Here is a 135,426-nt window from a genome sequence, read left to right as displayed (position 1 = left end):
TCAAGCTGAGGGTGAATATTGGTGAACAGCAAAGAGTTACCATGTGAAGGGATGGGTAGAAGAATGTGCTCACTTCACAATAAAGAAAGAAACGTTCAAGCACTTGTAATTAGACATTGCTACTTCAGATTATGGTGAGTTTATCAGACTCTTGATTCCTGGAATTTGTCCTCGGTGAAGAGTGGAACTGATCCCTTGCCTCGTATCCAATCACTCTTATCCTAAATGTACTCAATCCCAGTGATACTATATGAATGTTATCCTTTTACAACCTTAGTAATGCCAACACCTTCAGTCAATGGAACTGGATATTTGAAAAACCAAGATTTTCCTTGTTAGAAACAAGGAACGGCAAATGCTGGTTTACAAAAAAAATACAACATGCTGGAGTGACTCAGCAGGACAGGCAGCATCTTTGGAGAACATGGATAGGTGATGTTTTGGGCTGAGACCCTTCTTCAGACTTTACTTGTTACATGAATCTCTCCCCTTGCCCCCATTCAAATGTCTTCAATAAATAACTTGGCTTGCATCTTTGATCAAGTTTCCCAAATAATTTATCTTATTGATAATGAAATGCCTTGGGGGGGTTTGCTACCATCAAGTTTGTATTTAAAGATAGCTGTTGTTAATATAGTCAACATCAAATTGTAGAAAAGCCTCTCCATTATGGCTATAAAGCAGTTCCCAACCTGATTTTACGTCCCAGTTCTTGACCAGTAGTTGTTCAGGTTACAGTACATTAAATGTCAGTGTAATGATGATTTCTGCCCATACCACTTTTTGGCCAGTGTTCCAGATTTAATTTTTGTATTAATTGCAAATTTGTCAACTCAAGTGAAGCATACTGTCATATGCCAAGTATGGAGAGTACAGGTACAATGAAAATCTTGCTTGCATCATGGTCCCATAGACTCGGACAACACACACAAATACAAATTGTACATAATTTATACTTTTTTACAAGGCAGTGAACAGAAAAAAAGCTGTGTAAAAAAAAATGTTAGTGCAAAACATAATTAGAAACTAAGTCCATGATTGTGCAAGAGGTCCATTGTGTTGCTGAGGTAGCATTAGGATTGTGCAAGTTGGTTCAAGAATCTTATGATTTTACAAAAGTAACTGTTCCTGAGCTTGCATGGTGTGGGTCTTGAGGCCTTTGTACCTCCTGTCCGATTATAGTTGTGTGACGTAGCCATGGTTTTGATAGTGGAAATCCTTAATAGACGCAAAGAGTAGGAGTAAACGGGTCCTTTTCAGAATGGCAGGCAGTGGCGAGTGGAGTGCCGCAAGGCTCGGTGTTGGGGCCACAACTGTTTACCATATATATTAATGATTTGGAAGAGGGAATTAGAAGCAACACTAGCAGGTTTGTGGATGACACAAAGCTGGGTGGCAGTGTAAACTGTGAAGAGGATGTTAGGAGGTTGCAAGGTGACCTGGACAGGTTGAGTGAGTGGGCAGATGCGTGGCAGATGCAGTGTAATATAGATAAATGTGAGGTTATCCACTTTGGCGGCAAAAACAAGGAGGCAGATTATTATCTCAATGGTGTTAGGTTAGGTAAGGGGGAAAGTGCAGCGAGACCTGGGTGTCTTTGTACACCAGTCACTGAAAGTTGGCATGCAGGTAAAGCAAGCAGTGAAGAAAGCTAATGGCATGTTGGCCTTCATAACGAGAGGATTTCAGTATAAGAGCAAAGAGGTTCTTCTGCAGTTGTATAGGGCCCTGGTAAGACCACATCTGGAGTATTGTGTACAGTTTTGGTCTCCTAATTTGAGGAAGGACATCCTTGTAATTGAGGCAGTGCAGCGTAGGTTCACGAGATTGATCCCTGGGATGGTGGGACTGACATATGAGGAAAGATTGAAAAGACTAGGCTTGTATTCACTGGAGTTTAGAAGGATGAGAGGGGATCTTATAGAAACATATAAAATTATACAAGGATTAGACAAGCTAGATGCAGGAAAAATGTTCCCAATGTTGGGCGAGTCCGGAACCAGGGGCCACAGTCTTAGAATAAAGGGGAGGCCATTTAAAACTGAGGTGAGAAAAAACTTTTCCACCCACAGAGTTGAGAATTTGTGGAATTCTCTGCCACGGAGGGCAGTGGAAGCCAAATCACTGGATGGATTTAAGAGAGAGTGAGATAGAGCTCTCGGGGCTAGTGGAATCAAGGGATATGGGGAGAAGGCAGGTACGGGGTATTGGTTGGGGATGATCAGCCATGATCACAATGAATGGTGGTGCTGGCTCGAAGAGCCGAATGACCTCCTCCTGCACCTATTTTCTATGTTTCTATGTTTCTAAATACGTGTTCAAGTACACCTTGAAGAGCAGTAATCAAGCAATTTTTGGAGTTAACAGGGATGATGAAATTGCACAGTACTTTACTGGCAGATACATTGGCCCATTAGAAGCAGTGGGATCAATCCTTGGATTTCCAACTCATGAGAGATGCCCTGCTGTCATTCGACTCCAGGTATATCTACCACAAGAACAATGACTCGTTATCAGAGTCGATGCTGGTCGGCAGATGAGAAATGAGGATATCACGAGAACAACTTTAACTGAATTCATGAAATTGTGTTCTCGAGATCAATTTGCAAGAACACTGTACTACGCTGATGTACCCTGATTTTACACATGGAACAATAAGGAATGGCAAAGAAGGAAGGTTGGGAAGATAGTGGAGGATCTTCCAGGTATTTTTGAAGCCAACATTCTGGGACGAGTGTATACCGTTTCTCCAAGATGTGGTGACCTCTACTACTTGAGACTGCTTCTCCATCACGTAAAAGGGCCAGTATCCTTCGATTCATCGAGGACACATGACGGACATATTCTTCCTTCCTTCAAAGACGTCTGCATAGAAAGAGGTTTGTTGCAAATTGATGACCATTGGCAACAGACGATGGAAGATGCTGAGCGGACAAGACTCCCCGAAGCAATGAGAGATTTGTTTGTTTTGCTGACGATTGCTGAGATCAACACTTCTCGATAATTATGGGATCGCTTCAAGAATTCAATGTCTGAAGATTACCTTCAAAGAGAACGGAGAACAATCAATGATCCAAATATCATGATTGATGAGAGGCATCATGATCAGGCTCTGTTGTATATTCAAGACAAGCTTGTGACTTACAAGACACTGGGATACTTTCATGTGCCACTACCAAGACATGGAAGGATGAACCTTGATGGTGACAATCCAGAATTGCTGCGTGAATTGCAGCACAATAGCCCTGAACAACAGTGATTTGTTGAAGAGAAGGAGTCTCTGCTGAATGCTGAACAAAGAGCAGTGTATGACCATGTGTGCAGCTGCTTGGAAAGGAATGTTACTTTAATGTTTTTCATTGATACACCAGCAGGAATTGGCAAAACAATTCTCACCAATTTGATCCTCTCCAAAGTTCGAGGTCAAGTTGATGTTGCTTTTGCTGTAGCATCCTCTGGTATAGCAGCTACGTTGATGCCTGGTGGAAGAACTGCACAGTCTCGATTCAAGATACCCATTGAAGTGACCGATAATACAATGTGCAACATTGAGAAGAACTCCAACATGGTTCATTTGATCAGGAGTGTGAGACTGATTGTTTGGGATGAGTGCCCGATGATTAGGAGGGAGAGCTTTGAAGCAATGGACAGAACTCTTCGAGATCTATGCAAAAAGAACGATGAGCCTTTTGGCGGCATTCTTACCATTTGTTGTGGCGATTTTCGACAACTCCTTCCTGTTGTGAAAAGGGGAAATGATGCTGATGTTGAAAATTCCTGCATCAAGAAATCCTATTAACGTTCAAATTGTTATATTTTGTTATTCACATTTTAAACTTTAATAAATCCCTTTTCCACTTGCTGTGCCTGTCAGCCACCCATGTGCATAATACCTCCATGTTCCACGTCACAATGGAAACCTGACGGGCGGGAATGGCGGCGCCGCCGGAGAGCCCCTAAGAATGGAGGGGGGGATAAGGGGGATGGTGTGGGTGACTGGGGGGTGGGAGGGGAAGGGGGGAGTGGGTGGGGAAGAAGGGAGGTTGAGGGGGTGGAGTGAGGGAGGGTGTTAGGCCAATGCAGAAAAACCCCACCATTTTAAAGAAAAATCGCGATTTTTATTGAGATGGGTTTTTTTTAAAAAGCCATTTATTTTAAAGAAAAAAGCGCAATTTTCCCACGTCACAATGGCAACCCAATGAGTTGTGGGCCCAACGGGTCCACTTGGTCTAGTTTATCATAAAAACAGAAGATATTGGAAACACTCTGTGTGTCAGCAGCATCTGTGAAGGAGTAACTAAGGTAATGTCTCAGGTAGAAGATCATTGGAAAGATGTTGTCAGAATTCGGGCGTCTGCAGTTTTTGATGTCCGTTGACAGTGATTTTTTATTCATTACTTTTTATTTGATTCATTACTTACAGTTCGCACGTTTACAATTGCACGGAATGGAGAATGTGCACTTTAATTCATATGCTCGAATTATGGCAAACTGGAATATGAACTCCCCAGCCAAAATAAATTGGCACTGCAAGGAAATCTTTCTGCCACATGGGCAGGCTATGGCAAGATCATGTTTGACTGACAGGAGGGCAGGGCGTGCATATGCACTAACGGCGGTGATAGCTGTATATAATGGTGGGGGGAAGGTTGCTGCTCGTCATGTTTATGTCAGTTGTTGCAGAGTGTTGGGCGCAGGGGGATTATTGCTGACGGTAAGCGTGTGCAATGGAGATGACTGTATTAAAACAGGTCGTTTTTCTTAATGTAAAATGTCGACGGCCGCGGTGCATAGGAACGCGCGATGAGCTGAGGAAGGGTCTGGCTGCAGACACAGTCCCCACTCCCCGGTAAAAGTCTCTGCATTGTAGTTGTGGTTGTCCCCATTAGCAGAGCGCTGTCAGTTCCACGGGGCGGGCGGGCGGGAGACACAAGTTAGTGTGTGTGTCCCCCCCGACCCCCACCCCTCCTGTAGTTCCGCGTTAACGGCGCTGTTTGAGAAGTGAGTAAATATCACCGCGTTGGGGAATAGAAATTTGGCTCGGAAAATCAATCTCCAAATCGACTTTGCAGCTGTCTTCGTACGAAAGACCAATATGAAAACATAACTTTGCTCATGCTAACACAGCCCCATTGTATTATTAATGTACAGAATAAGGATCCATTTTTTAATTAAAATTTCAAAATACAATGGGTTTCGAAATACTAAAATTAGATTGGATGTTGCCACGTGTAAATTGTTTAAAACTAGTGCGGCAAGTGTCAAAAATCTATCGTGTCTGCTCGACTGCAAGGAGAAACCACTGCTGAAATTCGTCATTCAAAACAAAATTCAGTTTTTAAAATTGTGTTGGAATTAAGCTATTATAGACTAAGTGGCTCAGATACGTGGGAATAGTGTTTTTAGTTCTTCTCTGAAGAAGGGTCTCGACCCGAAACGTCACCCATTCCTTCTCTTCAGAGATGCTGCATGTCCCGCTTTTTGTGTCTATTCTTATTAGCAAACCTGTTGTACCTGTGTAAATTAACAGCAAGTAACTTATTATGAAGATAGACACAAAATACTGGAGTAACTCAGCGGGACAGGCGGCATCTCTGGAGAGAAGGAATGGGTGACGTTTCGGGTCGAGACCCTTCAGACTTATTATGTCAGGTCTTTGTTATCTGTACGTTTAATGGGCTGCAGATTACTGAATACGCTAGTACATTGAAGAAACGTTTCAACAATGACTTTCTTTGTATAAATGACCTATACACGTTGACCTCCCTCCCGTACCTGATTCTGGATATTAAAGAGCTGAGCAAAGTCTTATTGCATCTACAGTGCCCTCCATAATGTTTGGGACAAAGACCCATCATTTTTTTATTTGCCTCTGTACTCCACAATTTGAGATTTGTAAAAGAAAAAAATCACGTGGCAAAAGTGCACATTGTCAAATTTTAATAGCCATTTTTATACATTTTGGTTTCACCATGTAGAAATTACAGCAGTGTATGCAAAGGACTTGCTTGAAGTCTGCGATTCATGGACAGCACCAGTTGCTGGGTGTCTTCTCTGGTGATGCTCTGCCAGGTCTGTATTGCAGCCATCTTTAGCTTTTGCTTGTTTTGGGGGCTAGTCCCCTTCAGTTTTCTTTTCAGCATATAAAAGGCATGCTCAATTGGGTTCAGATCGGGTGACTGACTTGGCCTCTCAAGAATTTACCATTTTTTAGCTTTGAAAAACTCCTTTGTTGCTTTAGCAGTATGTTTGGGATCACAGACCTCCCAACCCTTCCGAATTTGGCGGAAAGTTTCTGCTTTCTTATTTCATTTCCGCCATTCCGATTTCGCCTCACATTTTTCCGCAAAACACATGCCTCACCGCTCGCTTCACCCCGCCCCGCCGCTCTCCTCGCCTCTGGTCTCGCCTCGCCGCTGGCCCCGCCTCACTGCTAGTCGGCCTCCCCTCGTCGCTGGCCCAAGCTCGCCTCGCCGCTGGCCCCGCCTTGCCTCTCGTCGCTGGCCCCGCCTCTCGCCGCTGGCTCCGCCTCTCGCCGCTGGCTCCGCCTCGCCTCTCGTCGCTGGCCCCGCCTTGCCGCTGGCCTGGCCTCTCGCCACTGGCCTGGCCTCTCGCCGCTGGCCTGGCCTCTCGCCGCTGGCCTCGCCTCGCCTCTCGCCGCTGGCCTGGCCTCTCGCCGCTGGCCTGGCCTCTCGCCGCTGGCCTCGCCTGGCCTCTCGCCGCTGGCCTGGCCTCTCGCCACTGGCCTGGCCTCTCGCCGCTGGCCTGGCCTCTCGCCGCTGGCCTGGCCTCTCGCCGCTGGCCTGGCCTCTCGCCGCCGGCCTCTCGCCGCTGACTTCCTCTCGCCGCTGGCCTGGCCTCTCGCCGCTGGCCCGGCCTCTCGCCGCTGGCCCGGCCTCTCGCCGCTGGCCCGGCCTCTCGCCGCTGGCCCGGCATCTCGCCGCTGGCCCGGCCTCTCGCCGCTGGCCCGGCCTCTCGCCGCTGGCCCGGCCTCTCGCCGCTGGCCCGGCCTCTCGCCGCTGGCCCGGCCTCTCGCCGCTGGCCCGGCCTCGCCTCACTGTGGAGCATGAGGCAGTTGAGAGGGGATTGGGGGGGTTTGGGTGCGGGGGAGGGGGGCAGGGGAATGGGAGGGGGAAGGGGAATGGGAGGGGGGAGTGGGGTCGGTGGGTGGAGAAGGAGAGGGGGAGAGTGGGGGTGGGAGGGGGAGTGGATTTGGGGGGAAGGGGGGGTGGTGGGGGGAGGGGTAGTGGGGGGGGGGAGGTAGAGGTGGGGGGACGTGGATCATTGTGATTTGCTGTTGAAGACCACTGGAGCAAGTATGTCTTCAATTAAGTTAGGTATGTGCTGTTTTAAATGAAACTCTTTCTTCATAACTTAGTCATACATTTTATGACCATTGTTCTTTTATTCAATACCAAGAGAACTGGGATGTGTAAGGAAAAAGCAAAATAGAAAAAACAAAACAAAACAATTTTTTCTTTATGTTGTAAAAAGTATTTCTGTTCAATAACCTTTTTATAAATAGTAGAATATACTCATGATAGGCCTGACATTGTACATGTAGTTCAAGAATTATAAGAAAATAACTGCAGATGCTGGTACAAATCGATTTATTCACAAAATGCTGGAGTATCTCGGCAGGTCAGGCAGCATCTCGGGAGAGAAGGAATGGGTGACGTTTCGGTTCGAGACCCTTCTTCAGACTGATGAAGACGGATCAGTCTGAAGAAGGGTCTCGACCCGAGACCTGACCTGCTGAGTTACTCCAGCATTTTGTGAATAAATCGATTTGTACCAGCATGTAGTTCAAGAACTACAGACTGTTGGAAGTAATAGTCATTTCTCACAAGTGAATGTAGCGCAATGCGTATGCGCATTTGGCGTGCATACTTTTTTTGCTGAAACGTTGCATTACGTGCCATATTATGAATTTTTATGTAAAATTCTGAATTTTGGACATCAAAATTCTGAATTTGTACAGTCAAATGTTGGGAGGTCTGGGATCATTGTCTTGCTGTAGAATGAACCGCTGGACAATGAGTTTTGAGACATTTATTTGAATTTGAGCAGATTGGATGTGTCTATACACTTCAGAATTTATTATGCTACTACCATCAGCAGTTGTATCATCAATGAAGATAAGTTCAGTACCTTCAGCAGCCATACATACCCAGGCCATAACACCCCCACCACCGTGTTTCACAGATGAGGTGGTATGTTTTGGATCTTGGGCAGTTCCTTCTCTCCTCCATACTTTGCTCTTGCCATCACTCTGATATGTTAATCTTCATCTCATCTGTCCACAAGACCTTTTTCCAGAACTGTGGTTGCTCTTTTAAGTACTTGGCAAACTGTAACCTGGTCATCCTATTTTTGAGGCTAACCAGTGGTTTGTATCTTGCAGTATAGCCTCTGTATTTCTGTTCATGAAGTCTTCTGCGGACAGTCAAGTCAAGTCAATTTTATTTGTATAGCACATTTAAAAACAACCCACGTTGACCAAAGTACTGCACATCTGATTAGGAAAAAAAAAAGAAACATACAGTGTGGTCATTGACAAATCCACACCTGACTCCTGAGAGTGTTTCTGATCAGTCGGACATGTGTTTGGGGATTTTTCTTTATTATAGAGAGAATTATTCTGTCATCAGCTGTGGAGGTCTTCCTTGGCCTGCCAGTCCCTTTGCAATTAGTAAGCTCACCAGTGCTCTCTTTCTTCTTAATGATGTTCCAAACAGTTGATTTTGGTAAGCCTAAGGTTTGGCTGATGTCTCTAGCAGTTTTATTCTTGTTTCTCAGTCTTGTAATGGCTTCTTTGACTTTTATTGGCACAACTTTGGTCCTCATGTTAATAAACAGCAATAAAAGTTTCCAAAGGTGATGGAAAGACTGGAGGAAAGAATAGGTGCTGGGAGCTCTCTTATACCTGCATTAAGGAGGCATTTAAACACACCTGAGCAATTACAAACACCTGTGAAGCCATGTGTCCCAAACATGGTGCTCTAAAATGGGGGGGAACGGTGTATAAGCACAGCTGTAATTTCTACATGGTGAAACCAAAATGTGTAAAAATACTCTAATAAAATCTGACAATGTGCCCTTTAACCACATGTGATTTTTTTTTCTCTATTACAAATCTCAAATTGTGGAGTACAGAGGCAAATAAATAAATGATGGGTCTTTGTCTCAAACATATGGAGGGCACTGTATTTTGGGTTGTTCATTTGGTAGAGGAGCCAAATTGGTTGGAAGGCCTGCCGAATGTGAATAAAATAAACTGCTCACAAGTTGAGGGACATTTTGTTGGTGTGGATTTTTTAATGCAGTGCACTCCTCAGAGGGAACTAGGAAATTTAAAGCTTTCTATCTTTTACCATTGTCCTCCAAGCTTGATAACTTAATCTGGTTAGAATAAAAGTTTTCAGAACTTAATTTACCTCTGGGAGTGCTGGTGCAGGACCTGCAAAAAGTAAATTTGCAAGTTGATGGGACAGTGGCTGATAAATCCTCAGGGCCTGATGGTCTGCATCCCAGGATAGTTAAGGGGGTGGCTCTAGAAATCGTGGACACATTGGTGATCATTTTCCAATGTTCTATAGATTCAGATGAGTTCCTGTGGATTGGAGGGTAGCTAATGTTTTCCACTTTTTAAGAAAAGAGGGAGAGAAAACAGGGAATTATAGACCAGTTAGCCTGGCATCGGTGCTGGGGAAGATGCTGGAGTCAATTATAAAAGATGAAATGGTGACACATTTGGTTAGTAGTAACAGGATCGGTCTGAGTCAGCATGGATTTATGAAGGGGAAATCATGCTTCACTAATCTTCTGTAATTTTTTGAGGATGTAACTAGAAAATGGACAAGGAAGAGCAAGTGGATGTTGTGTACCTGGATTTTCAGAAAGCCTTTGATAGGGTCCCACATAGGAGATTAGTGGACAAAATTAGAACACATGGTATTGAGGGAAGGATACTGACATGGATAGAAAATTGGTTGGCAGACAGGAAACCGAGTAGGGATTAACGGGTCCCTTTCAGAATGGCAGGCAGTGACTAGTGGGGTATCGCAAGGCACGGTGCTGGGACTGCAACTATTTACAATACTGATTAATGATTTAGATGAAGGGATTAAAAGTAACATTAGCAAATTTGCAGATGACAAAGCTGGGTGGCAGTGTGAACTGTGAGGAGGATGCTATGAGGATGCAGGGTGACTTGGACAGGTTCAGTGAGGGCAGATGCATGACAGATGCAGTTTAATGTGGATAAATGTGAGGTTATCCACTTTGATGGCAAGAACAGGAAGGGAGATTATTATCTGAATGGTGTCAAGTTAGGAAAAGGAAGTACAACGAGATCTGGGTGTTCTTGTACATCAGTCACTGAAAGTAAGCATGCAGGTACAGCAGGCAGTGAAGAAAGCTAATGGTATGTTGGTCTTCATAACAAGAGGAGTTGAGTACAGGAGCAAAGAGGTCCTTCTGCAGTTGTACAGGGCCCTGGTGAGACCACACGCGGAATATTGTGTACAGTTTTGGTCTCCAAATTTGAGGAAGGACATTCTTGCTATTGAGGGCATGCAGCGTAGGTTCACGAGGTTAATTCCTGGGATGGCTGGACTGTCATATGTTGAAAGAATGGAGCGACGGGCGCACGGTGGCGCAGTGGTAGAGTTGCTGCCTTACAGCGAATGCAGCGCCGGAGACTCAGGTTCGATCCTGACTACGGGTGCTGTCTGTACGGAGTTTGTAAGTGTTAGAAATTTTCCAACAAATGACTATTACAAAAACTGAGGTACAACTGAACGATCTTTATTGAGAGAGAGTCATACAGAGCACAGGAGTCTGTACGAGTTCCTCCCCCCCCCCGTGCTAATGCTGCAACACACCTCTTTTATACATTAATTGAAAACCAAAATGCGTCGAGACAATGGCAACTGATAAGTCCCTCGGGGTAAAAGCAGTTTCGGTAAGCGATCTTGCAAAACAACTTCTGGTCGCGCCAGTAATTATCTTATAGGTACAGACACAGACAGAATACACAAGGTAACAAATACATAAATTTTCCATCATTTTCCTCCTGTTTATACAAATTTACTGAATTATAATCTAAAACAAATTTATGTCCTTCGAGTTGAAGTCCCCAAGTTTCTTCACGGAACCACATGTTCTCTTGACTTTCTGTAGTTCGATCATTCGTGAGGATTCAATCAGTCAGGAATGTTTCTCTCAAGTCAATTTCATTGCATTGTCTCTCTTCTGCTTTGGTTGGCATTAGTTCGTATAACACTGTCATTTTCTTCGTGAGGGGCGTTTCAATCAGCCGCTGGGCGAGTCCTCTCACACAGGGGATGATGCAACAGCCCAGGCAGACCAGTACCCCTGCAATGACTATGAGAGCGGTTAGTGCAGAAATAACAACATTTTTCCATTTCCCGAACCATGAGTCCAGGAACCCTGTCCTGGAGGTGTCAACTCCGAATTCTCAGCCAATTCCTCTGCCAGTGAAGTGAGTCCAGCCAGGGCCCTGGAGACTGACCCATCAGGTGCGGTATTATTGGGAATAAAGGTGCAACAAGATGATCCGAACATTACACATACTCCTCCCTTGTTTGCTAATAGCATGTCCAAGGCCATTCTATTCTGCCAGGCCATTAGACTGGTCCGATCTAGTTGTTCGGCTAACCCTTTCACAGCATCTCTTGTATAATTGATAAATCGCTGCTGATTATAATATACAATAGACAATAGACAATAGGTGCAGGAGTAGGCCATTCAGCCCTTCGAGCCAGCACCGCCATTCAATGCGATCATGGCTGATCACTCTCAATCAGTACCCCGTTCCTGCCTTCTCCCCATACCCCCTCACTCCGCTATATAAGTAATTTATCCAATCTACATTTTTATTAATGGTTGACCACCAGAAGATGACAGACTCAAATCCTGCAGCTATCTGATTGCGTGCCTTAAATTCATCTGGAACCCCTCTGGGCACTCCAATTTCATCTACGTATATGTGTGCATCAAAAGAACCCTTAGCAAGTTCCCTTTTCACTCTATTCCCTGTCTCCGATTTCTCCTTCACATTTTTCAGTGTTACGAGAGTAAATGGCATCATCAGCTGTATCAACGCACAGGTACCTTTCCAGTTCTTAGGTAGCTTTGCCCTCAATATTCTCCCTCCACAGTACCACCAAACATCTGCCCTCCCGACCTCGTGTTCAACTAGAGAAGTTGTGTTCAACCCTGGCAAGCGACTAGATGATAGTGCAGGGGTGGGAATGGAGACGTTTACTATAATCTCATATAACTCCAGTCTTCCCAGTTCCTTACCTCCAAGATCCCATCTAGCGAAACAATTAAATTTTCCGCCGGTTGGTACAGTGAATGGAGGTGGGATCCTGTCCTTAACTACGGGGGGGGGGAATAGAAAATGCAAATCTGTGCAATTCTTATTCTGTGGCTTGCGTTTACTAAGGTACAATGATAACATGCATTTGACTCCGTCTGGTGAGTTGGTAAAATTTAACGGGAAGGGTGTTGGAATAAGTTGTGGTTTTGCGGATGCACAAGCATAACAATCCGTCCTGTTTAAGGACTTAATTGTGGAACGCATCCATTCCAGCCATGCATTATCATCCGTATATCCGGTCTCAATTTCCAGACTCTTCCGGAGGTCTGCTACTGGGATGACCTTAATTATTTGTTCTCCTGTCTTTGGTGGTGCCCGAGTTTCCTTATCTACCTGGGGCCTTACTGTTACTTTAGTGTCTGCTGGTTCGACTACTCTCACTTCCAACTGGCTACAGGGATCCTTCCAACTAACTTCGACACGCACGTAATACCACCCTTCATCTTTCTTCTGGATGTTCCTCACGGTTATATACGTTTTCCAAGTAGGCTGTGTATTTCCCCATCTTCCCCGGTTACTCCAGCCAGGGTTCGTATGGGTGTAGGACTTTCTTATTAACGACCATCGCTGGTATTGCGCGATTCTGGTCTCTTTATGGCCTGAGAGTGTTGGAAAACATAATGCCATTTCGAGCAGGGTGCTAGGCAGACATACACCCCATCCGTTACGTATGCTTTGTCCTTGCAACTGTCAGTTTTATACTGACATGGGTCGATTTCAAAAGTGCTAGTACTTCCTTGGGTCAAGTATATTGTATACTTCGCATATGCTGTGGTGATTAATGCAATTCCACTCAGAATAATCAGCCCCTACTTCATGGTTTCGGAGATGTAGCTTTCCGATCGTTACTGGACCTATACAGGCCATCAGCCGTCGTCGATCCCCCTTTTTCCTACTCTGAAGTTGGGATTTTTACTCTTTTGCAGTGTGTGATATGTACTCACGTTGGCCTTTCGGCAATTCTTACCGCAGTGGGAGTAGTAAGTAGTACTTGATACGGACCTTCCCACTGAGGGCTTGACCACATTTTTCTTTTCATAATTTTTACGAAGACCTAGTCTCCGGGCTTTAATTCCTCCACGAGATTCCCTTCCGTTTGGTCAGGACCTGTTAAACCTTTCAACACACGAGATTTGTTTATTAGCATTTTCTTCATGTACTGTGCTTGGGTACTATCTTCACTTACTGTCTCAGAAAACATTTGTAGAATGGGGTATTGGAATGGTTTACCATACAATATTTCGTACGGGGACATTCCACTCGTACTTGGCAGCATTCTCATGTTTAATAAGACTAATGGGAGGCAATCTATCCAGGAGAATCCCGTTTCCACCATTGCCTTCCTTAATTTGCTTTTAATAGTTCCATTAGTCCTTTCTACTAACCCTGCAGACTGTGGGTGGTAAGAGCAGTGATGTTTTAATTGTATTTTTAGGGTCGCCGTGAGCTTCTCTATTACCTCGTTGACAAAATGGCTCCCATTGTCACTATATATTTTCTCTGGTATCCCGAACCTTGGTATGATGTCCCTGAGGAGAGCTTTTGCCACTGTCAACGCGTCCGCATTGGCAGAGGGAAAAACTTCAACCCATCGGGAAAATACATCAATAATCACTAAACAATATTTCTTCCCTTGCGAGGGGGTTAATTCAATAAAGTCCATATTTAAATTTTGAAATGGGTACCTTGGTTGTGGGTACTTCCCTTGTTGTTTCTTTATGTTTCCTTGTGGATTATATCTGGCACATATCTCGCACGTTTCGCAGTACTTCTTTGCATAAGTCAAAGTCAAAGTCAACTTTATTGTCAATTTTCAGTTAGTTTACACTGACAGAAAATCGAAATACCGTTTCCCACAATCCCGAGGAATAAAGTGCATTAGATTAAGTTAAAATTAAAAAGGCACAGCAAACAACAATCAATATAAAATATAGTCACTTCAATGAAAAAAAAGATGAAGATTAATATATTACAATAAAAAAAATAATGAACAGTAGTGCAAAGCCTGTCCATAGCAGCGTTAAAAAAAGTGTCTGGTGCTGGATGTGCGTGTGTGTGGGGTGTTAAAGTCCAGGTCCAATGGGGGCAGGGGAGAGAGGAGGGAGGGAGGGGAGAGAGTTCAGCATCCTGACAGCCTGGTGGAAAAAACTGTTCTTTAGTCGGGTGGTGCTCGACCTCAGGCTGCGAAACCTTCTCCCTGAAGGCAGGAGGGTGAAGAGGCTGTTGGAGGAGTGGGAGGGGTCACCCACAATGCTCAATGCTTTACGGGTGAGGCGGGTGGTGTAAAGGACCAGGAGTGTTGGGAGTGAGGCGCCAGTGATCCTCTCAGCAGTGCTCACTATGCGCTGCAGGGTCTTGCGGCTGGAGGCTGTGCAGCTTCCGAACCACACAGTGATGCAGCTGCTGAGGATGCTCTCAATGGCGCCTCGGTAAAAAGTGTACATGATGGGTGTGGGGGCTCCCGCTCTCTTCAGTTTGCGGAGGAAGTAGAGGTGCTGCTGGGCTTTCTTGGCGATGGACGTGGTGTTGTTGCTCCAGGAGAGATCCTCGGTGATGTTCACCCCCAGGAATTTGGTGCTGCTCATCTGCTCCACAGCAGCACCATTGATGGTCAGTGGGTGGGGGTGTTGGGTGTGCGTTCTCCTGAAGTCGACAACAATCTCCTTTGTTTTCTCCATATTCAGGAAGAGATTGTTGTCTGTGCACCACGCGGCCAGCTGGTTCACCTCCTTCCTGTAGTGGGTCTCGTCGTTGTTGCTGATGAGACCCACCACGGTTGTGTCGTCCGCAAACTTGACGAAGTGGTTGGAGCTGTGGGTGGGTGTGCAGTCGTGGGTCAGCAAGGTGAAGAGCAGGGGGCTTAACACACATCCTTGTGGGGCCCCCGTACTCAGCGTGATGGTGTCCGATGTGTTGCTGCCGACCCGTACAGACTGGGGTCTGGCAGTGAGGAAGTCCAGCAGCCAGTTGCAGAGAAGGGGGCCGAGGCCCAGATTTGTTAGTTTACAAACCAGCTGCTGGGGGATGATGGTATTGAATGCTGAGCTAAAGTCTATGAACAGCATCCTAACATATGAGTTTTTAGTGTCCAAGTGGGTGCGGGCTGGGTGTAGAGCAGAGGAGATGGCATCCTCAGTGGACCGCTTAGCTCGATATGCAAACTGAAACGGGTCCAGGGAGGGGGGGAGGTTGGATCTGATCTGCTTCATGACCAGCCTCTCGAAGCACTTCATGATGGTTGAAGTCAGCGCTACAGGGCGGTAGTCGTTGAAGCAGGATGGAGAAGACTTCATGGGCACAGGTATGATGGTGGTTTCTTTGAAGCACGAGGGAACAACAGCCTGGCTCAGGGAGATGTTAAAGATGTCTGTGAGGACATCTGTGAGCTCAGCTATGCAGTCTTTTAGCACACGACCAGGAATGTTGTCAGGTCCAGAAGCTTTTCGGGTGTTAATCCTTAACAGTGTGCTCCTCACACTGCCTGGAGACAGACAAATAGCCTGGTCGTTGGGGGGGGGAGTTGTTTTCTGCGCAGGTGTGTTGCTCTGTGCTTCAAAGCGTGCGAAGAAGCCGTTGAGGTCGTTCAGGAGAGAGGTGTCACTGTCACAGGTCTGTGGTAAGGGTTTGTAGTCCGTGATAGTCCTAATACCCTTCCACAGGCTCCGTGTGTCTCTGCTGTCACTGAAGTGGGCTGTGATGCGCCGGGTGTAGTGTTGTTTGGCTTTCCTGATGCCACTGGAAAGGTTGGCCCTGGCTGCTCTGAGACCGGCTGGATTGCCCTCTCTGAAGGCAACGTTGCGGACCCTCAGCAGCCCATGGACCTCCCCTGTCAGCCATGGCTTCTGGTTAGCCCGGAAGGAGGAGCCAGCGCTGCCGTCGCAGCTGCGGCTTGCCTGCAGTCCGTCTGTCTTTTGTGTTTTTTGTTGTTTTTGTCTGAATTGTAGTTTTAATATGATGTAGTGTTGTATGTTATGTTTTTGGGGGGGGGGGGGGGGTGGGAGGGAACGGGAACTGTAAAATTCTCTCTCCAGAACGGAGACGTGACCTTTGTTTCTGTGTCGTGTCTCCGTTCCCGTTGCGGCCTACCACCGGCCATGCACCTGGGACCACCTGGGGCTCTGGTTCGCAGAGCCCACGGCCCGGACTCACCACCTGCGGTGCTGGCTGCCTGCGGATGCTACGGGTCTCCGGAGGCTGCGACTCGTCTCCGGAGGCTCCGGCGCGGGCCGCGTGGACGTCGGAAGCCCGCAGGCCCCTGGATGGGGGCCGACATCGGGAGCTCCGGCAGCGGCAGAGGCAACGTGTTCGCCCGCCCCGAATCGCGGGGCTTGGGTCGGCCCGCCACGGACCTTTCACCCTCCGGCGCGGCCTGAAATAGGCCGCGGGATTTTTCACCGCCCAGCGGGGGCTTCAATATCGGGAGCCCCGACCGCCCCGACGTGGCAACTCCAACAGCCTGACCGCGGGAGAAGACGGCAGGGAAGAGAAAAATACATTCTGGCCTTCCATCACAGTGAGGAGGGACTGGAGGAGACTCACTGTGATGGATGTTTCTTTTTGTTTGGTGTTAGTTGTGATTGTATGTGTTATTGCATTTTTATTGATTAATCTTATTGGTCTTATTGTTCAACTGCGGGTAATGTTTCATTTTACTACACATTTATGTGTATGTAACAAATAAACGACTATTGATTGATTGACTATTGATGATGATGGCTCTGGTGTGGGTCACATCATCAATGCATTTGGTGATGTAGCCTGTAACTGTCTCTGTGTATTCCTGAATGTCGGTTGTGTTGTTGTATGTTGCTGCCTGTTTGAACATGTCCCAGTCTGTAGTCTCAAAGCAGTTTTGGAGTGCAGCTGTGCTGTCCTCTGACCACACACGTACCTCTTTTGAAACCGGTTTGGTGACTTTCACCCGGGGTCTGTATGCCGGTTTCAGCAGAACGGTGGGGTGATCAGAGAGGCCGATGTGAGGGAGGGGGGAAGCCTTGTATGCTCCTTTGATGGTCGTGTAAACAAGGTCCAAGGTGTTGTTTTCTCGTGTTGGGAAATCAACATGCTGGTATATTTTAGGCATAACTCGTGAACCCATAGGTTTTGAACACCTTCTCGACTAATTGCGCCATTCCTCCTGTTGTGACATGGGTTACCCCATGGCTCGTAACACAGGCAAATCGGAATAGGGACTTTGGCAATATCAAGCGTCCATCTTTATATCTCCACAGTCCATCCTCCTGTTTTTCCGCTTCATCCATTTTCCATTTGTATTTTGTCCGTTGGGGGTGCGGCCTTTTGCATGTTTTGCAACGCCTCGCGGTCCACTTCTTGTATCTCCAGTCCGAACTCTTCTTTATGGTCTGGTGGGCGCTGGGCTGCCTCCTTGGCAGCTGCATCAGCTCTTCGGTTTCCATTACTGACTGAGTCTGTTCCTTTGGTGTGTGCAGCACATTTGCAAATGGGTATTGCTTTTGGCAGTAGCACGGCTCCAAGAAGGTTAAGAATGAGATCCTTATGCAGTATGGGTTTTCCTGTGGAGGTAACCATTCCTCGATTCCTCCATTGTGCGGCGAAGACATGTGCCGTGGAGAAAGCGTAGGCACTGTCTGTGTAGATGTTGACCCTCTTTCCCTCTGCTAGTCTGCAGGCTTTTATAAGTGCAACTAATTCTGCAGCTTGTGCAGAGTAATGCGGTGGCAGTGCTTCGGCTTTCAGTGTCTCGGTTTCCGTGACCACTGCAAAACCCGATTGGTTTGTTCCAGTCTCATTCTTCTTGCAGGACCCGTCGATGTACAATGTCAGGTCCGGGTCTTTCAAGGCAATGTCCTTGAGGTCTGGTCTTGGCATCACTAACTTGTCAGACTCTTCCAGGCAATTGTGTGGTTCCCCGTCCTCCTCGGTCGGCATCAGTGTAGCTGGGTTCAAGGTAGTACATCTTTCTATAGTCAGATTGGGTTGTGATAGCAGTACTGCCATGCAAGACAAATGCCTAGCTGGTGATAGATACGAGATCTTTTGTTGTAGTAATAGGACTGATACGGCGTGTGGTACCTTCAATACCAGTGGCCTATATAAGACGATCGTTGCAGAAGCTTGTACTGCTAATGCTGCAGCTATAACCGATTGTAGGCACGTTGGAAGGGCTCGTGCCACTTGATCCAGCTTGGTTGAATAGTAGGCTATGGGTCTCAATTTCCCTCCATGGTCTTGCAGCAGTACGGACGTCATGTATCCCTGTTTGCTGTCCACTGTTTGGATAAATGGCTTCTCTGAATTTGGTAAGGCTAATACAGTGGATGATACCAGTGCTTGTTTTACAGTCTCAAATGCTCGCTCACCTTCTTCGGTCCAAGTTATCTGTTCTTTTGCCGCCATTGGTTGGTGATAGATGAGTTGCAGGAGTGGTCCCGTCATTTCGGCATAGCTTGGGATCCATTGTCTGCAGAAATTGGCCATTCCCAAGAATTGCATAATTTCTCTCTTGGTTGTGTGTCTTGGTGCGGCTAGGATTGCTTTCTTTCGGTTCCCATCCAGTTCCCATCCTTCCTGGGATATATTGTACCCCAAGTACTTAACCTTTTCTTTACATAGTTCTAGCTTTCCTTTACTAACCATATGTCCTTGTTCTGACAGGAAGTTAAGTAATGTTACTGTATCCTTCTCGCAGTCTTCCATCGTCGGGGAGCAGAGTAACACGTCATCCACGTACAGGAGAATTTTGCCACCATAGGGGGGTGTAAACTTCTCAATATTTGAACTCATTGCCATAGAAAATATTGTCGGACTCTCGGTGGTAAAAGCAAACCAGAATTGACAATCCGGGTGTACTGGTATAGAGAAGAAGGCATTAGCTAGGTCGATCACAGTGAAGTACATGCTTAGGATCGATGTCACTCAGGAGGGTACTAGGGTCGGGAACACACGGAGCTCTTGGCATCACAGCTCGGTTTACGGCTTGGAGGTCTTGGACCATTCTCCATCCGCCGGACGGTGCCGCTTTCTTTACCGGGAACATAGGTGTGTTACACGGAGAGTCTTCACATGGAATGATGACTCCTTTTCCTTTTAATGCCTCGAAGATTGGTCTTGTCCCCTCGATTGCTTCTTTTCACAAGGGGTACTGCCTTTGGTACGGTCGGTAGGATGTTTTTGGGGTTACCCGTACAGGACTGATTCCTTTTATGAGTCGGACGGTCCGGCTGACCACAGGTTTTTGGGAATCTGTGCTATCAGTTCCTCGTCCTGTTCCATGAGGTTCAGGACTAGTCACCTTCCGCCGTCGGCTAGGTGGACCCCCTTGGTCCCCCTTGTCGTCCAGTTCAATGCTCGTGTATATAGTCCTGCACGTTTACTGTAGTAGACCTGTGCTTTCTCGTCTACCAGTGTCCAATTCTTTTCTGCTTCTCCCTTTGCGACTAGTTCTCCTAGGTATCTCCACCTCCCTCCTTGCCTTTTGGAGACAGAAACGTGGGGTCTTGAGGGGTAGCCGTGGAACAATTCGTAGTCCTTCTTAGCTAGCCTTACTGCTACGGCGGCATTACCTTGTTGGTCCCAATACAGGTTAGTCAAGTGTAGGGTAGAGTATCTTTCTTTCAGAAGCTTTGTCTCATACTTTTTATCCGACCCCGTGGTGTATTTAAACCACAGGGTGCAATGTAACTCGTCTGGTGCATGTAGGACAGCTTCTGGTGTTATTCTTTCCCTTACTTCCCTGACCAGATCTTCCACTACCGAGGTTGGTCTGTTTTTCGCTAAGTCGATGGTATAATAATAGTGTGGCTCCCCCGCTCCCTCCTGGACCAAGATTTCGGTTGTCTCAGTTGTCCCTCATGACAACTGTATAGCTTTCATCCCTTGTGTGGTGGGTATTATACCAATCCGCAATCCCCTCATAATGTCTCGGCCTAGCAAATTTACTGGACAAGTCGCTGAGACCAGTACCTGTTCCTCACAACACACATTAGATATTGGTTCTTGGAACTTAAGTGGTTTCGTCAAGAACTCCACGTTAGTATGTCCGGTGGTGGACTTTACTGTTATTGAATTCTTGGAGTATAGTGTTCCCGGGGGCTCTTCGACTTTTATTATGACAGTTTTACATGCTCCACTATCGCATAAGAATGTCATCCTTTTCCCATTCACTATTAAACTTATCGTAGGCTTTAGGTAGTCTTGTAAGACATAGAAGACTTCTTCTAGATCCAATATTTGCAGAGGCTCCTTGTCGGCTGGGGGAGTGGGTGTATCTCTGTTAGATTTGTCCCTCTCTTCAGCCTCGGTCAGTCAGGATCGGTCATAGCTTCGGGACCTTGGAGCATCCTCGCCTTCTTTTGGTGGAGTATGCTTAGCCTGGGGACAATCTCGAGCCCAATGGTCGAGTTTTCCGCAGACAAAACATCCCTCCCCCCTTGGGGACCTACTCCCTCTACTTCTACCTCTACCTCTTCCTCTGCCTCTCTGCCCTCCCCGCCCCTGATCTTCTTGTTTTACCCGGTAGAATACAGAGACGGTATTTTCGCTTATTTCCTCAGCATCGGCCAGATAAACGTTCTTTACAATCTTTTTCTGTTTGGTGTTTTCCCCTCCGCATGTACTGCCCAATCTTTTACATCATTGAGTGCCTTTGTTTTCCCTCCCACCATGTGCTTTTTTATATATGAACTAATCTCTGGTCTTAGTCCGTTTAACAGTTCGATTTTTAACTGTTGGGTGAACGGTCCATCGTCCACCCACGGGATCGGTACTTCTTGTCCACTATTTACCTCAAAGACAACCCTAAGTCTGGAGAAATAGTGTGGCACAGGCTCGTCTTTATTTTGTGTACATTCCCTAATTTTATTGTAATCGGCTCCTCTCTGGAAGTGTGCTCTTATTCGATTTTCAATAGCTATTCGTCTGTTATGATAATCATTCTGACCTGGTGCCCACTGAAGGGGTGCTCCATTTACAATAGCATTCCAATCTCCTTCAATTAAACACCAATCACACCCAATAAGACTTTGCAACGCTTGTTCATATTCTACAGTATTTAAACGATAACTTACAACCAGGTTTCCAAGTCCCTCTGCCACTTCGCGAAATTATCTCTAGGATGTGGAATGCCCTCCAGTTCCTTTTTAATATCCTCCATATTCCATGGCCTGTACACGTACATTGGCCCCACTGCGCCGGCATCTGGATTAGGCATTGCAATCATAGGATACGTTTCGGCCCCGCTTGGTCTTATTGACCATGGAGATTTAGGCTCAAATATAGGACCTGAATAAAAATTATAAACCGTACCTGAGCGAGTGGTTTTTCGGACTTTGCAAACCTGGGTACAGCTGGCCGCTTTCCTTAATGGTTGGTTTTTGTTCCAGTACGGTGGTTGGAGTCCTTGTTGAGTTTGGTCCAACGGTTTCTTCCGCCGTCGCCGGTGGCAAGGCCACTCCCTTTTTCTCCGGTGTGTACGGAGGGGGGACACTCGCCATACCCGGTGATCGGTGGAAGACCTCGTTGTCCCCCTTCTGGAGGAATGCGTTTGTCGATGGTTTGTTTTTGGTAGGTTGTTCCTTCTCTTTTTCCTTTTCGTCTCTTCGCAATCTGGCTTCCTGAAGCCACAGACGTTTTTGTTGCATCTTTGGCAATAGCAGACATTAATTTACAACAATCATCAACAAGTAACTTACTACTAAAATTATACCTTTTTTTCCACATGTTTAAGTACTTACAATTACGCTTACTTTGTATAAACATACATTTCTCATCACCTTCATAACCTTTTGAGTTTGTCGAGCCCATTCTGATTCCCTTCTCGAGACTTACGACTATACTTTTTTTCTGTCAAGTCCAACTTGAGTCCGAAGTCCCAGACTTCTTACCTTTGGCGACCCCGTCGCCTGAGTAGTCCAACTACTCTTCTCAATTGTCCCCGACAATTCTGTCCGTCGTCTCCGGTCTCCGAGGAAGGTAATAAAATACAACTCGGCAAAGTCAAAATTACTTAGCTGGGGCCCCACTATCTACAGAACGTTCAGTCCCACCTCCGGCGCGTCGGTTGGGCCCCATCACTCTGCCCTGGTGTCCGTAAGGAACCTTAAAATGAGCGCTCTTGGTTCCCCTGGAAACCGGCAACAGAGGTATTGATTGGGGCCCCACGTTGGGCGCCAATTATGTTAGAAAGTTTCCAACAAATTACTATTACAAAAACTGAGGTACAACTGAACGAACTTTATTGAGAGAGAGAGAGAGAGAGAGAGAGAGTCATACAGAGCACAGGAGTCTGTACGAGTTCCTCCCCCCCCCCCCCCACCCCGTGCTAATGCTGCAACACACCTCTTTTATACATTGATTGAAAACCAAAAAGCGTCGAGACAATGGCAACTGATAAGTCCCTCGGGGTAAAAGGAATCAACAGATAGTTGACTGAGACCTGTTAATTACTTGTGCCCTTGGCAGTTTCGGTAAGCGATCTTGCGAAACAACTTCTGGTCGCACCAGTAATTATCTTATAGGTACAGACACAGACAGAATACACAAGGTAACAAATACATTAATTTTCCATCATGACGTTCTCCCCGTGACCCGCGTGGGTTTTCTCCGAGATCTTCGGTTTCCTCCCACACTCCAAAGACGTGCAGGTTTGTAGGTTAATTGGCTTGGTAAATGTAAAAATTATCCCTAGTGGGTGTAGGATAGTGTTAGTGTGCCGGGATCGCTGGGCGGCGCAGAGCCGGTGGGCCGAAGGGCCTGTTTCTGCGCTGTATCTCTAAATCTAAAAAGAAAATCTATACACTGGAATTTAGAAGGATGAGAGGGGATCTTTTTGAAACATATAAGATTATTAAGGGATTGGACAAGCTGGAGGCAGGAAACATGTTCCCAATGTTGGGGGAGTGCAGAACCAGGAGCCACAGTTTAAGAATAAGGTGTAGGCCATTTAGAACGACGAGGAAAACCTTTTTCACCCAGAGTGTTGTGAATTTGTGGAATTCTCTGCCTGAGAAGGCAGTGGAGCCCCATTCTCTAGATGCTTTCAAGAGAGAGTTAGATAGAGCTCTTAAAGATAGCGGAGTCAAGGGATATGGAGAGAATGCTCCAGAAACGGGGTACTGATTGTAGATTATCAGCCATGATCACAGTGAATGGCGGTGCTGGCTCAAAGGGCCAAATGGCTATTCCTGCACCTATTGTCTATTGAATTGGTAATAAGGAAGGCAAATTGAATGCTAGCATTTATATCAAGAGGACTGGAATATTAAAAAAAAAGATGTAATGATGAGGCTCTAAGGCGCTGGTCAAGCCGCATTTGGAGTACTGTGAGCAAATTTGGGCCCCATATCTGAGGAAGGATATGCTGGCTCTGGAGAGGGTCCAGAAGAGGTTTACAAGAATGATTCCAGGAATGAGTGGGTTAACATGTCATGAGCAATTGACAGCACTGGGTCTGTACTCGCTGGAGTTTAGAAGGTTGAGGGGAGACCTCATTAAAACGTACAGAATAATGAAAGACATAGAGTGGATGTGGAAAGGATGTTTCCACTGGTGGGAGAGTCTAGGACCAGAGGTCAAAGCCTCAGAATTAAAGAGTGCTCTTTTAGAAAGGAGGTGAGCAGGAACTGTTTTAGTCAGAGGGTAGTTAATCTGTGGAAATTGCCACAGAGGGCTGTGGAGGCCAAGACGGTGGATATTTTTAAGGCAGAGATAGACAAATTCTTGATTAGAACGGGTGTCAAGGGTTGTTGGGAGAAGGCAGGAAAATGGGATTAGGAGGCAGAGATCAGCCATGATTAAATGGTGGAGTAGATCCGATGGGCTGAATGGTCTAATTCTACTCCTATAACTATAAATGAGGCTTGCATCTTCTTTGGCTTTGCGGCACCATCATACCCACATCGGTTTTGCATATAATCTGTCACCGCTGGCGACTTGCCAGCAGCTTCACGAGAAGGTCCAACCACACGAGCTCAATAACAACTCCAAGGTCAGACGCACTAATTGGCCTTATCTGCACACGGGTTATGATTGGTGAGAATGTAGGTAAACGTGGCTTCTGGAATAAACGAGACACAAGGTGTCTGGCTCGGCTAAGTGTCATTTGTTCTTTGCTTTCTGTCGTGGGTTTCAGTTGATCCTACACTTTCACATGCTGTACGTTACCATTAGTTATACAAAACCAATTGGGAAACAAGTCTATCCATGGTAGATCAAGAGATGGTACATTGTGTTCCAGGTGGATTGGGGTTGGGCAGGTCAGTTCAATAACCTGATGGTTGTTTGAAAATAGCTGTTCCAGAACCCAGTCCTTCAGTTCTGTCTCTTTTAATACGTGCTATGTTATGAAAGCATAAATGAAGTGTGTGCGGGGACTTTTGAAAGTAATAAATGGAGCATGGCAAAGATTGGGGAGCAGGTTGCTGTGGTGACTAATGTTAGCTGAAGATTCTGCTACCCTTGTAGAGCAAGGGAAAGTGGCAATACAAGTAGACCAAAGATTGAAAAAAGTGGAGGATGTCACTCTTGCAATCTTGAAAAAATAACTTAGCAACGAATGATCAGAATTAATTTTGGCGTGTTTTTCTATATGGACTCTAGCAATCGGTTTGAATATTTATTGGTGATAAATTCATTTGCTTTAAAAACATGTAAACTAAAATGATTATTATTGTCTTCTGAACTATGCATCAGAAAAGAAATGTGTGTTTATGCACAAAGGAAATAAAGGCATCGGTGTATGGAACTTTAAATACGCATTTATATTAAACTACTATGTTGGTTTATACAAATATAGATGCTGTCATCTGTTGCCTTGAAACATTTTTGTGGCTGCTTTGCTTGCAGGTCCAAGTCAAATTTCCTTTAGTGGAAATACACTCTTCTTGACTAATTTTCATGTTATTATGATAACTCGTTTTGTTATGTTGGGGAATTGTTGGGCACTCGTGTATTAAAACATGCTACTCTTGCAAATAATTGGATATCTAAGCATAACTTCCACAGATGTGCAGTAGAAAGCATTTTATCGGGATGCATCATAGCATGGTTTGAGAACAGCTCAATCCGACTGCTTGAAATTGCAGATAATCGTGGAAGCAACCCAGACCATCACACAAGCCAATGTCCCTTCCATTGATTCCATCTACACCATGCTGCCTCGGAAAGGCCACCAGCATAACTAAGGATGAGTCTCATCCCAGACACTTCCTCTTCTCCCCTCTCCAATCAGGCAAGAGGTACAGAAGTGTGAAAATGCATACCTCCAGATTCAGGGATAATTTCTTTATAGCTGTTATCAACTGAATCGTCCTATCACCAGCTAGGGTGTGGTCCTAACCCATCAACCTCATTGGAGACCTTTGAAGTATCTTTAATCAGACTTCATTTTGCACTAAATTATATACCCTTTATCCTGCATCTGTACACTGTGAACAGCTTCATTGTAATCATGCTGTCTTGATGTTCATTGTACCTCGGCACACATGACAATAATTTAAACTAATAATACAAAGGAGAAGCTGGTTTCCTTCAAGTGCAAAATTATCGCTTATGGCTTAAACTGCAGACCTTTGGAAAATATTGGTAATGCAATCTTAAATACACATAGAGTCATAGAGTGATACAGTGTGGAAACAGGCCCTTCGGCCCAACTTGCCCACACCGGCCAACATGTCCAGCTACACTAGTCCCACCAGTCTGCACTTGGTCCATATCCCTCAAAACCTGTCCTATCCATGTACCTGTCTAACTGTTTCTTAAACGTTGGGATAGTTCCAGCCTCAACTACCTCATCTGGCAGCTTGTTCCGTACACCCACCACCCTTTGTTTGAAAAAGTTATCCCTCAGATTCCTATTAAATCTTTTCCCCTTCACCTTGAACCTATGTCCTCTCGTCATCGATTCCCCTACTCTGAGCAAGAGACTGTGCATCTACCCAATCTATTCCTCTCATGATTTTATACACCTCTATAAGATCACCCCTCCTGAGCTCCAAGGAAAAGAGACCCACCCTACTCAACCTCTCCCTACAGCTCACATGCTCTAATCCTGGCAACATCCTCATAAATGTTCTCTGAACCCTTTCAAGCTTGACAATATCTTTCCTATAACATGGTGCCCAAAACTGAACACAATATTCTAAATACGGTATCACCAATGTCTTATATTTGGTGAAGATTTATGTAGACCACAGCACAAAAGGGGAATTGAGTGCGCTGCTGGATATGTCTCCCTTATTGAGGTATGCTTGAGTGCTGGTTGAGTGCGGGCTGAGAATCAAGCCCAACAATATGTTGCTTCAGCGATATGTTTTCAGACTTTTTTCTAAATTTACAAAATCTGATTTTATAAAAGGCAGGCTTACATTAGTGTGTGATGTCATTCAAACCCTCAAATAATTGAAAGACTATTTAATTGCAACAAAAAGCATCATTTTATACACAGCAATTCCATGAACAGATTTGTTGATCAGATCATCTGTTTCAGTGATGTTATGAATCTGAAGGTAAATCCTGGCAAAGACACCGAAAATAACTCTCTCTTTGAAATTAGTGCATGCAATCTTTGCATGCCTCCGTTTTAAATTCCTGCCCCAACGGCACAATTTTAAAAAATGTTAAAAGGAGATACAAGGATCTGTAGGAAAATAACTGCAGATGCTGGTACAAATCGAAGGTATCACAAAATGCTGGAGTAACTCAGCGGGTCAGAAGGAATGGGTGATGTTTCGGGTCGAGACCCGAATCTGAAGGGTCTCGACCCGAAACGTCACCCATTCCTTCTCTCCAGAGATGCTGCCTGACCTGCTGAGTTACTCCAGCATTTTGTGATACAAGGATCTGTAGGTGATCTCATGTTCTCCAGAGATGCTGCCTGACCCATCGAGTTACTCCTGCACTTTGTCTCTTTTTTAGAAAATATTCAATTGGATTGAATCCTTCCTCTACAAAACCTATATCATTTGACTGTGGACAACCTCCTTTGCTGTTGCATTAGCGTGTCTGCCTAAACATCTGAGCCTCAAGAGGTAAGAGTGGCACTTTTGACTGTAAGCGGGTGCTACTAACTTGAATCACTGCTCACAATTGTTACAAAATGAGGTTTTCAATCTGACTAGGCATTAAACTGCATACTTAACCATTCAAAGCAAATATTTCATCAGCTCAGCAAAATTGTTTCAAACAATGCAAGTCCAATTTCTTCCTGAAAACATTTATTTTCGCTCTAATCTCTTGAGGAGAAAAATATGTTTTGTATTTGAAAGCTGATTGACTGAAAGCTGTTGATCATGGTACGTTCATAGATGTTAGGTGCAAATAAGCCTACTTTAATTGACATTTTTCATTTGGCTGCTCCATGTTTAAATTTTGCATTACTGTATTACGTCAATAAATGCAGCAGCCCAAAAATTCTAAGATATCCTCTAGAAATGTTCTTTTGACTTAGGTCTTACTGTAGTGAAGAAAACATAAGTGACGAAAGAAGGCCATTTACTCCCAATACCTAGTTCTGTCATTTAATAAAGATGAAAGATGTTCTGTGACACGAGTTTATCTAATCAATCTTGTGTTCCTTTTGATTTCAAAAGGATCAGACGACCCAACATTAATCATGGCTGTGACAGTTCAAACTATTGTGTAGTAACATCAACTTTCCTTAATGACCTGGTATGAATTTTAGCCTGTCACTTGTTCGTACACTTTCAAACCAATGGGATTAGTTTACCTATACATCCTATAATATGTGAATAAATCATCCCTCGAGCAGCTATGTGGTCTATTTTAGAAAACCTGTTTACATGCTAATGCCAGTGTACTTTTTGAGTAGTAAATTTCAAATTCTAATGCAAGATACATTTTTTCCCCCTGCTATAACCTCATCCCCACCTCAGAAAATGTATTTGAACCGCTTACTACGTCTTGGTGTCAGTGTACAGCATCTGAAGACTGATGTTCAAGGATTGAGGCCATGGCATTGTCGCATAAAACAGCTTTTACCTGCAGTAAACATACTACGGTGTCAACATGGTGCTCCAGATTCTATGAACTGTTCGTGGTTGATTCATGACAATCACTTGGGTAAGGTGACAAGAGCCTCTCTTATTCCAAATTGGATAAAAGAAAAAGTATGGATTTTCATAAATCCTGCATTTTTTTCAAAATGCCTCATTTGGAAATGCAGTTCCATCTTGCGGTCTAACAGTTCCTTTGGTTTTTTTGTTACAGAATTCTAAAAACTAATTTCCCTTTAAAAAACCCTGATTTAATTATGTTTCTTCCAGATCGTGAGTTCGAGACCATCGCCACTGCATTTTGTTTTGGGGAGGAAGGTGGAATGATCCCATGCAGTACTATCCTTTTCCTATCTCTCATAACCGCCATTAGATTTTTTTTTAACCTGGCTTCTTTTCCTTTCCACCCCCTTACCTTCTCACCAGGTTTTACTTGCCAACTCTTGTTCAACTTCACCATGTCCAGATCATGGTACTTTCCATTGAATTAATTGCACCAATTACATTCCACATTTAGATTGCTCATTGCACATCCCCATTGTTATTCTAAACTGTATGATGCAATGATTTCTGGTCTCAAAGTAGGCCCTCTGACATTTGGTCCACCCCCATCTAATGTCACATTTGTGTTCCCCCTTTGACCACACATGTTTCTTCCAGGTATTCCAGTTTTACCTAACACCCCAAATGTTTGTGGGTTGGTAGATCAATTGGCCAAAGTAAATTACCTGTAGGAAGTAAGGAATAAAATCTAGGGGGCAAAGGATGGGAAAATAAAATTGGTGTGGGTAGGATTAGTATAAAAGTTGCAGTGTATGGTTAGCATGAAGCAAAGGGCCTATTTCTATGCTGTGTCTCTATGACATTAGATTTTGCCTGACCTGAATTTTGCCTGCATTCTCTGTTTTAATTCTTACGTGATTGCTCTTCTGCTGCAACACACTGGTATCCATCTCTGGCAATTTCGTAAAAATGATCTTCAACTGATCCCTGACAGGCACTTCACGACACCAGAACTGATTTCAATGCACCAACACAAAAGCCATGCTTATGCACCTTGTTTCTAGCTGCATGTTTCTAGCCTTGCCTTTGCATTTCTACATGCACTGACTGTACATCACTGGTCTCTAGTTACTGAAGCCTGAGAGTAGGATCTCAAACTCCTGTTCTCTATATGTCACTGATATATGACTTATCACTCTCCATCACCTTGCACCAAACACCTCAGTATAAATTAACATGTTCCATGTTAAATGATTTTGATCTGCATCCTAAATTTCAATGATATAATTGGCACTCTATGCAAAGGTCTGAGAGAGTCTCCGACCTTATGAGCTGGTGTGTGGGATAACGTTAATTGCTAGGACTGACACATTTTCTGTCCCAACATGTAATTTCTGTGGAAACTATAGGTTGTAGATGTCCTATTCATCTTCAATCTCAAAGCCTTACAGTACAGACACAGGACCTTTTGTCCCTTTCTATACTAATCCCATTTACCAGCTTCCTTGTCCATATGCTTCCTTGGCAATTTGAGTATTTGTCCAGATACTACTTAAATGGTGAGAGTGCCTATCAATATTGTCCAGTCATACAGTGTGTTTCAGATATCAACCACCCTTAGGTTTGAGACCCCCTCTAAATCTCCTACCCTTTGACCTAAACCTATACCTTCTAGTTTCAGACTGGTTGGAATCTGGAATGCACTTCCTGAGTGAGTGGAAGAGACAGGAACTCTTGCTATATTTACATAGTATTTGGATGGGCACTCTAGAGAAAATGTTTGCTATTATCTAGCCTACCTATGCTTCTCATAATTTTGTACAACTCGATTAGTTCCCGCCCTCGGCTTTCTTCCTTCAGTCCAAGAAGAACAAAGCCAGCCTATTCAATCTCTTCTTACTGAAGCACTGCATCCTGGGAACATCATGTCTGTGACAGAGTTCACATGGAACATGTTAATACTATTGTGTAGTATTTTCCAAACACCAACTGGTGGATCTTCCCCGCACCCTCTCCAGTGCAGTCATGTCCTTCCCAAAGTGTTGAGTTAGATAGAGCTCTAGGGGCTAGTGGAATCAAGGGATATGGGGAGAAGGCAGGCACGGGTTATTGATTGTGGACGATCAGCCATGATCACAATGAATTGAAGGGCCGAATGGCCTCCTGCACCTATTTTCTATGTTTCTATGTTTCTATGTGTTGTTCCATTATATTTTGTACAAGCTGAAGGTAACATCATTACATTGCCAAATTAGTTAATTTTAGTTTATTAGTACACAAATTCAATATTGGCTTCAAAGATCCTTTTTTTTAAATGCAAAAATTGTTGGTCGGTGCAAATTTTCTGACCTGTTTGGATATAAAGTCTGCATAGGAAATGTTTGACAGGAATTCAATGGCGATGGTTCCAAATTCCTCGCCATTGTTCCAGTATCAACTAATAAATCTTTACAACTTTCCTATTCTTACCACTTTGAAGAGGTTATCTTTTCTATCATAAAATTACACGTATTATTTTACTGAATTAACTTCAATATTCCATGTTCCTAAACCCCATTTTACTTTCTGAAAAACCAAGGAGAATAATAATTTAGTTTCATGGTGGATATAAGCTCAGTGTGGCAAGATCAAAAGTGTGTGGAAACTATCATAACATTAAAGTCTTGCTTTAATTGTGAAGTGAAGCAAATGTGCACAACGATGACTTATTCATTTTGGATAATTCCTGATGCGTAGTTGTTCCAAATCTTAATTTATAGTTATAAACAAATGTTTTCTTGTACTTCTGTTTAGTCTCTTCCCCCTCTCTCCCCTAAAATATCTATATTTGTTTAACTGATATCTGAATATGTCTGGTGGAGACAGGTAATTGAAGGTAAACCCTATCGTTACTATTCCAGAATTGACGTATTCTGATTTGGTGATGTGTTTTGATTATGTTTGGCTACGGGATCATTGTCGATCTGCATCATGTTTCAACTCAAAAACTAATCAACGGAGCTTGGATACTGCCCAAGTGGATTTGGCCATCAAGCCAGCAAACATACGTTCAGATAATGATGCAATCTACATAACTTGTGAGTTGCTCTTTCAATTACTGGAAAAGCTTAATCCTCTCTCTGGAACTAAATAAATCTGAAATTCTTACCTAATTAGTACTTTGATTTCTAATACTAGGTCTTATTGCTTTTAAATTAATTTGGTATATTTTCTGTCTCATTTGCAGGGCCAGATAATCATATGACCAAGTTTGACTTGTCATGGTTGGCAAAACATTCTTTTGAAGGCCAGAACCAGACTGTTCAAAAACGCATCCTGTGGAATGCTGCTGTTTATAACGAAGCAAAAATGCCTTATGTTACTTATAATGCTGTCATGGAATCAGACAAGGAACTAAAAAAATTCTTGGAGGCCTTCCTTCTTTATGGAGTCTCTTTTATTGAAGAGGTTCCTGTGAGCGTTGAGGCAACAGAAGCCATAGCATTGCGTATTGGCTTGATCAGGTGAAGTTTTTGAAGGATTTTGATTCTTTTTTGACGATGCCTTTAAAGCTTTAGGTCCCAAGATGATCATCATACAAACAAATGCCAGTTATGTGGCTTTTTTTAAACTGTAACTCTGAAGGCGTATGCTGTTGCTATAGTATTAAGTTGTTTGGTTTTATTCCCACAATTATGTCGATATTCAGTTATATATATATATATATATTCTATAATAATATCTATTATGTAGATATTCCATTTGCTGATGTATGATGACACTATTTTCTACTCGCCAAGTATTGTGGGAGAGATTAGATATGAAGCCAATCAATCACAATTTCAAGAAATTGTGAATTAGCCCTTTGACTTATAAATCTCCACTGTTCTGCACCTTTTTTAAATTCATTGTGGCCTTGCCTGTTCTTTAGAACTTTCCAACCAACTCCACTGCTGTTTAACCATGTTCCCATTAATATACTTAAGACTTTATATAGTTTTCTTGTACATCATTGTTGAATCAGAATCTCGAATCCTTTCATGCATTGTATCCAGATTGCATCCACTTGCGAACATTTTTTTAATTCCTTGAGTTGCCAGGTCCTTTTCTCATCCTTTTCTGGATCTCTATGTCTCCAGCTTATGGATAGTCTACCTGAAAACATCAATTTTGTGTCCAAAATTCCATAATTATAAAGAACTATACGTCTCTCACCACGAGTCCTGTAAGAATTCCATTCTATTCTCCCAATACTCGTCTCTGTCATAACGGCTCTCATGACATGACTTTCTGCAGAGGTGCCTCTAAGAGTATTCCTTAACTGTGGCTTCCTTCTACCATAATTCCGAGCCATTGACCACATCTCGCCTATTTCCTGCATCTCATCACACCCCTTCAGAGCAAGAATAGGGTCTTCAGTTCGTTGCCATCATTCTATCATTGTCTGCATTCAACCAGCTTAAAATTACGGCTGTTCTAAGTATTTTTGTTCTTTGTAATGTCCTTTATCCATAAGTATGTTCCAAACCCGAGGAATATCACCTGTTTACTATACTGCTCCCCCTGCACCATTCCCCAGCAATGGGTTTAAATACCTCAATACAGTAGCCCCTTGCAACAACAGAGCATGATGGGAGGAATGGTGTCCATTATTGCTGATTGCCTGCTATAACCAAATGGGGGGGGGGGGGGGGGGGGGGGGGGGGAGGTGACATTTAACCCAATGCCAGGAGGGAAGAAACATGGCATTAGGAGGATAATCAAACGTGAATTCTTACGAGGGTTTACTGTACGCACAAGCATCCTCGTGTACATATTTTACTTGGCAGTTGGGAGAAAATATAGCACCGCTTTCCCTTTGTTTATTCTGTTATTTTCCTGTTTACGTAAGAATCATTTGAAGTTTCCGACTCCATGCTTGATTCTATAATTTACCTATGATTTTACTTTGCATCAATAGCTTTTGACTTTTTTCTAAATACAGGTTTTTTGAATTGCTCATTTTCTAACCAAATACTGTGCGGGTCCTTAAATTACATAATTCCTCGCCAGTGCTACTATACGTAATCAATACTGCTGTTTTTCTTGTCGTGGGCACAGTATCATACTTCCCCTGGAATTTTGTGCTGACATCTCCTCGTGGTTACTGTGCTGCATGCATTTAGAATTTCCCTTTATAACTTAGCATTTGTTTCTCCAATCCTATTTCTAAAACCTGTTTCTTTTTTAAAAACAGATTTCTATTTCTTACAGGTTACAATCAACAGCCCTTCTCTATCCACCTTCTCTGATACCCCATCTTTTCCTGCAAAATAATTTAAACACTCCGAACAGAACTCTGAGGTGCAATTTATCCAAATGAACAAATCCCTCTCGCTTCAAAATTTGGTTCTATGTGTCCCTGGAATTTGAAGCTCTTTATTTTATTTATCCACACATTAACCTGTTTTGTTTAGTTTAGAGATACAGCACGGAAACAGGCCCTTCGGCCCACCGAGTCTGCACCGACCAGCGATCCCCGCACAATAACATTATCCTATACATACTAGGGACAATTTTACACATACACCAAGCCACTTGGACTGTGGGAGGAAATCTAAAATCTCAGAGAAAACTCACATGAGCACGGGGAGAACGTACTGACAGCACCATTTGTTGGGATCGAAACTGGATCTCTGGTGCTGCAAGCGCTGTAAGGAAGCAACTCCACTGCTGCGCCACCTGTTCTAACATTTATATTCTTAGATTCCAAATGCCACAGCATTAGGAATTCTTAAGCATTCTTGCATGATCAAGGATGAGTTACGACTAATTTTATGGGTTCTGAGGGCACAAATGAGGCAATTTTGGAACCACTGACTTCTAAAGATTTGGCAGGATGGGTAGGTGATTTGCGAGATGATCTCCCCCTTCAGACAATGGTCCTAATACACGGCATCCAGTTTCTTTATAATCCTGAATGCTCCTCCTTTGCTTTGAGCTGCTGTGAACCAGACTCCCAGGAAATGATAGGAATGTTGAATTTATTTAAGAAAGCCTTGAGCATGTTGTACTTCGTGGTCCGGTGCCTGTTGTACCTTTGGTGACTGGAAGGACCACAAGTACACTTGTGTAAAAAGGTTACATTATGTAAGGGGTTTCTGCGCCGAGCTTTCGCCCGACCTAAGGTCCCCGTGCCTTGCTCTGATCCCTTGACCAGGCTGTGCACACTGGTTCCCCGTGAGTGGTTCGACCCACTCACCCCTTACGGTTATAGACACTGGGCTTAGATGCAGGAGCTCTTATAGTGCAGAACAAATTCAACCAGACCAGATTTTAAAACCAGGGTTTAAATGAAAAAGGCTTTTATTCAGCACTTGGGACTATTGTCCATGAATACTTATACAGTTCTATAATACATGTCTATGAAACACATACTGAATCACACGAATACTTATAACTATGAATCATAAAACACACACAGTTCTATAAGACATATACACGAATACCTTTTACTTATGAATTCTTAAACACAGTTCTGCAAGACACATACACGAATACCTTTTACTTATGAATTCTTAAACACAGTTCTGCAAGACACATACACGACTGTAAGATGGGGAACGCACGACGCATCGCAACCTTGACCAACACATATTTTAGTACACACCCAACGTTTATTAACAACCACCCTCCCCTCCACACTAAACTATGTCCAGGATATGTAGGATTTGGAATGCATGCTCACCATGGGGCTATTACTGGGGTTACTGGCTGTTCGTTTGGCAGTATTTCTCCTCGAGTTGCGTGCCTGTTCCTCTCTCTTGCATCCGTTTTTCTTGCCTGTCTTTTCTTCCTCCTGCATTCGTTTTCTTGCCTGCTTGCGTTTCTTGCAGGTTTTCTTCTAGCTTCAGCTTCTTCTTCCAGTATTTCTTCTTGAGTTTAAAACCCAAAAGTAGTGGCCAGTTATACTATTTCTGACCCGTCCTATCTCCCGCCAGATCTTGGAATCTCTTTGTTCAAAAAGATATGTATGAGGTTTTCTTCTGATCTGCGCTTATGTTCGGGGATACCGGGGATGGCCAGACGGTGTTAATTGGGATTTCGTTGTGAGGTGATGGGTGTTAACTGGTTTCCCATCACCTACCAGGTAGTTTTCTATGGGCTATTGTGCCCCCTCACTGAGATGAACTGTTTAGGTCAGCTTGGGGCATTGTGAGTATGCTGATGTCAGCGCCCCAGTGTCTGGATTCCGACCTGGTTTCGTAGGTTTCTGCATGGCCAATACCCATCCTTTGTTCTGGCCGTAGCTTTGCAGAAACCTAGAGACTGGGTTGTAAGGTTTTTACTTTTTGTGGCTGGTCACGAGGTCCTGCGGCCATTTTAGGACCCACGGATTGTGACATCCTTTGTCAATCTGACCGCAGCCTTTCTCCGCTATCAGCCCCAGTCTCTCGTTTAAAATGTCCAAACGGCAGCTCTTTTGTTTGGTGTTGCTTTCCAAATGAGGGAAAACTTCTCAAATCTTACAATTGCTGGAGCTCAACTCCAGGCTGTTTATTCCGTGGCCACCTGCATCCAGAGTGACCGCCTAATCACACCCATCACTTATATACACAGCCATACAAAGTAGTTCTTGGATACACAAAGTAGTCCCAGCAATATCACAACATCCCCCTTGTCTTATATATTACAACATCCCCCTTGTCTTATATAAAATTGTTTTCTTTACCATTCGAGGGCTAAAATATATTTAACAAACAAAACCAAAACACCATTGCTTTTTGCAAACAAAACCAATAACACAACTAAACACAATTAAACACAATTGCTTTTTTTCGCCATCATGGTGGTCACTCCTCTGCGGAATTTCACTCATCGCCGGGTGGTCACTCATCTCCGTGTGGTCACTCATCTCCGGGTGGTCACTCATCTCCGGGTGGTCACTCATCTCCGGGTGATCACTCACTCCGTGTGGTCACTCACTCCGTGTGGTCACTCACTCTGTGTGGTCACTCCACAGATATATACATTTATACAAAAGCATCAAATATAATACATTAAGCTTTCATTACACAGATCACTACACAGGTCATTAAACACAAAATATTCATTTTGTTCCATATCTTCCCCTCAAGAAGACGTGCTGTGTAGATCAAACGTAGTGTAAGCTCTAGATGCTCCACCACCATGATTTGCCTGCCATTGCTGGCCTCCCACTGCTGGGCTGGCACTGCTGGGCTCCCACTGCTGGGTTGGCACTGCTGGGCTCCCACTGCTGGGTTGGCACTGCTGGGCTCCCACTGCTGGGCTGGCAATGCTGGGCTCCCACTGCTGGGCTGGCGCTGCTGGGCTCCCACTGCTGGGCTGGCACTGCTAGGCTCCCACTGCTGGGCTGGCACTGCTGTAATCGCGGTGCGATCGCGCCTCCGCTGCAGTGCGCTCTGGTCCCGCCCACAGGTGCTCCCCGGCAGCCGTCGCTCAACTTTTCGAACGCGCTGCCGCTGGCCCCGCCCACAAGTGCTCCCCGGCTCCGCCCACAGGTGCTCCCGACAGCTGCCGCGCAATTCCAACGCGCTGCCGCTGCCTCGGGCCCAGGGCCATCCCGACTCTACGGTCGACGCGCCTGGGTGAGTATTTAGTGCCTCGGCCTTACCGGCCGCCGCACCTCCGCGGGTGGTCGGTCCCTCCGGTCGCCGCACACCTCCGTGGGTGTCGGTCTCCTCCGGGGCTCTCCTGGTTGCCACACACCTCCGTGGGTGTCGGTCTCCTCCAGGGCTCTCCCGGTCGCCGCACACCTCCGTGGGTGTCAGCCTCCCCCGGTCACCGCACACCTCCGTGGGTGTCGGTCTTACCGGTCGCCGCACACCTCCGTGGGTGTCGGTCTTCCCCGGTCACCGCACACCTCCGTGGGTGTCGGGTCTCCCGGTCTTTCCGGTCACCGCACACCTCCGTGGGTGTCGGGTCTCCCAGTCACCGCACACCTCCGTGGTTGTCAGCCTCCCCCGGGGCTCTCCCGGTCGCCGCACACCGCCGTGGGTGTCGGTCTCCTCCGGGGCTCTCCCGGTCGCCGCACACCTCCATGGGTGTCGGTCTTCTCCGGTCACCGCACACCTCCGTGGGTGTCACGTCTCCCGGTCTTTCCGGTCGCCGCACACCTCCGTGGGTGTCAGCCTCTCCCGGGGCTCTCCCGGTCGCCGCACACCTCCATGGGTGTCGGTCTTCCCCGGTCACCGCACACCTCCGTGGGTGTCGAGTCTCCCGGTCTCCTCCGGTTGCCGCACACCTCCATGGGTGTCGGTCTTCCCCGGTCACCGCACATCTCCGTGTGTGTCGGGTGTCCCGGTCTTCCCCGGTCACCGCACATCTCCGTGTGTGTCGGGTCTCCCGGTCTTCCCCGGCGAAGCAGTCGCAGGCTTCTAATCTCGGGCCTACACAGGTGCTGGGGCGTGACGTGAGCATACACGCACCTCCCCCAGCAGCTTGCAGCGTCACGTCGGCAACTCGGCGCCGACTACTGAGCAGGTAACTATACCAACTCACACTGGCCCTGTCGGGATGCACTCCAAACGTCCCGTACCGAGCTGGAAACTTTTCTTTCGTTTTGTTTCCCTTCAGGGCTCTTTTTCCCTCCCTAAGCGAAACACCAAGCCGCTGCCACCATGTTGTACTTCGTGGTCCGGTACCTGTTGTACCTTTGGTGACTCTGGAAGGACCACAAGTACATTTATGTAAAAAGGTTACATTGCTGGAGCTCAACTCCAGGCTGTTTATTCCGTGGCCACCTGCATCCAGAGTGACCGCCTAATCACACCCATCACTTATATACACAGCCATACAAAGTAGTTCTTGGATACACAAAGTAGTCCCAGCAATATCACAACATCCCCCTTGTCTTATATATTACAACAGAGCACATCCTTGAAACCTGTCCCCGTCCACTTGGTAATGTCTTCCCATGGCAACAGTGTACAATCTTTACATATTCTGTTGTGCTGCTGCATGTAAGAATTTCATTGTTCTATCTGGGACATATGACAATAAAACACTCTTGACTGTTCTGTGCACACTTGTCACTGGGGAAGCAACACAGTTACAGAAATGTGCTGAGAGAGAATGCATGACGTTTCGGGTCGAGACCCTTCTTCAGACTGATGTCGGGGGGGCAGGACAAAGAAAGGATATAGGTGGAGACAGGAAGACTGCGGGAGAACTGGGAAGGGGAGGGGAAGAGAGGGAAAGAGAGGGACAGAGGAACTATCTAAAGTTAGAGAAGTCAATGTTCATACCGCCGGGCTGTAAGCTGCCCAAGCGAAATATGAGGTGCTGTTCCTCCAATTTCCGGTGGGCCTCACTGAGGTGCTGAGGTGTTTGGCAGCTGAACTCGAGTGCAAGAGAGTTACCACCAACGCCATGCCTATCAATGCCCAGATAACATTCCCGCAAATACCATCCTTCATCCGGAAAGGAGAGAAATGGAGGACTAACCCCTCGCCTCTCAACTCATGCCCACTGAACGCAGCCACGGACTGGGAAATGCGTGTTGACCTAGACCAGAGGCTTTCCTTCCCAGTTGAAATCGCAGCTACCAACCTGCGACCAGACCTCGTCCTCTGGTCCAACTCCTGTCAACTCGTGTTTTCATCATTGAGCTGACGGTCCCCTGGGAGGAGGCTGTGGATGAGGCATATGAAAGGAAAAGGCTGAGATATTCCAACCTTGCAGTAGAGGCAGAGGAGCGAGGTTGGAGTGTAAGTGGCATCCAGTGGAGGTGGGGTGCAGGGGCTTTGTAGCCAGTTCCACCGCAAGGCTCCTGAGGGAAGTAGGAGTCAGAGGGCAGGCCCAAAGGAGGGCAATCAAAAAACTTGCCAATGCCGTTGAACGGAGCAGTCACTGGCTGTGGCTGAAAAGAAGAGATGCTGTCTGGGCTGCCATGTGACCATCTCGAGGCTAACCGTAAGACACACACCCAGGTCTGATCACCCTGCGGTGGGCCTGCCTCGACTGAAGGTGTCTTGTGATAAAAGGCCGAAACACCCAGTGACGTTGAGGTAAACAACTGAAGATGTATCTGAATGGTAGCACCTAGTGGTCATCCCCATGAACAACACCAGTCAATTATTGTGCAAACGCTAGGGATTGTAACATCCTGTCCTACTAATCAATCAATCTTGAATACCATTTGCTTTAATTATTTGCATGATGTAAATATCCACAGCTATTAACTAATTTGTTTTATCTGCGACCTCATTACGTTGTTAGACTACCTCTCCATTCTTTTAAAATATTATTTGCTCTCTGGTCCATAGACTGAACCAAACTGCCTGGGAGCTGGGGAGGAGGTACACAGTCAGGCAGTGGGGAAATCTTGAAGTGGGTAGCAAAATAAAATTGCTCTCTGTTATGTGCTGGGTCGTTGATCTGAAACAGTTAGAATGCATCGTGGGTATTTCCTGCATTCGTGCCTTTTGGTGCAAACGTTGGAAAATTGAAATATTTTTATTTTGTTGTTCTTTAAACTGTAGAATTAACTTCATTTTCCTTTGGATGTTTTGAGGATGGTTGTAAATTTAAACTTTGTTGCTCTAGGGAGTCCATTTATGGCCGAATGTGGGATTTTACTTCTGACTTCTCGCGTGGTGATACCGCTTACACAAAAGTGGCACTTGATCGGCATATTGACACAACTTACTTTCAGGAACCGTGTGGGTATGTGTATAATTAGATAGGTTGTAAAATTTAGAGATGCTCTCCATTCGTTGCTCACCATTCTTCTGCTGTGATTTGAGGTAGAAGATTTGGTAGTTTTTGTTTTCAATTATTAATCCAACCATTAATGTTCCTATAGATCCTCATTTATTCCCTCAAGACAAACTGGGTATATTTTAAATATGATTCCTCTTTGTTACTTTACTGATCTTGAATGGTCTTCAAGAGAGTGGAAAAGTAAAATAAATATATCCAGCATTTTGACATCCTAATCATTTCATAAAGAGTTTGTTAAAAATTAAAAACACTTAATCGTTGAATACTGTTCAAGGTTTTTTCGTCAGGATTTGCTGTAGAATAAAGAATTGAAGAACAACATGTCATGGGAAAAGTATACTCTCTAAGGAATAAAGGTTTAACGATATGAATGAAGTTGGGTTAGGACAGCCCAAATGTTTCCTTGATTATTCCCCTATGTTTGACTTTATCACAAGATGTATCACCATTTTAAATATCCTAATGGGTTTATTGAATGATCTGATCCATTTGGAATCTAAGTTTAAAATAGTGGATTTGCAGACTGCAATGCCTGGGATATTGAATTAAGGGCTTTGTTTTTTTTAAATACAGACTGCTTTACTATGTGATTGGTCTGGTTGGTGCACTGCTGCAAACTGAGCGATTTATGGTTAATCATCTGCCAATGAATGCAACCTAAACAAATGTGTTTATCTAATGTCATCTACCCTGTTAATTTTTCCTCTTTTTTTTTTAAATACAAGAGTTCAGTTATTTCATTGTCTGAAGCATGATGGAACTGGTGGAAGAACTCTGTTGGAAGATGGGTTTAACGCTGCAGAAAATGTACGAAAACAAAGTCCTGCTAACTTTGATTTACTCACTAAGGTGCCAATCAAGCATGAATATATTGAGAATGTAGGAGAATGTCACAATCACATGATTGGAATTGGACCACTTCTGAATGTTTATCCGTGGAATAACGAATTATATTTAATAAGGCAAGCAACATTTTTTTTAAATTTATCTGTTATCTTTGAAGGAATAAACAGACAGCCCAAACATATTCCTCAAGGTGTCCATGCTATCTAGAGTTGGGGAACTGAGACTTTGTTATTCAAGTGTTGTTTTGGACTGTTAACTGGTATCATTTTGCATTCCTATGGCTATATTAACCTGATTGGGACAGCTGTAGATTGAGCTAAAATGAGTTAAAAACTGGTTTGTGATTTAAACTAACTGACATCAAAATAAGACTTTTATTCAAATGAATTCCCTTTTTCCAGCTGTATATAATTGGTGAATTCTACCCACATATTTGGCTGATTTTACTATTCTGTTTTAACAAAACTAAATATTGTTTTCAAATCAGGATCACCAAGAGCACCTTCATTTGAGTTCCCATTCCGTCACTTCCTCCACCCCAATTCCCATCCTGGAGATCTTTTTATTAGAATTACTGTGGTTTTGACCAGCTATGACTGGGCTTTGCACCATTTGCTAAAACAATTGCAATTTGTCATAGCTACTTTAAAGAATGTCACGTCTCCCCAAACCCATGATCTTGCACGGAGAGGGCAAAGGCAGCTGGCGGATAGAAATACCACATCTCCCAATATGCACTGCATAATAGGATCCCTTCATGGTTACTGGGTCAAAACCTAGATGGAATGCCAATGTAATGCTACTGAGCACACACACACGCAGCAAGCTGAAGGTGGCTATAACCATCTTTAGTGATAATTGATTGCATGTTTTGCTGTTGATGCTGTATTCTATATTTAAATAGTTTAAAATATCTCCACTAAGATTGGCTGAATGGCATATTAATGGACCATGTTTTATTTTTGATTGGTGGTTTAGTGTGTTACTAGATTTTAGTTTTGGAGAAATCACTGCAAGGAAATTGACTGCCATCCCCAAGATAATGTCTCTGCTTATCCTTGAGCAGTAACCCCAATTGCACGAGCTTCTAGGTTCTCTGTCACTTTGGTCTGCGGTTCTAATATTCTTAAATCCTTTAATGATCTGTGTTGATTGCAAATTCTTGTTAAGTGACTTCACACCCTCCTGCTTTATTCTTTCTGATAAAGTTGTCCCTGCAGTTTCAGGTCGTATGCATATAATGTTGTTCTTGCTGTTCTCAAATTTTCTCTAGAGGCAACTGTTTGTAGTCCACTGAAATTCATCTAATTTTAAAATTATTCCAAATTTTGTGAAACCCTTTTATTCCTCAATTCTGGGAACATTATTCTTACCTACTGGTTTTTTTTCAGATACAATAATTATGATAGAGCTGTTATTAGCACAGCGCCTCATGATGTAATCCACCAATGGTACATAGCACACCGAGCCCTTACAACAGAACTCAGGAAGCCAGAGAATGAAATATGGGTAAAACTCAAGCCTGGAAAGGTAAGGATACAAAGTTAGTCTATCCCAAATTGTTTAATTTTTAAATGTTATAAAAATGTCCTGCTTTCTGACCTTGTATGGAGTTCAGTTTTCATAGATGTTGTGGACCAATATGTACATTCATTTGATCAAATTAAGAATTGTCACAAAGCTTTTATTTGTAATAGCTCACTTGGTAGTTTCCATGAAGACTGGGTGAGTCAAAATAAGCTTAATTAACTTGCTATGTCATAGAATTGGGTCTGGGTTGTATGCAATTGAAGTAGTAGTTGAAGAAGTGTGCAGTTCATGAGAATTTGTCAAAGATAAGATCTCTGAGATTGATTTGATTGAAATATACAACATGGAATCAGGCCCTTGGCCCACTTAGTCCACACTGACCATCCGTGTTGTCCCTTTTTGTAGTTTCAGTATCTTTTGTCGAAATCCCTTTCCAACATTTTATGGGCTAATGTAGCTTGATGCAAGTAGCTTAATTGAGAAAATGTTAACCTCGCCAACATGTATTACATCATGAAGGTCCATTATTCAGTTAATAGCTGACTTTTCATACTCCCTATAGTCGTATTTGGTTTAAATATAAATAAACAAAATAAAGCTGTTTTAAGGTGTTAGTGCTTCTCATGAAATAACCATTGGATTTCTCAATTTGCTGTAGATGCCTTAATTGTCTTACATCGTAGATGGGTTTTATTGGTTCTTAATTTTCCTTGCAATCAGTATTATTTGGGAGCGAGGAGTGCAGGGTGTGGTTTTGGGTAGAAGGGAAAGGAGCAAAATGTACATTTGGAACGTATGCAGTTGATTAATTATGTAAATATGACCTACATGCTAAAGATTTGTAATTTTTTTCGAATAGTGGGGGGCGGGGGTCGAAGAGCAGTATTCTTGGGAATGGATGTGCTTTCTTGGAAAGTCAAAACTCTTCCACATGGGGTGAATTAGTAACGTTTCTCATGACTACTCGTATCAATTACAGGCTCTATTTATAGATAATTGGAGAGTCTTGCATGGCCGTGATGCATTCACAGGTTATCGGCGGCTCTGTGGCTGTTATTTGATGAGAGATGACGTGCTGAACACCGCAAGATGTCTTGGCATACAGATTTAAAAATGCTTCAGAATTTGAAGACAAATTATGTTACAAGCACTGGCTCCTTGATGAATTCCAGATCTAATTAATGGAGCATGTAATCTTACAAAGTTCATGAAAGAGCATGCATTGATTAACTATTTTACAAATAAATTTATATTTTGCTTTCATTGCTCAATTAAAACAATTTGAGAATTTTAATGGTTGCTGTTTGACACCTTTTTACCATTGTCACTTGGTTTAAATGTAGCCCAACCCCACAAAAAACAAGTTTGCTGGTTATGTGAAGTAGAATACAACAGCAGAGAACTGAGTATTTAAGAAACCCCTGGAATGGGGTCGAAGAGAAAGGTGTGTGCATTAGACAGCTTGGTTTGAATATAAAGAAGCAATGCCTTCATAGACTGAATCTGTGGTTCACTCCAGCTATTTATAAAAAATCTCTAGGCTAATCATCAGAGTCAGCACTGAAGTAGCATTCACAATTAAGCATCTCATCTTTCAACAAAAATATTGACAGAAGAGCTTTGGACATCTTGAAGAGATGAATTTGTTATGTCCATGCTAGTTTTCCTATTTTTAAACTCAATTTGTTTAGATTTTCCAGTGTCAGCAGAGGAAGTTGGTTTTGATATTCATGAATTGCATTTGGCACATTGCTTTTGCTTTTCTGAGGCAAAATTTTAAGCATTGATAAATGCTCTGCTTTCACACATTCTAGATGAGCTTTCAACAGTGAATATCTAGTTGGAGATCTCTCCAAACAAAAATAAAACCAGGGATTATTTTTTATGTAGGCCTCTTTGCAAAGTTTTAAATGGTAGGCAGTGCATCGGTGGGGTTGCTGTGAGTAAACAATCAGCAAGACATGGTCTTGAGTAAATCCCCCAAATAATTTCTATTCCTTCTCCACAATTAACACTAGAAAAATGAACAGGCCACAAAACTCTTGCCCACTAATTGGTAACATGAGTTCTCTTCCCTATTGGGTTTACATGTCTCTTTCATTCACATGGGGTTTTTTTTTTTCAGGAGCACTTGTATCACACTTTACCTTTGTTTGAGGTGAGAGGGGGTGGGGGGCTTCACCGTGTAATTAAATGCTATTTCAGTCTAAAATTATACTCGGTGTGTTGTGTTTTCTCACTTGTGACTTGATAACATCGTTAAGGGTAAACACAAACAGTGCTTTCTTCGACAGTGATTTCTTCTCACTTTACCTTAAACAGTAGTTTCATCTGCTCCCTTTCAATGCGAGGGGATGATTTTGAAATCTCAGGAATTCTGGACAATATAAGCCATTGAATCCACTATCTCAGTCCATTAAAATGCCTGCCTGCAGGTTATCAGGTCTCCAGTGCTCACAATCCATTTATTTATGTGTGAAGTGGCATCTCTGCATTAAATTGTTCCCCAAAATAATTTCTCCTTTTTCTCCCAGTTAGCTTTTTACAGGTTCAGCTGTTAAATTATGACTTTTTTATTTTCCCAGTATCTTGTCCCCTTTCTGCCACTGACAGTACCTCAGCTATAAAGGATAATATATAGAAAGAATTGGTGTGCTATATTCATTTGTAGATTTGATAGGGAGAGAAGTTGGGTTTTCTTCAGTACAGACAACTTCAGGATAATACTGCTTCCCTGATGCCTTTGTCAATTAGGCTACTGATGTGCTACAGGATATTTTAGAAAGAAGAATGTGTTGTTGAAGAGCTGTGAAGTGTGGTCCATATTGGTTCCATTTGTAAGTAGAATGATGATAGAAATTTCATGGGCAGATTATGAGAAGTTGGAGGAGTTCTGAAGGTTGCCAGGAACCTCCCAAGGGGTAGTAGTAGTAGTATCTGGGTCACCATAATGGGCCACTAATAAAAGGAATAAAAGAATGACACAAATGAATTTTACTGAAAAGATGGTGCAGAAGCAATGGCTTTTTTATTTATGGGACATTAAGTGCAAATTAAGTGGAATTTATGAAAGCCAGACTGATTAGATGGTAATAGGACCAAGACCTAGATCTTTGGGAGAGAATTTTTGTCAGTAAGAAAGGTTGACTTTAGCATGGTCAAAAGATGTGAACCCAATAGCTGTCTTGGAAAATGCTTAAAATTTGCTGTAGACACAGGTCTATAGGTTTAATCAACAATTGGGCAAATTCAAAATGAGTCTGGAAGATAGAAAAAACAACAGCTAGTAGTTTTTGACTGTGGAGGCCACCATTGACTCCACAGTCAAAAAGGCCCAACAGCTGACGTACTTCCTGCGGCAGCTGAGGAAACACAATCTGCCGCAGGCAATGATGGTCCAGTTTTACACGACCATCATGGAGTCTGTCCTCACCTTCTCCATCATGGTCTGGTTTGGCTCAGCCACCAAGCATGACATCCGTAGTCTGCAGCGCGTTGTTCGATCAGCCGAGAAAGTTGTTGGCTACAACCTTCCCCCCCCCCATTGACGAACTGTACACTGCAAGGGCGGGGAAGTGAGCAGGTAAGATTATCTCTGACCCCTCTCACCCTGGCCACAAACTCTTTGAAGTGTTTCCCTCTGGGAGGCAACTCCAGACTATCAAGGCCGCCATAGCCAGACATAAAAACAGCTTTTTTCCCCACGAGCAGTAGCTCTACTCAACAGCCAAAAGTTTGTAGCCTCTTTTTACTCTGGTACTTTATTTTCACATGTTTAAATTATAATGTTTTATTTTTAATTGTTTGCTGTATATTGTGTTTTTATCCTTTTGCGAGCAAAACGCCAAGGCAAGATTCCTTGTATGTATACATAATTGGCCAATAGAAAAATATTCAATTCAATATTCAATTATTCAATATGTTTACTGCTTATCAATACAATGTTATTCCTTGCTGATTTGACAAGCTCTTGTAAAATCTCAAGCTTTCCATGAACTTATGAAAAATTGGTTTTCTTGAGGATTTAAACTCATAACTATTGTATTAATCCTGTCACCTACCCCAATATCCTTATTTTATACTATCCAATGCTACAATTACTGTTCATGGTTAATAAACTGCTCCTTCCAATGTTATGTGCTATGTTATTTTTTGTATCCTTCCCTTCTGTTACCTGATACTTTATCCTGAGACAGGAAGTATAGTACAGGAGAAGGGCATTTAATCTCTTGTCATTCCATGTAATCATAGCAGAGCTGTGATCTAACACTACTCTTCTCCCATTTCCATTATTACCATTTGGTTATTAAAATTTAACAAGTGGCCTAATATCAATTGTAATTAACAGAAATGGTCCAGTTTGAAACTATCCTGTGTGTGCAACACTGTTTCCAGATTTGCCCCTGATGGATCTGGCTCTGATTTGGAGACTGCGCCCCTTGATGCTCGGTTTAGGTTCATCATTGTCACGTACAGAAATAGAGTGAAAATCTTTGTTGTGCATGCTAACCAAACAGATCATATATACCATACATAAATCCAATCAATTTAAACTGCAAGTTTTTGAAGAGTAAGGTGGTTGTATCGGATGGCAGCAGATCCTTCTCTGGGAAGAGCACACAAAGAATCACCACACTGGGTCCATCTTGCCAGCTGCTAGATGATGCTAATGGCTTATAGAGTATTTGTTTACTTTTTCACCATAGAATCCAGAGAAAGGTTTAGTTTAGAAGGCCAATTGGGATTAGCCCAAGTCTATGAATACTACGGCTTTTCACCTGCTCAATTTGGTATATTTTAAAATTGGGGAAGAGATTCTATCTTTGCCACCTTTTGAAGTGAGTTCCAGAGCCAACTTGCCACTTTTGTTTGAGTTGCCTCACCTCATCATCATTCCTTCTATCAATTAATTTAAATCTATGAGTCCTATTACTGACCTCTGCCTAGACTTCTCCATAATTTTATACACAATTAAGTCTCCCTTCTATTTCCTCTTTTTGAAACAAAACAATCCCATAAGCTCGCTCAACTATAATACTTAAGCCCTACTGGCATCCTGTTAATTCTCCTCTGCATCATTTTCTGTAATCACAGTCTTCCTGTAATATGGAGACCAGAAATGTGCACAATAGACTAATGGCCTATCTGAATTTTTCTACAATTCTGGCATGACTTCCCTCGGGAAAGCAGCCAACATAATCAAAGACCTTTCCCACCCCGGTTATCCCATGTTATATTTGCTTCCATCGGCAGCTTGAAAGAACGCATCGCCATTCTCAATAGCACCATTTCCCCACTGTTATCAGACTTGCCCTTCCACAAGCTACGATACAGTCTTAATTCTTCAACCTACCTCATGGCAAACAATGAATTTTTAGATTTTTTTTTTAGATTTAGAGATACAGCACGGAAACAGGCCCTTCGGCCCACTGGGTCCGTGCCGCCCAGCGATCCCCTCACATTAACACTATACTACACACACTAGGGACAATTTTTACATTTACCCAGTCAATTAACCTACATATCTACGTCTTTGGAGTGTGGGAGGAAACCGAAGATCTTGGAGAAAACCCACGCAGGTCACGGGGAGAACGTACAAACTCCGTACAGACGGCGCCCGTAGTCAGGATCGAACCCGAGTCTCCAGCGCTGCATTCGCTGTAAGGCAGCAACTCTACTGCTGCGCCACCGTGCTATTTGTATACAACTGTCAAACTATGTTGTATTTTTCTCTTTGCTCCACCTTATGCAATTGAATTTGGCTTCATAGTATTCATGTATAACTAGACCAAGCGGAACACCTCTTAACATTCTGGATTCCTGAAGAAACAATACTAATTTATTTAATATCTTCCAGCAATTGAATCCTTTTAGAGCCCAGGGGTCATTCTGGTAAATTAGCATCTTCAGGTTCATTACATTCAATTTAATGTGTGATGCTCAGAACGGCTACAGAACTCCAGATGAGTTTCAGCTAAGGCTCTGTAGATCAATAACAAGTTTCAATCTCTTATTCTCCAGAAATAAATATTCAGTTAAAGTTTTTATTATTTTTGCACCATCTGTGATAGTTGTGGCGTGGCGAAATCTAGATTAAGCTGTAACTCACGGTCACTACTAGTGTTCAGCACAGTATACTGCTGTCTGATTTGAGCAGTCACCTGAAGTACCAAACTCATTAATACTCAGCTGAAATGGATATGTAGGTGATTGCCAACCTTAGTTGACCCTAACTCAGTGGCTGTTGGTGCTGCTGATTATAGTTTTTCTCTGGATATGTCAAAGTACTTTTTAAATTATTTTTATTTTTAGACTTAAAGCGTGGAAACAGGTCCTTCGGCCCACCGAGTCCGTGCCGCCCAGCGATCCCCGCACATTAACACTATCCTACACACACTAGGGACAATTTTTTAAAACATTTACCCAGTCAATTAACCTACATACCTGTACGTCTTTGGAGTGTGGGAGGAAACCGAAGATCTCGGAGAAAACCCACGCAGGTCACGGGGAGAACGTACAATAGTGTTCTTGACCATCCGATCTACCTGTGATGCCACTTTCAAGGAACTATGTACTTGCGCTTCTAGATCCCTCTGCTCTTCAACAGTCCCCAGGGCCCCACTGTGAAGATCCTGCTGGTTTGACTTCCCAAAATGTAAAACCACACACTTTGTTGCATTAAACTCCATTAACCATACCTCATCTCTCTTGCCCAGTGACCAAGATCCTGTTATAATTTTTGATATTCATCTTCACCACCAACTTTAATGTTACTCGCAAACATACTAATCATGTCCTGTACATTCTCATCCAAATGGTTGACACGATCCACAAATAGCAATGGGCCTAGCACTGATCTCTGAGGCACACCACTAGTCACAGACCTCCAGTCTGAAAAACAACCTTCCACCATCACCACCTGCTTCCTTCCATGAAGCCAATTAATTAGCTTTCTGGATTCCATGTGATCTAACCTTCCAGAGGAGTTTACCATGCAGAACTTTATCAAATGCCATGCTGAAGCCCATATCGACAAACTCAAATCAGATTCGTAAGATCTCCCACGTATAAAACCATGCTGACTATCCGTAATCAACCTGTGTCTGTCCAAATGCGTATAGAATTTTATCCCTCAGAGCCCTCTCCAATAACTTTCCAACCACAAATGTTAAGCTCACTGGTCTATAGCTCCCAGGCCTTCCTAAATAGAAGCACATTAATCATCTTCCAGTCGTCTGGCACCTCACCCATGTTAAATGATGATTCGTATATCTCAGCCAGGACTCTTAGGTGTATCTGATCAGACCCAGGAGATTTATCTACCTCATACGCCTTAGGATGTCCAGCAATTTCTTGAGCATAGTACAGACTGTCCTCAAGACATCTCCATAAACTGTCCCGTTCCCTAATTTTCATGTCTTTCTCCACCCTAAAACAGAGGAGGTGGTCATTGAGGACTTTGCTCACCCCTTCTGCTCCACACAAAGATTACCGCTTTGGTTTCCAATGGGCCCTATTCTCTTTCTCTCTAGTTACTCTATTTCATCCAGCACATAATCCTCTGATATTTTCGCCACCTCTAATGGGATCCTACATCTTCCCATCTCCTCCGCTTTCTGCAGAGACCTTCGCTCAGTCCGCCTAAACCTACCTGATCTCCCAGTTGCTAAACACTTTAAATCCCCCTCCCATTCCCACACTGACCTTTCTGTCTTGGGTCTCCTCCACTGTCAGAGTGAGGCCCAGTGCAAATTGAAGGAACAGCACCTCATATTTCGCTTGGGCAGCTTACACCCCAGCGATATGAATATTGACCTCGAATTTCAAGTACCCCTTGCTCTCTTGCTCTCTCTCTCTCTCTCCATCCCCCCCCCCCCCCCCCCCCTTCCTAGTTCTGACTGTCTCTGTGCTTCGTTGTCACCTTCCCCGAGCTAACAATGATATTCTACATTTACCTAATCCCCTTGGATGTCTCGTTTTCACACCTTATCCTTTTTTGGGCTGCAGGCGGTTGACATGCGCGGCCATGCCCCGCCCCCCGACTCTGGACCGCCGGTGGTTGACATGCGCGGCTAAGCCCCCCCCCCCCCCCGTCCGCTCTGGGCCGCCGGTGATTGACATGCGCGGCCATGCCCCGCCCCCCTGCTCTGGGCCGCCGGTGATTGACATGCGCGACCATGCCCCGCCCCCCTCGCGGTGGAATGCCGGTGGTTGACATGCGCGGCCATGCCCCTCCCCCCCCCCCCCCCCCCCCCGGACCTGGGCGCCCCCCCCCCCTGGACCGAGGCATTGTGGGCCGGCGCGCGGGCAGGGACCTGCGCAGACGGAGCCGCTGCCTCGTTCATTTGGCCGGAGGAGCGGGAAGATGGCGGATGGTGATGGTAAGTCGCTCGGGAGCGCCGGCTGAGCACAAACGAGTACAGTCAAGAGACGCGGCAAGGCAGGAATCGTGGGCGTAGGATGCAGGGAGCCGCTGTGAAACGTGGTGTTCTGGGAGGTCGCAGCCTGGCAATGCGGGCACAGCGTGGTCTTCTGGGCGGTTGCAGCCCCGGGGCAGCCGTGGTTTTGCAGCCTCCGTGCACCCACCCCGCGCTTTCGTTGCACATCGGGTCCTGGCGGGAGTTACCGGGGGCATCGGCGCGTCCCTGGGCAGCGAGCGACCCGGGAGTCGGGCGAGGTCCGGACCACGTGGCGGGCACCGCATGGCGCGGCCCGGGACACTAGGCCTGTTGGCTCACTCTGCTTCCGCGCCCCCTCCCACACAATGCGACCTACGTTTAAATCTGCAATCTCAGTTTGTGAAGGTGCTCGCATTCACATTTTCTCAATTACATAGAGTACTGTTTGGTAACGGGCAATGCTTTGGCGACACTGGTGCAGCTGTGCAAATGCTGCCTCAGCTCCTGCAGACCTGACATACTGTGTTACTGACGTGGTTTGCACTTTTCACTTACCTTCCCCTTTCCCTCATACCCCCGAAAGGCCTCCAGGTTGTTTTGTTAATTACGCATTGTACATTGTCGAGCGGAGGGGGCTGTGAGGAGAATAATGGGATCAGTGTAAATATGTGCGCAATGTGTACAACTAGATTTAGGTGTAGAAAATCTAAATAGCCAAATTGCTGCCATTCAGCATTGGTTTTATTTAGAGTTCGGAGGAAATGCTGACTTGCGTATTTTGTTTGTTTTAGATTGTGGCATTTGTTATCTTTTGCTTTTAGGTTATGATTCAATTCACTTATTTATCTGAATGGTGCCTATTGTGAATCTTTACTGGATTATTTTCTTGTCTTCAGTTTCCACTTGTCTTCAGTTTCCACGCTGTGATCTCAACAGATTGTCCATTTTGGCAACATCAGATAGATTTTCCAAAGGGATCAGCATTCTCTGATTTACTGAGTTGTCATATCATCTTCCTTATAGGGCCATTGTGTTGGAAGCCAATTTTACTACTCTGCCTTCCTGTGCCTCAATTTCTACCATGTGAAATAGTGATTTATTTGTGTTACTTCTAGTTTAATCTCCAATCAGTGCCCACAATTCTTATGCTCTTGGTAAAGAAAACAAGAATTAGGAGACTGCTTTTCAGAAATTGTTCAGTTGACTTCTGGGATGGATATGGTACTGAAATTAAAAAAATTCAGGTAATCAGCCATTCCAGTCATGTACCGTATATTTTCTGGCCCTTTTTGCTACTCTTATTGTCAGTTTGTTCATCTCCAATTTGCACCTCCCTTGGATGTGCCTTTTATAATTTACTAACTTGCCACTGTTTTATTGGGAATTGTCACCATTTGTCCTGTGGTCTGCTGTGACATACATTTTACTTTTCTTTGACGGCAACCACCACCAAAACTTGTTTCAATAGACAATAAGTGCAGGAGTAGGCCATTTGGCCCATTGAGCCAGCACCACCATTCAATGTGATCATGGCTGACCATTCAATCCGTACCCCGTTCCTGCCTTCTCCCCATACCCCCTGACTCCGCTATCCTTAAGAGCTCTATCTAGCTCTCTCTTGAAAGCACTCAGAGAATTGGCCTCCACTGCCTTCTGAGGCAGAGAATTCCACAGATTTACAACTCTGACTGAAAAAGTTTTTCCTCATCTCTGTTCTAAATGGCCTACCCCTTATTCTTAAACTGCCCCCTGGATCTGGACTCCCCCAACATTGGGAACATGTTTCCTGCCTCTAATGTGTCCAGCCCCTTAATAATCTTATGTTTCAATAAGATCCCCTCTCATCCTTCTAAATTCCAGTGTATATAAGCCTAGTCGCTCCAGTCTCAACATACGACAGTTCCGCCATTCCGGGAATTAACCTAGTAAACCTACGCTGCATGCCCTCAATAGCAAGGATATCCTTCCTCAAATTTGGAGACCAAAACTGCACACAGTACACCAGGTGCGGTCTCACTAGGGCCCTGTACAACTACAGAAGGACCTCTTTGCTCCTATACTCGACTCCTCTTCTTATGAAGGCCAACATTCCATTCACTTTCTTCACTGCCTGCTGTACCTGCATGCTTCCTTTCTGTGACTGATGCACTAGAACATCCAGATCTCGTTGTACGTCCCCTTTTCCTAACTTGACACCATTCAGATAATAATCTGCCTTCCTATTCATATCATATATATACAGCCGGAAACAGGCCTTTTCGGCCCTCCAAGTCCGTGTCGCCCAGCGATCCCCGTACATTAACACTATCCTACACCCACTTGGGACAATTTTTACATTTACCCAGCCAATTAACCTACATACCTGTACGTCTTTGAAGTGGATAACCTCACACTTATCCCATTAAACTGCATCTGCCCACTCACACAGCCTGTCCAATTCACCCTGCAACCTAATAGCATCTTCCTCACAGTTCATTCACACTGCCCCGCAGCTTTGTGTCATCTGCAAATTTGCTAATGTTACTTTTAATCCCTTCATCCAAGTCATTAATGTATATTGTAATTGTTCATGTTTCATTGATCTGTAAGTGACTGTTTGTCTCTGCAGGTGGTATCTGATTTAACAGTATAACAGCTTTATTTGTCATTCGGTACCGAGGTACCGAACTAAACTACATAGCAGTCATACAAAAAAAGAACACAAGACACATAACCCCAACACAAACGTCCATCACAGTGACTCCAAACACCCCCTCACTGTGATGGAGGCAACAAAACTTCCACTCTCTTCCCCACGCCCACGGACAGACAGCTCGTCCCCGACCGACCCGCACAGTCCCCGCAAGGGGGTGGAAGTCCCCGCGGTCGAATCGCACCGGGTGCTGAAACGTCTCGCGGCCGAGCCAGGCGATGAAAGGCCCCGCGACCAAGCCTTGCGCAGCTAAGTCCCGTGGCCGAGCCGCACCGGGCGATGTTAAGTCCCGCGGCCGAGCCGCACCAGCGATGAAAAGTTATAGTTACACCATTTAGTGTCTTAATTTCAAAAGCATTGCCCTGAGTTGGAATTGCAAATTTAAAAGATTGTACTGAAGTATACCAAAGTGGACATGTATGTAGTAAAACATTTTTAACTTGTTTCCTAAATTGTTGTATTTACCTTTTGCAGCATCTGCAAAGAAGCATAAAAAGAAATCTGGGGAAACTATTGGGGTATGTATTAAACTTTGGCTCTCAGGTGTCTATCCACACAAGTGCTTTAGAGGAAAGATTTATTTTGTTACAATTTTGTTTTAAAGCTGCAGCCTCGCCAACAGTCTGTCTTTTTGTCTTGTTTGCTATTTTTAGTTGTTTAAAAAAGTTTGTGTTAATGTTCTCTGGTTTGTTTTATGTGGGGGGGGGGGGGGGGTATGCTGGAGGTGCAGTTGTTTTCCGGCTCATATCCGGTCGCTGCAGCCTAACATCATGGAGCTGGAGGTGTTGCTCAAGACTGACTTTGAGCCCCACCGTGGGTCCATGGACTATCAGAGCCTGTGATCCTTTGCCTGGGATCGACACTCCAGCTGCAGCCTGTGGATTTCAACATCAAGGAGCCCACGTTCTCAGGTAGAGACTGCTGTTGAGAAGCTCCAAAGTCGCAAGAGGTTCGACCTGCCCCGGTCCGGGGTCCGATCGCCCGGCGCGGAAGAGCTGATATCCTCCCAATGCGGGAGAACAAAGGCTCGAGGCCCCCAACTGCGGGAGAACAAAGAAGGGGAGAAATTAGACTTTTGTTTCCATCTTCCATCACAGTGAGGAATGTGGAGGAGTCACTGTGGTGGATGTTTATGTTAAAATGTATTTTGTGTGTCTTGTTGCTTTCTATTGGTAATGACTATGGCAAATCAAATTCCTCATGTTGCAAAACATGCCTGGCTAATAATATATGATTATGATGTACATTGGAAATGATGCAAACTTAACTTTCTGCTTCAATTTTGTTCTTAAACTATTTTGCTAAGAAAAGCTGCAATGTATAACCTTGATTGTCTGCTGAGTAGCTCTAATCCAGACATGTTGACTTGAGATTCTGCAATTAATGGATTTCTAACACAGAATTCGAGTATTTCCTTCAATGCAGTGATTTAATGTCCTTGTGTTTGGTCTGGTCCCTGTCATTGTTGGGTGGTCTTTCTATCTAATATTCATAGGCAATTGTTTTTTGTTTCCCAAAACCTTCTTATCTGAGAACATTTGTATGTTTCTCAGCCTTTACATCATCCCTCGACCCTTTCACAACCTTAATTTTTGTAGTGTTTATATGTGGTGTGCAGGAGTTTCCTCCATCAAATTATTGGTGATTGAAGTTATTGTGTGCTGTCCCCAACTCGAACGCTGTTCCATGGTTGGCATTTTTGTGTGTCTGTCTAGTATCTGCTTGTAAACAAAAGGTTAGAAACCAGGAACTGCAGATGCTTGTTTACAAAAATGACACAATGGGCTGGAGTAATTCAGTGTGTCGGGCAGCATCCCATGAGAACATGGATAGGTGACGTTTCGTGTCCGGGCTCTTCAGGCTCCATGGATCTGGCGGAGAATAAAATAAAGTTGTCTGTTTTGGGTCTGGGTGATTAAGGCCCAGAGCTGCGAGAGACACTAAGGGCCTGCTGGCACATGGTGGACAGTGTGGAACGCAGGGAGCGCACAAAAACAGAACTGGTGCATTGTGTGTACGTACCTGAAATCCTGGTGGAGCCTGAACTAGAAACTGAGATGAAACCATGTGGTACAAAATGGCAATGAAGGCAAGTGTTGAGGAAACATACTGGTGGAGGTAGTGAGTCCGGATTCTACTGTAGTTCTTGAGTAGCAGTGCAGTGAATCACTGGGGTGGTGGTGACAGGGGGTCATGGAGAATATCCATGGTGAGAGGAGGAAATTTGCTTCAAAGTAGACATCCCTTGAGGAGATTTTGCAGTGGAGCAAAACAAGATAGAAACAAGGAATTTCAGATACTGGTTTACAAATAAAGCCAGAAAAATGGATCGGGCAGCATCTCTGGAGGACAAAGGATAGGTGATGATTCAGGTTGGGACCCTTCAGGTCTGACCTGTTAAGTTACTCTGCCGCTTTGTCATTTTATAATCAAACGGCCCATCAGTTCTGCTATTTCTGAGCTTAGATGTGCTCTGAGCAATCACTATGGCTGTCCATTTCAACCTCTGTAAATTCTTTGAATTGCAATCCCTGAACAGCTTATCTGTTCACTATTCTGTGTTTTACTCCAGATAATAGCTACGGTACATTCCTATGTTGATCTCTTGTGTTTATGTTGGGTAATCAACGGCTCTTGCTGCTTCAGTCCTGTTGCATTAGTTGCCTGATATATCTCAAACCGAAACTGCATTTGATTATCAATATCTCATTAAAAAAATTCCCAACCCTCAAATATTCCATGGCACCTAACTACTTTGACTGTTTTTGCCCTGAAAATTCTGCATAGGTTCAGTCAAATGTATGTCCTAGGCAGTCACTAAGGATTATCAATAACCCGGTTTCACTCTAGTTTTGTGGTGGGTGTTGAGGACCATGCGGGTACGCGGATGGCCAAAGTTGGAGCTTGGAATGCACGTCTGGGTGGGTGGTTGGTTTTTCGGGGGGTGGGGATGTACCTTTTCATTAGCTTAACTTCTCAGTGTTTCCAGTGGTGCTCGACACCATCCTGAAAGCTGCTCCATTATTTGGACTACAAATTGCTTTAAATCTGAGGATGGTACATTTCTTCAAAGAGATGTTGTCACAGAGGAACGTTGGAATCCTTTACATTGGGATGGGGGGGGGGGGGGGGGGCAGGCATTCATTTTATCCATGCCCCTCATAATCTTGTCATCCCTCAGTCTCCTATGCTACAAAGAATAAAGTTCCAGCCTGTCTTACCTTGCCCTATAACTCAAGCCCTGATAATGTCCTAATGAATCTCTTCTGCACCCATCCAACTTAATTCTTCCTATAGCTGTGCAGTGTGTTCCAACTTTTGCACTCTACCCATCCCAATGCCAAATGCTGCCTTTGCTGCACTGGTATACTGAAAGTGCCTGAAAACTATCGTCTAGTTTCCCTACAGCCATCAGACTATTAAACACAACAACCTCCAAATTAAGCTCTGTACTACATAGATTTGGGGGTATTCGTTTTGCCTTTGTACTATTAATGTTAGGTTATGTGTGTGTAACTTCGAAAAGTAGTTCATTATTTGTCTGTGTACACACACTGAACTGCTTTTCGATTATTTACAGAGTACTCTGCTTACATATTCTCTTGTGCTGTTGCACAAGTAAGAATATTGTTCTGTTTGGGATGTATGACAATAAAACACTTTTGACTTGATTTGCCAATTAGGGATCCATGCACCTATATTCCCAGATCTGTCTTGTAATAATCTCCAGGGCTCGACCACTTCTCATGCAAGTCCGGCCCTTGTTTGACATACAAAAGTGCTACACCTCCTACTTGTCAGAATTAAATTCCAATTGCCAATCCTTGGCCCACCTTTATACCGTTACATAATGAACTATCAGTACAGGTACAAGTGCTGCAGGGATCAGTACTGGGTCGACTGCTGTTATGTACATTGAAGACAATGTAGCTAACATTGTCAGTAAATCTGCAGATGACAGTATCACCTAATCGTATTCTAAAGAGATACTGCCTGGCCTGCTGAGTTACTCCAGCGCTTTGACTTTGATTGTAAACTAGCATCTGCAGTTCCTGGTTTATGACATTTCTTCCATTCAATGATGTTCTGCTGTTTTGGATGAATTTTCTGTACTGTCCCAGTACACATTATGACATCCTTTGCCTGGTACAAAATTAAAATTAATGGAATTTCCAAATGTCTTCCATTTCTAGGACATCCAGCAAGCGACAGACTTTCTAATTGCACCAGAATCAAAGACAGTAAAATTAGACACATCTCATTGGCCTTTGTTGCTGAAGGTAAGCTCACCTACATGCATGGATGTAATGTAAAGTTGGATTGTTAGTTTTTAAAAATAAACTTGTTTGAAAATAAGATGCCATAGTCCTTGAGCAAATGTTGCTAACTTGTGGAGCTCTCCTGTATATAAATTGACTGCACCATTCACCTGCATATTAATTTTGTTTATTGCTTCTGGAGGGATTTAGGATTACTTGGGGTCATTACTGGATACAAGTTATCTTCAGTATAATTATTGTATTACAGAATTTTGACAAACTTAATGTACGAACAGCCCATTACACACCCATTCCGAACGGCTGCTCGCCTCTCAAGAGGGAAATTGCTGACTATGTAAGGTGAGTTCTACACTGAACAAAACATCGCTGGAGTTTGCACATCCGAGCCACCCTTCCAGTTTGTGAGGTGCTTGATGACAAAACGATCTTGATGTTAGTTGCACAACGTCTGGAATGCTTTTTGCAGGAATATTGCAACCAATGATGCTGAATAATATTAGTTGTTTCATGCTTTCTCACTTCATCCACCCTTAACTTCACATGTTTCAAATTTGCATGTCTTAAAATTGGCATTTGATCACTTTGATTTAATTTCTGCTATTGTACTTCAGATCTATGATCCAAATAATAAATAATCTGACTCACTGCAGCAAAAGTAATATTTTCTCATCCTCTTGATGCGACTGCATACTCTTGACACTGTTGAATCCATTGGTTTTGGTTCTGTTGTTTTCAAGCTAGTCATTGCCATGGAACCACAAGCAATGTTACTCATTACCTCTCATCCCTTATGGGCTGAGGCCACTGCTGTTCCTCATCTGTTGTAGTCTGTGGCCTATTAGAAAAAACAGGCAGACAACCAAATTCGTTTAACCTCTTTATTCTACTCACCCAGGTGGGAGAGAGTCTAGAAACCGAAGCGTTTAGAAACGCTCAGGAAGCTAGTGTAGTCTCTCTCTCCGAATGCTCACAATTACACACATTTTATACCCTTAATACATGTGCCAGTACATTTCCGTTGCTACCTTATATGGCAAGTTTTACAATGTCCTATAAATCTTTGTTGAATCCTCAGAAGGCAGTGGAGGCCAGTTCGTTGGATGCTTTCAAGAGAAAGCTGGATAGAGCTCTTAAGGATAGCGGAGTGAGGGGGTATGGGGAGAAGGCAGGAACGGGGTACTGATTGAGAGTGATCAGCCATGATCACATTGAATGGTGGTGCTGGCTCGAAGGGCTGAATGGCCTACTCCTGCATCTATTGCCTATTTGTGTCTTTCGGGACCTCCATGTCCGTTGTGTCCATCGTGACGTGACCTCTTCTTTCTTGGGAACAAAGGGCAGTCCATATGGCAAGATGTTCTTCTTAACACTTCAAAGGATGGCTAACCATCAAAGCCTTAAAGCCAGTTGCCCATATCAAAGGATACACTTAGCCATAAACCGCGCTTCCATGCTGACAACAGGATGTCCTGGCAACATAATCGAGCTGGAGCTTTTACACCTTTTTTACACCTCTGCAATAAAACCCACATGGCCACATGCCAAATGTTAGCCCTTACACATCCATGCATTGCTCATTGACAGCATTGTTTCGATGTCCCACAATTTGACTCATTCCTTGGGTTACTGCCACAGATAACTTGGATTTTCTTGACCTCTGTATTGGTAAAACAATTTTTTCTCTCTAAAATAAACACACTTAACTGAGCCATATTATTTGTAACCTGTGCCCTTCCTACTTTCAAACCGTGTGTATCAAAGGCACTATTTAAATGGACGTTGTCATTAATTAACTATTGGAAAAACAGGTAAATACCAGTGATATCTTGGCAGGTCTGGATTCATTAACCTTGATAAGCCAGCAAACCCGTCTTCGCATGAAGTGGTAGCATGGATACGCAGGATTCTGCGAGTGGAAAAGACTGGTCACAGTGGAACACTGGATCCCAAAGTTACAGGCTGTCTAATTGTGTGCGTAGAACGAGCAACCCGACTAGTTAAATCCCAACAAAGCGCCGGTGAGTGGATTTCTTTGCTGGTCTGCAGGCACAACTGTTAATGTTTGTTGAGGATTGCCAATTTCTCATTTGTTTCTGTAATGTGAACAACTAATACCAATTGAAGTTTCAACCTAATACTAAAGTTTTGGAGTTTTGATTCACTGCATTTTGGTGACTTTGGGTGCAATTGTGGGCACTTTTTTTTGTATGTAACAGTCATCTCCACCTAAGTAGGTTTGGGGTGTGCAAGAAAGGGAAGGGGTCTTATAAATGACCTTGAGTTTCTCAAACTCTTAATTTGAGATACAGTAACTGACGTAGCCACTCCTGACAACTCTTTTGCTGTTAATTGTAGGCAAAGAGTATGTGGGAATTGTTCGGCTGCACAATGCTATTGAAAGTGAACTTCAGCTTAGTCGGGTGAGTATGTTTGCATCTTAAAAAATCATTGCAAATCATAAGCCTAGCTTGTATGAGACTCTGAAGTTGTCTGGCGATATAATACATGGATATATATAGGTTTTGTGTGGCTTACTCCGAACTGATTTCAGCAAATTACTCTAACATAATGTTGGGGAGTAATTGGGCAGACCAATTTCCCTCGGGGATGAATAAAGTTTTATTGTATCGTAAATGTGCTACAGTAGCACAATTGAAATTCCCAATTTGCCTGCATCTCAGTATTCCAGTTTTCCCATATCGCCCATATCTTGTATATGCTCGTCATGTTATGTCAATAATTGTTTGGGCCTTGATATTGTGCACGTGAAATGATGAGTAAGTTTATCCATTCGCTGAAAATGCAAACCACTTACTTCACTGCATGCTGATTCCTGTTTTAGGGTCAGTGTGAATTGCATCTATCTTGTGCCATATCATCTTGGTGTTCTGCTGAGAAGTTACTGGTGCCTGATTAGATGTATGTGAATGCGAGATGGTTTGCAGGGTTGGCAGCATTTTATGCTTCCACTCTTAAAGATGAGTGATATATCTGATCACGTCCATAAGTATTTCTAATTGGGATTATCTGAGTGAACGAGGAGGTTTCTGATTGACTTTTCCGCAATGCATGTTTAATGCTGTGGCGTTATTTGTAAACCTATGTAGTTGATTCTAAGTCTATCCATACTGTGACATTTGGGTTAGAGATGGGTTCTTTGTAATTCTGCATGAAAAATTCCACTTCAGTAATAGTTCAAACTGAAAAATTTAACTGAGTATAATTATTGTTAATTCTGCTCATTACTAAATGAATTGTGTTCTGCACTAAAGGGTTTGGAGATGCTGACAGGAGCCTTATTCCAACGGCCTCCCTTGATTGCTGCTGTTAAAAGGCAATTAAGAGTGCGGACCATCTATGAAAGTAAACTGATTGAGTATGATCCAGAGAGGAGGTTGGGTAAGTGATTTTTCTATTGCCAATTTGGAGATAAGTAGTCTTTAAAACATTTAAAGGCACCTTGACATAACAATTCTGATACTGAGCTACAGGAATTATGAGCAAAGTTGTACAGAAGCTTGTTTATTATCAATGGGCAAAATTATACTTCAGTATGGAATTGCATTTACCTTTAACATCTATGTAGTCCTGAGGGCAGCACTGCTGCAGATATCCCATGAAGTGAACCAGTCTGAATGACCACACAAAGGAATCTAGCCCTGCTCCCAAGCTGTCCTGATATTTTCTGACTTCATGCCATTTGTTATGAATGGCTACTGGTCACTTGCAAATACAATTATCAAGCTATTTCTTTGTGGAACCATCTGTTAACTTTCAGCACTACTATCTGGTCTAACAGATTTTAGGATATGTCTTAGAATTGGGCATGGTTAGATTGTTGCAAGCCTTGTATTCTGGGGACAAGATTTCTGCCATGCAGTTCTAGGTCTTGCAATGAAGCAGCCATCTAATCTATATACTGAAACGTTTGTTTGTTCCTGAACTACAGCCAAAATGGTATACAATAGCGCAACAATATTAGGCCCACCCGTCGTCGCTTTGGTGCTAATGGAAATAAGTTTCATTGAAATCGTTGTTAAAAATTTTAAGTTATTCACATTTTAAAGTTTAAATCTATCTCCTAGGGAGGGGGAGGAGCAGGGAGGATAAGGGGGGTTGATGGGGAAGGGAGGAGAGAGTGCTGCACCAATGCAGGAGAGGTTTGGGTCCACTTGGTCCAGTGGCAACTGAACTCTTGGATGGGACAAGTGGCATGATGTCACAAAGGTCAATTGCTAAAAATTATGTAAAAGATTTGAGCTGCTTTCTGGACATATGATGCTGAGTTGATGAATTGAGCACGCTGTGCCAAGATGACTCGTATCTATCACCCTTGACTGATGGCCATTGCATCATGTGAATATTTAAACATGGAGATTTTAAGCGACTCAGAAGTATCTGGTTTGGTAAATGCAAATGTAATTGTATAGTCTCAAGTACTACGTAGTACAATTTTGTTCCACAGACTGCTTTAGGTAAAGTGGAAAAACCAGTAAGCTTGGGCCTAGCGTACACAATGTTCTCATCCAAGCGCCTGTTCTGATCAGGGCTCTACTGTTTACAGGGAAAGAATATCTATTTCTGGTGCAGAGACTCAAACCTCTTTACCCTTTTGCTTCATCCACCTTTGCGAAAGGGGTTAATATGCCTTTCATGCTGCACCTGCATGTTTGTTTAATATACAAATATTCTAGTGTCCCAATGTACAAAACTATTTGGCCTTTTTATAGCATTTAAAGTCTTTGTTCTTCCAAATAAAATGATTCATTTCATTTTTTCTATATTTGCCCGGTATAGTTTTTTTTGCGTATTTTGTGAACTTAGATATAATGTACTCTAATGAAAGGACAGTTATAAACGTAATTAATTAAATATCCAACCTAGTTTAAAAAAATATATATGCACCAGCCTGAAAATGGCAGTTACTGCCACGCTTTTCTGCCTTATGACTAATCTTTTCTCCATAACATAAACTCCATACCTGATTCTTTCCTACAACCTTTCATTTTAATGCTGTAATGTTTTCTGTAGTAATTAACCGATAATGTTTCTGATTTAGGAGTCTTCTGGGTGAGCTGTGAAGCAGGGACGTACATCCGAACACTATGCGTACATATTGGCCTGTTGCTTGGAGTAGGAGGTCAGATGCAGGAGCTGAGGAGGGTGCGGTCAGGAGTGAATGGAGAAAAGGTAGGAATATGCCTCTAAAATCCTGTGAGTTTGGATATAATTATGAAAGCCAGGTGATACCCAAATGAATTACAGCTTGTTTGTGTCTAATTTTATTCTGGTTTGTCTCAAAGTATTGAGTTCAGTGCAGGTTCCTACTCCTGTTCTGGTAATTGTACTTTGGGAAAGTGAAAGGCCAGGGGTTTTTGTACATGGCGGCTGTGTATGTGTCTGCTCCCACCAGGAGACCCCTGGCTAACAGTTGTATATGGTCAATGTTTTATTTTTTGTGTTGGTAATGTTAAGTTCTTGCTCTATGACTTCAGGACAATATGGTAACAATGCATGATGTGTTGGATGCCCAATGGCAATATGACCACAACAAGGATGAAACCTATCTACGGCGTGTCATCTTACCCCTTGAAAAGCTGATGGCAACCCATAAACGGATTGTTATGAAGGACAGTGCAGTAAGTAGAGGCAAATTTGGCTGCATCAATTTTCACCAAGGAGACGGATATGAAGGACAGTGAGATCATTGTGGAGAATACCAATACCAAGGGCAGTTTGAGATTGAGCTGTGGTGTGGGGCCCTTGAGAGCATTACGGTGGATAATTCCCTGGGGGCTTCATGGGATCTATTCCATGCTATTCAAAGAGGCAAGAGATGAGATTGAGCAAGCCTTGACAAAGATCTTTGTGTCTACTCCAGCCACAGACAAGGTCCCGCAAGGACTGAAGAGTAGCTAATGTTGTTCCTTTTTTTAGGAAGGGAGGTGGGGAGAATGCAGGAAATTATAGGCTGGTGAGCTTCATATCAGTAGTAAGTAAGTTATTGGAAATGATTCTTTAAGACAGGATTTACTCCTATCTGGAAGGGGATGGGTTAATTGGTAACGGTCTCTACACGGCAGGTCGTGGCACTTGGGAGGTCAAATTTGAGGGGAAAATATACAATTAATAGCATGACTCTTATTTCTCGATACCATTTTGTTAGTTGAAAGCATCATGCAGGCATGTGAGGTTACGTGGATTTCTGCATTTAAAAAATAATTTCCCATGCTCTGCATGATTTCCCGCGTTTTTCACTTTGCCAAAATTGTGTTTAGAGAAATCAGATCGGGGAAAAAAAGAAAATAAACAATGTATAGCCTTGTAATGAACACTAGAGTTCTGCAAGAAATCCCCTGGCGCCCTGAAATCTCCCCGAAAATGTGGCACCTGGGCTGGGCAAGGCAGCCAATCGGGACTTCCACGATCGATCGGTGGGTTGAATTTGCAGCCTGCGGCCGGGCTCTGGAACTCGAAGCCAGCACATCTATCCCCATAGCCAACTAACGAGCTGGATAAACCGGCAAAGATCTGGAACCAAGAGTGCCAGAAAATCAATGGTGGCACTGTAATGAGTAAAAATTAAATTTAAGTGCAAGATTATATAACTGAATTAATTAAGATGGGGTTAAAATATAAAATGCAGCAGAAAAGCCAATTATCACCTTTTTTGGCTGATTATCAATTAATGTGTGAATTTACTTAAATGTTATTAGTATACAGTGACATATTCACATTATTTTGTAATGTCAGTTTTTACTTTGAAATGCACTAAAAGGCTTAAAACTGGTAATTATGTGTGTAAATTTTTTTTAAATCAGATTTTTTGACCTCTGCTCTTTTCCTCTTTTTTTTTTACCTCACTCACATGCCTGATCATTTTTGAAGAAGTCAGAAGCTTGTTTCTAATCTTGGGTGATCTTATTGGTGTCATCTTCCCCCCTTCTGTCAGGTAAATGCTATCTGCTATGGTGCTAAAATTATGCTCCCTGGCCTGCTCCGTTATGAAGATGGGATTGAGTTGAACCAGGAAATCGTTGTCATTACAACAAAGGGAGAAGCAATTTGCATCGGTAATAGAACTTGAATTGACCGATTTCATTGGATATCATTAAAAATTGTGTTTAATGTATTTAGGAAATTACTTTCCTCGTTGTTTTAGACTTTCACTATTAACGGTTGTTCAAATACTTCAGCATTCGTCTGCACGCACTGACATTTTTTAGTTTTGGTTAAAGAGACTTCAGGCTCAAGTATGTTGATGTTTTGTTTTTCCTCTGGTATTAGGTGTTGCATTAATGACGACGGCAGTAATATCGACATGTGACCATGGTGTGGTGGCAAAGATTAAACGTGTTATCATGGAACGGGACACTTACCCACGTAAGTGGGGCCTGGGGCCGAAGGTAAGCCACGCTTGTTTGGACAGTGGATGGGAACCAGGTGATCTAGCCATATGATGAACTGCAGTGAACAATAGCACTTTGTGCAAAGATGACTTTTATCTATCACCCTTAACTGATGGCTAGTACTTGGATAATGCATTTTATATCATCAGACTTTTATTTTTGTGATGCTGTTGGCTAATGTCTAACCAGGATTGCACACCAGAAGGTGATAGGAACTGTTCTGCAGCAGTCCAAGCTTTCTAATTGACTATTTGCTGTTAAACCTGAAAGATACAAAATGGCCAAAAAAGGATGGAAATGGGAGAGTTGCACAAATTGTCAATGGTTTATACAAGATTTTTAACTGAACAGTTGAAATTGCAGGACTGGTGACTGAAATAGATACAATGGAAGAAGAAATGCAAATTCCACTGTCTGTTTTCAGTGCAGATTTTCCAAACAGTTGGATGCAATTCACTATTAGTTCCGAAGTGAATCTGTTGGGTTCAAAGGGAGAATAGGAACCAGGATCTGGGCTAGTTCAAAGAGAGGATAGGAAATGGTGCCCTGAGTTAAAGGGAAAGCAGGAACTGGGACCCCAGTGAGTGTGCTGCTGGGCAAGAATAGGTTTTGGGGGGGTGGGGTGCCTTGGTGAATGAAAGGAAACGTGGGATCCAGGGATTAGAGAAAACCCACCACTTGGCGATCTAGGTGCTGCATTGTCAGGATTTCAGAATAGTTCCATAGCTGATTATTGTAGTTGAAACCGTGATGTTTTAGAAGGTGAAAAATTGTGTTCTCTGAAGATCATCTGGAGATTCGGATCAGTAACCAATGTTTTTTTTAACTTTAAAGGCAAGTCAAAAGAAAATGATGATCCAGAAGGGCTTGCTAGATAAACATGGCAGACCAAATGGAAGTACTCCCGAATCATGGAAGAAGGACTATGTAGATTACACGTAAGAATTTCCTCAGTTGTGATTTTTGCCACTTGGTGGTGCACTTGTATCACCACTGCATTATGAGCAATATTGCAGTTGAACCACTGCGTGGTGCACTGTAATCATGTGCAACGACAGATTTTGTGTTCTTGAAACTGCTGGGTGCAATGTTTATGTTAAGATCTCCTAATGTACCCCTGTCTCCAGTTGATGAAGTGCCATGCTGAAATTACTCCAATGTAAAGTGAATTGATATTTTACTTCAGTTTGTGCAAGAATGATCTTTTGAAGCTGAGGACCAGCAGACAGTTATCCCTTTCCAGCCTGGTGTGGCTTCAAAGGGAGTCAGTCTGCAAAAGGAATTGGAATTGCAAGATTTCTGCAGTCCATTGTGGGGCTGTCGGCTTCAGCATTTCCTAACATATGAAGTCTTGTGATGCTGGTACTTATTTCTCTTTCGGCCGCCATTGAGCATCGGAAAGCTGTCTGTTTGGAATTTGTTTGGTAAAGGCAACTATTTTCTTTCAAACACCTCATATCTGCACTGATTTTTTTTCAATTTGTTTTCTTTCTAGTCCTGGAAATGTAGGACCTCGCAATGCAGCACAAATCCAGGCAGTGAAGGTAAATATGAGGGATTGGAGTTAACTTTAGCGCAGTGCAATATTTCAGTCACTGATTCCAATTTAAATGTTTAGTTTCGAGACACAACATGGGAACACGCCCTTCGGCCCACCAAGTCCGTGCTGACCAGGAATCCCTGCACGCCTACACACTAGGGACAATTTACAAATTTATCAAAGCCAGTTAACCTAAAACCTGTACGTCTTTGGAGTGTTGGAGGAAACCGGGACACCCGGAGAAAATCCATGCTGTCACAGGGAGAATGTACAAACTCTACAGACAGCACCCGTAGTCGGGATCGATTCGGGGGTCTGGCGCTCTAAGGCAGCAGCTCAACTGCTGCATCACCGTGCCTGGAAATTCTACCAGTGCTGGATGCATTATGTAATGTGTTCCTGAACATTCACATTGGGTGATTCACTTTGGTGGGGGTGGTGGACATTTGGTTGCTCTCCAGCATTTCTACTTGTAAACTCATTGGATTTAATCTATCTTTTGAAAACAGTGCTCCTATGTTTGAGGCTTCTGGTTACTCTTGTCAAGAATGATACAGGGCTTTAGGTCCACTAAATCACTCATTTACACCAATTCTATTTTATTCCCATCAACTCTCCCCAGAAACAAAATCAGATCATTTGGGGGAAATCAATGCGTTCACTGGGAAAACTACTCGCAGGAACTGAGGAAACAGATGCATTGCTGTGTCTATGTTGTGCTGTTCTGAACACAAGTGTGTAAAATGTGTGCATCAGGGATTGGTGTAAAGAATTGTGGTGTTTTAATGCTAACTCTACACTGTTATTACTTGTATTCTTCAGAGAAAGCGAGAAAGTGAGAGTGATGAGTCTGTGGTACCATCCACCCCTGCAACAGTAACATCCCAGCCAGAGCTAACTAAGAAAGAGAAAAAGAAAAAGAAGAAAGAAAAGAAGCAAAAGTTATTTCAGGAATCACTGGTGAGTGTCTGTTACAAAAGGGAAATTAATCCCTAACCAGTCTGAAGAAGGGACCCGAAACATCACCCATTCCTTCTCTCCAGAGATTGTTAAACAAAGCTAGAAAATCTTTTAGTGGTCGGTCTCTGTATTAAAAAAAAACTACGCTGACTTTGTCTCAATTTGTCCTCTTGTTTCTTCTGTGTTAATGTACCAGTCCAGGGCTTAATCTGCATTCTGTATCTGTGGAGAGGTGGGCATTGGAAAGGATGAGACATTTGTGGTTTGCGTGAAGTCAAGTGGTGGAGATGTGGATGTATTGTGGACTATATTTTTGAAAATATTGGCATATTTCACCCGAACACCATAATTTGTTTTGATTCCTCCACATTTTACATACATAACTTTGATGAAAGATGTATCTAAATTTAGTGATACAAAGCTAGGAGGAATGAGCAGTGAGGATGCAAAATCTGGAGAAACGTGGTCAGGGTAAATGTGGCAAGAAGCTGACAGATGGGCATACAGTGGGAGAAACGCGAGGTTGGGCATGTTGGAATGCCAATGTGCAGAAAGGACTGCTGCAGAAAGTAAACAATTTCATAGTATGACATTCAGAAGGGGAGTATCAAAACCAGTTAATGTTGCTGAAAATGCAGTGGCCTTCAATGAGACCATATACTTGAAGCATTTTTTGTTTTCTGTGACCAAAAGTGGATCATTTGCTTTGTAAGTGATGTAGCCTAGAGCAAGCACTGAATGGATTCGCTGGTGAGAGGTTTCACTGTCAACCCATGTGCTATTTGTATAACATCTTGTAAATTTGTTGTTTCCTGGAATTTGAATTGTATGTGATTTAAGGAAGTGTTTATTGAAGGAAATAAAGGTGGATCAATTTAGAGAAGTAACTTGGAGCAATTTAGAGAAACAAATCAATCAATTTTCAATCTGAGATTGTAGCCGTTTAACTACAGTGTAGAGATGGATGGGGGGGGGGCACTGGTGGTAGGTTGTAGAATAGGTCTGATCTCATTGAATGGTGAGGATAGGCTCAAGAGGCCACTCTAATAAAGACATTGCTAAGATGACACTTTGTATGTTTTAAGATTGTCAGTGGATCTTTCCTTTGCATAGGTGAAAATTGAAAGTCCTGAACCAATGTCTACACCAGTAGCACAGGAATCCAATCCAGAAGTCAGCAAGAAAGAAAAGAAAAAGAAAAAAGAAATGGGAAAGTCTGGGACTGGAGTAAGTGCCATTAAAAGTCACTAATCATAGAAGTATTATATTAATACAGAATCGCAGCCTTTTCTTGCTGTCAGGTAACAAGATACTTAATCATTTCTGAAGAACAAACTGCAGTAGTTTAAATGCTATCTTGTGATAGTTTGTATTACAAGGATAATTCAGGGGTGGGATATTGTGATGGATTTTGGAGGACTTGACAGCTGGTGCTAAAGATAGACAAGAAGCTGGGGTGGTTCTTGGGGGGGGGTGAAAGAGCAGTTTGAGATTTGATGTCCAAAATAGTGACTGCTGAGATGACCAGAGAGAAATTCTTCCTGTTAGTTGAGAGTTAAAGTACCAGATGGGGATGTTTGAGGAGGGAAAATTTTAAAAAGTGGTGGGTAATTGTCACTTTGGTTTGAAAGGGAAAATTAGTACAGTAAATGTTTTGAAAATTGTTGGGTTTTTATAGGAATGTGGGGAAATCGAATTTGTTTAGGCCAAATGGATGTCTTCTGTGAAGTAATTCTTTGTGACCATTTACTGTTTTTCTGAAAGTCAGCAAATACGGTTTTGTTATTGAATATAATAAATGTTGTCTTCTGTGTAAATTGTGGATATTTATATGCTTGAGGATATTTATACTGCTGACTTGAGGTTCTTGTAATTTAATGTGAAATCGGAAGCCGAATCGGCATTTGCCCTGCAACCATTAATTTGTTAAATGGGAATGATTGCCTACAGGAGACTGAAAGCTCAAAAAAGAAGAAAAAGAAAAAGGAAAAGGAAAAAGCTGAAACGAGCGAGTAATGAGGTGCCTTGCATCTGGGTTTCTGAACCAGCGGAGAGAAGGCAGCTTCTGCAGGACAGAATCCGATGAACAAGTACTGAGCTAATTGCTATCCCAACAATTAGAAATGTTAAAGTTTTGCTGTTTGAATGACTTTCATAATCAAACTTTGCAATTTTGTAATTAGACTTTTGCCTCCTTCGGTTTAATATCCTGTTTTAAGGATAACAGTCGAAGATTTGTGGATGCACTTATGTGCAGTGTGTTCATGGTTAATTCTGTTAGCATGGTGTGTTATGTTATGGAAAGAATATTTGAGGACAGAAGCGAATAACTGATTTTATTTTCCCCCAGTGACAGGAATAGCCAACATCCCCTCTTGGTCAGGAGTATTTTCTATTATTCCATTCCCTTTGCGTTGCGGTGAAATTCTTTGCTTGCATACCCACAGTGTGCAAACAGTTGCCACAAAAAGGGCGCTGTCAACGTTTTAAAGTTTCCTGCAGCACCAGGTTCTCCTTTGTTCTCCTCTTCCCCCCCACCCCCATGGTGGATCCCCCACACCAGCTCCTTTGTTCTCCTCTTTCCCCCCCCCCCCCCCCATGGTGGTTCCCCCCACACCAGCTCCATCCTGGCCGTTCCCCCTCGCCGGGTCCTCCTTTCTTACATAGAAAATAGATTCAGGAGTAGGCTGTTCGTGCCAGCACAGACATTTAATATGATCATCCAAAATCAGTACCCAGTTCCTGCTTTTTCCCCATATCCCTTGATTCCGTTAGCCCTATCTAATTCTTGAAGACATCAAGATTGACCCCATCCCCCTCGTCCAAAGCAGCAATGTGAATTGAATATAAAGTCACAGCATGAAACCTGTTATCTGCAGATAGCTGGAACCAATCAGCTTGTATTTGTTCACGAATTTGGAAAAATATGGGTCAGTATTGCATTTGGCACATCTGTAGAAATCTATTGGGGTATATTTGTTTTTTAATTGTCCAGTAGTGCTAATTTATGTTCATTTATTGGCATTTGGTTTATGTGAGGTCTAAATCCATTGGAGAATGTAACAGGCTACTACCTCCTACATTAGTTCACAGGGCTCAGTTCACCAAATAAGTTAGAAACGGCATCATGGAGACTTCAGGAATGAGTTGCCTAGAATGGGATGAATTTGCAAAGTGCTACCAATGTGAATATTTTAACTATTTTTCTATTGGGGATCTAGGTTACTGTATTATGTACATTGTAATAAAACTAAATTTAAATGCAACATTTTGGGAAATCCAGTAAACTTGTCCTCAAGATGTACTGTTGGGTTTGAGCCCATGGTACATTTCACTGTACAGTCTGTTTATTGTAACATGCCTGGTCATTTTTAAATAAATGGCTTCTTTATACTTGCTGTCTTTCTTTATGTTTGCCAACTTGTCCACTCAAGTTAGACACAAAGCTGGAGTAACTCAGTGGGACAGGCAACATCTCTGGAGGGAAGGAGTGGATGACGTTTTCAGACTGGTTAAGGATAAGGGAAACGAGAGATATAGCTGATGATGTCGAGAGATAAAGAACAATGAATGAAAGATATGCAAAAAAGTGACGGTGATAAAGGAACAGGTCATTGTTAGCTGAAGATAGACACAAACAGCTGGAGTAACCCAGTGGGACAGGCAGCATCCCTGGAGAGAAGGAATGGGTGACGTTTCGGGTCGAGACCCCCACATCTCTACAGAGATGCTGCCTGTACTGCTGTTACACAGCTTTTTGTGTATCTTCGGTTTAGATTTTAAAAAACTTTAATTTAAAAAAAAAAAAAGATTTTTAGAGATACAGCACGGAAATAGGCCCTTCGGCCCACCGAGTCCGTGCTGCCCAGCGATCCCCGCACATTAACACTATCCTACACACTAGGGACAATTTTTACATTTACCCAGTCAATTAACCTACATACCTGTACGTCTTTAGCGTGTGGGAGGAAACCGAAGATCTCGGAGAAAACCCACGCAGGTCACATCTATACAGATGGCGCCCGTAGTCAGGATCGAACCTGAGTCTCCGGCGCTGCATTCGCTGTAAGGCAGCAACTCTACCGCTGTGCTACCGTGCCGCCTTTTAAACCAGCATCTGCAGTTTCTCCTTACACAGGCCATTGTTAGCTTTTTTGTTGGGTGAAAATGAGAAGCTAGTGTGACTTGGGGGGGGGGGTTAGAAATTACAGCTGTGTTTATACATAGTCCCCCATTTCAGGGCACCATAATATTTGGGACACATGGCTTCACAGGTGTTTGTAATTGCTTGGGTGTGTTTTAATGCCTCCTTAATGCAAGTAGAAAAGAGCTCTCCACCTAGTCTTTCCTTCAGTCTTTCCATCACCTTTGGAAACTTCTATTGCTGTTTATCAACATGAGGACAAAAGTTGTGCCAATGAAAGTCAAAAGCCATTGAGATATCTGCCAAACCGTAGGCTTACCAAAATCAACTGTTTGGAACATCATTAAGAAGAAAGAGCTCTGGTGAGCTTACTAATTGCAAAGGGACTGGCAGGCCAAGGAAGACCTCCACAACTGATGACAGGAATTCTCTCTATAATAAGAAAAATCCCCAAACACCTTTCCGACAATTCAGAAACACTTCAGGAGTCGAGTGTAGATTTGTCAATGACTGCTCCGCAGACGACTTCTGGAACAGAAATACAGAGGCTACACTGCAAGATGCAAACAACTGGTTAGCCACAAAAATAGGATGGCCAGGTTGCAGTTTGCCAAGAAGCACTTAAAAAAGCAACCACAGTTCTGGAAAAAGGTCTTGTGGACAGGTGAGACGAAGATTAACTTATCAGAGTGATGGCAAGAGCAAAGTATGGAGGAGAGAAGGAACTGCCCAAGATCCAAAGCATACCACCTCATCTGTGAAACACGGTGGTGGGGGTGTTATGGCCTGGGCATGTATGGCTGCTGAAGGTGCTGGCTCACTTTGATGATACAACTGCTGATGGTAATAGCATAATGAATTCTGAAGTGTATAGACACATCCTATCTGCTCAAGTTAAAACAAATGCCTCAAAACTCATTGACCGTCAGTTCATTCTACAATGATCCCAAACATACTGCTAAAGCAACAAAGGAGTTTTTCAATGCCAAAGTATGGTCAGTTCTTGAGTGGTCAAGTCCATCACCCGATCTGAACCCAATTGAGCATGCCTTTTATATGCTGAAGAGAAAACTGAAGGGGACGAGCCCGCAAAACAAGCAAAAGCTAAAGATAGCTGCAATGCAGGCCTGGTAGAGCATCACCAGAGAAGACACCCAGCAACTGGTGATGTCCATGAATCACAGACTTCAAGCAGTCATTGCATCCAAAGGATATGCAACAAAATACTAAACATCACTACTTTCATTTGCATGACATTGTTGTGTCTGAAACATGATGGTGCCCTGAAATGGGGGGACTATGTATTAACACTGCTGTAATTTCTACATGGTGAAACCAAAATGTATAAAAATGGCCTTTATTAAAATCTGACAATGTGCACTTTAACCACATGTGATTTTTTTTCTATTACAAATCTCAAATTGTGGAGTACGGAGACAAATAAATAAATGATGGGTCTTTGTCCCAAACATTGTGGAGAGCACTGTACCTGGGGAGGGGGGGTGATTTGGGTGGGAAGGGATGAGTTAACGGAGGGAACGGTCTCTGCGGAAGGTAGAGAGGGATGGAGATGGGAAGATGTGATTGAGATCCTGTTGGAGGTGGCGAAAATTTCGGAGGAAAGTGGACAGTGATGACTGCATTTGGTATTCACGATAAGTGCATGTTTTTGAGTGAAAGACATAGCTTGGAAACGGGCCCTTTGGGCCACAACGTCTCGCCAACCATCGCCCACCAACTTTCACTAGTGCTAGTTTATCCAATTTACTCCCTGCCCAGTAGGGGCAATTTACAGGGGCCAAATTGACTTTAAATTAAAACCTGCATGTCTGGGATGTGAGGAAACCCATGGAGTAACAGGGAGAATGTGCAAACTCCACACAGTACTCAAGGTCAGGATCGAACCTAGGTCTCTGCTGTTGTGAGGCAGCAGCTGTGCCAACCTCAATATTTTGGCCAATACGGTGGCGAAGCGGGAGAGTTAATGCTTTACAGCGTTTGCCCTACGGGCTGTCTATGGAGTTTGTACGTTCTCCCCGGGACCTCGTGGGTTTTCTCCGAGATCTTTGGTTTCCACACTTAATTGACGTACAATGTGTAAATTGTCGCTAGTGTCTGTAGGATAGTGTTATTGTGCGGGCATCGCTGGTCAGTGCGGGGCCTGTTTCCGCTCTATCTCTAAATTAAACCAAACCAATGAATTCCATATAAGTATGCAAGTGAAGCGGCATCCAGGTGGCCAGAAGGAATACATTTCACTCATTGGGGTAACATTCCTGCTGCTGGTGGGGTCTGACTGTTTAGGTTTCCCATGGGTGCTCCGATTTCTTCCCATATCGGAAATAGTGTGGGATGATCGGCTGCAAAATTGGCCCTGGTGCCACCTGGAGAAATTGTGGGTGGCTGGTGCCACCTGGAGAAATTGATGAGGAAAGTAGGATGAAAAGGCTTGCAAAGAAATTTGGTGGGGAATGGCATTGGTTTGAGATCTGGCATAACTTGATGGGATGGAATGACCCATGAGAAGATTTGGAAATTAACTTTTTCTCATTTCATTAATATAGTGGAATGGTTTGAACTACTTGCATTTTTTTCCGTTCTAAACTCATGTGTTTATGTCAATAAACAGTAAAATTATGGGAATTGCACCTTGCAATTCTGAAGAAAAAAAATCTGCCTTGTGTACAAGGGTGAACTGCTGTGGATGTTTAGGAGAGATTTGGAAGTATAGGATGATGTCAACATGCAAAATACCCAAAGCAAAAACTGGTTTCTGGAAATCTGATGTAAATGCAGAAAATGTTCTGCACAATATTTCTAATGCTGAAATTGCATCTGCTCTGTGGCAAGATAAATGTTACCATGTCATTGAGTCTGAAAAAGCTTGCAGATCCATTGAATTAGTGTCTCGTCCGAAGATCCATAAAGGTGTCAGTGCGGGCGGTTAAGGAGGCATAGAGAATACTGACTTCCATTCGTCAGGACATTGAGTACCAGAGCAGGAATGTTTTGCTCCAACATTATACTGCATTGGTCAGGTCTCAGCCTTGACCATTATGTTGAGATTTGGTCACCATACTAAAAAAAAATGACAGCAAGAGATGACGTAGTGGAGGATTGCTGGGATAAAATATTTCCGTGTTGAAACACTGGAGAAGCTAGGTCTGTTTTCCCTGGAGCAGAGGAGATTAAAGAAGGGATGTGATTGAGGTGTATAGATTCCAGGGTTATAAATGGGACAGATTTCAGGAAACCTTCCCATTTTAGATTTAGCTAAACCTGCCAGATTTAGAGTAAGGGGTAAGGCTTTTGAAGGGACCTTTCCACCCAGAGAATGGTAACCATCTGGTATACATTTGCGAAGAGCAATGAGAACAGTCGTTGACAAGAGTTTTTCTAGAAAGCATTTGAATTGCCAAGACGTAGGGTTTAGGCTAATCGCAGGAAGATTGGATTAATCAGGATGATTGCTCGTTGATTGACTGTCCTGCTTCCATGCTGTGACTACGTAGGCAATGCTAGTTTATTAACCCAAAGTTATATGATCAAGAACGTATTTAAATATTGTGATGTGAGCTGTACTTCAGTTGTCAGTCAAAAAACCTAATTATTCCAGCACTTTAGAGGTAAATGCCTTTATTCAATAAGCATTTCATTTGGATGAGAAAATTACATAACTTAGCATTTAAATGGTGTGTCCTTGCAGTTAATGTTTAGCACCTAATATTTTGCATAATTTCAAGTTGACTAGAGGATTTAGAACACTTGTACTTATCCTTGGGTGTGTACATTGGCAGTACTGGTGAAAAGGTAGACATGACATGTCTGACTATATCTTGCACCATTCTCCACTGCAGTTCAAATGTGGACTCATAGATCATTTTGCGTTTTGAGGGCATGTATTGAGCTTAATGACCCTGTATGTCCCATTCTTGAACCTGCTGGTGAAATAGTGATGCTTTATTGTTCTCTATCTTGTGCAAATGCTGCAATATTAAACATAGAATGATCTGTACTAAGATAGTCATTCACTACAATGATGGGGAGGAGTTTAAATAGCAGGCCAGGTACATTAAAGGGCTACATACAATCGGTTGTAGGAAAACTACTTAAAGCAAACACGAGTTATGCACTAGGCAAGACAGCTGACATTTTGAGTAAAACTATTGTAAATATCCTCACAGTCACTTTTTTAAAAGTATATAAAATTTGATGGCTCTGGAGAAAGATGAATCAATTGGATGAACTCTTAAAAAGCTAGTGGGTGTGTTTCTCGGTATAAATGACCGCTCCAAACTGCACTCTGATTTGGGATTAAATGAATTCTAAAAAGCACATTTTATTTCCTGTACCCACTCTCCAACAGTCCACTAATAGACCCATGAAACGGGTACCCATTGTGCTGTAGTGCATGCACTTTCAGTTGCCTCCACCAGATTTTGCACTGTATCTTCTAGTTCATTGTTAACCAGTGTCAGATCAAACCAATGTCCATAGGTTTGCTGTAGGATTTCAGATTCCTTTTGGATCTTCTTGAGAGATTCAGCCTGGGGAGAAAATAGAACTAGATTAGCCTTGAAGTAATGTTCACTCATTTGACCAAAAAGAAACCCCTTGTCTATTACCTAATTGGATGTGGCAGTGATTATCATCGGTTTTCTAAACCAAGGGAGAATCTTTTACTGTCGATGGATCCATTAAATGCTGGCTTTGCCTGTAAAAGCCACAGCCAGTGATTCTGAGCTATATATAGATAGATGTGCAAGATAGTCCATTTTAATGTTTAAATGTTATGGCCTCCAGGGGTTTTGTTAATGTATATTGGGATTATTTTTATCCATATTATTTCTACCTATAATGAATAATGCTTACATCGCATTTGATAGTTGATTTCGTGCCTCGTCTGAGTTTGGGCTCCATATTTTGTTTCTTCTTAATTATTGGGGGACCTTGTGTTCCTTCAGACTTGCACCTTTCCCCCCACCCCTTCTGTTCATTGTAATGACTTTCTAGTCCATATACCCACTGTTACCCTTGTACTTCGTGACATGCTATTTAAATTGAGCTAATTTAAATGCAAGCAATAGAAATTAATATCCTGGATGAACATTCCTCTGCTTTTGGGTTTGATTTTACTCCTTTGCTTCACACCACTCAAATCACCCAATTTCCCTGCCACTGTCAATGACAAGTGTTACTTGAGGTGGCTGTTTCATTTTGAACCTTTTCCACCCTTTATTGGCAGTAATTCCCTTTGTTACAGGGTTTCATATGCTCTTGTATATAAAAAAAATATTTCCTCACAAAGGATGAAAAGGCATGAACATTTAGGCACGGTGTACGATGTTGGCTCTGGTCTGGAGAAAAGGCTAAAATTATGGAAGAATGGTTTTGGGGACATTCCTAAACTGTTTGCTTTGAATATTATTTTTGAATGGTGATTGACATGGATACAAATCCATTCCTGAAAGTGTCAAAAAATCAGTAGAAACATGCAAGTTTTCCGCTATCTCATACCATTTATTTAATATTGCTATATAATGAGACTGATTCTAGGTGTTATGAGTCACAGCACCATGATTAATCACATTTTGAAACCTTTGTTCTAATGGCTATATTTTCAAATCCAGAATGTTATTTAAAAGTGGTCTTCTAGCTCTGTTTCATCTAATTGATGCAGTTAACTATTGAGTTCCAATATAAAATGGAGGGGGGTAAAAAAGCCTATTAAAACATTCTATCCTTTTGCCTTTCTACAGATCGGCTCATGGGAGAGTTGATACAAACCTCTAGTTCTCAAACAGCATTTCCCCTCTTTCCTCAGTTAGAGCTGCCCAGACTAATATTGTAACTGAGAGTAGTGTGACTGCAAGATCTTTCTTAAGTGGGGTTACAACACTTATTTTCATTTGGAGAAACTGCCACGGGGTCCAATGGTCACTATTTTATTTTCCTTATTTCCCGATTTATGTCTTGTAAATCCAAATTATTTTTCTTCATTACTCATTTTTTCTGAACTTGAAACAGTTTGATTTCAACTTAACTTACTTACTAAAAAAACACTATACCTGAGTGCCTGGCAGAGTTGCAGAGGGAGCAGCAATGAAAACCACCAGTGGCGCGAACTCAGCCGTTCTGAGAACCTTCAGGGCCTAGTAATAGAGGGAATACAGGCAGGGTAAGGATAGTACATTGCTGTATGGCAGAATATGCCTGGTTGTGAGCAGAGATGGCATTTTTGTCCTAGAATGGCAAAGCGTAGATAGCATTTAACCTACAGCATTACGAAACAAAATCATGTAAACACCATTTTATAGTGCGACCACAGGGTTGAAATTCAGCCTTGACTCCTTATGCTAAATGCTTTAGGTAGCTGAGTGTTATATTTGGCTTCCAAAATTCAGCTCTAAATTGTGTGTGGTTTCTGCTATAATGCATGCTTCCCACTTGTGATGAACAAATTTCTACCCTCAAGTAGCAGAGGTGTTGAACCTGCCTGGGAATCGGAAGATTAAAGGGGTTCAAGCCCCAATCCAAAACTTTGGGAATCAAATTCAATGCAACACGAAGAGAGTGTTAACTTGATTTATTTTGGAAGAGATATTGAAGAGGGCTTGGTGACTGGTACAAGATCCAGAATTACTATTCAAAATAAAGTACACAGGTCTTCTGCCATAGCTTATTGCTCAAGATCATTATAAAATCTGGAACATTTTTAGGCAGTAGTTTATTTTATGTTATAGGTTTCCGGCACTCTTGGTTCCAGAGCCTTTTTGGATTATCCAGTTTTCTGGACCAACAGGGTCACATGATAATGACATGACAATACACCCCTTTGGCCTGCTGATGACACTCCTCCTGGATTTCTAAAGCACCATTGAGTGCCAGAAATTTAATAAAATAAATATAAAATGTAAACTGAATAAATGGAATGATTTGCTGACCCGTCCGTCCCCAGCTCGCACCACCTTCACGGCTGTTTAGAGCCCTGAATTCCGACGTCAGGTGCATCAGCGAACCCTTCATCCACTGAAAGGACACAAAGTGCTGGAGTAATTCAGTGGGTCAGGATCTCTGGAGAACACAGATGGGACCCTTCCTCAGACTGATTCAGTCGGCGGAGTTACTCCAGCACTTCACGTGTCGTTTCACTTTAAAACTAGGCGCCAATGTCGCCACCAGCAAGCCCTTCTTCACCAGTTCACACAGTAGCCCTTCAATGTGACCCCCCCCTCGGCCACCGTGGGGCTCCATCCCCTCTCACCTGTTGTCGTTTCCAAGGTGGAGTATGTTGGCAACTTCGGGGTAGGGGGGGGGGGGGAGAGAGGGAGAGGATTTGGCAGTTTTGTATTTGAAGAGATCACCAAGAGGATTGATCAGGGCAGGGCAGGGGATGTTCTCTGCCCATATGTACTTTAGCAAGGCCTTTGACAAGCTCCTGCATGATAGGCTCACCTGGAAGGTTAGATTGCATGGTGCTGGATGTTTTCAAGAGAGTTAGAATTAGCTCTTAGGGCTAAAGGAATCAGGGGATATGGGGGAAAGATGCTGGAACGGGGTACTGATTTTGGATGATCATATTGGATGGCGGTGCTGGCTCGATGGGCCGAATGGCTGTCTCTTACCTACGTTAACAATTTAGATGACAATACAGTTAACATTGTTAGTAGATTGGCAGATGACAGCAAAATTGGCCGCATAGTAGATTGCGAGGAAAGATATCGGTAAGTGCAACTGGATTAAAATCTGTTGGGAAATTAGTCAAAGGAATGAGATGGCCCTATTGTGCTCTAGTCAGCTTTTCCAATATATTAAAAGTTTAATCTATGGTGTCCAACAAACCATGTCCCCCACTGTATTAGGTCGGAGGCTTTTTGTTTTATAATAGAACATTTGAATATAATCCTCTGGAATAGGGCAGCATGGTGGTGCAGCGGTAGAGTTGCTGCCTTACAGCTCCAGACACGAGTTCGATCCTGACTCTGGGTGCTGTCTGGACAGAGTTTGTACGTTCTCCCCATGACCGTGTGGGTTTTCTCCGAGATCTTCGGTTTCCTCGCACACTCCAAAGAAGTGTAGGTTTGTAGGTTAATTGGCTTGGCCTAAAACGTACATTGTCCCTAGTGTGTGTAGGATAGTGTTAATGTGCGGGGATCGCTGGTGGGTAGGGACTCGGTGGGCCGAAGGGCCTGTTTCTGTGCTGTATCTCTAATCTAATCTTAATTAAATGTTGTTAGTTAGATTTTGGGACATACCTGGGGCTCAATGTCCACCACTGCAATTTTCCCCTGTCCTTCGTTGATCTGACGGATTGTCTCCAGCTTTGTTCCAAACATGGCCCCTTGGAAGCTTCCATATTCCAGGAATTCATTTGAGGTAATGTTCTTCACCATGTCATCATTGGAAATAAAGTAGTAGCTCTTTCCATCTTCTTCATTGCCCTTTGGTGACCTTGAAGTGTCTAGTAACGGAAAATAAATATAAACGGTTCATTTTTGTGAGGTGGGGAGAAGGGAGCAGATTATGAAGTGGAAAAGCAAGATTTTCTGTTGTTTCTGCTAATCAGATTATAATTCTGCCAATTAGCGCAGAGCAAAATATTGTATTGGAATATGGGAAACTAGTCAACAATTTTGCATTTTCCCTTTGGAGCCCTTTACGCCTGCAAAGGAATTTGAATGGAAAGTTCCACAAATTGAAGATGATTTGATTCCTCAGTAAAAATACTCGCATGGATGACATTGAAAAGTTTAACGATAACACATAATGACACACAAAAACAGGTTTAAAATCTTTGTGATGAAGGCATAGAGTAATACAGTGTGGAAACAGGCCCAACTTGCCCACACTGGCCAACATGTCCCAGCTACACTAGTCCCACCTGCCTGCATTTGGTCCATATCCCTCCAAATCTGTCCTATCCATGTACCCGTCTAACTGGTTCTTAAATGTTGGGATAGTCCCAGCCTCAATTGCCTCCTCTGGCAGCTTGTTCCATACACCCGCCACCCTTTGTGTGAAAACGTTACCCCTCAGATTCTTATTAAATCTATTCCCCTTCACCTTAAACCTATGTCCTCTGGTCCTTGATTCACCTACTCTGGACAAGAGACTCTGTGCATCTACCCACTCTATTCCTCTCATGATTTTATACACAGAAGGTGTATACATGATTCGTTAAGCTTTAATTAGTTTTGCATTAGGTGTCCTTGGTGAAGTAGATTTAAGAGCAACTATCACATTCTCTGGTTGGGCACTGCAGATCTTACAGTTGCTTTGGTGGAGCACTGTTGATGTCCTCAGTGCAGGACATAGTTGGTTTTTCCTGGCGAGGAGCCTGAGAATAAGAAAACCAATCTGGGGACAAGGCACAACCTCTCAGCAGACATCTTAAAACAATCTCTGAAAAGAGAGTGCCCCAGATTGAATTGCTATCACCCTAGGCCTTTAAGTACAACTATTTTTGGGTTAAGCTATAGTCAATTAAAGTATATCCTTTGAATCTCCTTCCAGAATTAAATTTATTGCAAAGAAAACAGTGTAGAGATAAAAAATATATTTGAATGGAACTGATCATTTGGGAAGAGGAACCTACACTGTCAAAAATGATATTATTTCTCAAGACAATGGCAGGAAGCTATATTTGCTTCAACAACAATGATACAATGATTGTTTTTTTCTGCAGCCCTCAGCTGGCACTTACGTGGAATTGGATAGGCAAACTTGTCAGAGTGTTTAGTAATCAGAGCATTTTTGATGTGACTTCGCCCGACACCATGGGCCCCTGCAAATGAAAAGGAAAGAATTTTAGTATACTTGTGAGCATTAGTAAATGTGATACTTCATTGCAGGGTGTTCTATTTGGTGTTGAGGCTGAGACTCTGTTTCCTTGCGCCTATTCTCATTATATGCTTGGTGAAATGCACACAGTATAGGAAATGCACATGTCATCCATCCACTAAATGGAAGGATTCTGCTATGCTGGTCTAAATTTTCAATCAGATAAAGCGACATTTAATATTTGAAAGGAGTTTGATAATCTAACAAAACAGACATAAAACAGTATGATGTGATGATAAACAGTCGATTGCAGTTAATCAGTAATGCTCACCAAGAAGCACTAGAGTCTTTCTGTTGAATGCAGGGAGTTGCACCACTTCTTCATAAGAGACTAGATCCAGGCGATCAAAAACTATGGAGAAACAACAGCCAAAAGCTGTAAGCTTAAACTAAAATAAAGTGACTGCTGCCACTTTGATGTGTACAGTAACAACTGCTAAAGCACTGGAGGGTAGTGACAGCAGTTCAGAGTATGTAATAACACAATTGTTGTGGACACAGCAGGACATTTACTCAGTCTGTATGACAATAATATATCTCAGTACACAGCTTTCCTTTAACAACTATATTGTGCCTTTGATTTACCAAGATGTAACATCTATATACAAACTCTCATTTGTTTGTTTGTTTGTTCCTGAACTACAGCCAAAACGGCACACGATAGCGCAACAATTTTAAGCCCACCTTACTCACCGTCGTCCCTTTGGTGCTAATGGAAGAAGCTTCATTGAAATCGGTGTTATATTTTTTAGTTATTCACATTTTAAAGTTCACATCTATCTCCTAGGGAGGGAGGGGGAGGGGGGGAGGGAGGATAAGGGGGTGGAGGGGAGTGGGGGAGGAGAGGAGGAGAGAGTGCTGCACCAATGCAGGATAGGTTTGGGCTCAACGGGTCCACCTGGTCTATTTCATATAAAATATGACTGATAGTTTACATTTTTTGCAATTAATATCTCCATCTCCTGACCAGAAGGGTAAGCAAGCAAGCATCTGGTGTTCCCCATGTATCCCAAACATTAATGAGCAATGCCACGTAAAAAATGACGGAGGTCATACTTGCGCTGTGCTTGGCCAGATACTTGTCTTTACACTGCTTTTTCTTCTTCCCAAATACACCACATCCTGATGTCACATCCTGATTTGCTGTATTCCTATTGGCCACACGCCTGTATCAACACAGTTTGGCAAAGAATAACGTTAAGCTTTTATTTGTTATAATGGAATCTGCTGTAAGATAATTGCACGTCTGAGAGATTGCCCTTTGGTCTTTTTTATGATGATATCAATGTGCTATCCTGGTGTCACTGCTCAGTTTCACAAGTAATATGCTGCAAGAGTTGCAGTTAAAACAATAATGAGCCAATAATGTGCTCTTTCAAACGTTACACCAATTATTTTGAATGATCAGAAAATTATGGGCCATTTCTTATTAATTTCCCAGAATGTGGTTCTTGCGTGAGCTGAAAGGATAGGAGCTTTGACATAGATTTCACTCTGGGCAAATATTTGTCTGGTTCTTGCATGCAATGTAAGAGCTTAGAATGACTGAACAAAATAAATATTCATTAATGCAATTAAATTATTACATCACACTGACAATTCTTATTCTCTGATATCTTGATTGTAAATTAATAGAGTGCTTTAATTTCCTCTCTGATCTGTACCCAACTCCATTCATTTGTAATTGATGCATGTCACATTCTGGAAAAGTGTGAATTAATTCAGCGCCTACAGCTGTCTTGGGAATAAATTTTGGATCCCCACTGTTTTTCTGAGTGAATTGTGCCTTTCAATCCTGACAAGACCAACTCCATGATTTTTAGATCTTGCTGCTAGTTTTCGATTCCCACGCCAGGAAAGCATCTCTGGATTGACACATTGAATTTTGTTGGATGATAACTGCAGATGCTGGTACAAATCGAAGGTATTTATTCACAAAATGCTGGAGTAACTCAGCAGGTTGGCAGCATCTCAGGAGAGAAGGAATGGGTGATGTTTCGGGTCGAGACCCTTCTTCAGACTGATGTCAGGGAGGCGGGACAAAGGAAGGATATAGGTGGAGACAGGAAGATAGAGGGAGAACTGGGAAGGGGGAGGGGAAGAGAGGGACAGAGGAACTATCTAAAGTTGGGGAAGTCAATGTTCATACCACTGGGCTGCAAGCTGCCCAAGCGAAATGATTTATTTTTAATTTGTTTCCAAGGATCTGGGTGTCACTGGTAAGGCCAGCATTTGTTGCTCATCCCTACTTGTCTTTGAGAAGGTGGTTGTGTCACATTTGTTGAATCACTGGTACTTCTGGTGAAGGATTTAGACCTAGATAGTGCTGAACTCCTTGAATTGTTGACTACATGGTCCAGGCAGATAGAGAATTTTACATCACCTTGTGCCTTGTAGCTGGTGGGGAGGTTTTGGGGTGTCGGGTGAGTCATTTAGTTTAGTTTAGAGATACAGCGCAGAAACAGGCCCTTTTTGCCCACTGGGTCCTCGCCGACCAGCGATCCCCGCACATTAACACCCACTAGGGCCAATTTTTACATTTGCCAAGCCAATTAACCTGCATACCTGTACGTCTTTGGAGTGTGGGAGGAAACCGAAGATCTCGGAGAAAACCCACGCAAGTCACGAGGAGAACGTACAAACTCCGTACAGATGGCGCCCACAGTCGAGATCGAACCCGGGTCTCCGGCGTTGCATTCTCTGTAAGGCAGCAACTCTACTGCTGCGTCATCGTGCCACCCCTGCATTTATTGCAAGATACTCGCTCTCTGTGGTGCTTTTATAGCCATGATAGTGGCATTGAAAGCCAAGGTGTGGGGTTAGACTGTACTGTTGGAGAAAGTCATTGCTTGGCACTTTAATGGCATGAATGTTACTTGCCACTTAACAACCCATGCCTGAATGTGGTGTAACTTTAGCCACATGCTTCATCTGTTTAGGAGTTGTAACTGGAAGGAAATGTGTGAATTTTCACCCTTGTAAGCTTACAATGTAAAGAAAGTCACTGATAATACACCAGAGGATGGTTGGACCTAAGGTGCTACCTTGCAAAATGCCTGCAATAACATCCAGGAGTTGACCAACATTCACAACAATCATCTTTTGTTTAAGGTATGGCACCAATCATCAGGGTCTTAACCCTTGATGTCAATTGACCTCAGTTTCATAGGGCTCCTCGATCTCACACTCAGTCAAATACTATGTTGACATCAGGGACAGTCATTCTCACTCCACTACCTGTTGATCTTGTTAATTCATTATTTAAATTTCACCAGGAACCCAGTGATCCTGGCAAAACTGAACCCAGGAAACTGTGAGTAGTTTATTGTGAGTAAGCACTACTTGGAAGCACTGTCCTTCATGCCTTTAGCCACTTTGCTATTGACTAATTGGGAGATAGTTACTTCCGACTTAAGCATTGGTGCAAATGCTTTGTGTTTACCTTTAGAACTCCCATGCTGGGCTGTGCCGTTGTGGAGGGCACGGATATTAGTCATGTTAGTCGTTTAATTCATCCCCACCTTTCCCAGCTAGATGAGGTAGACAGCAAAAATTTGACCTGATCAATTGGTTGTAAGATGCATTGTCTATTGCACTTTTGTTCAGCAAATGTTTCGTCCTGTGCGCCAATTTTACCAGGCTGACATCCTATCTTTATGTAGAAACAAGGAACTGCAGATGCTAGTTTTTACAAAAGGACATTTAATACTGGAGTAACTCAGTGGGTCAGGGGGCATCCCCATAGAACATGGGTAGGTGACGTTTCGTCCTAACCTGAAACATCACCTATCCATATTCTCCGGAGATGCTGCCTGACCCACTGAATTATTCACGGTCCCTTCTGTTTTTATGTGCTGCTCCCATCATGCCCCTGTAAATTAAAGGCACAATTTTGCAAGTGTGTCTTTATTTTTAAATAGATTTTATTTAATAGAGTGCTTTAATTTCCTCTCTGATCTGTACCCAACTTCATTCATTTGTAATTGATGCATGTCACATTCTGGAAAAGTGTGAATTGATTCAGCGCCTACAGCTGTCTTGGGAATACATTTTGGATCCCCACTGTTTTTCTGAGTGAATTGTGCCTTTCAATCCCTTGCCCTGTAAATTAAAGGCACAATTTAATCCATTTTAAAATAAGGCTGTAATGTAGCAAAATGTGAAAAAAGTGAAGGGGTCTGAAAAGGGACAGGAGCAAGGGAGAGAAATGAAAGCAAGGAGTTTGAAGTGACAATGGAGAAGAATATGAGATATTAAGACATTTTGGCAGAAAGAATGAGAGACAAAATAAGCCTAATGGTAAAACTCTAAAAATTGCACAAGAACAGAGAGACCTGGCTACAGATGTGCTTAAATCTTTAAAAGAACCATATATGTTGAGTAGCTGATTGACAGAGCATTAGGGGTGCAAGATTTCATAAACGATGACAGGGAGTTGCATTGAATGTTTGATAAAGGAATGATTAGCAAACCACTGGAATATTGTGCCCAATCCTGGCTATCACCCTGTGAGGAGAATATAAATGTCATAGGGTGGATGAGGAAAAGCTCCAGGATGATTCTGGAATGATGGTTATCAGAAATAAGTTCAGACTGGGGAAACCGTGCTTAGTCATGGAGCATAGAAGGTTGAGATGAAGGATGGAGGTGTACAAGCTCATGAGGACTTTAGTTGTGGGAAGTACCGGAAAGACACTCAAGGCACAAATTTAAAGTCAAGAGTAAAACAGAGAATAAGATCAGAGATATTTTTTATGCAGAGTAGTGGTGATTTGCATCTGTGCCTATTGGGATGTTGGTAGCAGATTTAGTTAGGGCTTTGAAAAAGGCACTGGATGGGCTATGAAATTAATTTACAGGGACATAGAGAAAGAGTGAGCCAAGCAAAATAGACCCTTCCGCAGGGAACTGACAAAGACTCTTGGGCTTCTGTTGTAATGATTTCAATAATGGTACAAAGTAAGAATGTGGGAGATATAACAAAAGATGAGAAGGCAAGGGACAGGCAGGGTGGCGAAGGTAGTGGCAATGAAGTACAGGAGATACTGAATATAGACACAAAATGCTGGAGTAATGCTGAAGAAAAGGAATAGGTGGCATTTTGGGGGTCGAGACCCTTCTTCAGAAGGATCAAAGTCTGAAGAAGGGTCACGACTCAAAACGTCATCTGTTCTTTTTCTCCGCTGATGCTGCCTGACCCGCTGAGTTACTCTGGCATTTTGTGCCTTATCTTCGATGAAAACCAGTAACTGAAGTTCCTTCCTATACAGAAAATACCATCCCTTTATGGATATTTTTTCCAGGTCTACCACCATATTTTTCCGTTTACTTGTTCCTTTCTTATATAGCTTTGTAGGAACAAAGTGTACCATTCCTGCAGCTCAGGAGAGGGAATCAGTCCAGTGGTTTTGCCTGTATTTTCCAGTGTGCCTTGCCACCAGTTGGGATCATCCTTACTGATTATCTTGATAATGTCACCAGTCTCAAAACTTAATCCAGCTTCCTTGCAAGGGATCAGATCATCCTTCTTTGGGTCGTAATCAAACTGAGCTCGCATGTACATCTGAAAAAAAAGATTAAATAATTATTTTGCATTCTCAATGAATTTTCTATGGACCTCAAAACAGTGCTGATGCTGATCATATTGTATCATATTACAATAATGTAAATCAAGATCCTCAATATTATCCAAAATAGCTCCATGATATGAAGTATTTATCTGTGCACCTGAACCCCACAGATCAGTAAAGAGTAGGTTCAGTCCTCAGTCTGTGCTGATTTAGTTGACCCCAACAGGAGAGGTAGTACAAAGAAGCTCAGCATAGCATTATAGAGAGCTCTGCCATACGGCTATGGAGGCCAAGTCAATGTATATATTTAAAGCAGAAATAGATCGATTTTTGATTAGTACAGGTGTCACGGGTTATGGGGAGAAGGCAGAAGAATGGGATTAGGAGGGAGAGATAGATCAGCCATGATTGAATGGTGGAGTAGATTTGAGGGGCCGAATGGCCTAATTCTGCTCCTATTACTTATGATGTAATAATCCCATTTGTTAAGTGATGAATCTTGGCTAACACATTGGGGTTAAGTGCCAGTTAGTAATAAAATATCCAAGGACTGTACTCCATCACAAGCGTCTTAAAGTACTGAGAAAATTGGAGGGCTAACATTATAACATTAAAGATATTAATATTTCTTATTGAATTTCTATTTCCAAATTGAACAAAAGTATTGGAGTATTGATTAACTCTCTGACCAGCATGTGGAGACCAAGAAAGGCAAAACTTACTTCAGGTACAATGCCCTTCACTCAAGCCCAAATTTCACCGTTAGCGGTAAGGAACCAATGTCTATCGTATCACCGTTAGCGGTAAGGAACCAATGTCTATCATTCACCTCCCAGAGAGTTGCTAATGGAGTTTTACAGGCTTGTTTGAACCACTTTGAATTCTGTTAATGTTAGTGATTAGACAAACCAATGGAGACACAAGAGACTGCGGATGCTGGAATCTGGAACAACAAATAATCTGCTGGAGGAACTCAATGGGTTGAACATAATTCACACTTAAATCATGTGCAAGAAATGAAATTAAGATGGAGAAAATAGATGGTCTTTAGAGAGCGATATAAAAGGAAGGAACACTACATTAGTTTTCTCCAAGGGAACATATTTGGAAGTAAATTTTTTCAAAACCAGTTCTTCATTTGTAATCATTGGCCATTAGATCGCTAAACTCTCAATTACTATCCATTTTATGAAATGTGGAATTAATGCATTAATACTCCATGTTCATGCAATCACTGTGATTTTCAGGCAGACGCTGTGGGAGTATCTTCATGTAAAGGAGCAGGTTATCTCTTCTGACAGCATTCGCTGCATTTCTGCTTTTGACTGCGCATCAATATTGACTCTTGATTTACCCCGATGCCTGTAACTCTTGCAGCAAGATCTGTGTGAGCCATTATTCACAAAATGCTGCAAGCATAATTGCTAACTGGTAAAACAATTATTCAAAGCATCGAAAAATAACATTAACAATACTCTGTTAATGTTTAAATAGAGCCCAGCAGCAATTGTAAGAGCAGCATGTTATGTAGAGTATTGTCAATGTGGTTTGGAGACAAACAGTGAAATGGAGTGAATGGGAGAAGAGGATTTGAGACAATATTCACCTTTCTTAGTGGTGGCTGATTAGAATACATTTCCTGTGAAACAAAAACCAATGAGAAGCACTCAATACAGCAATAAATTCACTTGCGTACATGTTGCCATTTCTCAGATAGTTATGTGGGGTCAGTTGATAATTGTGTTACATGATCATGGGAGTATGGGGAGAAGGCAGGAACGGGGTACTGATTGTGAATGATCAGCCATGATCACATTGAATGGCGGTGCTGGCTCGAAGGGCCGAATGGCCTACTCCTGCACCTATTGTCTACGATATGGAAGCGAAACTTTATAGCTCAGGAAGATGTCAATCGTTTTCCTGGTTTGTACAGTATTAGGTAGCTTCAGCTCAAGGAAAGAGAGTAACACAGTTTTCTTTGCTCACAAGAAATAAATTAGCGAGCATGATTGTTTTGAATCACTTTCCTGATGACGTGGCTTGAAAGCATGCATGAGCGGACCAAATATTAGGCTCAGTTACAGTGCCCCACATTGAAAAACCATTTGCTGGCAATTGTTATTTAGCTGACATGAAGATGACATATAGAAGGGAGTCGTGTCCCATTAGAAACTTATCCCATCTTTCATTAAGCCTGAGGAAAGATGTAGACTGACGAAGGCAACTGTCTATTTTCTTGATGCATACAGTAATAATTGGATAAGCAAGGACACTGGTTTCTTTCATAAGTATGTCCTTGTGGCTGGGCAAAGAAGCAGTGCCTTAATTATTTTGAGAAGGATCTAGAGTTGGATATTTTTGAAGACATTGATTTACTGGATGGCTTACACTCAAGTCAATTATTAGTGTCATCTTTGACAGTTAGGCTGACTAATAAAGCAATGGGAATTTCAGCACAGGATGATGGCGCAAACCAAATTCTAGAATTCATTTTCCATTCCTTTCAGACCACTTAACGTAACCAAAAGAGAAATCAAACTCAAACCTTCCTGGTCTCCATTAACGGGACTTATACAGTAACAGTACTAATAATAAAGCACAGCTAGTTCAAATTTGTAAGGAATTAAATCTGGAATTGGAGGTTAGGGTTTTAGATCCGCATGTGATGATCTCACTCACCTCAAAGGACAGAGGGTTGCAGTGGTAATTGGACTGAACCTGTAAAGTGACAGTTCCCATCATTTCCTTCTGTAATATAAATAGAAGAAATTTACAGAAATGAATAACTCTTAAACCGAGTAGAGAAAACAACCTTCTCCATAATCAGATGCTTGCCTGTTGTGCTTCGGTTGTATTACCAATTTATTAGTTTAGAGATACAGCGTGAAAATAGGCCCTCCGGCCCACCATGTCCGCACCGACCAATGATCACACATACACTAGTTCTATCCTGCACACTAGGGACGATTTACAGAAGCCAACCTACTAACCTGCATGTTTTTGGAATATGGGAGGAAATTGGAGCACCCCAAGAAAAACCCACATGGTCACAGGAAGAACGTGCAAACTCCGCACAGACAGCAAATCCCCCGCCCGTAGTCAGGATCAAACACATGCATTTTCCATGTGTCCAAGCCCAAACATTAGCCTATTTGTAAATCATGCTTGACTAATCTTCTGGAATTTTTTGAGGATGTAACTAGGAAAATTGACAGGGGAGAGCCGGTGGATGTGGTGTACCTCGACTTTCAGAAAGCCTTTGACAAGGTCCCACATAGGAGATTAGTGGGCAAAATTAGAGCACATGGTATTGGGGGTAGAGTACTGACATGGATAGAAAATTGGTTGGCAGACAGAAAGCAAAGAGGGGATAAATGGGTCCCTTTCAGAATGGCAGGCAGTGACTAATGGGATACCGCAAGGCTCGGTGCTGGGACCGCAGCTATTTACAATATACATTAATGACTTGGATGAAGGGATTAAAAGTACCATTAGCAAATTTGCAGATGATACAAAGCTGGGTGGTAGTGTGAACTGTGAGGAAGATGCTATGAGGTTGCAGGGTGACTTGGACAGGTTGTGTGAGTGGGCGGATGCATGGCAGATGCAGTTTAATGTGGTTAAGTGTGAGGTTATCCACTTTGGTGGTAAGAATAGAAAGGCAGATTATTATCTGAATGGTATCAAGTTAGGAAAAGGGGACGTACAACAAGATCTGGGTGTCCTAGTGCATCGGTCACTGAAAGGAAGCATGCAGATACAGCAGGCAGTGAAGAAAGCGAATGGAATGTTGGCCTTCATAACAAGAGGAGTTGAGTATAAGAGCAAAGAGGTCCTTCTGCAGTTGTACAGGGCCCTAGTGAGACCGCACCTGGAGTACTGTGTGCAGTTTTGGTCTCCAAATTTGAGGAAGGATATTCTTGCTATTGAGGGCGTGCAGCGTAGGTTTACTAGGTTAATTCCCGGAATGGCGGGACTGTCATATGTTGAAAGACTGGAGCGACTAGGCTTGTATACACTGGAATTTAGAAGATTGAGAGGGGATCTTATCGAAACATAAAATTATTAAGGGGATGGACACGTTAGAGGCATGTTCCCAATGTTGGAGGAGTCCAGAACCAGGGGCCACAGTTTAAGAATAAGGGGTAGGCCATTTAGAACGGAGATGAGGAAAAACTTTTTCAGTCAGAGAGTTGTAAATCTGTGGAATTCTCTGCCTCAGAAGGCAGTGGAAACCAATTCTCTGAATGCATTCGAGAGAGAGCTTGATAGAGCTCTTAAGGATAGCGGAGTCAGGGGGTATGGGGAGAAGGCAGGAACGGGGTACTGATTGAGAATGATCAGCCATGATCACATTGAATGGTGGTGCTGGCTCGAAGGGCCGAATGGCCTACTGCTGCACCTATTGACTATTGTCTATTCCACTAGTCAGAGCTATAACTTTTGCATTGTCAGTAATTAGTATTAATTCTTTTTAATTTTTGGGGGGAATATGGGCTTCACTGACAAGGTCCGCGTTCATTATCCATCTGTAATTACTCTTGGGTGTTAAGTCACCTTTTCCCATCAGGTGCAGTTCTTCTGGTAAAGATACCACTGAGTTCTGTAGGATGGTATCATTTTGCGTTACAGAGAAAAAAAGTAACCAGCCCCTGAGTTGCTGATTGCTTTGTTGTTATGTGTACTACAAAAACATATACAGTGGGTCCAGGCTTTCTAAAAGGTTAGTCAGGATTGTTCAAATTCAATTCTGCCATAACTGTTAGGCTAAAAAGATAAAATGGAGATTTTCACTCCCCAGTGTTTCATGTGAGGGGTGATGTTTAACGAATTGTTATAAACCGGACTGGACTTTGAAGAGCTCAGTACTCACCAGCACCAACTGCAGTTGTTCCACTGTTTGATTTGCTGCACTTTTGCCATTTATTTCTAGAATCTCATCACCGACATGGAGTGTGCCTGTAAATCCAGAAGCGAAACACGTTTGCAACTTCACCAGGCAATGGAAACAGATTTGATAGTCGAGTAAACCATCGACACTTGGTCTCTCCTGTCACTGCAGGAGACAAAGCAGATTCTAATTTTCACCGAGGTGTGAAGAGGGCACCAGCCGTCACTTCAGTAGATGCAGGATTTTATGCAACCTTTGATTGAACAAGCTCTGCATCTTCCTGCTACTGTGATGGGAGCAGTACTGAAACCCCACTTCACTGGGCAATAGACAATAGGTGCAGGAGGAAGCCATTCGGCCCTTCGAGCCAGCACCGCCATTCAATGTGATCATGGCTGATCATTCTCAATCAGTACCCCGTTCCTGCCTTCTCCCCATACCCCCTGACTCCGCTATCCTTAAGAGCTCTATCTCTTGAATGCATTCAGAGAATTGGCCTCCACTGCCATCTGAGACAGAGAATTCCACAGATTCACAATTCTCTGACTGAAAAGGTTTTTCCTCGTCTCAGTTCTAAATGGCCTACCCTTTATTCTTAAACTGTGGCCCCTTGTTCTGGACTCAACCAACATTGGGAACATGTTTCCAGCCTCTAACGTGTCCAACCCCTTAATAATCCTATACGTTTCGATAAGATCTCCTCTCATCCTTCTAAATTCTTGTGTATACAAGCCTAGTCGCTCCAGTCTTTCAACATATGACAGTCCCGCCATTCTGGGAATTAACCTAGTAAACCTACGCTGCACGCCCTCAATAGCAACAATATCCTTCCTCAAATTTGGAGACCAAAACTGCACACAGTATTCCAGGTGCGGTCTCACTAGGGCCCTGTACAACTGCAGAAGGACCTCTTTGTTCCTATACTCAACTCCTCTTGTTATGAAGGCCAACATTCCATTGGCTTTCTTCACTGCCTGCTGTACCTGCATGCTTCCTTTCAGTGACTGATGCACTAGGACACCCAGATCTCGTACGTCCCCTTTTCCTTCCTTCCTTTCCATCGGCAAGACCAAGTGAAGACTCAGCGACCATTTCGCTGAACACTTCAGCTTGGTATGCCATGGCCTGCTGCATCTCTCAGTTGCTATCTATTTTAACTCCCCCTCCCATTCCCATACTTTCTGTCCTGGGCCTCTTCCATTGCCAGAGTGAGGCCACAGGCAAACTAGAGGAAAAGCACCTCATATTCCTATACTTGGGTAGCTTACAACCCAGTGGTCGAATTATTGAATTCAAGAGCTTTGAATTCTCTAATTTTCTTCATTTACAAAGCACCCCTCCCTCCCCCGCAACCTCCCACTTTCCTGTGCCTCACCTGCGTGCACCCATTTCTTCCCTTTCCCTTCCACCTATATTCCTTTTTCTAGTTTCATAATTTGTATCTCACATCTTTTGTCTTTCCATCTCTGGCATTTGTCCAATCAGCTGCCTATCAAAAACCCCACATTTATGTCCACCTATCACGTCAGGCTTTGCCCTGCCACTCCTCTCTTCCAGTTCTTTCCCTCTTCACCACAATCAGTCTGAAAAAGGGTCCCGACCCAAAACGTCACCTATCCATTTTCCCCAGAATTGCTGCCTGGCCCACTGAGTTACTCCAGCACTTTGTGTCTTGTTTTCACAGGTTGGCTTAGGTTTCCTGTCACTTTTAAAACTGCTGGGCTACATTCAATAGCACGCACAGAGCAAGTCCATCTGTTGGTGGTGAACAGTCCCTTTTCACAATGAATGACGATTGTATCCAGATTTGAGTGAAGCAGATGAGCTGAATTTAAAATTGTTTCAATGATGTACAATTGGCTACGTGCCATTAACATGCCGATTGCAGCATTTAATTATTCATCCAACAAACTTTTGGAAAATACATATTTTCATTAAAAGACTTGCTGTAATCTGGCATTTATGATCTGCACCTTTGTAACATTCATTTTTCTTCCTTCACAATATTGCATACGTTGCAATTCTGCTTATTACAGCATCCAATAGCGAATAGACTGCTCAGGTTATCGTACCTGATAGAACAATATAATTAATCCCAATTCCCTTCTCTGTCCTGTAACCTTGCAGATTTTTTCGGCTCAAGCAATTGTCCATTCCCCTACTGAAGTTAGTATTGAGCCTATTCGTATGAACCTTGCAGAGAGTTGGTTATTGATGTAGTTTCACGGGTAAAATTAATCTTTAAGTGACTTTGCAAGTACATTCAGTCAATAAAGTGAACTATAGAGACCTCAAAGACCTTAACATGGTATAATATTACTTAAAACCATAACTTCAGAGGCGTTTAGTGGTACGATGTAACAATTGTTATTTTGCTTTCCTTGGGTTAGGGAAAAACAACAAGCGCTTTTGTTTCTCACTTGCAGGTGGATATCGGATATCTTCCATATCATGATCCACCACACAGCTAGAACACCCAGAAAAGGGATCTGCTGAAGTTTAGAAGTGTGAGGTGACTACATTCAAACATACAAGACACTTAGGGGTCTTGACAGGTTGGATGCAGAGAGGCAGATTTCTGTTGTGAGACAATCTAGAACTAGGGGTTATTGCACAACAATAAGGACCGCCCATTTAAGACAAAAACAAAGTGAAACTTTTATCTATCAGAGAATTGCGTGTCTTTGGATCTCTCTTCCTCAAAGGGCAACTGAAGTGGAGGCTTACAATAGTTTTAGGTCACAAGTAATGAAATTTGATAAGCAAAATGGGTGAAAGGTTCCTACTGGTGAATGGGAATGTGGAGTTGATGTTATAATTAGAACAGCCATGATCTTGTTCAATGGCCTGCTCCTGTTGCAGTTCACATGTGCATGTTCTGCATGCTCACAGACTTAGCACACGAGGCAGAAAAGTGGAGGACATAAGGAAATAAACATTGAAAGATTTAAATTTTAATCAAGTGTCTCATATAGGACATAAATGAGTACAGTACAAGAACAGACCATTCAGCCCACAATGTCTGTGCTGAACTACACATAACCAATATCCCTCCATTCCCTGCATATCCATATGCCTATCCAAAAGTCTCTTAAATGCTACTAATGTATCTGCATCAACTACCACGCCCTGCCGTTAAAAAAAAAAGCCCCACACATCTCCTCTAAGCATTTTGTGAATAAATCCTCTAAACATTGTCTCTCTCACCATAAAGTCATGCCCTCTAGTATTTGATTCCATCCTGGGAAAAAGATTCTGAAAGGCCCCATCTATGCCTCTCATAGTTGTATATACTTCTCTCAGGTTTCCCTGCATCCTCTGGCATTCCAAAGAAAATAATCCAAGACTGTCCGACCTCTCCCTGGAGCGAATACCCCCTAATCCAGGCACCATTCTGGTAAACCTCCTCTTCACCCTTTCCAAAGCCTCCACATACTTCCTTAATGTGGAGACCAGAATTGCATACAATACTCCAAATGCCGCCCAACCCAAGTCCGATAAAGTTGCATCATGAGTTCCTGACTCTTAATACCCTGACCCATGAAAACAGGCATACCATATGCCTTCTTTACCTATTTGTGTTGCCAATTTCAGGGAGTTATAGACTTGGTCTTTAGGATCAAGCCTTTAATTGTATAATTACATTTTACCTCCCAAAGTGCAACACCTTGCACTTGCTTGGATTAAACTCCATCTGCCATTTCTCCACCCATTTCGGTAGCTGATCTATATCCCATTGCAAACTTTACAGACTTCTTGCAGTCCGTGACTCCAGCAATCATGTCATCTGCAAACTTACTAACCAACCAGTCTACGTTTACATCCAAGTCATTTAGACACGCACGCATGCACGCACACGTGTGCATGGCATGAATATAACCAGAATGAGAGAATGGCAGAATCTTTAAGAAGTTCACACCTTGTCTATGAATCATCCCTCCATGTAGTATCCTTCCAATGACACAGCGCCCCTGGTCATTCAGTTTCAGAGTAATTCCCTGTAGATGCAAAGAGATTACACAGGTATGAATCTGCAAAATCTCATCAAAATGTAGATCTCAAATGTAGAATATAACTTCCAATTCCATTTTCTATCAAATGCATATTAGCTCGAGCTCAAACACAGCACAATTCACCACACTTTACCTATCTTCCATTTACATGTTTCACCACACCAACACACACTCAATACTGCCCTGAGGTTGGGCAGAAATCTCACAACTTGTGATGCACTTCCAGCAAGTCTGCCACATTGTCCATTTGATTGCGGAACATGCCACTTCGGTCTCGCTGCCAAGGTGATGAGGAGCATTAGTTGGGGCAGCTGGACGCTAACTGGAAGGGATGGCAAGTGGCTGCTTGTTTGAACCTACCTGCTGCCATTATTTCCATTTGAAGCTACCTGCTGCCATCATTAACAATGGATTCTGTACCATTATTAGGTTGGGAGGGATACAAATGCACCAAATGTATCCAACTGAGTTGCAGCCAGCACTGATGATAATGAGCTATTTGGCATGTTTCCATATCTAAATTTGTACTGGATTTTTTTGATATATTTTCTTTCTGCTCAGTGGCCAAGTAAATGAATAGTTGCAGAGAGAGGGGGAGTTGTGTGACTGGGTTACAAGAATTACTGTTGTTACACAAGTGAATTCTTTAGTGACATCTGGGAAAGAGACTAAACTGCCTTCTCCCTCCCTCTTCCACTATTAATCCTCTGGGTGAGTTTGTTGCTGATGAATATCAGTTGTGCAGAATTGATGAAGGCTCTGATTGAAGGCTCTATTTTGGTAGTGCCGATGACAAATCATGTTATACATTGTCACGATTTGCCTAATATGTACATTAATACATGTTTGTGTATACCTACTCATGCTTTCAACAATCCTGGCTTTCACCAATCCTGGGCAAAAACCATCACAATTATTTTGAGCCTGAAGAAGGGTCCCAACCTGAAACATTATCCACCATTCCCTCCACAGATGCAGCCACAGAGTTACTCCAACATATTGTGCTTTGCTCAGGATTCTAGCATCCAAAGTTCCTTGTATCTCAATTATTTTGTTGAACTTCTTAACAATTCTATTTACATCAATCCCCTAAGTCATAGCACATTTGATTGAAGATGAACCATAGTTGCAATGATAAGGAAAGGGGTTAAAAGCTATGTCAGTGAAGCATATTTTAGGAACATTTTGAAATTATAGGAATTTAAGGAGGAAATTCCAGAATATCTGCATAAAATTGGAAAGAATCACACTACAGCTGGAAAAACAGATGGAATGGCTAAATTGCAAATCTAAAGGAGACTGCAAAGGTTATGAGGGCAGACTCTGGAAGGAATAATGAGAAGTGCACGATTTAGAAAATAATGAGCTGGGTAGCAGTAATCAACGGAGGTTTCTGAGGAGAAGGATAGTGGAAGAGAATATGAATGTCTTGTTCTGAATGTGTTAGAGTTAACAGCGAGAAATAATTCATTAATATAAAACACCTTGCACAGTCCCACGATCGTGATCTGCAAATAAATATTTTCAGAGGAAGGCAAAAGTTGAACCAGCAATGTTGCAGATGTGTAATTTGGAACTGATGAAGGAATGGGTGTAATTTTTAGCAGCTGGGGAGAGGAGGGAAGTGCTATAGAAAATGATGCTTTAGCACTGAATATAGATAATTACAGTAGCAGATGGGATGTGAATTTGGAAGCTTAGCCCTTGGTCAAACAGGACATTACACATTGTAAGGTGAAGCAGGAAGGAGTTGGGATCTGCTGCAAACCCAGGAATAGATGTTGGGGGTTGAACAGATTGGTTCTGAGGCAAACTGCATGGAGTTTGGAGCATCCTCAATAAACTTAGACACAATCTGAAAGCACAATGAGAGTTTATTTCCCTTCTGTATAAAAGACTGGGTGAGATTTAGAAGCTTTTTTTTTTTGCAGGAGTACAAATATTTTTCATCCCGGAAAGTTGACATACCATGGGTTCATTTGTACTTTTCTGGACCGTAATCATTTGGATTTTCTTTATGTTCTGTGCGTCGTGTTCTTTACTATTACCATTCATGTAAGGGGAAGAGTTGGTACTGCCATTACTGTATACTTCTTGGGCAGCACCAGCACAGGTCAGCATGTAACCCTAAGAATAAGACATAAATAAGTTAGACAAAAACAACAACAAAACCAAGCTATAACATGGCAAAGGTGCCTTGTTTTCTCCCAAAAAGGAAAATTATGAAGTCAAACAGACTAAAGTTAATTACCTATTTTTCCTGGACAAAATCCATTGAAACACAACAGGTTACTTCTTTCTCTAGCATACACTTCCTCTCTCCCAATGTGCCTGGGGCAGTTTTGTTTTGTTCAAGTTGTAACTTGAATGCATCGTTGTATTCGGTTATTGTAAATTTGAATGTTGGCAGACACATGCAAAAGGATGGTGAGTTTATTCGCAGATTAGATGCAGCTAATTCTGATCAATTTGTACTCTGTGCAATGCTTCATATTTACCATGCATCACTGAAAATAACATTGTTCATCATCTTTATTCTGTGGGTCTGTCCTCATTAAGTATGTGTTGTGAAAACCCATTCTTTTTTAACTGCACTTATTGATCTTAAAAGTACTGTAATGGGAAAAAATATTGTCTGAAATCTAAATGAGTTACAAACAATTTTTCAACTTCAAACTGATTTATTATTTTCAAAAATGACTTGCCCTTGACTGGACACTTGAGCCTTGCTGAAACGAGGATGGTTTGGCAACTGATGAGGACATTTTTCAGGTATCCACGATTGAAAGGATGCAATCTGATTTAATTTTATATATGGACTGAGACCAGCCTACATTGGGCAGGTGCAGAGATTCTGGGGAATCACTCCCAGATCTGGAAATCACTCTGATAAAATGAGCAGGCAAAGAGCTGAGATCTTCCCTTTCCTTGTAGATCTTCCCTGTGAGGTAATCTTGATCTCAAAGTCGGGTACAATTTTGAAGCCACTGTCTGCTTAACTCAAATTACAAAAAATAACTACTTCAAGAAACATCAAACTTCAGAAATAAATGTCGAGTATATCAGTAGAAAAACTGTGTATTCATGTGACATTCATCGGTATTCTGCATTACAGCAGCATTAACACATTTATTTTCCATGGTTGGGTACTTCCACTGAAAATGGAATATCATTAACAAGTGAAGCCTTTAGTTTTAATATCAGGTTCATGTGAAAATATTCTAGTATATTCGGCGGGTTGTATAAAACACTGCAGATAGCATGTAGCAAAGCAGCAGTGCTGCCCATTAGAATCAAACGTTCTTTGTAGCTTCACATGCCAGGGATCACCTCACCTTCAGGAAGTATTACACTTTACATTGGTGCAATGTAGATATTCATGAACTTTACTCGAAGAGTAAAAAATTCACATGTTTTTTTGTCAGACTTTCTTTTTCAAATCAGCACGTAATAAAGATTCAGCGAATGACCTGCCAAGGCACTCCAGAGGTACAAGAGTACTGTTACAACTTCCCAAACTCCGCAGACCAACAGCCCATCAACAAATAGTGCGGCCATCAAAATCAGAGCTTCATGCAGATTATTGTTAACATGTTAATTTGACAAGGGTGGCTTGTTACTCTGACCATCTCTGAATGAGAAAAGCCCCAGTACCTAAGTAAAGTTTGATCACAGGCTCTTCAACATTTATTAAATGACCACAATGAGTTTTCAGGTTTAAATTGAATGAAGAGATTTTAGCTTCTTTCACAAATGATTGATTTTTACAAAACCTTATTTTTCTGTCTATTCTTTTTCTTGATACTTGTTGGGATTTGCTTGGGCAGACTTGTTGTGTTGGAGGTAATCCCAAGCTCCATTAGTTTGTGCAAGGGTGGCACAATGACGCAGCTGGTAGAGCTGCTGCCTCACAGCACCAGAGACCCGGGTTCGATCCTGACCTCCAGTGTTGTATGTGTGGAGTTTGCACGTTCTCCCTATGACCGCGAGGGTTTTCTCCAGGTAATCCAGTTTCCTCCTGCATCGCAAAGGAGGGTTTGCAGGTTAATTGCCCTCTGTACATTGCCCCTGGTGTGTAGGGAGTGGATGAGTAAGTGGCATAACATATAACGGGTGTGAACAGGTCATCAATGGTCGTTGTGGACTCGGTTGGCAAAAGGGCCTGTTTTCATGCTGTATCGCTAAACTTAACTAAAAATGTGTTGCAGACTTCATTCATTAGCTGACTACACTGTTACTCACCATCTGCCCCCCCCCCCCCCCCCCCCCAAACCATTCAATTACTCCCAACACCATCCCTGCTAGACTGAAGCCAATTGAAGTATCCAATTGCTCTTTCAGCTGAAATGCCCCAGCTTTTGTCTGAACTGAGATCAGCCCAGTCTTACATTTGTGTTAGATATTTAGCTGTGCATTTCCCCAATAAGCCAGTGGGTACTTAAGAACAATTGGAAAACATTCTACAGTATCTTTACGAGTGGCAATAATTAGATCAAATATGTAGTTGAAGGCCTGTATGTTTCAGTGAATTTTGTTTGTCAGGGAGAAGAGCTTGGTTTCCCTGGGCTTCCTGAGCAGTCTGATTATCAAGCCACCATTGTCAAGTGAGATTCAGATTTCTTCCCCAAATGTTGTGGCCAAGGAACAGTAATATTGTAAGCTGATAAGAATCAAGTTCCATTAGAGGGTAAGAATCTTTTTGATTTGGATTTGGTTTGCTGCCGGTGGTTTACATGACAGTCTGGTAGCCTGCATTAGGAAGGCAATAACGGGCACCCTTAAACTATCCAGACTCTGGGTGTGAAGCACCTGTGCACTATTCAGGCTTCTGTGAAGAAACACCTTAAAATGTGGTTCCAACTAAGGAGTCAAGCCATTCACTCTGTCACCAGTAAGGTCAGCATAAATCCTTCTCATATGACCCATTGTAGGTGACATTCATCAATTCACCACCAAGGTGTACAGAGGATTGCTTCTTCTCCCTCTTTTCCTGAAAGCACCAAGGTTGCCTCCCAATTTCATGCCGGTTCTCATTGTGTAAGCCAGGCAGAACATGCCAGCAGGTAGGTTTTTTTGGGGATGAGTATCTTTAGCTGACTCTATGTAAGAAAATAACTGCAGATGCTGGTACAAATCGAAGGTATTTATTTCACAAAATGCTGGAGTAACCATAGCTGACTCAATGGTTGACTCACTTGGCATAAACCTTTCAGACAGTTTTCAGCAACAAACGGTGAACAGAGACGGGAGTGGAAGCCAGGGCAGTAATTTAAACCTAACTTGCTTCATTGGACATTTTGAAAGTTGTATTGCTCACCCATTTTACATGCTACTCAATTCTACAACTCATCAAAATAGAATGGGAAAAGGGGTAAAATGTGTGGCTGAACTGATCTCATCTTTCACCCTGCTGGTGGGTTAGATTAAAGTTAGCCCCAACCCTTGGATAAATTGCCCCTCGTTTACTTATGGGTGCCAATTTCAATTTCCATGGCCCACCTACTGTTGTCTGGTATTAACTAATTTCAAGGAGCTTGTGAACCTACAAACTCATGGAGCTGAGCAGACAGAACACCAGGCATTGTCAGGTAAACCACTCATGATTTGTGATAAAGTCTTGTGATAAAGTGATGATTTGTGATAAAGTCCTTTGAAATGTAAAAACCTCTTTATTGTGCACTCCATTACTCAGAAAGTGGTTGCTGTTTGAAGCCATTGTATTGTCGATCTTCTCAAATAACTGAAAAGAACCAAAAAAGACGTAATTTATTAAAGAAACATTACTTTGCTGTATTATCGCATGTGTGCTGATCACATCCACACTGACAGTTCAACAGCTGCACTTCCTCTAGCTCTGACATATACTTTGGTATTGGCCAGTTGGCCAGCACCTACAATGGGGTGCCGCGCAGCAATAAACTCCATGGAACCTTGCGTACAATTAAACCTGGCCTTATTGCTGCAGCCTACTCGCCAACAGTCTGTCTCGTCCTGTTCTTCTTTTGTTGTTGTTAGTCTGTTGTTCAATGTATGTTTTAGTGTATCTTTAGTTTTGTATTATGTGGGGGGGGCTGCGGGAAACTTTTTTCAATCTCTTTCCTCGACGGAGATGCGACTTTATCCATATCATATCTCCGTCCGCACTGCGGCCTAACATCGTGGAGCTGGCGGTCCCTTTGCTGGAGATCAACTTCGGGAGCTCCAACTGCGGGAGTCTGCAGACTTAACATCGTGAAACTCGCGATCCCTTTGTCAGGGATCGACTTCGGGAGCTCCAACCACAGGAGCCAACGGACGTAACCTTGTGGAGCTTGAGTTCTCCTGGTTAGGGATCGACTTCTGGAGCTCCAACTGCAAGAGCTTCGACCACCCCAATGCAGGAGCTTTGATCGCCCCGATGCGGGAGCTTTGATCGCCGGCTGCAGGAGCTTCGATCGCCCTGACTGCGGATGGTTCGACCGTCCCGGCCATGGGAGAAAAGAAGATAATGTGTTATTGCCTTCCATCACAGTGTGCTGTGGTGGATGTTTATGTTAATTTTTATGTAGTTGAGTGTCTTGTTGCTTTTTTGATATGACTGTATAGCAAATTAAATTCCTTGTATGTTGTTACATACTTAGCTAATAAATTAATTACAATTACAAATTACAAAAGAAAAGATCTATAACATACCAATACACTGACACCGAAAATACTAATCTTTAAAATGAGGGTTGAAGTTTTCCCCACATGCTAAATGTGGATCCAGTGTGTTGTTGCTGTGATTCAGTTACAAAGAAAGCAACGCTCATGCAATAGTTTAAAGTAGTCACTGGTGTGGTAGTTTCCTGCAAGCACCAGTATGTGGTTTCCTCACAGCTGTGACTTTCAGTGGCCATCTATGATGATGTTAAGATGACGCATTTTACTTCTGCTTTGGATGCCATTTGTTATTGCATTTCTGACACTTGGAAATATGTAGATTCACAACCTCATGACGTGCAAAATGTTCAAAGATGCCCCTTTACCAGGCATGGAAGAGAACTTACATTTATTCCCGATATTCCTGCTGTTTTCACAGTAATGCCCATTGAGAAATCTAATCCAGATTGGGGCAGATGGAGGAAAGGGTCAGCAAATAGGACTGGAGTAGGCAGTGGGGACTGGTCTGCAAGAAAGTTGGGATCAGATACGAGGCTGGGTGGGGGAGAGAGCATCTAGTCGTTCATCTCAACCCCAAGTCCCAGGAGTTGGGAGTGAGAATTGGGGTGTAGGTGTTGGAGCTGTGCTGTTGGTGGGGAAAGAGGGGAGCAGCTTTGGATGAAGCAAATCCAGCTTTGTAACATGAATTTCTATGTTTCCATATAATGTAGAAATAGGCCATTCAATCTTTGTCTATGCTGGATCACTAAGCAATCCATTACCGGAATAATTTACCCAGGGACCTATTCTCCCAACAGTCCCATCGACTCCCTCATGAATCTGCCATCCACCTATACTAAGATCATTTATGGTGCAGTAGTTCTTGGGGTAAACTACATAGTCATAGGTAGAATATTGAAACTACACAGACATCACAAGAGGTCAGGGTTGAACTCAAGACTACTACAGCAATTATACAGTATCTCTATTGGCTGCACCACAGTGCCACCCTACAGACCATAACATTCCCATGAATGTCCAACAGTGGGTGCCCCTGAGACAACTTGAAATCATCTTCCCTGCAGTGCTCCAATGGGACATTGCATGCAGCATGAATTCATCGCAAGCAAGGTTGAAATATCTGGTTGAATTTCCAGAGTAACAGAAATCAGCCTGGAGATGGACATCACTAAATTTCCCTCTGAGAGAAACTGATTTTTAATCATGTAAAGCTGAAAAATAATGTTACATGATCAGAGATCTAAGCAACAAAGTGTTGTCCAATGACTTATCAGTAAAGGTGAATCCTGGGAGGGGTGACAAAGCTAATTACTGGTTTTGGACATAATTTCCTCCAGCAGATGAATTTGAAATGCAGTATAAAGATTTAGACACACACATGCACGCACATGAATAGGATAGTGGGAATCTGGAATCATATTTGTCATACGTCAGTTGAAATTTTCAAGATAGCCCTATAAACGTACCCGGTCAGGTATCAAGGGATATGATATAAAGTTGAGGTACAGTAGTGAGGTACAGTATGACAGAATGTGATTTAATGAATCAATGCCTTTAAAAGAGAGAGAAAATATATTGTTGGACGAGGAATAAAACATATGGAATAATCGTGGCATTTTGGTTCCTATAAAAGAAATAACGAATAGCTAATAGAAAGCACCCTCTCTATTATTATACCTTCTGTTTGATGTTGATATTCCTTGATGTGGGTGTTGTGATATATGATAAAAAGGCTTGCTACGATGATATTTAAAAGGTGGTATTAGTACAGTTAAATAAAACAAATATCACCCTATCATACCCATGGTTTAAATAGTCAAAAACAGTTTCAACGTTCCAATTTTGTCATTTCAGCTGAGGACCAGAAGCTGAAGGTTAGTTTATGGTATAATATTATTAATTGCAACTCTGTAGTAGTTACCCCACATGGATATGACTGCATTGCAAAATAAGCTGGGCTGGGATTCTCAATTGAAACCTGGTTTAAAGATTTACTGCAGTATTAAATGGTAATCTAACACGTCAGCACTCTGCAGAATGCAGGAAGCAAAACTCTGCTTCAACATACAGAGTCCACAGGGCACTTAATTGATATTAATGGACACACACAGAGGCTATTTACCAGAAATAATTAATAGTGTAAATCCCAGGTCCATGATCTCAAATAATCCTCGGTTACTCATGCTTGTCCCAGCTCCTTGAACAGGTAAATGGATGAAAATGCTCAATATTAGTAATGGTAACCTTAACCATGAGTAAATTGACAACCCAGCTTTCCTCCCCCTATGGACATTGAATGAGGCAAAGATGGTTCTTGTCCTGAATATTCATTCTTTTCTCATTATGCTTATTTGAATGAGAAATCAAATGACTACGAGTGACCAAAGAGATCCAAGAGAAGGCAAGAAATTGAAAAATTGCTAAAGATGACTCCAAACTTCTGGGAACTTTCTCTTTTATTATATTCTTGCTTATTAAGATGTGTTATAAAGCTCACGTGGCCAGTTCTTTTAATGCAGTAACTAATAAAAATATCCTTAGTAAGACTGCAATTATGGGCATGTGTGCATTATTCAAACAAATAATATCAGGAATGACAAAGAGAATCTTTATAGTGGATGTGGAGAGGATATTGGCACTATGGGAGAGTCTAGGACCAGAGGCCATAGTATCAGAATAGAATGGCGTACCTTTAGAAAGGAGATGAGGAAGAATTTCATTAGTCAGAGGGTGGTGAATCTATGGAATCCATTGCCACAGACGGCTGTGGAGGCCAAGTCAATGGATATTTTTTTAAGGTGGAGATTGACAGATTATTGATTAGTACGGGTGTCAGGGGTTGTGGGAGGAAGGCAGGAGAATGTGGTTGAGGGGGAAAGATATATCAGTCATGATTGAGCCGGAGTAGACTTGATGGGCTGAATGGCCTAATTCTGCTCCTAGAACATGAATTTATATCTAGTGATGATTGGAACTCTTCACAGTTTCTGTAACCTATGTTTGATTCCGTTTCCTCTCAAAATGATGTGTCTAACTAGACTGTGTTCTTAGAGGAAGACCATGGTCTAGTTCCACACATCATTTTCCCGCACACTAACACCCTACTACACACACTAGAGAAAATTTACAATTTTACCAAGACATTTAACCTGTGCATCTTTGGAATGTGGGAGGAAACCGGAGCACCCGCAGAAAACCCACGAAGGTCAAGGGGAGAACGTACAAACTCCGTACAGACAGCACCCGTAATCAGGATCGATCCCGGGTCTCTGGCGCTGTAAGGCAGCAAATCTATCGCTACGTCACTGTGCTGCCTGATTGTTGGAGTGTATCCTGCACAATTGGTCATGATGTTGTTAATGACGAGTCTAGTTATGTGTTTTTGGTACTGGAGAATAGCAGAATGTCAGTAAGGCAAAATTTAACATAGGTTGCCTCTATTTATAAACCCCGAGCATCACATATGATTTATTGAGCACTTGGATATTGGCCAGAGAAGGTCCTTTTGTGCATGCCAATGTGGCAGCCATTACTGTTCATGTCAGGAGAATTTCTTACTCCTATTGTCCTTTTTGACTCCTATCTTACTGAGGCTCCTTGGTTTTACACTGTTGAATCCTGCAAGCAGTTATGTTTCCCTCCCATCTGTAATTCAGCTGGATGTCATTAACCATCTAAATTCACACGTACAAGTTAGCTGGTGCTGAATTATAATGAGGAGATGATCTAGGGTGAAAGTGAATTAAAAGCAATAAATCATAGGAAAACAAATTCAATTGTGGAATGTGATCCTGAAATACCAAAATCCCATGTTTTATCTAAAAGGAATTTGATGCAACAAACATTAACCTTTTGTAATTATATGGTTTTGTTAGGTTTCTAAATATTCCAAGGTGCTTCACAAGAATCTTACGGAGCTTAATACGAGAGCATGTCATTAAAGAAGACATTGAGAAAGGTGACCAAATGCTTGCTCAGAGGTAAGATTCCTGTGACATTCGGAAGGATAATGAAAGGCAGCGAGGGTAAGCAAAAGAATTCTACAAATTCGGAGCTTGAATTTTAATAATGACAAGATTAAGATATAGAAATAAGAAACTGCAGTTGCTGCTTTACTGTAGGAAAAACTCATCATATCCTGATTAGGTAGCTTACAACCTATTGAACGTTGAAATCTCCAATTTTAGGTAACTACCAGTGCTTTTCCCTCCCCCCCCCCCCCCCCCCCCACTTCATTTCCACCCCCTCACCTATCCCCGTGCCCAACTTAGACTTGCACCTATTTCTCTTCTCCCCCTCCCTTCCACCTACATTCCTTCTTCTAGCTTCACAATTTGCATCTCTTCAATCCTTTTGTCTCACACCTTCTGACTTTTCATCTCTGGCCTTTGTCCAACCATCTGCCTTTCAAAAATCCCTTCACCTCTATCCACCCAGGACTTGCCAAGCTTTGTTCTGCCCCTCTTCCAACTTTCTTCCTCCCCCGCCAACCACCACCACAATCAGTCTGAAGAAAAGTCCCGCAGCATGGGTTTGTAGGTTAAGTGGCTTCTATAAAATTGCCTCTAGTTTGTCGAAATTGCCGCTAATGTGTGGATGAGAAAGTGGGATAACATAAAACTAATGCGAACGGGTGATCAATGGTAGGTAGGTATTCAGGGGGCCGAAGGGCTTGTTTCCATGTAAGATACAACAAGGTGCTTCACAGGAATTTACGAAGCTCAATATGAAAGCATGTCATAAAAGAAGACATTGAGAAAACTAACCAAAACTAAACTAAGCCAAACTGAACTGTTGGACAAGTAGGCTGATGATTTAGAGACAATGGATGGGCCCAGGGATGTAATCTTGAGGCAGTGGCCTTGACCATAGGCATTTATTTATGTTTTTATTTTAATTGGATGTTGTACATTAAGGTTGAGCAATGAAAAGCAACCTTATAACAATCAAAGTCAATGAGACCCAGGCAATACAATACCACGTAATGCAAAATGAACGAAACCTAAGTGTGAAGCAGATATTCTGCAATGCATTTTCAATTACGCAATATTGATTGTTATGCTTAAACATGCAATTGGAGCGGCTAGGAACAGCAAAAGTCCCCTCCCTGCCTTGAGTGTTATTGAGCTGGAACAATGTTAAGTACACATCCAGTTGCTGACTCCACATCAAGGCCCTTATCTCACTGTTGTAAATACCTTAGTAGCTGCTGACTACAAAATTACTTCTGAGAATCTAACCAATAGTTAAGAAGTTGCATCTTAGCAGTACAAAGTTCACAGCACCCGGCCTAGCTACATTATTGTAAGAATTCTTGGGTCAGCATATTTTAATTCTGAATAGCAAAGTTCACATTATACTCGATTATGTTGCCTGATAAAAATGAATAAACATTTTAATTAGGCTGACAAAAAGGCAATATGCAATCACAGCACAAAGAGACCTATGATATCTGAACTTTGCATTAAATGAACTGCAACAAGTCTTTTTGAACAGGGACTCAGATAAAGAAAGTCCAAACTTGCAGTATATGTGAGCATCCCATATCCCCATCTAAAACATTGTATATCTGCATCATGATTATATCTGTGACCTTTGTTTTAAGTTTGTTCTCATGTACGCACCTCCCCATTTGTCCTCGCTGAGGAATTCAATTGACGCACGTTCACGGCCTGGCCAACACTTCAATGCGTTGACCAAGTCTCCTTCTTCAAGTGTGCTTCTAAAGGACAAATATTGATGGAGCACCAAGTACGGAGATGATGGATTTGTGGTCACGCATTACCACTGAACTTAGTTACATCCTTAGCCTTTGCCACACATTTTCCCTCTCCAGAATTAGACCATAGAAAAGTACAGTAGAAAAACAGGCCCTTAAACCCACAATATCCACGCCGAACATGATGCCAAAATAAACTGATCTCACCTGCCTGCACATAATCCATATCTCTCCATTCCCTGCATAGCCATCTAAAAATCTTTTAAATGCACCGTCATATTTGCCTCCACCACCACTCCGGACAGAATGTTCCAGGCACCCACCACCTTCTGTGAAAAAAACTGTCCCCCACATCTCCTTTAAACTTTGCCCCTTTCACCTTACAGTTATGCCCTCTAGTCTTTCTCCAGCAATGAACACAAAGAAGCATAAAATAAGGCCCCTCTTTAAACACTGGAACATGACAGGGGATCGTATTTCAAGTTGTCTCACTTTCCCCACGCTTTTTCCTCTTTCCCTTGTCCGGCACACTCCGCCTTACCCTCTCGAGTTTTCCATCTTGCCTGTGCTGAAGTTAATCCTTTCTCATTGTCACATCCACACTGCATTAAGGATCACGGCTGAAGTTGTGCAACTAAAATGTAGTTTAACCATTCAAGTGTGATTAGCCAGGATGTGGTCATGGATACATTGCTATTAGTAAAAAAAACTAGCTCCCAGCGACTTAAAAACCATATCAGAACACTCATTCAATGATATTCAATGATACTTTATTGTCACATGTACCTTGGCATAACAAAATGGTTTGTTTTGCATATCACCCAATAAAATTGTGCAGCAGACCTCACCTAGGCAGTACACAAGAGTCGCCATGTTTCTGGCGCGGTCAATGTAACAAAACCTTCATCGAACAGTTTTATCTTCCACTAGCAGCGGTGAACCAGGCCGGTCACCACATGTGACCAGAGGCAGCCCACCGCCGGGTCCCCCATCTTTCTCAGTAGTCCACACCGAGTCCCCCCTTCGCTCTCGAGAGCCCACCGCCAGGTAGCTCTCGGCGGCACGCGGCCCCTCCTCACTCTCGGCAATGCAGGTCATGCACACAGAGCATGTTTGAGGTATTTTGCTCCGCTGTTTCTACCATGTGATTAATGAAGAAAATATCTTTCCTGATGAACAGTATAATAATCAAAAAGTCAAATAAAAGTACTGAAATCGACACTGACCTGGAGAGGGTAGCACACAGATTAAAATTGAATGCGTATCAGTCGATTGCAATGCTATTTCTGACGTGTTTTGATGAAAGATGCATCAAGGAAAAGTGAATGCATTCATTAGTTGAAGCTAAAAGAGTTTTTTGGAACCAATGAGTTAGGCGAGGAGTTCAGTAGTGCTGCAGTACTGGGGAAGAACAAATTAGAGAGTGAAAATGTAAAGGAACAAGGGGAAGAGGTGGAATGCAGAGAGGAGGCTGATTGTGCAGGAAACTAGTAGTTTGTGATCTCACTGAGCTAAAATCGGAGTCAATTCAAGTGTCTAAAAATTCCAGTGCAACCATTTCACTCCCGTCATCATCTCAGCAAATCTTATAGAACCAGAGGCCAAGGAGCACTCCATTTTTTCATGTGCTGCCTGGGATTGAGGTGGGTCCAGAAGCTTAGTGAGGAGAGAGGATTTAGAAAGATTACAGGCCGGCTGGATGGTTTACAAGCAAGGTTGGGGCCAAGATGGAGCTGACAATGTGCGGTAGTGGAGTCTCGACTGATTTTAGGATGATGGGACAGAGGCGATGTCTGGAATTAGATCAGATTGCTGGTCGGAGCTTGGGGCGAATGGATCAAGGCTCGTGGCATCCCTGTCCCAGGCTACCCTGTGCTGCCATTTGGCAAAGGAGTGTCCAATGATGGCCATTTCTGGGATAGCAAAGAAACTGGAAGACCTTCCCAGACTTGGTTAACAATGGTTTAAGTTGAATTGTTAATAGGGACAGAGCTACTAAATCATTTGGCCAAGAGAAGAAAACTGATATTCTCCAAGGCTGAATGTTAACAATGGAAGAGAAATAAAAAGTAGTTTCAGAAAGCTGGGTAGATTGCAACACATTCCTGTAGTCCCTATTGACCAACCAAAGCCCGATTCATTTTCATGTTAAACAGAGGCTTATTTGTTCACTAACCAAAGGCCACTCTGATTAATATACAGTACATCATTAATAAAAGTAAAGAACAACTGGGTACTTCATACTGTAACTAAATGAATGCGGGACAATAGAGGATTCCTTGCAACATTCTCAATTCAACTAACAGGCGATGTATAATTTGCTGTATCACAGCCTGTTTCCAATTTATTTAATACTAGACCAAGTGGACCCGTTGGGCCCAAACCTCTCCTGCATTGGTGTAGCACCCTGCCCTCATCCTCTCCCCTCTCTCCTCAACCCCCCCCCCCCCACTCCCCTCTCTCTTCTCCCCCACTCACCCTCCCCCTCCCTTTAAACTTTAAAATGTGAATAACTTAAAAAATATAAGACCGATTTCAATAAAACTACTTGCATTATCACTAAAGTGACAATGGTGAGTAAGGTGGGCCTAAAATTGTTGTGCTATCGTGTACCGTTTTGGCTGAAGTTCAGTCACAAACAAGATAACAAACGAGAGTTTTAGTATATAGATACCAATGTGTGTTTATGTGGAGGCACAGGTGACTGCAGATGCTGGAATCTTGAGCAAAGAAAAACTGCTGGTGAAACTCAGTGGGTCAACAGTATTTGTGGAGGGAAATGGACAGATGATATTTTGGGTCGAGACCCTTCTTCAGGACTGGTGAAGAGCGTAAAGCCTTCGTTCCAACCCGGAATGTCACCTGTCCACTTCCCTCCACAGATGCTGCCTGATCCGCTGAGTTCCTCCAGCAGTCCGTTTATTTTCTCACGTCTATTTATGTCACCATTAATTGCAATAAAACCTCCCAAGACACTTCACGGAAGTGTAATCAGATAAAAAGCCACCACTTGACCAAAGCAGGACCTATAGGAATGATACCCAAGCAGTATGTTTAAAGGAGACAAGTGGAAAGGCAGAGAGAGTTTGAGAATGGGCTGAACCTCCAGTTGGATATCTGCCAATGGGTCTCCTGAGAGATTGCAACAACAGAAAAAGATTCAAAATGGGGCCTTTATTTAATTGATTGGCCAAATTAATATTTTTGGGGCTGGTCTTCCAAACAAACAATTATATTTGTATTTCCTTACAACACCACAGGCTAGCTCAAGAAGCAATCCCACTCCAATGCTAATTTTCCCTAGTTAACCTATTCTCCCCACATTCTCATCAACATGGTTGGGACAATATGCAGTAGTCATTTAACCTATTAGCCAGTATGTCCTTTGTGATGTGGGAGGAAATAAGAGCACTTGGAGATCCACAAGAACACAGGGGGAAGGTGCAAACTCCAGACAAACAGCACATGGACAGTGTTTACCAAAGACACTCCCCAACCAGGGATCTCAGAGGCCCTGGGAAAGGCTGGGATCTCACTCAATCGCAGGCATCTTACCATTCATGCACGTTCTTGCACCAACAATTCTCGGTGGAGAGTGGAAGGAGACCAGGTCTATCTACAGATTGGAGTGCTCCAGAAAGGCTGAAGTTTTCTGTGAAACTCCATGTGCACTCCACTGTTCAAATTTCCTAAGCAGAACCTCTTTCCTCATTCTACCCATGTCATTGGTACCCACATGAACCACGACGACTGGATCTTTCAAGTTCTACATGTGGTAGCACGGTGCCATCCCTGATTTTGAGGGATGATCTATTCTTTGTTCCCTCACAGGCAGTTCCATTTCAGCAAATGTCCTCATCTGTACAGATCTCCATCTCCACTGGGTAACACTCACACACCTCCATCTGCACTGGGTAACACACACACCTCCATCTCCACTGGGTAACACACACACCTCCATCTCCACTGGGTAACACACACACCTCCATCTGCACTGGGTAACACACACACCTCCATCTCCACTGGGTAACATTCACACACATCCATCTCCACTGGGTAACACTCACATACCTCCATCTCCACTGGGTAACACACACACCTCCATCTCCACTGGGTAACACTCACACACCTCCATCTCCACTGGGTAACACACACACCTCCATCTCCACTGGGTAACACACACACCTCCATCTCCACTGGGTAACACACACACCTCCATCTCCACTGGGTAACACTCACACCTCCATCTCCACTGGGTAACACTCACACACCTCCATCTCCACTGGGTAACACACACACATCCATCTCCACTGGGTAACACACACACCTCCATCTCCACTGGGTAACACACACACCTCCATCTCCACTGGGTAACACACACACCTCCATCTCCACTGGGTAACACTCACACACCTCCATCTCCACTGGGTAACACACACACCTCCATCTCCACTGGGTAACACACACACCTCCATCTCCACTGGGTAACACACACACCTCCATCTCCACTGGGTAACACACACACCTCCATCTCCACTGGGTAACACACACACACCTCCATCTCCACTGGGTAACACACACACCTCCATCTCCACTGGGTAACACACACACCTCCATCTGCACTGGGTAACACACACACCTCCATCTCCACTGGGTAACACTCACACACATCCATCTCCACTGGGTAACACTCACATACCTCCATCTCCACTGGGTAACACACACACCTCCATCTCCACTGGGTAACACTCACACACCTCCATCTCCACTGGGTAACACACACACCTCCATCTCCACTGGGTAACACTCACACCTCCATCTCCACTGGGTAACACTCACACACCTCCATCTCCACTGGGTAACACACACACATCCATCTCCACTGGGTAACACGCACACCTCCATCTCCACTGGGTAACACACACACCTCCATCTCCACTGGTAACACACACACCTCCATCTCCACTGGGTAACACTCACACACCTCCATCTCCACTGGGTAACACACACACCTCCATCTCCACTGGGTAACACACACACCTCCATCTCCACTGGGTAACACACACACCTCCATCTCCACTGGGTAACACACACACAACTTCACCTCAACTTGGTTAGCACTCGCACATGCAATGATACTTTTGTGACAAAGAAGTAAATATTTATGTTTCGTTTTGACTCAACAACCGTTTTTATAAATTCATTCAGAATGCACAAGGAGTTTAAAAGCCAGTGTATCTCTCAGACGAGATCAATACAGATGATGAAAGAATGGTGTGAAGTGATTTCTGGGATCCATGGGGACACACTGTATAATTTAACCGCTGTTACTGAATACAACGAGTTATTCAAACCCACACCTTTTTGGCAGAATATATGTGAATCAATTTGAAATTTGAGCAGGAATTAAATTAGGGTGGGACAAAGTTGTAAATTAAATGTTAAATCAAATTAATGTTGCATATGGATACTTATAGTCAATGCATGCTGTGGTGCCATTATAAATACTATATGAACAAAAATTAATTATATCCGGAGTAGATCATATTAGTTAATATTTCCACGTGACATGCACCAATCACTAAGTTGGACTCTGCACTTAGGTTGATATCCGTGTTAGTGAATGTCATACCAGGCATCCACCCAATCATGTGAATTGTCCACAATCTACATTTTTGCTTGTGTTCGAGCTGCCAGAAAATTATGTTATTGAATGGCCACAAAAGTCAGGGCACAATGAGCTTTGTTTGTTTAGGTTCTTTTTGGAGCACTTTACTGGCATCTACAACCCCCACTGCAGACTGTCATATCCTTCCACAGAAGATCAACACCAAATGCTGGAGTAACTCAGTGGGACAGGCAGCATCTTTGGAGAGAAGGAATGGGTGACGTTTCGGGTCAACACCCTTCTTCAGGCGCCTCAATGCAAAACTTCACCCATTCCTTCTCTCCAGAGATGCTGCCTGTCCCGCTGAGTTACTCCAGCATTTTGTGTCTATCTTCAGTGTAAACCAGCAGCTGCAGTTCCTTCCAACACATTCCTTCCACAGTCTGTACCAAAACTAAAAACTTAGTGCATTTTGGGAATAAGAAAATAATGTAATCTTTTTGTGGCTTACTGCTTCACAAAAGCAGGCCAAATCAATTTAGTCCAATCAGTCGTCTCTCAATTTAGAGCCAAGAAATAATGGCATCAATACCGGTACTGCATGGTATTTACCCACCAATAACCTGCTTACTGCTGCCCAGTTTGCCAAGACCACTCCACTCTCATCTTGGTCAAACCATGGACTCAAGAGCTGAATTCCAGCGGTGAGGTGAGAGTGCCGCTCCTCCACATTAAGGCAGCGTTTAACAGATCAGGGAATCAAGTGGTAAACACTCCAATGGTTGGAATCATACATTGCGAAAAGACAGATGTGGTTCACGTTCACAAGTTAAAGGAGCAGAATTAGGCCATTCGGCCCATCGAGTCTACTCCGCCAATCAATCATGGCTGATCTTTGCCTCCTAATCCCATTTTCCCCGCCTTCTCCCCATAACCCTTGACACCCATTCTAATCAAGAATGTGTCTATCTCTGCCTTAAAAATATCCACCGACTTGGCCTCCACAGCCCTCTGTGCCAATGAGTTCCACAGATTAACTACCCTGTGACTAAAGAGGTTGTTGGAAGTTAATCATCCCGTCCCTACAAAAATCAAAGTAGTAGCTCCTTAGGACAATGTTCTAGGTCCAAACCATCTTCAGCTGTGTCATCAATGACTTTCCTTCCATTCCTTGTTCAGAAGGAGGAGGTTCAACAGTGATTACACTATTTTCAAATCCATTCATAACTCTTCAAAAAATGAAGCAGTACATGCCTGCATCCAATAAGATCAGGACAACATTCAGGCATGGACTGCTAAGTGGAAAGCTAACATTTGCACCACAAAAGTGCTAGGTAATAATCATCTCCAACAAGAGACCATTGACCAGAAACTCAACTGGGCCAGCCACATAAACACCGTGGTTACAAGACCAGGTCAGAGGCAGATTTACCTCTTGAAAACCCATTCCGACTACCCACAAAACACAAGTCAGAGGTGTGATGGAATACTGTCCACCTTCCATAATGGGGCTGTTAGAAGCATAACACCAAATAAGCCAAAGCAGTCAACTTCACTGGCAGCCCTTCAACCAGGCTAAACGTGAATTCCCCATCTCCAGCAGTGTATACCATCTACAACATGTACAGCAGATGCCTGCCACACCTGCTTCAGTCCAATTTGAGACATTAGGAGGGGGACAAGGGGTATGGGCATACAGACACATCACCATCTGCAGGTTGCCCTCCAAGTTTCCAAATATGTCACAGTACCTGGGCCTAAATCTTATAGCTCCCTATGCAACAGCACTGTTGGAGCACTCTCAGCACAAGGACTGAAGCAGTTCATGAAGGGTGCTCACCACACAATTCTCAAGGACAGTTACTGATGTTCAACAAATGCTGGTCTTGCCAGCAGTGCCCAGATCCCCACAATTGAATAAATAAAACAAAGTTCATTTTAGTTCAGTAAATTACTGTCATGTGTACCGAGGAACAGTGAAAAGCTTTTGTTTGCGTGCTATCCAGTCAAAGAAAAGACTATAAATGAATACAATTGTCGTCCACAGAGCACAGATAAAAGATAAAAGGTACATTTAGTACAAGATATACATTGACATTATATCAACTGGTACATTGAAGTCTGATAAAGTTTGATTAAAGATAGTTCAAGGTCTCCTATGAGGTAGATGGGAGATCATAGAAACATAGGAAATAGGTGCAGAAGTAGGCCATTCAGCCCTTCGAGCCAGCACCGCCATTCAATATGATCAGTACCCCGTTCCGGCTTTTTCCCCATATCCCTTGATTCCTTTAGCCCTCAGAGCTAAATCTAACTCTCTCTTGAAAACATCCAGTGAATTGGCCTCCACTGCCTCCTGTGGCAGAAAGCTCTCTGGGTGAAAAAGTTTTTCCTCACCTCAGTCCTAAATAGCCTACCCCTTATTCTTAAACTGTGACCCCTGGTTCTGGACTCCCTCAACATCGGGAACATTTTTCCTGCATCTACGCTGTCCAATCCTCTAAGGATTTTATATGTTTCTATAAGATCCCTTCTCATAATTCTAAATTCCAGCGAATCCAAGCCCAGTCGACCCATTCTTTCATCATACATCAGTCCCGCCATTCTGGGAATTAACCTGATAGCAATAGCAATAATGTCCTTCCTCAAATCAGGAGACCAAAATTGCACACAATACTCCAGGTGTGGTCTCACCAGGGCCATGTACAACTGCAGTAGGACCTCCTTGCTCCTAAACTCAAATCCTCTTGCAATGAAGGCCAACATGCCATTGGCATTCTTCACTGCCTGCAGTACCTGCATGCTTACTTTCAGTGACTGATATACAAGCACACCCAGGTCTTGTTGCACCTCCCCTTCTCCTAATCTGACACCATTCAGATAATAATCTGCCTTCCTGTTCTTGCCACCAAAGTGGATAACCTCACATTTATCCACATTATACTGCATCAGCCATGCTTCTGCCCACTCACCCAACCTATCCAAGTCACCCTGCAGCCTCATAGCATCCTCCTTGCAGCTCACACTGCCACCCAACTTTGTGTCATCCACAAACTTAGAGATGTTACATTTAATTCCCTCGTCTAAATCGTTAATATATATTGTAAACAACTGGGGTCCCAGCGCCGAGCCTTGCGACACCCCACTAGTCACTGCCTGCCATTCTGAAACGTACCCGTTAATTCCTACTCTTTGCTTCCTGTCTGCCAACCAGTTCTCTATCCATGTCAATACCCTACCCCCAAAACCATGTGCTCCAATTTTGCACACTAATTTCGTGTGGGACCTTGTCAAAGGCTTATTGAAAGTCCAGATACACCACATCCACTGGCTCTCCCTTGTCCATTCTACTTGCTACATCCTCAAAAAAATCCAAAAGATTAGTCAAGTATGATTTCCCGTTCATAAATCCATGCTGACTTTGACCGATTCCGTCACTGCTTTCCAAATGCGCTGCTATAACATCTTTAACAATCAACTCCAGCATCTCCCCATTACCGATGTAAGGCTAACTAGTTTATAATTCCCTGTTTTCTCTCTGCCTCCTTTCTTAATAAGTGGAGTTACATTGGCTACCCTCCAGTCCACAGGAACTGATCCAGAGTCGAGAGAACATTGGAAAATTATCACCAATGCGTCCACAATTTCTAGGGCCACCTCCTTGAGTACTCTGGGATGCAGACCATCAGGCCCCAGGGATTTATCTGCCTTCAGTCCCAACAGTTTACCTAACACCATTTTCTGAGTAATGTGCATTCCCTTCAGTTCCTCCCTCCCATAAGATCTTCAATCCCCCAGTATTTCAGGGAGATTGTATGTGTCTTCCTTGGAGAACCTGGATCTCTTGCGCTGTAAGACAGCAACTCTACCGCTGCGCCACAGTGCCGCTTGCCTAGTAACAGCTGGGAAGTGACTGTGTGATCAAGCTGAGCTCGTTGTGGCAGGTGAATCTAAGAACCCAGGTGGCAGAGGCAGAGAAAAGCACAACTGTGAATGTCCTCCTCCATGAAGCCTGTGTGTACCCACTGATGTCTAGCAGTCACTGGGGTTGTACCTTATGCATTGCAACAAATCAACTCCTTGCAGCCAGGGCAGTCATTACTAAAAGTTAAAATCCCATCTGGCTTTGCCAGGCCAATATTAAAGTCAAGAAGACCTAATTGTGATAAGGAAAACAATGAGCCATAGCCGTGCTTTTCTGCTGAAGTTTCTCCAGCCCTATGTGTGAGCTGTGACATAAACCTCAGAGTGCAAAGAAATCCCCATCTGCCGTCTACCTGGAGTGACATTTAATGGGTGGCAGTAAAAGGTAAACTGAAACCAAATCCTTCTCACAAGCAAAATGCATTATTATTTGCAGTATCTTCGGCGCTGATAAGCTAAATCAGAACTCGTGCCCTTTGAAGTCTGTGACTCAGCTTTACATTGGATAAGTTCACTGAACCATTGGGCGAGTAAGGGCGATAATTCTTGTGGGGATTTAAGAAGGAGCATTCAAGATTGCACTGTGAACCTCGAATGTAAGTGTCAGAAGCTCAAGTGACAGAAACTCAGCATAAATAAAAGAAAAGATGCATCATCTCTGGTGTTGTACCTCTTGAGAACAGGTTCACCCACTTGGAAGCTGTCGGGGAAGAAGATGTTGCCACACTGAGCGGCAGACTGGCTTGCAAAGCAAAAAGTGCTGTTGAGCCAAAACCAAAGAGGCCGACGTCAGGCAACACCGTGGTCGTAGGAGACTCCATTGTGAGAGGTACGGACAGGGGTTTCTGCGACAACAGACGGGATTCGACGATGGTGTGCTGCCTCCCTGGTGCCAGGATCCAGGATGGCACGGACAGAGTGCAGGAAATCCTCAAGGGCGAAGGTGAACAGCCGGAAGTGGTAGTGCATGTTGGCACAAACGATGTCGGAAAGAAGGGGATGAATATTCTGCAGCGTGACTTTAGAAAGCTCGAAAAAATGCTGAAAAGCAGGACCTCCAGGGTGGTTATCTCTGATTTGCTTCCAGTTCCTCGTGCTGACGAGAGCAGGAACAGGGAGATACACGACCTGAATGTGTGGCTGAGGAAATGGTGCAGGGGGCAGGGATTTAGATTCTTAGATCACTGGGATCTGTTTTGGGGTAAGGGGGAATTGTACAAAAGGGATGGATTGCACCTTAACAGGTGGGGGACCAGCATTCTGGCGGGCAGGTTTGCCACTGCTACACGGGTGGTTTTAAACTAAATAAGGGGGGGGAGGGGGGGGTGTCAAATGGGATAGACAAGGATGGAGTTAAAGGGAAAGAGAGAAGTATAAGAAGTAAAGTAGATGAGCTTGAGGCTCAGTTAGAGGTTGGTAGATGTGACATTGTGGGGATTACTGAGACGTGGCTGCAGGAGGATCGGGCCTGGGAACTTAATATTCAGGGTTATACATCCTATAGAAAGGACAGGCAGGTGGGCAGAGGCGGTGGGGTAGCTCTGCTGGTGAGGGATGAAATTCAGTCCCTTGCGAGGGAAGACATAGGGACTGATGAGGTAGAGTCACTGTGGATTGAGTTGAGGAATTGTAAAGGCAAGAAGACACTAATTGGTGTTATCTACAAACCCCCAAATAGTAGCCCGGATGTAGGGTGTAAGATGCAGCAGGAGTTAAAACTGGCATGTAAGAAAGGTAATGCCACTGTGGTGATGGGCGATTTCAATATGCAGGTAGACTGGGAAAATCAGGTTGGTTCTGGACCCCAAGAAAGAGAGTTTGTAGAGTGCCTCCGATGGATTCTTAGAGCAGCTTGTAATGGATCCTACAAGAGAAAAGGCAATTCTGGAGTTAGTGTTGTCCAATGAACCAGATTTGATAAGAGAACTCGAGATAAAGGAACCGCTTGGAGGTAGTGATCATAATATGATTAGTTTTAATCTGCAATTTGAGAAGGAGAAGGTTAAATCGGAAGTATCAGTGTTGCAGTTGAACAAAGGGGACTATGAAGGCATGAGAGAGGAGCGAGCTGGCCAAGGTCAACTGGAAAGGGATCCTAGCAGGATTGACGGTGGAACAGCAATAGCAGGAATTTCTGAGCATAATACGGAAGACGCAGGATCATTTCATTCCAAAAAGGAAGAAAGATTCTAAGGGGAGTAGGAGGCAACCGTGGCTGACAAGGGAAGTTAGGGATGGAATAAAACTAAAAGAAAAGATGTATAACACAGCAAAGAGTAGCCGGAAGCCAGAGGATTGGGAAACTTTCATAGGACAATAGAATGTAACAAAACAGGCAATACAGTATGAAAAGATGAAGTACGAGGGAAAGCCAAGAATATAAAGAAGGACAGTGAAAGCTTCTGTAGATATGTTAAGAGAAAAAGAGTAGCAAAGTCAAATGTGGGTCCCTGAAGGTAGACACGGGTGAAATTATTATGGGTAACAAGGAAATGGCAGAAGAGTTGAACAGGTACTTCAGATCTGTCAACAATAAGGAAGATACAAACAATCTCCCAGATGTACTGGAGGACAGACGATCTAGGGGGGTAGAGGAACTGAAAGAAATTATCATTAGACGAGAAAGAGTATTGGGTAGACTAATGGGCCTGAAGAATGATAAATCCCCTGGGCCTGATGGTCTGCATCCCAGGGTCCTCAGGGAGGTGGCTCTAGAAATAGTGGATGCATTGGTAATCATTTTCCAATGTTCAATAGATTCAGGATTAGTTCCTGTGGATTGGAGGATAGCTAATTTTATCCCACTTTTCAAGAAAGGAGCGAGAGAGAAAACGGGGAATTACAGACCAGTTAGCCTGACTTCGGTGGTGGGAAAGATGCTGGAGTCAATTATTAAAGAGCTAATAAGGGTGCATTTGGATAGCAGTAAAAGGATAAGTCCAAGTCAGCATGGATTTATGAAAGGGAAATCATGCTTGACTAATCTTCTGGAATTTTTTGAGGACGTGACAAGTAAAATGGATGAAGGGGAGCCAGTTGATGTACTGTATCTAGACTTTCAGAAAGCCTTTGATAAGGTCCCGCACGGGAGATTGGTGACTAAAATTAGAGCACGGTATTGGGGGTAGGGTGTTGACATGGATAGAATATTGGTTGGCAGCCAGGAAGCAAAGAGTAGGAGTAAACGGATCCTTTTCAGAATGGTAGGCAGTGGCGAGTGGAGTGCCGCAAGGCTCGGTGTTGGGGTCGCAACTGTTTACCATATATATTAATGATTTGGAAGAGGGAATTAGAAGCAACACCAGCAAGTTTGCGGCCGTCACAAAGCTGGGTGGCAGTGTAAACTGTGAAGAGGATGTTAGGAGGTTGCAGGTTGACCTGGACATGTTGAGTGAGTGGGCAGATGCGTGGCAGATGCAGTATAATATAGATAAATGTGAGGTTATCCACTTTGGCGGCAGAAACAAGGAGGCAGATTATTATCTCAATGGAGTTAGGTTAGGGGGAGGTGCAGCGAGACCTTGGTGTCCTTGTACACCAGTCACTGAAGGTTGGCGTGCAGGTACAGCAGACATCGAAGAAAGCTAATGGAATGTTGGCCTTCATAATAAGAGGATTTCAGTATAGGAGTAAAGTGGTTCTTCTGCAGTTGTATAGGGCCCTGGTAAGACCACATCTGGAGTATTGTGTACAGTTTTGGTCCCCTAATTTGAGGAAGGACATCATTGTAATTAGGGCAGTGCAACGTAAGTTCACGAGATTGATCCCTGGGATGGCGGGACTGACATATGAGGAAAGATTGAAAAGACTAGGCTTGTATTCACTGGAGTTTAGATGGATGAGAGGGGATCTTATAGAAACATATAAAATTATAAAAGGACTGGACAAGCTAGATGCAGGAAAAATGTTCCCAATGTTGGGCGAGTCCAGAACTAGGGTCCACAGTCTTAGAATAAAGGGGAGGCCATTTAAAACTGAGGTGAGAAAAAACTTTTTCACCCAGAGAGTTGTGAATTTGTGGAATTCTCTGCCACAGAGGGCAGTGGAAGCCAAATCACTGGATGGATTTAAGAGAGAGTTAGATAGAGCTCTAGGGGCTAGTGGAATCAAGGGATATGGGGAGAAGGCAGGCACGGGTTATTGATTGGGGACGATCAGCCATGATCACAATGAATGGCGGTGCTGGCTCAAAGGGCCGAATGGCCTCCTGCACCTATTTTCTATGTTTCTATGTTTCTAGGAACTGCCCATCTACCTGCCCCTTTGGACTACACTGTGCTATCTGTGGAAGTATCTCTGATTCCCACAGTAGGTTTATCGGCTACCTGAGAAACAAATTATTCTCAATGCAGAGAGAAGGATTAAGTAGAAGAACATATCGTGAACAGTCATTCCCTTTGCTTGCCTACCACATGGGAACCTTTTGTGTCTAACGGCTAATTAAATCCATAATTAAACCAACTGCTGGCATAAAAATGCCTGTGCAGAGGCAGCACAGTCTCCCTGTTTCCAGCACATGAGTGAAAAAATATTTTGAGAAGGGTCTGCCCTTAAGGATTGTAGTGAATTTAACATTTTCCAACTCTCATAGGTTTATTCGAATAATCAAACGCCATTCCCATCTTTTTCTGCTGCCATCAAAAGATAGTGGAAATAAGTCCTGTAAGAAAATAACTGCTGATGCTGGTACAAATCGAAGGTATTTATTCACAAAATGCTGGAGTAGATGCTGCCTGACCTGCTGAGTTACTCCAGCATTTTGTGAATAAATACCGTGGAAATAAGTCCGTTCATTGCCAAAACTGCACATTAACTGAAATTTAGATGGGCATTCTTCAATCTAATCATTTTGGACAGATATGAATCCCTTAGAGGATTGCAAACCAAGATGAGATTTAATGGAGGTGTTTAAAATCAGTTGTCATCTGGATAGGGAAATAAAGAGCAACTGTCCTGTGTGGCTGCAGGGTCGATACCAGAGAACACTGATTTACGATGATTGTCAAAAGAAAGAAACAACGTAAAAAATATCTTTTTTATGCATTGTGGTTAGATTCTGAATGCACCTGATAAAGTGATGGATCGAGATACAGTCTTAGCTTTCAAATACTTGATGGAGGAAGATTTGTAGGAACATTGAAAAGAAACTTGGGAGTGGATCGAACTGGGTTAAACTTCAAAGAGCCAACAATCTTAATGGGCTAAATAAACTCCAGTGCTGTGGAATTCTGTGATGTTATGACTCCACAAAAATAAGTTAATTACATGCTTCCATGCCTTTCATGATAGGTTTTGAAAAATAAATTCAGTAAAACCTCAAAGCAAAAGACAGGGTGTGGACTGTGAACCGAGGTTTAGAGTTTATGTGAAAGATTTCATCAGAAGCAATCTCAACTCATTGACCCCTGAGCTAAGTCCAGACACAATTCGCAGTAAGCATGAACACACCAGAACCTAGAGGCGTTAATGGCCCCATCACCAAAGCATCTCCAATTCCTTCTGAACCAGTAGGGCACGGCACAGTGGCGTAGCGGTAGAGTTGTGCCTTGCAGCACTAGAGACTTGGGTTCGATCCTGACTACGGGTGCTGTCGAAACGGAGTTTGTATGTTCTTCCCATGACGGTGTGAGTTTTCTCTGGGAGCTCCGGTTTCCTCCCACACTCCAAAGAGGTGCAGGTTTGTAGATGAATTTGACTTCTGTAAAAATTGTAAATTGTCCCTAGTGTATAGGATAGTGCAGGTTATGTACCGGCGGGGACCCGCTGGGCTGACGGGGCTGTTTCTCCATTGTATTTCTCCAGTGGCTTTAAACTAAGTAGTGGTGGGGAGGGGTTGACAAACTGGGAATATGGAGATGGAGTTAAAGGGGAAGTAAATACAGGAGAAATTGCAAAGGACTCTCGAATGAATTGGGAGGGAAGTTCTAGAAGGGATAAGAGAGTAAGGTCAGGGCCAATTGTGACCGGTGTGAGAGGGGAGGTGAATACGGAAATTAAAGTGTTGTATTTAAATGCGCGAAGTATAAGAAATAAAGTGGATGAGCTTGAGGCTCAGTTAGACATTGGCAAGTATGATGTTGTGGGAATCACTGAGACATGGCTACAAGAGGACCAGGGCTGGAAACTGAATATTCAGGGGTACACAACATATAGAAAAGACAGACAGGTGGGCAGAGGGGGTGGGGTCGCTCTGTTGGTGAGGAATGATATTCACTCCCTTGCAAGGGGTGACATAGAATCAAGAGATGTCGAATCAGTATGGTTAGAAATGAGGAATTGTACGGGTAAAAAGACCCTAATGGGAGTTATCTACAGGCCCCCAAACAGTAGCCTCGACATAGGGTGCAAGATGAATGAGGAGCTAAAATTGGCATGGATTCTTAGAACAGCTTGTACTGGAGCCTACTAGGGAGAAGGCAATTCTGGATTTAATGTTGTGTAATGAACCTGATCTGATAAGGGAACTCGAGGTAAAAGAGCCATTAGGATGCAGTGATCACAATATGATAAGTTTTACTCTACAAATTGAGAGGGAGAAAGGAAAATCGGAAGTGTCAGTATTACAATATAGCAAAGGGGATTACAGAGGCATGAGGCAGGAGCTGGCCAGATTTGACTGGAAGGAGGCCCTAGCAGTGAAGACGGTGGAACAGCAATGGCAGGTATTCCTGGGAATAATGCAGAAGTTGCAGGATCAATTTATCCCAAAGAGGAGGAAAGATTCCAAGGGGAGTAAGAGGCACCCGTGGCTGACAAGGAAAGTCAAGGACAGCATAAAAATAAAAGAGCAGAAGTACAACAAAGCAAAGAAGAGTGGGAAGCCAGAGGATTGGGATGCTTTTAAAGAGCAATAGAAGATGACTAAGAAGGCAATACGGGGAGAAAAGATGAGGTACGAGGGTAAACTAGCTAATAATATATAGGAGAATAGTAAAAGCTGTTTCAGGTATGTAAAGAGAAAAAAAATAGTCGAGGCAAATGTGGGTCCCTTAAAGACAGAAGCGGGGGAATTTATTATGGGGAACAAGGAAATAGCAGACGATTTGAACTGGTACTTTGGATCTGTCTTTACTAAGGAAGATACAAGCAATCTCCCAGATGTTCTAGTGGGCAGAGATCCTAGGGTGACGGAGGAACTGAAGGAAATCCACATTAGGCAGGAAATGGTGTTGGGTAGACTGATGGGACTGAAGGCTGATAAATCCCCAGGGCCTGATGGTCTGCATCCCAGAGTACTTAAGGAGGTGGCGCTAGAAATTGTGGACGCATTGGTGATAATTTTCCAATGTTCTATAGATTCAGGATCAGTTCCTGTGGATTGGAGAGTAGCTAATGTTGTCCTTCTTTTTAAGAAAGGAGGGAGAGAGAAAATGGGAAATTATAGACCAGTTAGTCTGACATCAGTGGTGGGGAAGATGCTGGAGTCAATTATAAAAGACGAAATTGCGGAGCATTTGGATAGTAGTAACAGGATTGTTCCGAGTCAGCATGGATTTATGAAGGGGAAATCATGCTTGACTAATCTTCTGGAATTCTTTGAGGATGTAACTAGGAACATTGACAGGGAAGAGCCGGTGGATGTGGTGTACCTTGACTTTCAGAAAGCCTTTGACAAGGTCCCACATAGAAGATTAGTGGGCAAAATTAGAGCACATGGTATTGGAGGTGGGGTACTGACATGGATAGAAAATTGGTTGACAGACAGAAAGCAAAGAGTGGGGATAAATGGGTCCCTTTCAGAATGGCAGGCAGTAACTAGTGGGGTACCGCAAGGCTAGGTGCTGGGACCGCAGCTATTTACAATATACATTAATGACTTGGATGAAGGGATTAAAAGTACCATTAGCAAATTTGCAGATGATACAAAGCTGGGTGGTAGTGTGAACTGTGAGGAAGATGCTATGAGGTTACAGGATGACTTGGACAGGTTGTGTGAGTGGGCGGATGCATGGTAGATGCAGTTTAATGTGGATAAGTGTGAGGTTATCCACTTTGGTGGTAAGAATAGGAAGGCAGAGTATTATCTGAATGGTGTCAAGTTAGGAACAGGGGACGTACAACGAGATCTGGGTGTCCTAGTGCATCAGTCACTGAAAGGAAGCATGCAGGTACAGCAGGCAGTGAAGAAAGCCAATGGAATGTTGGCCTTCATAACAAGAGGAGTTGAGTATATGAGCAAAGAGATCCTTCTGCAGTTGTACAGGGCCCTAGTGAGTCCACACCTGGAGTACTGTGTGCAGTTTTGCTCTCCAAATTTGAGGAAGGATATTCTTGCTATTGAGGGCATGCAGCGTAGGTTTACTAGGTTAATTCCCGGAATGGCGGGACTATCATATGTTGAAAGACTGGAGCGACTAGGCTTGTATACACTGGAATTTAGAAAGATGAGAGGAGATCTTATCGAAACGTATAGGATTATTAAGGGGTTGGACACGTTAGAGGCAGGAAACATGTTCCCAATATTTGGGGAGTCCAGAACAAGGGGCCACAGTTTAAGAATAAGGGGTAGGCCATTTAGAACTGAGATGAGGAAAAACTTTTTCAGTCAGAGAGTTGTGAATCTGTGGAATTCTCTGCATCAGAAGGCAGTGGAGGCCAATTCTCTGAATGCATTCAAGAGAAAGCTGGTTAGAGCTCTTAAGGATAGCGGAGTCAGGGGGTATGGGGAGAAGGCAGGAACGGGGTACTGATTGAGAATGATCAGCCATGATCACATTGAATGGTGGTGCTGGCTCGAAGGGCCGAATGGCCTCCTCCTGCACCTATTGTCTATTGTCTGTTGTCTATTGCTAAACTAAACTAGCTCACGGCCAGCTCACAGCTGGTCTAGTTTACATCAGCACTGAAACAGAACCTAATTCAATAAAGCTAGAATACCAGATAGATATTGACTATCTACAACATCTGTACACATAATAGGATCAGTTTTGAATTTAACCTCATTGACATCCTTGATGTGTTATCATTAGGATAAACAGGAGAAGGGTTTGATGTAGAAAAACATGGGAGTGAAATCAGATATCTATCAAGATCAGAAATGTTTTTAAGTTTGCTGTTTCTTTGGATTCGGAAAAGAGAAGACTGATATGCATTAATTGGCTGCATACGCCTACAAATTTACCTCTATGCTGTAAACAGAATGGGCAGGGGAAAGACGCTGATTATAGCAACATAACTCCTGGAGTTGGCCCAAGCCCCAAACCAGCAAATGGCCAAGACTGACAGTGATTTATATCTTGCAGCTGGAGACAGTGGAGGAATGGATGATTGCAGACTGGATTCTGCATCAAATCCACATACATCAACACTTACACCTGCAGTAACATCGGCTACATTGGAACCTCAGCATTTCACTATCTACTACTGCTCATGCCTGGAACTCAGGCTTCTGGCTCACTCAACCCTCTAGCAGGGCTCAATTTGATTGATTTGTGTCTTCAGGACAATACTGATCCAAGGCAACCAAAACATTAAATAATTCTGGGCATTCCCCAGATGAACGGGATCTTGGCATGGAATTTCCAACATTAATACCTGTCAATAGGTATTGCATGGCAGTGAGGAAACCTTGTGGACAGAGTGCACCTCAAGTAACATTAATTGGGGGGAATATACAATGGATTCATTACTGAGTGTGCACTTATCCTCAGCCAGGAGAGGTAATTGATTTAAAAAAAGAGGCAACAACAAAGAATTAAAAGAAACTTGTCATGAAATATTAGGGAAAACAAGCACAAAAATACTACTACTTGTACAGTGTAGCAGCATTGGCACCACATTGATCTGCTTTGGTACATTGTAAAACATGGTGGAGGTCCTGTACTAATCTGCTCAGTAACATAGATTGTTAAATCAAAATTTGGATTGTTATTGCCAATGTGATCTTTATTGGTGTTTTCACAATAATGACTTTGCTTTACTCTGACAATGGTAACACAACAAACACTGTCCCACGACTCTTAACAGGAGGGTCATAAACAGAAAAACAACACTAATGCACAGGTGAAATAGAACGACTGACCAATGGTTTAGCCAAAGGTTTAGGATTTAAAGGGAGATATGTACGGGGTGGAGCAGAAATCAGGAAGAATCCTTGCTTTGGATTTCTGTCTGTGCTGAAAGGTTACCCATGTGGCTGTCAGGCTAAGGAAAGGGTCACTAGAACAACAATGATTCCAGAGCAAGAAGTCCATAGACACCTGTTAGCTCAACATCTTAGTAGAGGACACTGGGATAAACAGTAGGTGTTCCATGGCTGGCTTGTGGTTAAACATTACCAGTTTAAAATTCTCCTGGACTTCTAATCCCTTCAGATAACTCGTGAAATTAAAGGGCCGAAGGAGAACACAGACGAGACAGTGCAGGACCATGGAAATGAATATATACTGCTCAGATGCTTCAACTGCACTTTTCTGAATGTTTAAACACATCAATTTTTGCAAAGTAATATTTTCCACATCTATGTAAACCCCAGGATGAGCAAAAGCAAAAGGATATGCAGGTTTACTGCATTGCCATAGTAAAAGTGATTCTACATATGTTCATCTTTTTTTTAAAGTTTAAATACTTCGAAACATCAAGTTCAGCATTGAACAAGTTGAGAATTTGAGCATCAATCTGATCATTGAATTCTCCAATTTTAGGTAACATACATCCTGCCTCCACTCCTCCCCCCACCCCACCCTTCTTTCTCCTGTGCCCCACCCAGATGCGCACCTATTTCTCCCACTTAATACCCACATCCTTTTCTCTGGCTTCACATTTCACCCCTCTTCTCTCCTTGTCTTATAGCCTTTTGTCTTCTTTTGATGTCTGGCTTTTGTCCACCCATCTGGCAATAACCCCCCCCCCCTCCCTCACTTGTATCCACTTTCACTGGACACACTTTGTCCCACCCCTACCTCTTTTCCAGCAACCTTGCCTCCACTACAATCAGACAGAAGAAGAGACCCCAACTCAAAGTATCACCCATCCACGTCATCCAGAGATGCTGCCTGACCCAGAATTACTCCAGCACACTGCTTTTTCATATAGGTTCATGTCGATCATCACACCCCAACCATTTTTTACTCTCTGGTAACTCTTGATTTGGATTCTCTGTTTATTTGATCTGTTTTTATCAACAATGGTCCTGCAGGCTCTATTTGCAAACATTTCAATTAGAGTCTGCAGAATCCTACTGTGTGGTTCCTTTCAGCACATTCAGTTCTACGCTGGAGGAGAAAGGGTTAGAAAACTTGTACATCAGAACACCCTAAAGACTTTCAATGCCAGTGAATCACTTGGGAAAGCAGTTACTGTTGTGGTGTTATCTGCAGCAGCTGATGTGCACCCAGCAGGATCCCACAAACAGTAAAAGGGAAAATAGCCATTTAATTTTGTTTTGTTTACAGTGATGTTGATTCATATATGAATATCAACCAGGACACTGGAAAGAATATCACGTTAGATTGAGTGGTGTCAGGGGATCTTTTATAATCACCTTTGATCATTAGTTTAATGACCCATGCAAAAGATAACTTTCGGTCATGCATTAAAGTTTCAAGCACAATTTTGTGCAGTTCTCTGGAGTGGAATTCAACTCTGTGACCACCTGATAGAAAGGTGAACATTCTATCAATGCGTGTGGGCTATTACCATTCTTTCATTTCAACACAGTGCTTCCAAAACATTTTTCCGCATTGAATTCTTACTAATGTCAGACAGAATTAAAAACATAGACCTTCAAATTCTAAATTGCGTAGAAGTATGTTCTAAATTGGTGATGTCAGGGTCATCAACATCGGTCCCTCGAGGAGGTGCAGGCGAGTGATTTTCTTAAACACATGACCTGTAAGAATTTGCAGCTACAATCATTGCAAATCCTGGGCCTTTGGCATGGTTAACTAAAAGAACATCACATATTTACCAATAACCTCTCTACCAATATCCTGTATGAAACTTTCCAATCCGGATTCCGCTCCAACCACAGTACTGAAACTGCGCTCCTCAAAATCACAAACAACCTTTTCCTCTCCTCTGACGCTGGCAACCTCAACATCCTCATCCTACTTGACCTCAGCGCCGCCTTTGACACCATAAATCACTCCATTCTCCTCCACCGACTTGAAACCTCCTTTAACATCACCGGCACAGCCCTATCCTGGATCAAATCTTACCTCTCTGACAGGCACCAGTTCATCTCCATTAAGAACTGTAAATCCCCCACCGCTTCCCTCCCCCAAGGTGTCCCCCAAGGCTCAGTCCTTGGCCCCCTCCTCTTCATCCTCTACCTGTTCCCCCTTGGTCAATTAATCCGCCGTCATGGTCTCAACTTCCACTGCTTCGCCGATGATATCCAGCTCCTCATCTTCACCAAGTCAATCTCCACCACCACACACTCTACACTGACAAACTGCATCACTGAAATAAAATCTTGGCTTCAATCAAATTTCCTCAAACTCAACTGCAACAAATCTGAAATCATCATCATTGGTCCAAAAACGCTCACCAAATCCACCCAAAACTTCATCCTCAATATTGATGGTCTCCCAGTATCCACCTCCCCTCACATCCGGAATCTTGGAATCATCTTTGATCAAACCCTCTCCTTCGACAAACACATCAAACACATCACAAAGACAGCCTTCTTCCACCTCAAAAACATCGCCCGTCTCCGTCCATCCCTCTCCTCCACAGCTGCAGAAACCCTCATCCACGCCTTCATCACCTCCCGTCTGGACTACTGCAACAGCCTCCTCTATGGCTCACCCTCAAAAATCATCAGTAAACTTCAATACATTCAAAACTCCGCTGCCCGTCTACTCACCCACTCCCCGATCCGTGACCATATCACCCCCGTCCTTTACAAGCTCCACTGGCTCCCCATCCCCCAGAGAATCCAGTACAAAATCCTCCTCATGACCTACAAAGCCCTCCATAACCTGGCCCCATCCTACCTGACTGACCTCCTCCACAGGCACACTCCCACCTGCACCCTCCGCTCTGCTGCTGCCAACCTCCTGTCCCCCCCCCATCCGGACCAAACTCAGATCCTGGGAGGACAGGGCTTTCTCCATCGCTGCTCCCACCCTCTGGAACTCACTGCCCCAAACCGTCAGACTCCTCCTCACTCACCACATTCAAAACATCACTGAAGTCTCACCTGTTCAGCACTGCCTTCAACCACTGACTGTCACCTCACCTTCTGCCTCCTTTTTCTGTTCGTTTACTTATTTATCTATTTATTTTCTTCTCTATGTTCTAGTAATCCCTGTAAAGCGTCTTTGAGTGTTTGAAAAGCGCTATATAAATGTAATGCATTATTATTATTATTATTATATTTGCAAAAGTTGTGCGAGAAGCTTAAAGTTAGAAGTGTGATCTCTTACTATGGTGGGAGCTCTCAGAACACCAGTTGTCAACAATCCCTAAGAGTCCTGGAGAGAAACAGGTGTTTCAGCCAACCAAGTCCACACCAACAACCAAGCACCCACATTTACACCAATCTGACCATAATTTATCTTATTCTGCTCCCATACCCATCAACATCCCCCAAAATGCTACCACCTATCTCCAGCAACTTACAGTGGCCAATTAATCGACCAACTCACATGCCTTTCAATGTGGGATGACAATGGCAGAAACCCATGCAGTCACAGGGAGAGTTTGTGAACTCCAAAGTTTGTATGTTCTTTAAGAGCCAGTGCTGGACCTCTCAACAGTGGCTCAGGTAGGAACTGAACTGCCCTTTAACTGATCATTGGGTCTACCTACTTCCTCCTGTTTACAGCCTGCCTTTCCATTGAAGGCCCACGTATTTCCTTCAGTACATACAGACACTTCACCAACACAGCTGCAGCAGTGTTGTACCGTGCACGCTGTGTGCGTCATGTTCTCTGTTCGGGTGCATGGAGTGCAACATGATAAGTTCACAACGTGTGTTTCCCTTTAGTACCAGACCCCCCTCACGCTTCATAATCAGTTCTCAGCTTCACAATCATCACTGTGCAACATTCATACAAACTATGCCACGACAGCCAAATTTCCAGCTCATATGCTGAGCTACCAGGGCTAGGGCGAGGAGGTGGTTGAGTCGGGGGCAGTACAACAACATCAATTCTGCCCTCCCAACAATTGTAAGTACAAATACTGACTACTATCTGGGAAGGGAGGCCATTCTTGAAAGTTTCCTTTGAAGTAAATAAATATCAGTCACCGAATAGAAACAAACAGCAACGATCATCCTACGTGTGTGTAGCCAATCCTGCTGGTAGTGACTGCCACTCCAACATATGGGTAGAAGCAGGATTGACTGAGTTGGTCCGGATCACAGGAGGAATTGATTTGATCTTTCCTGCCGGGCTCTTTCCCACAATACAAACTGCTTTCTGTTGAACACTTCACAGGCTCCCGTAGTACAGGCGATGCCTCCACAATATTTTGATGGTGAAATCTATTATTAGGCGTGAGGAGGCGAGCAGCTGGACAGGGAACCAGCCGGCTGCTGCTTTGGGAATGATATGCAGGGTGCAGCTACCGTGGTCAAATGCAAGGCAGGAGTTCTGCGCACACTAACTCTAACACAGCAGCGGGGAGGGAAACCGACTGTAACCAACCCTTCTCTATTCACAGACAGTGGCGAACAATGGGCACCAAGGCGGCAGTGGGACTGGGAGCTGTTGGAGGGATGAATACAAGGGCTGCCAGCCCGATTACACTCACCTCAGGCTTGCATTTGGTCAGCAGCAGCTGTTCCAGATACAGATCAGACAGTGGGGTCCGGCAACTGTTTATACTCTCGAACGCAGCAAAGGGTCCAAGGGGCTCGCTCTTGTTGGACTTCAGAGTCATGGTGATTAAGCTGTCAGTCTTCGTTGGTATTTGGAAGAAATCCTCTGCTGAGACTGGAGCAGCGCCGGACCGACCCTGTTGTGTCGTCGGGCTGGCAGGAGGAAAGAGAAGCGGGCGTGTGGAGCTGGGAGATAAATCCCTTCCTGAAAACGCAGGAGTCTAAAGTGCAGCTCAGATGACAGGCTGGGGGGGGACGCGATAGGCACAATAAATCCTCAGTCACGCCTGATCTAGTCATGAGCATCTGTGGGTAATTATTGGCGGTTCCTCTTGGTCAGTGCGGTACGACTGTATGTGTGTGTGTGTGTGTGTGTGTGCGTTGTGTGTACGCACGATCCTTGCATGGAGCATGGATTGCACCAACCTCCTCAATAGGGAAAGATTTTGTCGAAACACCAGCAGATTAAGGATTAATTTGAACTGAATTGTGATGGAGCACCGGGAGATTTCCGTCAGCATCGGATCATGGAAGACAACAGGCAGCCTAACATCGTAGAGATGCTGCTGCCTTTTATAAAGCAACAGACCACCTGGAACAAATTAAATTACAAGTGTAAGAGACTCTCGCAGCAATCCAAGTACTGGCACAAGTGTCTTACTAGATCTGCAGAAATAAGAGCGTTGCCAAATGGATTGAGTTCATGCCAAATAAGGAGAGTGAAAATGCTGAAAAATGGAATGATCACGAATGAGGAACTGTGATTGTTTTTTTTTTTTAACAAAACTGAACCGTTCATGATGTATTTGCAAAGGTCCGGCCGAGACTAACTGGTGTTTCAAATCAAAGGGCGTTAATGTTCTAGGCAGAAACCTAGAGTGGTCTGAGAGAGGGCAAATGTAATGTCCTAAGTCAGTATTGTGAAGTAAATGGCATGGAGAATCTAACAGATTGGATGAAGGATCGATAATCTTCATCCCCACAACACACATTGCCCCACAACACACATTGAATTTCAAGGATGACTAGTGGTGTTCTTAGAGGGAACAGAGGCGATGTTCTCAGACATGAATAGTGGGGGTATTTTTGCTGCTGTTTACTACAAACAGCAGGAAAAGAAAGAGAACAGCATTAAATGGAAAGTGCTCTCGATTCTTGCCTTGGCCCATTTAAAACAATGACCGTTTCGGGGGTTTCTGAAATGCTCGCTGAATTCAAGAGAGAGCATGACGATAGAAACAAAACGCTGGAGTAACTCAGCGGGTCAGGCAGCATCTCCGGAGAAAAGGAATAGGTGACGTTTCTGGTCGAGCCCCTTCTCCAAACTGGACACGAAACGTCACCCATTCGTTTTCTCCAGAGATGCTGCCTGACCAGCTGAGTTACTCCAGCTTTTTGTGTCTATTTTAGGTGTAAACCAGCATCTGCGGCTCATTTCCGACACACAAGAGCCTAATGGTGTTGTACAGATCGCTGGCGTAACTTAGAAACTACCTTATCAATATTGGGATTCTGCAGATATCACATGCTCTGAAATCTCAAACCTCTCCCTCAATGGTTTGTCTTAGGCTCTGAAGCCCAAATCACTCCCTCTCACACAAACTGCTCAGTTCTGGGTAGTTGGTCTAGAAAGTGGAGAGAGATTACAAAGAGATGGCAGTGATGGTGAAAACAGGCAAAGGGAGGAAGGGTTGGCAAGTGTGGGCACAGGTCAGAGGTCAGCGATGGGAGGAATGATACAAGTGGCACACTGCCAGCGGAAGTTTCTGTGACTCTGCCTGACCCACCCTACAAGCAAACTGACAGCCACTTGCTCTCAGGACAAGTGTCAAGCTGCCCCCTTTCCCAGTCTACCTGTCAGAAAGGGTAAAACAGCACTTCCCCAATTATAAAGTAATCTTAGGAAGTATGGAAAGCGTTTATGCACTTTAATGTATTTTACACCCAAGAAATGAATAAGCCCTCTGACCTTGGTGAAATGTTGCAATTAATAAAATAAGATTAAACAATTTTGTCAGTCTTGTCTACGTTATTTGAAGTTCAATCTACAATTTAGATAAGGCCTTTACCCTGGGAAGATGTTCACAGCCGACAGAATAGACCTGGTGCCTCTGTCCTGTCACCCCCTCCTCCTAAACCTGAGCAAGCTCCCCTAGGCCCACCAGTGAAGGTTTAAGACCGCATCGTTAAATAGCTCCCTCCTCCTCTGTAGTTACCTCCTCACCCTGTTGGGCTCTGGGCCATCGGAGCATCAGGGGCTGAGCACACAGTCAGCCAGGATGATGGAAATGAGGGGCAGCTGGTAGAGTGGACTAATCCCTCCCTCGTCAGCTCCCGAGCACATGGCCTGTGTGACCCATGTGCCTCACCCTTTGGGAGCTGTAATCTCCACTGCAATCTCCACTAACCCCCCCCCCCCCTCCCCTCTCCCCCCTCCCCCCAGAGCCTAGAGAAGGCAGCAACAATGGGGAGGATTTAAATTGGAAGAGGGTTTCTGGTGAGGAGGGAGTGGGCCAATTTAATC

The 135,426-nt window shown here is 43.2% G+C and overlaps 4 protein-coding genes and 4 non-coding genes across 9 annotated transcripts; 6 read left to right on the top strand and 2 right to left on the bottom strand.

Annotated features, from left to right (window-relative positions):
* The first annotated feature begins 27,301 nt into the window (after positions 1–27,301).
* tmlhe (trimethyllysine hydroxylase, epsilon) lies at positions 27,302–46,620 on the top strand. Its single transcript, XM_078412353.1, has 8 exons — positions 27,302–27,414; positions 28,279–28,465; positions 31,302–31,478; positions 31,628–31,904; positions 39,949–40,068; positions 40,851–41,087; positions 42,363–42,501; positions 43,481–46,620. Exons 2-8 carry the CDS (start codon positions 28,282–28,284, stop codon positions 43,610–43,612), a joined length of 1,266 nt encoding a protein of 421 aa, XP_078268479.1. The 5' UTR covers positions 27,302–27,414; positions 28,279–28,281; the 3' UTR covers positions 43,613–46,620.
* On the bottom strand, positions 37,237–50,222 carry LOC144600591 (uncharacterized). Its single transcript, XM_078412354.1, has 2 exons — positions 48,946–50,222; positions 37,237–38,065 (listed from the first exon to the last, which is right to left on the bottom strand). The coding sequence occupies exons 1-2, from the start codon at positions 49,188–49,190 to the stop codon at positions 37,333–37,335; spliced, it is 978 nt and encodes a 325-aa protein (XP_078268480.1). The 5' UTR covers positions 49,191–50,222; the 3' UTR covers positions 37,237–37,332.
* A 569-nt stretch (positions 50,223–50,791) lies between these two features.
* dkc1 (dyskeratosis congenita 1, dyskerin) lies at positions 50,792–71,166 on the top strand. Its single transcript, XM_078412352.1, has 16 exons — positions 50,792–50,882; positions 54,067–54,110; positions 57,786–57,872; positions 58,120–58,211; positions 59,706–59,890; positions 60,228–60,292; positions 61,145–61,271; positions 62,932–63,062; positions 63,368–63,511; positions 64,825–64,945; positions 65,160–65,278; positions 66,116–66,219; positions 66,777–66,825; positions 67,644–67,781; positions 68,895–69,008; positions 69,732–71,166. The coding sequence occupies exons 1-16, from the start codon at positions 50,867–50,869 to the stop codon at positions 69,795–69,797; spliced, it is 1,602 nt and encodes a 533-aa protein (XP_078268478.1). The 5' UTR covers positions 50,792–50,866; the 3' UTR covers positions 69,798–71,166.
* On the top strand, positions 60,638–60,871 carry LOC144600759 (small nucleolar RNA SNORD17). Its single transcript, XR_013548183.1, has one exon. It is a non-coding gene; the product is annotated as a small nucleolar RNA SNORD17 (small nucleolar RNA).
* Positions 62,143–62,218, top strand: LOC144600755 (small nucleolar RNA SNORD83). The gene has a single exon (XR_013548180.1). It is a non-coding gene; the product is annotated as a small nucleolar RNA SNORD83 (small nucleolar RNA).
* Positions 63,168–63,305, top strand: LOC144600757 (small nucleolar RNA SNORA36 family). Its single transcript, XR_013548182.1, has one exon. It is a non-coding gene; the product is annotated as a small nucleolar RNA SNORA36 family (small nucleolar RNA).
* Positions 65,324–65,399, top strand: LOC144600754 (small nucleolar RNA SNORD83). Its single transcript, XR_013548179.1, has one exon. It is a non-coding gene; the product is annotated as a small nucleolar RNA SNORD83 (small nucleolar RNA).
* Positions 71,167–75,518: 4,352 nt separating the features above from the next.
* Positions 75,519–133,265, bottom strand: mpp1 (MAGUK p55 scaffold protein 1). 2 transcript variants are annotated; one of them, XM_078411955.1, is made up of 13 exons: positions 132,836–133,265; positions 98,208–98,366; positions 96,146–96,224; positions 92,209–92,294; positions 90,015–90,083; positions 88,942–88,974; positions 87,135–87,328; positions 82,822–82,931; positions 82,037–82,117; positions 81,629–81,709; positions 80,181–80,386; positions 77,994–78,077; positions 75,519–76,472 (listed from the first exon to the last, which is right to left on the bottom strand). In XM_078411955.1, the coding sequence occupies exons 1-13, from the start codon at positions 132,962–132,964 to the stop codon at positions 76,296–76,298; spliced, it is 1,488 nt and encodes a 495-aa protein (XP_078268081.1). In that variant the 5' UTR covers positions 132,965–133,265; the 3' UTR covers positions 75,519–76,295. The 2 variants fall into 2 exon arrangements, with proteins under 2 accessions (XP_078268081.1, XP_078268082.1); XM_078411956.1 differs by lacking the exon at positions 88,942–88,974 and having other exon boundaries at positions 75,520–76,472.
* Positions 133,266–135,426: the final 2,161 nt, after the last annotated feature.

The sequence above is a fragment of the Rhinoraja longicauda genome, chromosome 15 (assembly GCF_053455715.1).
Source record: "Rhinoraja longicauda isolate Sanriku21f chromosome 15, sRhiLon1.1, whole genome shotgun sequence".
NCBI lineage: Eukaryota > Metazoa > Chordata > Chondrichthyes > Rajiformes > Arhynchobatidae > Rhinoraja > Rhinoraja longicauda.
The sequence above is the reverse complement of the archived record's forward strand: the minus strand, read 5'-3'. Positions and strand labels throughout refer to the sequence as shown.

Coding starts and splice junctions, on each gene's coding strand:
- dkc1 (XM_078412352.1), top strand. Junction 63,512..64,824: donor TTGTTATGAAGGACAGTGCA/GTAAGTAGAGGC, acceptor CCCTTCTGTCAG/GTAAATGCTATCTGCTATGG. Junction 67,782..68,894: donor AGTTATTTCAGGAATCACTG/GTGAGTGTCTGT, acceptor TCCTTTGCATAG/GTGAAAATTGAAAGTCCTGA.
- LOC144600591 (XM_078412354.1), bottom strand. CDS start 49,190: ATGGAGTTTAATGCAACAAAGTGTGTGGTTTTACATTTTGGGAAGTCA. Junction 38,066..48,945: donor CACACTCCAAAGACGTACAG/GTATGTAGGTTA, acceptor TGGTCCTTCCAG/AGTCACCAAAGGTACAACAG.
- tmlhe (XM_078412353.1), top strand. CDS start 28,282: ATGTATTTGAACCGCTTACTACGTCTTGGTGTCAGTGTACAGCATCTG. Junction 31,905..39,948: donor TTGCGTATTGGCTTGATCAG/GTGAAGTTTTTG, acceptor TTGTTGCTCTAG/GGAGTCCATTTATGGCCGAA. Junction 42,502..43,480: donor TAAAACTCAAGCCTGGAAAG/GTAAGGATACAA, acceptor TATCAATTACAG/GCTCTATTTATAGATAATTG.
- mpp1 (XM_078411955.1), bottom strand. CDS start 132,964: ATGACTCTGAAGTCCAACAAGAGCGAGCCCCTTGGACCCTTTGCTGCG. Junction 88,975..90,014: donor GCAACCCTCTGTCCTTTGAG/GTGAGTGAGATC, acceptor TTTGTTTCACAG/GAAATGTATTCTAATCAGCC. Junction 80,387..81,628: donor GTTTGCCTATCCAATTCCAC/GTAAGTGCCAGC, acceptor TTCCGTTACTAG/ACACTTCAAGGTCACCAAAG.